The 144,179-nt window shown below is 38.1% G+C and overlaps 1 protein-coding gene across 4 annotated transcripts; it reads right to left on the minus strand.

Moving 5' to 3' along the window:
* Positions 1 to 12,437: 12,437 nt before the first annotated feature.
* SLC38A4 (solute carrier family 38 member 4) lies at positions 12,438 to 81,549 on the minus strand. 4 transcript variants are annotated; one of them, XM_082667074.1, is made up of 16 exons: positions 52,741 to 52,810; positions 43,215 to 43,444; positions 38,838 to 38,928; positions 38,215 to 38,330; positions 35,167 to 35,240; positions 34,610 to 34,702; positions 30,352 to 30,433; positions 30,183 to 30,265; positions 30,024 to 30,082; positions 28,863 to 29,138; positions 28,652 to 28,731; positions 27,221 to 27,321; positions 25,358 to 25,482; positions 18,184 to 18,328; positions 17,216 to 17,313; positions 12,438 to 15,882 (listed from the first exon to the last, which is right to left on the minus strand). In XM_082667074.1, exons 2-16 carry the CDS (start codon positions 43,331 to 43,333, stop codon positions 15,844 to 15,846), a joined length of 1,581 nt encoding a protein of 526 aa, XP_082523200.1. In that variant the 5' UTR covers positions 43,334 to 43,444; positions 52,741 to 52,810; the 3' UTR covers positions 12,438 to 15,843. The 4 variants fall into 4 exon arrangements, with proteins under 4 accessions (XP_082523200.1, XP_082523199.1, XP_082523197.1 ...); XM_082667073.1 differs by lacking the exon at positions 52,741 to 52,810 and adding an exon at positions 81,404 to 81,549 and having other exon boundaries at positions 12,439 to 15,717; XM_082667071.1 differs by having other exon boundaries at positions 12,439 to 15,717.
* Between the last annotated feature and the right edge of the window lie 62,630 nt (positions 81,550 to 144,179).

Raw genomic sequence — 144,179 nt, forward strand, 5'->3', positions numbered from 1 at the left:
CTCACCTGGGGCCCTTACAGCTATTAGCTGCTTTGTCTTCCTGCACTTCAAGCACGGTTGAGTTTAATAAGGCTGTTGGATGGTCTTTTCGTCTATACATCCTTCCTTATGTTTTCCTCAGCTGTGACCAAGCCAGGTGGACACTGGGTGCCAAGCTTTCAGCCTGTGAGATAGCAATTTTATCTTTTAAGTCCCTTCAAAGGAGCATTTTACAGTCCCTGTCTCAGCTTTTTAAGGTGAGGAAATGATCATTTTAAACAAGGGCTGCAATAGACCTCACATTTGGCACCTTCTTTGTTAGATTTAGCCATTTCAGGAGTAAACAAGATGGCAGAGGAGGAGGTTCTTGACAAGAATAGTCATTAGCGGAGCCTGATTCAAGAACTAACAGATCCTACATCTGAAACTAAAACAACATTGTAAAAACTATACTCCAATAAAAAAAAACCCAAAAAAACAAAAAAACAACTAACAGAACCTGATGTTTGCAAACCGTTCCTTACATGGAATTACATACATTCATCAGAACGTAAGTTCTTCAGTAATGCTGAGGAAAACCCATCAATGATTTGTGGCCAAGCAAAGATCCAGCTGTTTTCTCCAACATGACAGGGCTCTATCCAGTGTAGTCAATGTGACTGACAGATGGCTACCTTATAGGCAAGATGACCATTTACCTTCATTTTCCAGGAAAGCGCTGGTTTATGCGTGTAGTCCTTGCATCCGTCCAGTTAGTAGCCCCATTCACTCTCATGCATATACAGATTTGGATGATAATTCTTTAATAAACAAACAAGTGGTCAGGAACAAGTTGCGCCAGGATATGCAACATCTGCTCTTGCCCTACAGGGTTCCTTCATAAATTGTGATTTCTGCTAATTGAATTGGGAGCTTAATGGAATCTTAAGTGACAGATTGGGGGAGGGGTGCTCCCCACTAACCTGTACCCTCCAGAGCACTGTACCCTCCCTCCAGCCTGCCCTTAAAACTATACAAGACAGGACCATTGACATCATGTTGCTCATTTCCCACCTCCCCACTCCTCTCCTTCATCCTTTGCTGCTGCTGCTTCCCCCTGCTTTCTCCTTCTCCCTCTCTTCTTCCCCCTCCTCCCTCCTCCCCCTCCCCCTCCTCCTTCTTCTACTACTACTACTACAACTATCATTACACATTATTTTTAAATTACATTTTCTATTTTAGGAATCTTTGCTCAACAGTTGGAAAACATATTACAGCTGCACTATAAGAAATTATTTGTCTTAATTAGATGCTTTCCTGGTTACTTGTTCTATTTCTCCTATTCTTGTATTTCTTGTATCCCTTGTCATTCCCCTTCTTGGATTACATTTTTGTTTTGAGTAATATTTTTCAGAGGGGTCTGTGTGTGGCAAAATTTCTAAATTGCTTGCGTGTTCAAAATTATCTTCATTTTGCCTTCATACTTGAATGGTAATTCAGCTGGGAAAAGTTTCCAAATCCTTTTCCCTCAGAATATTTTGGGTATTTCTCCATGGTTTTCTAACTTCTTCACTTGCCAATCAGAAGTCTGGTGCCAGATTCATTCTAACTCCTTTGCAACGTTCCTTTCCTTCCATCCTCTCTCTCTCTTTTTAAAAGTTTGTAGAATTTTCTTTTTATCCTTGGAGTTCATGAAAATCACCAAAATGTGTTGTTTGTTAATATTTGCATAAAGCCCACAGTGAGACCTTTTGATTTGAACACACTTGTCTTTCTTTAGCGTAGGGAAATTTCTTCTACTATTTCTTTGATTTTATTTTTCCCTCCATGCTCTCTGTTCTCATTTTCTTGGGTAAAATATCTGGATGTATATTTATCTGGATACAGCTCCAAGTTTATTAACTTTTCATGGTTTTCATTTTTCTTTCTTTTTGAGCTGTGTTCTTGGAAAAGTCCTTAGCCTAAGCTTCCAGGATGCTAAGTGTGTCTCTAGTCCTCCCCGTTCCTATATTCAGTCATTCTAATGAGTTTTCATTTTAGCTACCAGATTTTTAACTTCCAAGAATTATTTAGTGTTCTCATGCTTAAGTTTCATACTAAACACTTCTCATTTAGTGGATATAACTTTCTTGAATTCTCAGAAAACATTTCTGTAAAGATTTTTTTAGGATTTATTTACTATCTTGCATTAATTTTGCTTCCCTTGATGATAATTCTTCTGCCTCTTCCATTTATTGGCTTTGTTTCTGTTTTATCAAATGCTGGGATCTGACTCTATAGTGAGTTGTCCGATGTGATAAGTGGGCTTCTTTTGAAGTCCAGAGAGGCTTATCTTTTGAGTGTGAGGCTGTATGTCCACAGAGAAGCCAGAAGTGACCTCGGACATTACACTACCTCTCTCTCCAGCCCCTGGGCTCATGTTGGGCATTCTCTACGAGTAAACCTATTGTCTAGAGAGGTGTTCTTAGGACTTTAACTGGGGCAAATGCTATAGGCAATGGCCTGGAAAGCAGATTCCCAAACTCTGTTAGGTTTTGCCAACATCAAAGTCCAGTCCATCTGCTTTATATCATACAGAAATTCCTTAATATTCTGGTCTGCTAAAGTCAGCTTTCTGGTTTACTAGTGTTTCTAAAGATTTGGTTTTTATCCCTTCTATGATATTTAGGAGCGAACTATAAGTAGTTCATCCATTTTGAACTTTAAGGCACACCAATTCTCCAACTATTCTCATCTCAAGGAAGGTTTGCCCAATCTGAACAGTATGGATTTTATGGTTGATAAAGTTGCCCATACAACACCTCTTACTATGTACTTCTATTTACTGCTTTCTAATTATGTCTCTAATTCTATGGTTTTTTAAAGTTCTAACTCATTAATGTTGAAGGAAATCCTATCATATGCTACAATAATATTACGACGACATTATGCTAAGTTAAATAAGCCAGTAACAAAAAGACAAATACTGCACGATTCCACTTATATGAGGTATCTAAAGTAGACAAACTCTTAAAAACAGAGACTAGAAAGGTTGTTGCCAGGGGCTGGGTGTGTCCAGGATGGGGGGATTGTTCAATGGGTACTGAGTTTTAATTTTGCAAGATGAAAAACGGTTAAGGTGTGTTTTTAACCGCAACAAAAAATATTAGAGCTTTAAATCCCAGTTTGAGAGAAGATTTATATGTAAATACTCCAGGAAGAGGGAAACAACTAGCTTAAATTTAGCCATAGCTGTAACTGACCAGTATCAGACCCTATTCTAACAGCAGGTTTGCAGAACAGGAAGGGTGGCTGAGAGTTTGACTCTGTGGGGCTTCTGAAGGGGCAGGGTGGGCACAGCATGATACCAAAGGGTTAAACAAATGCTGACTGTTACACAGGAAAGTCAATGGTATTCTGATGCTGACATTTAGGAATAGAGCAATACAGATTTGATTGGTAGTTCAGTTTCCTACAAAATTCCTTCAAGGAGTCAAAGGATGTTTGGAAAACGCATCCTATGGAATCCTCTATGTAGTTCATGAGATTATGAGCTTCTTTTGAAGATTATCTTGTGTATGTGAGTGTGCTCTGAAAAGCTAAAAATATACAAGGTGGGTATTCATGGTGACAAAATCAGCAACAAGAAATTGTTTTGACCTGCTTTTCCATTTTAAATCCTTAGTCATCTAACTTGCTAAAAGCTAAATTTAAAAAGCCTCTGTGTTACAGGATAACTCTTCACCCTGCTGTTCTAAGTGCATGCTTCCAATTTCATGGCAGTGACACCACACTGAGCATTAAGGAGAAGTTACAAAATATCAAAATTCCAAATGAACTAATATATGAAAATTAAGAAATACTAATGTTATCTTTTGATGAAAGATCATGAAAACAAAAATGGAACACTCAAATTTCTAAGCTGTAACCTTATTTGGAGCAGGAGAATTTTCGTTACATAAAGTTAATGGTTTTAAACACCTCAGGACAAACTAATCCAAAAGCAACTTTTTATTTCAGAAGGGTCTTGCTTAAGTGGTTTTCTATCCTCTTATCTTCTCATTATTGTGAATATTTGCTTTATAAATATATTCTCCCATGCAATCAAGATCAAGTTATCTGCAGATCTGGTATCTGGTGAGAGCCCTCTTCCTAGTTTGCAGATGGTTCTGCTTCTTCATGGCAGAGAGAGAGAGATAGAGACAGAGAGATAGAGAGAGAGAGGGAGAACACTCTGGTCTCTTCTTCTTATAAAAACACCAGTCCCATCATGGGGACCCAACCCTCAGGACCTCATCTAAACCTACTTACCTCCCAACAGTTTTACCTCCAAATACCATCAAATTGGGAGTTAGAGCTTCAACATATGACACTGGCAGGGGTACAAACATTCAGTCCACTGCAGTGTGTGTGTGTTACTGATGAGTGATACATGGGACTGGGATGTGAAGAGTTGCATAAACCAGGAAGCTATGTCCTGGCCCTCTACTTTAATGCGAGATTCTGCCCAAACTGTTGGGCAATCTGTCTTTCAAGGACATTTTGAAAGTATCACAGGAATACAGCAATTTTGCAACTTTCACTTGGTAAGTTTTCCTCTAAATTTTCCTCTAGCTGAAGGCGCCTTTGTAGACTCAGCGGGTGCCCAGGGAGGATCTGCTTCAGGTCATTTGTGTTTCTGATGGTAGGGCTTTGAGGCAGGGGGCTTTCCCAGGATCCCCTGGCAGGGGGTGGTAACTACCACTCAAGCCTCCAAAGCCTCACTTCTCAATTTTTCTACTTTCCCATCAGCAGAATTGGAGTTGGAAGTAAAATAATTTAATTAACTCTTATTCTAAACAAGTAGTGAAAATAATTACATAAAGTTCTACTAAACAGTACTTCATTTCATAACATTATCAAATAGAAAATTATCTACGTGATGAGCAACCTTCATAGATAAATAATTATTTTATGAAATAGTCCATCTTCTTCTTTTCCTTTTCCTACACAGCAAGATGAAGACTACTGTCATTTCAGCAGCAGCAATACTCATCCAGCAACCCATCAGCAGCTGGCTAAGATTTGTACCTTTAGGAAGAGATAAATGCAAAATGGCAACTGTTTTTGGTTCTCTTTAAGTTCCTGAGTTAGCATAGGCTATAAGAAATGCTGATTACCCATCTAGGAACAGAAGTTTGGGCTGCAGACCAGGTTTAGACAATGTTTTACTCACCAAGTAAAACTTGTTGATTCCAAAATTTTAAGTTAAAAACCTGTCAATGACAGAAAAAATAAGCCCATCACTTTATGGAGAACAGTCAAGTTTTCCTTTGAAATAACAATACCAGGAACCTGACCATAAAATAATCAATACCATGTAGCTTATTCACAAACAACCCTGATAAAATGTTCCATGACCCTGTGCCAGGGAGGCTGAGCTATGAACAGGGGAGAACTGGGGTTCTGGTTTTCTCCCTGCACCCACAGGGCTGGTGGAAATACTCCAGCTTAGTGACAGTTACACTTAATGTCAAACTAAGAGTAAAGATTCTTGTCTAAGAGGCTTATTGCTGGAACTACACACTGCATGAGCCAGGCTTGGGACTTACGGAGACCAGGAAGGCCAAGTGCAGTGTGGAGACCATTTCACTATTATTCCTTCATTCCTGGAACTTCAATTTCCCTTTAATAAAATGAATATAATATTTTCTTCCTAGGAGTCTACTAAATTGACCAGTTAGACCAAAATTAGGCTGATTCCGAAAAAATTCAGATTGCAGTGAGTTCATGTTTTATTTGGTCACCTTCTGTAACCCTCTTTTGGTTGGCCTGGCCTGCTCCATCCCACCTCCAAAGCACAGACACACACACACACACACACACACACACACACAATACCATTCTAGAATTAGAGTAGCCCATGGTGATAGTAACCATACTGTTTTGTACTACCATGCACAGGAACTCTAGAAAAAATAGACCCCATATACTTTTGACCAAAGAATGTTAATAAGGTGGGGTGTTTTTTTTTTTTTTACAGAAGTATATTTTGTTAAACTTAAGACGTTTTTAAATTTTAAGATGCACCATTATTTTATGAACCACTAGAAAAGGAAAATTGCTGTCAATTAAACTAAAACACTGCTTTCTTTTCTCTTTTTATTTTGTCAGTCTTGCTAGAAGTTTATCAATTTTGAATTTTCCAAAGAATCAGCTTTTGTTTTGTTGATTTTCTCTATTCTTATTTTCAGTTTCATTGATATATGCTCTTACCTTTGTTGCTTTTCTTCCTTCTGCTTTCTTTTGATTTATTTTGTTCTTTATTTCCTAGTTTCTTAACATAGGAACTTAAATTATTGATTTGAGACCTTTCCTCATTTCTAATGTAAGCATTTTAGTGCTATAAATTTTCCTCTCAACACTGCATTAGATACATCCCACATATTTTGATATGTTTTTTTAAAATTTTTAGTCAGTTCTATGTATTTAAAATTTCCTTTGATACTTTTTCTATGACCCATGGATTATATAGAAGTGTGTTGTTTAATTTCCATGACTTTGTGTTATTGATTTTTGGTTGATTCCATAATGGTCAGAAAACACACTTTGTATGATTTTAATTCTCTTAAATTTGTTGAGGTTTGTTTTATGGTCCATGATAAGGTCTATCTTGGTCAATGTTCCATGGGTGCTTGAAAAAATTCTGTGTATTCTGCTGCTGGAGATGTAGTGTTCCATGTGTATCATTTAGAACATTTTGGTTGATTGTGTTCTTCAGATCTCTATCTTTGCAGATTTTCTGTTTGGTAGTTCTATCAGTTTCTGAGAGATTAATGTGGAGATCTGAAACTAAATTGTGGATTCATCTTTCTAGTTCAGCTCTGTCAGTTTTTGCTTCACGTATTTTGAGGCTCTGCTGTTTGGTGTGTGCACACTTCTGCTGGTTTGATCCTTTTATCTTTATTTACATGATAGGGACAAAGGCTCATCTTTTTGTCCCTAATACTTTTCTTTCCTCTGAAGTCTACTTTATCAGATATTAATATAACCACTCCTGCTTTTCTATTATTATTAATTTTTGGTCTGTATATATTTTCTCACCCTTTTATTTTCAACCTATCTATGTCATTGAATGTGAAGCAAGTTTCTTGTTATCAGCATAGAGTTGGGTCATAATTTTTATTCATTCTTCTAATCTTTTTTTTTTTTGATTGGCATACTTAACCATTTACATTTAAAGTAATTACTGGTATGTAATTGCTTAAGTCTGTCACTTTATTATTTCTTTTCTTTTTGTTTCTTCTCATTCTCATTATTCTGTTTCTCTTTCCTTGGCTTCCAGTGGGTTAACCATTTTTAAGGAATTCATCTTGGTTTATTGATAGTGTTTTTGAACATATTTCTCTGGATAGTTTTGTAGTGGTTGCTCTGGGTATTGCAGTATACATATGTTACTTATCACAGTCAACTGGTATCAACATTTAATCACCTTGAGCAAATCGTGAAGACCTCACGATTCTATTTAGGTCTCTGTTAACTTCACCATTTAAAAAATTATTTCCTTGAGTATGAGATGGTATTTTGATTTTTGTTTCAATCACAAAATGTATTTATAAAACTCATGAAGAGAAGAATAGTCTATTGTATATATCCATATTTCTGGTCTTTCCTTTGTTTCTTCTTTACTGTTGCTCTAACATCTGTTCTTTTATCATTTACTTTCTTTTTGAAGGATGTTCTTTAGTCAATCATTAAGAGTAGGTCTGCAACAATTCTTTCAGTTTTCCTTTTTCTGGGAGTGTGGTTATTTCCCTTCATTCCTGAAGGATAGTTTTGCTGGATATAGAATTTGCAGTTGACAGTTCTTTTCCTCTCAGTGCTTGAAAAATGCTGTGTTCTTTCTTTCTGATCTCCACATGTTTTGATAAGAAATCCTCAAACATTTGAATTAGTGTTCCTCTATAGATAACATTTTATTTCTCTTGAGATGCTTTCAAGACCTTTTCCTTATCTTTAGTTTTTAGAAGTTTGACTATTATTTGGTGTGGACATTTTTTGATTTATCCTTTGGGTATCACTGAGATTTTTAAAATATGTAGCTCTGTATCTTTCACCAAATTTGGGAAATATTTAGTCATTATTTCTTCAAATAGTCTTTTAGCACCAATTTCTTTCTCATTTCCTTCTAGGATTCTGATAATACAAATGTTGATTTTTTTGTTTGTTTTTGCCACATATGTTCACAGCTCCGTTCTCTTATTTCCTTCTCTCTTTCTCTCTCCCTCCCTCCCTTCTTTCCTTCCTTCCTTCCTTCCTCCCTCCCCTCATCTCTCTCTCCTTCTCTCTCTCCTCCTTCCTTCTTTCCTTCTTCCTTCATTCCTTCCTCCCTCCCCCTCCTCCCTCCCTCCCTCTCTCTCTCTCTACCTCTCTCTCTCTCTCCCTTTCTTTCTTTCTTTCTTCCTTCTTTCCTTCCTTCCTTTCTTTCCCCAGTCTCTTTCCTTCCTTTCTGTTGTTCAGATTAGGTGAATTCTATTGATATTTACTCAAGTTCACTGATTCTATCCTCCATCATCTCCATTCTACTACTGAGAACAACCAATGTATTTTTCTTTAAATTTCTGTTATTGTATTTTTCAGTTTATAATTTCCATTTGGTTCTTTTTTGAACTTCAGTTTCTTTGTTGAGATGTTCTATTTTTTTCACTCATTTCACGGAAATTGATAACTGTTCATTGAAGCATTTTTATGATTGCTGCTTTAAAAGCTTTGTCAGATAATTCCAATATCTGATTCATCTCAGTGTTAGCATCAGTTGATTATCTTTTTCAGTCAAATTTTAATTTTCTTCATTCTTGGTATGACAGATGATTTTCAATTGTGTATCAGACGTTCTATTTAAATTTTTTACTGTAGCAGGCAGTCACTCTGTTTAGATTTGACACAAAGGTCCTGGCCTACTTTGTGGCTGTAGTACTAAGTACAGTTTAATGTTAAGAATCTTTGTTGTTTTATTTGCTCTGCTTGGTTTATGTGACTCTGCTGGGGCTTCTACTGATCCCTGCTATTTCTGTGGTAAGAAAATAAAATATATTCTTTTAAGTCACCAAGTGTGTGGTAATTTTTTTTTTTTTGCGGTACGCAGGCCTGTCACTGTTGTGGCCTCTCCCGTTGTGGAGCACAGGCTCCGGATGAGCAGGCTCAGCGGCCATGGCTTACGGGCCCAGCCGCTCCATGGCATATGGGATCTTCCCGGACCAGGGCACGAACCCGTGTCTCCTGCATCAGCAGGCAGACTCTCAACCACTGCGCCACCAGGGAAGCCCATGGTAATTTTTTATAGCAGCAAAGGAAATCTACTACACAGTATGTGGAAAGCGTGTGCATATATGTGTGTGGGGGGGTGAGTGGTCAAAGAGAGGAATCATGTTCTTGTGCATAATGCTTGCTCTTGTACTCCATCTCTTTACCTGATAACTCCAATGTGTACTTTAGGATTTAGCTTATGGAGTATCTGTTGCCAGCAATCCCTGACAACTTCTCTTTCCCAAGGCTGACGTGGGCATTCCCCTTAGTAGTTCCAGGGAATCCTGAGTATATACTAAAGAATTTTCCATTTTATATTGTAACTATCTGTATACATGTGCTCCCTCCTCTAGACTATAAGCTCCTTAAAGATGAGGACTACTCTGTATTCTTGTACCTAGTGTGGAATCTGGCACATGTTCCTCACTGAGTAGATGTTTACCTGTTAAATTATTCAGCCTGAATGGTAAGGCAGAGTGTTCTTCAGAAGCACTTGACTTTTCTACTCATTTCCAGGACCAAGCTGCAGAAATCATTGCTGCATGGTATGCTTTGGAATTCTCCCATTGGAGAGAGTTCTTCCATCCCTTATTCATGACTATTGCCAAACATTTGAACTAGAGTTGTGACTATGTTCAAGAAAGAATCTTCTGACATTTCCAAAAATTCCAAGCTAAATGATCTTGGGAATTGCATTACACAGAAATTATTCCAGCAAAAATGAAGAAACTAAAGCTCAATAAAATTAAATGACTTGACCAAAACATGTATATGGGACTCAAATCCTGGTCTACTGACTATGCTACACCATTTTCTTCCTGTCATCCCTATCTTGTCCCAGCCCTACCTCTGGCCATGGTCTGCCCCATCCTTTTAGGTTCTGCTTCAGTCATCAATGACTATTCCCTAATTGTGAATTGCAATTTCATTTAATTCTGCCTTTAGACTCAGCTGAAAATATAGAAATTGGCAGTATGCATTCATTCTTTTTCCAGAAAATATAAATAGAAAATTTTTTTCTTCTGAAAAGTTTTTCCTAACAATAAAAGGAATATATAGTCTTTGTAGAAAATTTAGAAAATAACAGAAACATATGAAGGTGAAAACTAACATTGCTAATTATTTTACTACTTACAAATATCTACTTTTAACATTTTAGGTCTCTTTCATTTTTTTCTATGCCTATTTTTTCTATTCCATGTAGTTTTAATATGTAAACTTGGGATAAGAAAGCATTTATTCTTGTTTTTTTTTTTCACTTAATATTATACCATAGTTTTTCATTTCATTGGTGATTATTCAAAAACATTTTTAATGACTGTGTCATATTCTAGCCTATGAAGGTCCTAGAATTTATTAAATCATTCCACAGTTTTGGATATTTGGAGTATTTCAAAATTGTAACCCATTATATGTTGAAAGAATACATGAGTACATATTAGTCAATTCACTTCTCTGATTATTTCCTGAGAATAGATTCTTATAAAAGAAATTGGTGGATCAAAGGACAAGAACATTGAATTTTGTAGTTTCATATTGCTGCCATAACAAATTATCACAAATTTAGCAGATTAAAATGACACATTTATTATCTCACAGATTTGTAGGGTCACAAGCCTGGCTGGCTCAACAGAGTACTCTGCTTAGGGTCTCTCAAGCCTCAAATCAAGGTGTTGGTGCCCTAGGCTCCTATTTGGAGGCTCAGAGAAGAATCATCTTATTGGCTCATTTAAGTTGCTGGAAGAATTCATTTCTTTTTCACAGTTTCCATGTGGTCTCCTCCATCTTCAAGCCGTCAATGACAAGTTGAGTCCCTCTTACACTTTGAATATTTTTGACTTTAGCTGAAGAAAGTTCTTTGATTTTAAGGGTTTATGTTACTAGATTATTCAGGATAATCTCCCTGTTTTAAGATCTGTATTTCATTTATATCTACCAAGTCCCATTTCCCTACATATTTTCAGGTGCCAGGGATTAGAGTGTGAATACCTTTGGGGGACCATTCTGACTACTACAAACATTTGTGAGGATCTTTATAAGTATGATCAGAATGCTTTCCAGATAAGATTAGCAAAGCAAAGATTTCTGTCACCAGAATGAGAGTGATCCACTTCCCACACTCACCAGGACAGAATATTACTTTTTCTTTATCTTAGTACTCTGACGGGCAAAACAATTTTATTTAATTATGTTTTTACTTGCCTGTCTTTGATTCATAGCGAGGTCATACTATTTGTAAATACTCATTCACCATCCATTTCTTGTCAGTGATTTCATGACCATTGCCCGTTCTTCTATTAGATTCTTGGTATTTCCCTTATTAATTTGTATTATCTTCATACATTAAGGATATATTGGTCTGTATTTTGTAGTAGCTATTATTTTTAATTGTTTATTCTTTAATGTACAGAATTATTTTTTACTGTTGTGTAGTTATGTGTATTCATCATTGCCTTTGTGATTTCTTCCATTGTGTTCTACTTTCACATGCAGCTATCAAATAGTTTTTCCTAAAATGTCTCCTGGTTATGTTTTGGATTTCATATTGAATTTTTTCATTTTGGTGTGCGGTGTAAAGTTTTTTTTAAACTTTAAAAAAAAATCAGTTTCTTCAACAGTAATAATTAGTACAAATTTTTTTATTGGGAAAAGACAGTCATGAAGATGCATGCTACAGAAGCAAAGGTTATGCAAACTGCTTCTGCACATGAAGGAAAATGCAGAGAAAATGGCAGAACTTCCAAGCTGGTAAGTAAGAACCAAATGAAATAATTTCTCGTTTCCTCTATATGTGCCTGTAACAAGGGATGAGAGAACTAATGAAGTTGATTACAAGTAGCCAGAAAGCTAATGAAGTTGATTACAAGTAGCCAGAAAGGATTTTTGATGTTCTGGTCTTATCTAGGTAGTTCTGGGCCTCCTAATGAAGATTTAAAGTGACTTAGAAAAAGTTGTTTTTAATCAAAGAGCTGTATAAAAGAAGAATTAAATTAGCATACATTAAATAAAGCTAACTACAAGGCAAAAATACACCAACATAAAAAAAAAGAGAGAGAAAGAAAAGAAGACTCTTATCCTCCAAATTTGAAAATCTAAAAATTAATTATGACAATACCATTCCAATTAATCTTATCCCAGTAAGAGAGGAATTGCAGAACACCTTTAGGAAAATGAGTAAACATGCCATAGACTGGGAAAATATATTTGCAATTTGACAGGGGACATGTATTCAGAATACATAAAGAACTCTGACAAATACACAATAAAAAGACAAACAACTTAATTTTAAAAATAAGCAAGAGATTTGAACAGACCCTTTACAAAAGGATAGATGAATGGCTATTAAATACATGAAAAGTGTCCAACACTAGTCATCAGGGAAATGGAAATGAAAATCACAATGAGATAACATTTCACACCTACTTGAAAGGTTCTGAAGTACAAAAGACAATGTCAAATGTCAGCAGGGATGTGGAGCAACTGGAACTTGTATGTATTACTGGTGAAAATGAAAATGGTGGAACCACCTTCGAGACCTACTTGGAAGTTTCTTAGAAAGTTAAGCATAAACTTAGCACATGACCTGTCAATCCCACTACTAGTCCATTTCTACCCAATCCTCATCACTCCCATGTTGCTTTCCCTTGTCCCAAATCTTCCATGTCTTTATTTTACTACTTTCATCTTTCTTCTAGTCCCTCTTTTTCCATCCCAAATGAATTCTCCCTAATTCACCATAAAGAGTCATTTCTTCCACACTCGTTCTAGGATGATATAAAATAAGAACAATTTAGAATTAGCTGTGTATTTTGCCAAAATAAGATGGCAACTATATTTTTGAAAGCTATAAATGTTAGTTATATGTCAAGAGTAACAATAAAAATGGAACATATACCAAAATAAAAGAGACAATATTTAGATTAAAAATGTTTTTTCATGTATAAATAATTCACAGCCTTCAACAATAGAAAGAAAATTGCATCATAGTCATTTGAAAAGTTCATTTATTATATACCAATATACACTTCCTGTAATAAAAAAGCCTCCCAATACATTGAACCATCTTATAAATGAAATAAGAAAATAAAGTTTTCATCTGTTTTTAAATGGGGCTAAATTAACCAGTACAAGATGCCATATGTATGTCTGCCCTGCAGTCTATGAGATCTATGATCCTGAAAAAGGCCGTGAGAAAAAAATGGTGCTTTATTATTTGGCACTGTAGTATTGCTCTTGAATATTTATATAATTAAACATGTTGATATTTTCAAGTCAGTCATTTCAAATGTAAAGCATTCAAAATATATACAGATTTTACAGTTTTTCAATTTTTTGGATCAATCTTTGTTATTTACATTTAAATACATTCAGACCAAACATTTTTTTTAACACTCAGAAGGTACCTTTTTTCACTTTCTATTTTGATACACTCTTTAGATGAATGAAAATAGAAATATATCTTAAAAATGCTATTTGGCAAATTTTTTCCAATACTAGTATGTCAGAAGTTATGATAGTTTCTAGTAATGCTCAATTTCCTTAACAAAGTGCACCATTTTACAGTATTATGACTCTAGAAAATAATACAGAAAACAAATATATATTTACTTAAGGCACATTCCAGCAAAAACTATTGAAATATGATTTAATTTTATCATACTTATATATACCTATATTTCATACTTGGCTTTACTAAAATATACAATAAATGTGCTTGATACTGATTGAGAAAAAAAAAAGGAGCAAACTCCAGAAATTCTAGGCAATGAGTACTTAATTTTAAATCCATTTCATGAAACTATGTTGTAGAAGTGAGCAAGAATAATCATTTGCATCTCTTTGTAGTGTTAGCATTTTTATTTTTATAGAAAATTGCTCAATATTGTATTAAATAGCAAATGAATGTCAGCAAATACCTGTGCAAGCTAAACTGAATGAAATCCTATTTTAGACCTGCTAAATTAAAAGAACAACCTTAGGGCTTCCCTGGTGGTGCAGTGGTTGAGAGTCCGCCTGCCGATGCAGGGGACACGGGTTCGTGCCCCGGTCTGGGAAGATCCCACATGCCGCGGAGCGGCTAAGCCCATGAGCCATGGCCGTTGAGCCTGCGCGTCCGGAGCCTGTGCTCCGCAACGGGAGCGGCCACAACAGTGAGAAGCCCGTGTACCGCACAAAAAAAAAAAAAAAAGAAAAGAAAAAAAAAAAAGAACAACCTTAGTATTGATAATTATTTGCAAATAGGGAACTTACTTTCTTCTAGATGATTACGATAATATTGTAAACATTGAAGAAGAGCATTACTGAACTATATAACTCAGATTTCAAATTTAATATATCCCCAATAAACAGATACGTACACATGGATTTTTGAGCCCATCAAATTAATTCCCTACTCTCATCCCCAATAATATAAATGTTTGACTGTGAAGAGAGAAAACTACACATGTAAAAAATAAAAATCAAATGTACCATACATTAAAATTCTGATGACTACAGAATAAGATTATATACATAAACATATAGCAATCACAGTTTCCTGCACTGAATGTTTATCAAATAAAAATGTATCAAACAATACTGGGTAGTGTAGCTCCACATGAATCGTGGTCTTCTAAAAATTCTGAATGAGAATGGAAGACGAGAGGGAGGGCATTGTTCAGTGACAAAACTATGACAAGAGGATTGGGAATACCATTGATAAATGCTTCCAGAACACACAGTTTAGATATAAGCATTGTTTTGCTGTTGTTCTATAATTTAAATAAAGCCCCTCTCTATGTTTCGTAAGATGTTTTAACATTTACAAAAGATCTACTGAATGAAGAAGTCACTAATTCAATGTCACAAACAGGATGGGCAAAATATTCCTTTAGCGTTGACCATAAGATGTTCTAGCCTGGTGTCTCATGTACCGTACAGAGACAGTTCATAAAACATGCCTTTTGCCTCTGTTATTAAATACACCCAGAGTATTTGGTGCAAGATTGAGGGAAGGCGTTAAATAGTAATAGATTTGCCACCAGGGCATTTTTGTTTGATGTTCTGAGAATACAGGAATTTGGTACTTTTGTGGGGGGAGAAGGTGGGAGGAGAGGGAAGAGGGTATTATCATGCAGCTACCCTTATTCTGCTTGTGCAGAAGCAAAAATACATCATCTCACACTGCTCTTGTAAAACCTGGGTAGAAGTGTGCACCACAGATTTTAAACACATAAACAGCCATTTGTGATGAAAATGATGATTTCCTCTTCTGCAGGTGCCTGGTGATATTGCTGGTAAACATCTTTGGAATCTTCCTGTTATTTCCTGTGAATAACATTCCAATCGAGATAACTCAAAAGTCTTTGGGTTTGCAACTACCTCCAACAGGAAAATACAGTATTTTCCCTTGGGTTAGTGATGCTTGGAATTTGGGGGATTGTAAATCCAGTCAATTATAATGAGTGCCATGCTTCCAATCATAAAGATGATTCCAACCACAAGGAAAATTAAAGCCTGTAAGTCAGAGAGAACTTGTCAGGGAACACAGAAACTATACTTCCTGAGTACAGTTTGCTTTTATAAGTTGCTTACTTAAGGCAGCCATCTGATTTGCATATTGAATTGTATTATCCTTATAGCTTAGATGTCCATGCCTAGCAGTTCAATCCATTTAGAACCCTAGCTGGGGAAAGAGGGTGAATACAGTAGTAGTGAGATTTAACCCAAATGTTCAAAATAGAAAAATGGTTAATTGATTTGGTACATCAGAATGATGGAACACCCTGTAATCATTACAAATCAAGCAATAGAAAAAGATTTAATGACCTAGGGAGTGCTCACAATCTTTTAGGTGAAAAGGGTCAGGTTATAAAAGAGTAGTATGTATGATATGATTAAATTTTTTAAAGCAAACAAAAACAAAAGCCTACTATAATGCATGTTTCATATTCCTTGAAAAAACTTCAAAGTGTATGCGTGTGTATGTAATTACATATATATACATGTACATATAATTACATTCAAATATTTCATAATTTTAACACTAGAAGGAGCCTTATATATTACCACACAGACCAATCTCCTAATTCTACGTATGAGGAAAGAGCAGCTAAAGTTTTTATTTCACTAGAAAGGATCTAGTAGATAATTCTACTCGCTTTTATATCTGGTCAAACTGAAAATAAAAAGACAAGTAATTTGCCAAGGTCACACTGCTATAAAAGTCCAAGCAGAATGGACTACATTGAGCGGAAATTATGGGGCAAGATGATGGGGGGAGCTTTTGATACCAAAGTCCCTGAACCATCTAGAGAGGAGAATGATTCCCAGGCAAAATTCAGGGTCAGTCAGTCAGACTCAAGCCTTAATATAAGACTTTATCAAGCAGTCATTGATAATATTTAATATTGGAAAAACAATTATTTCTAGTATAGATTTTTGCAGTACTATCATGGGAAAGAAATATATACTCCCCAGGTTAATAAGACTGTAAATTATACTGTAAGAGATTAACTGGAAAACGAATGGTTCTGTTTCTTAGTCCACACCAGGGAACAACAAGATACCGAGGAGGGGAAAACAGAAGCAACATTTTTTTTTTTTTTTTTTTTGGCCTTACAAACCTAACAAATATGACCAAAATGTTTAAATTTTTTTGTCACACTGCTAGGGAGCCTAATTCCTTTCTGCATAATTTCCGGTGGATAATGCAGCAATAGCTTGGTGGTGGAAACTGGAATATATGGAAACCTGTGGGCAAACTCCATTAGCATTTGACAGGTAGGAAGGACTCAGCACAAGACATTTAATATTTGAAGAGAAGAAGCCCTGGAATCATCTGAGTGACAGAAATCCATGCCACCTTTCTCTCCACCAGAGAGTTCCAGCCCATCTTTGACTTTTGGTTCTTGTGCATCAATTCATTTTTTGGAACTGTGTGCATGCATTTCCTGGTTTACTCTATGTAGTCAAAGAGCAAGTTATAATGGGAGAGATTGCAAACCTTACTTACCCCGACCTTTTGGGGTGACCTAAGAGGTTCTTTCTTGACAAGTTTAAGATAAAAAACTGCTGGAAGAATGAAAATCAGCATAGTGGCAGAAGAAGCCCCTGAGGAGAGACACCGGACAGGTCAAAGTCTTACTCAGCAGGGCAGAGACCCAAGGGCATACACTTGAAAGAAACCAAATCTAAAGCGACCCTAATCAAAGCACGAAAAGCTCTATAAGCTCATGGATGCTTATTCAAAGAAGGTATGTTTATAAATAAAATTTAAATGCACCTAACATCATAGCTGGCTAGTAAGTATACATCACATATAATAAACAACAAAAAGGCTGAATGTTACAAATTTATAGGTAATTAGTAATATAAACACATACTAAGAAGGCTGAACTCATCACACACCCTTCTGATCCACTTCTAACTTTTCAAGTTGCCTACACCTGAGTTTTTAAAGTTTTATATTGTATTTAAAATGTGAGTAAACCCTCAAATCAGCAGAATGGAAAATCAAATATATTACAAGGCCACCCAGTTAAGGGAAATAATACGCTTTACAAAGTCAACCTCCTCTTCCTCCAAAGACATCCTTTAAGGCTCAGCTGATACTCACAGACCTAAGAGGGCATCCTGTAGGTAAAATCTATCTTCCTTCTTCTTTTTGATGCAGAGTTAAGACCTAGGTCCAAATCCTGGGTTCATTCCAAGGTATATGACTTGACTTCTATGGGGCTCAGCTGCCTTGTCTGTCAGAAAAGGCAGCTAGACTAGATGATCTATAAAGTAGGTTTTAGCACTAACATTTTCTGATCCCATGAATAACGTCCAGTGTTTCCTGGGAGGGAGGGACGGTGACCAGCTGGACTACTAGGAATTCTGTGAGCCTCAGATGGACTGGGATGCTTGACCTCCCTTCACTGGCTCCCTCCATTTATGGACAGCTTGAGTTGATTAGATAAAAACCTTTCTGAAACTTACCTATGAATCCAAAGATGTATTTTATAGTTGGCACCAGGATGACCAAAACATTATTAAGTGCAATAAGTATGGCTGCAATCAGGAAATGTCTTATCCAGCTGAAGGGTCTTTTGGGAAATAACAGTGTGATCACTGATGTACGAATCTACAGCAAGAAAGTGCAAAGGCAAGGTCACTGCTTTGTTTTTGTTTTTAATTGAAGTATAGTTAATTTATAATGTTGTGTTAGTTTCAAGAGCATAGCAAAGTGATTCAGTTATACATATATATATTTTTTTTTTCTCTTTCAGATTCTTTTCCATTATAGGTTATTACAAGATACTGAGTATGGTTCCATGTGCTATATAATAGGTCCTTGTTGGTTACTTATTTTATATACAGTAATGTGTATATTTTAATCCCAAACTCCTAATTTATTTCTATCCCCTGTCACTGCTTTGTTTTTAACTTTATCTACTATTTCAAATATTCTCACCCCTCTAAAGCATTTTCTTTGTTTTTCCTTTTTCTCCCAGAAAAGATCTTGATGCTGATTTTTTTTCAAATTTTAAAAATTTCAGTAAAGTAAAAATAACATAAAATGTACCATCTTAGTCACTTTTAAATGTCCAGTCCAGTGGTATTAAGTACATTCATATTGTGTAAGTTTGATGCTGATTTTTGATGTTTGGGAAAGTGGCATTTTCCTTGGTGATCTATCTTGTGCTCCCTTTCTCTGCTTTCAGAATTATTTTCTTGAAAATAATCTCAGTCAGAAAGAGATAAAAGAACAGATAAGATATATAACTCAGAGACACAATAAAACCCTTGTTGATTTCTAATCATGTCTCATCAGCCTGGATTAAGTATGAAGGCCAAGCACTGAATTTATTTGCATGTGATTGTGAACAGAATTTTTACAAACCTGGTGTTTCTTAATTTTACATTTGATTTACCATTTTTGCCACCTGATATTTTAAAAAATATGATATATTTTGCGTTCACTCCTTTCACCTCCCCACAAGTATAGATTATAAATGCACAAAAGGAAAAGAACAAGACCTAATAATCTTAACATTCCTCCTTTCTACCTTAGTGTCTTGCGTGCAGGAGACACTCAATAAATGTTGGCTTAAATTGAACAGAGCAAAACTTTTTCCTCCCTTTGAGATCCTTGACAGATTTCAGCCCTATTTCAGCAGCTGAAATAAGTAGGGGAAGGGTCAAGAGAGGCTCCAGTTGTAGCACCTGCTCAAGTTACCCTGATGTAACCGGATAAAAAGATCCTTGTGGGTAGAGGGAGGGAGTGCCATTTATGTTTGAACAGCTTAACAAAGTTGGAAATATTCTTATCTTTGGAATCTTTTAGAGGACACTTTTGGACTTAGTGGAATTCATTTATTGCCTTTTCAATAAGTGAGCACTTGAGTTAAGCTAGAACTTCCCATTTTTAGAAATGCTAGGATTGATTTTCACTTTAAAATTTTGCTTCTGAAGTCTCTTAATGGTGTGGAGATGGGAATTCACTTAAAAGAGAGAAAATGTAAAATATATTTTGAAACACACATATGAATGACAAAAACTTTGAGCTGAATTGCTTGCAGTGTCTAATGTGACATTCTCTTCATACCAGTACACCAAAAATTAAAGCCATCTGCTTAGGTTTAAAAGGCAATTTCACTTCCAGAATGGCAAGGCCAGAGAGTCTCTGGAAATGGTTTGTTTGTAACGGATTTTAAAATTTGGATGAGTGAAAATTATGAATCTCACTCTGAAAAGTAGACTGAGGAAAACAAATGGTTTGATTTTGTTTTCCCCAGCAGCTTGGAAATTCTCCATTATGTCCTACAATTAGTGCTTATTCAATATTGTCCAAACTTAATAAGCTTAAAATAAGCTTTCTATGGTTCATACATAGTGCTTAAGGATCTATTTGTCTGAAAGTGATAAACTTATAGCATAAACAAGTAGAATACAGGTTATTTTCAGGCAGGGGTCACATGTATGTGCTTTTTTAGCCCTTTGTTGAAATAATGCCTTTAACTCTATAAGCTGAGTTAGAGGCAAACCTATCTGTACAGGGCCTCTGAATGTAAATAAATGCAGTTTCCTAAGGTCTCATGTCTCCCAGAAAGATTAAGATTTGGTCTAATGATGTAATAGTATAGAAAGTTTACGGGAATAATGGTTGAAGTAAATGGTGAAATCTTGCTCTTCAGAATGAATAAGGAGTAACAAAATCCCAAACAGAACTGAAGGCATTTAGAGTTGCCAATGCATTCCTAAAATGGGCAACAGGGCAAATAGGGAGATGGAAGGCTGCTGATGGTGGTAGTTGGTGGAAAAGAATAGAATGAAACTTGCTAGTCGTTCCATGTGTAAACGCTGCCTTGAGGAGTGAGCCTGGGATCGCGAGGTCCCCAGCAGCTCTGTTTACCTGTGTGTCAAGATAGAGGTGACTCTGACTTATTACCCAGAAAGCCTTGCCTTCTGCCCCACTTATCTCAGTGCCCTTTTCTCTCTGACACAAACTGATAAGAACCTGGAAATGTGGGTCAGATGCTGCGCGTGGGGAAGTCCCCAGCCACAGCCCCGTGAATAATTCTAGAAAAGTTCCATGCAGTTCTAGAGAAAACCTCTGTTATTTCCAGAGACAGCGTTCTGAACAGGAGCCTGTTAGGACGTGCTGTGTTCTAAAGTGGGGACTCAATGTGAGGTCAGAAACGTGGAGGTTGAGTAGAAATCGGGAGCCTTAGTTTGCACTCTAAAAAAAAATCCATTCTGTTGCTGAGAAGTGAACCATACTTCAGTAGGATTGCATAGGACAAGGGTGTAGCAGATACCTCTGCATTACTGTTCTATTCCAGTTCATAGCAACATCTGCCATATTTCTAGCCCTATATCTATATTCACTTCAAAACAGGAAGTCTGAAGGCAACATAAGTGAAAAGATTGGTTTTACTAAAATAAAATGAAGAGGAAGTAGCCAAAGAATCTGAGACACGATCTCTTTTTTTTTTAAGGTGCAGTAGGTAGAATTTGAGTCTGTGTGTTCTTGACAAACACATTAGGGTTATTGGGGTTTCTGTTTTTCATGGTAATGTGTGCATTTTCTGCATAAAGGGAAGCAGAAGCTGAAAATGGCATTATTCGTCCTTGGGAAGGAGGTGCAGTCCCGTAATAGACATTCCACTCCATATCACCTCCTCCCACTACTAAGAAAGACAAAACAGTGTTGAGTGGCTTGTGAAAAAGCTAGAGTCTTAATTCTCTTTATTTATTTATTGTTCAATAAACACTTCAAGCACTTGCTTTGTGCACTTTCTAAGAAGGAAAAAGCTAACCTGTCTGGAGAAAAGAAAGATAATAAATGGAGAGATAAAAGGAAAAAGCAACCACCACCATCAGCAACACTTGTCATCTCTTCTTGGGCTCTTAAGAAAAAGAACCAACATATTTGTTGAAAATAGGAGAATACAAAATAATACCTAAAACTGATAGATTTTAATCCAGATTAAACCTAATGCATATTAGGTTTTATTTGTTTGTTTTATTATTTGTATGGGGGGATACCAAAGCAAAGTCAATAAACTTATTAGTCAAGAGTTTTCTTAATTCAAAGAAACTTGTCAGGAAAACCATGCTGTTTGACTCAGCATTGGACACATGGAAAATCTTGGTTCTAAACTGTAAGAAACAAACAAATACATCACAACCAACTTCTATCACTTTGGGAGAGAAGTGTCTGAAGGTAGCCTTGTGGCACTTGACTGGGACAGGGATGACCTTTATGTCATCCATCAAAGCCATGGAGGCTTGGTTCAAATAGCTAAGATCCTCACCCAAACTGAAGTTACTGGCAAATGTTGGTGAGGGGACGAATCTATGCTTTTGTTAGAAAGGGCAGTTTATACACCTCAAGAAAGGGCAAGATTCATTTGGAGACGATTTTCCTTAGCAAACCTTGTTGAGCTCATCTTGTGCCAGTCACTGTGCACACCGCTTACCTCCAGGGGAAAACGTGGACAATCAAACAGACCATCTCAATGTAACGTTGTAGGGGGTGAGGCAGAATTACACTCAAGATGTTTCATAAATGCTAATGTTGAGTTTAAATGCATAATGAAGGATAGCAGTTAGTTAGTTTTCTGAAATTTGGTTCTAATGGTCAATTTTGGTTTTAATGGGCATCGGATGGGAAATGTTTCCAAACTACTATGGGAGATACAACTAATGGGAAATGTGTTGCCATTCCTGGTGGTCAGATTTATGCCACCTGCCTGATCTGTTATACAAGGGAAGAATTTCTGTGGACAACCTGGATTGTTAATGTCAAAGTGAAATGGTCATCACTAAATGAAAGGTTGACTTTCATTTCGTGTTATCATGACCGCAGCCATCAGTGTCACGCTGTGAGCAATGCATTAGTTCAACTATCAACAACTAGCTGAGTAACGACAGCCAAGTCCATTAATCTCTTGAGACCACGGCTTGAAAGCACTGTATTTAGGGTTTATGAATAAAGCAATACAGAAGCATTTTCTTTTACAAAATGCTTTGATTCAACAATGATATGAGTGCCCACTGTATGCCAAAATTTAATCAGTAATATCTTTACACACAAAAAGAAGGGTTCCAGATATTCTTTTCTTGGCAATGCTGTTTGCTTGGAAATTTTACCCTATGGTACCCTTTCTGTCTACAGCTGTCTTCTGCCTTGTCCCCACAATGGAGCTGATTTTAGGCTAAAGATGAGTGCATAACATTTGAAATACTTTCAGATATATGAGAGGCAAGACATTATTTAAAAGTAAACTCTTGGCCACCATAGTAATAAGGATCTGATTTCATGCACTCATGAAAAAGGAATGTGCTAAAAAATAATTCAGCACACAAGCTGCATTTAAAGTGACCGCAGTGTCATTATATGAGCAGTCCTCATCTGCTTGGCCCTGTATGGAACATTCTGTGCAGGACAGTGCTGGCTACTGATTTTTCCCCCTAAAATGAATGGTAAATTCAGTGCTTATGAAAGTAGAAGAGTTGGCAGGAAAGTGCAGACTTGTGTTTACCCACAGGTGGTGATTTTAACTCATGCAGCCCAAGTCTCCATGGCCAGCCCTGCTCTGTGATCCTAGAACAACTGATGCCAATGGCAAATGCCATGTAGGGACCATCTTAGTACGAGTCTGGCAAGAGGGTGTGTGTCAGTCTTGGGGGCAGCAGAAGAAGAGACATGTGATGGATAACATGACTATTTTTCAAGAAATTTAGTTCTAGTGTGTAACTTACTTAACATGAATCTCCTCATTAGCCTTCAAGAAATCAGATTAAATAAGGTGACTTCTGGATGCTTAGGTAGCACAATAAAATCGGGGGAGAAAATGAAATACCTTCAGAACTGTGGTGAAAATGTAATATGATTTGAAAGTTAATGTGGTTCAGCTTTCAATTTCAGAAGTTATATGAATTCCTACTCATTTCTACTAATCCACAAGAGAGAAGCTCAAGATCTGCTTTTTTGAATTTGAGCTTAAAAATTAATTTCAGTTTCATTAGGTGCCATTTGTTTCTTTTTGTTTTTATTTCCATTTCTCTAGGAGGTGGGTCAAAAAGGATCTTGCTGTGATTTTGCACAGCAAAGGAAACCACAAACAAGATGAAAAGACAGCCCTCAGAATGGGAGAAAATCTTTGCAAATGAAGCAACTGACAAAGGATTAATCTCCAAAACATACAAGCAACTCATGCAGCTCAATATCAAAAAAACAAACAACCCAATGCAAAAATGGGCAGAAAACCTAAATAGACATTTCTCCAAAGAAGATATACAGATTGCCAACAAACACATGAAAGGATGCTCAACATCGTTAATCATTAGAGAAATGCAAATCAAAACTACAATGAGATATCATCTCATACCAGTCAGAATGGCCGTCATCAAAAAATCTAGAAACAATGAATGCTGGAGAGGGTGTTGGAGAAAAGGGAACCCTCTTGCACTGTTGGTGGGAGGGTAAATTGATACAGCCACTATGGAGAATAGTATGGATGTTCCTTAAAAAACTAAAAATAGAACTACCATACGACCCAGCAATCCCACTACCGGGCATATACCCTGAGAAAAACATAATTCAAAAAGAGTCATGTACCAAAATGTTCATTGCAGCTCTATTTACAATAGCCAGGACATGGAAGCAACCTAAGTATCCATCAACAGATGAATGGATAAAGAAGATGTGGCACGTATATACAATGGAATATTACTCAGACATAAAAAGGAACGAAACAGAGTTATTTGTAGTGAGGTGGATGGACCTAGAGACTGTCATACAGAGTGAAGTAAGTCAGAAAGAGAAAAACAAATACTGTATGCTAACACATGTATATGGAATCTAAAAAAAAAAAAAAGTGGTCATGAAGAACCTAGGGGCAAGATGGGAATAAAGATGCAGACCTACTAGAGAATGGACTTGAGGATACGGGGAGGGGGAAGGGTAAGCTGGGACAAAATGAGAGAGTGGCATGGACATATATACACTACCAAACGTAAAATAGATAGCTAGTGGGAAGCAGCTGCATAGCACAGGGAGATCAGCTCTGTGCTTTGTGACCACATAGAGGGGTGGGATAGGGAGGGTGGGAGGGAGGGAGATGCAAGAGGGAAGAGATATGGGGACATATGTATATGTATAACTGATTCACTTTGTTATAAAGTAGAAACTGACACACCATTGTAAAGCAATTATACTCTAATAAAGATGTTAAAATATTAATTCAACCTCAATAAAACTGTAAAACAAACAAATACATAGAAATAAATTTTGTGATTTTCCCCCTACATTTCAAAAGTACTTAACATTTAAAAATACTTGCTCTAGCAAGTATTTCCTGTCAGTCCAGTGGTTAGGACTCTGTTATTTCACTGCCAAGGGCATGGATTGGATCCCTGGTTCGGGAACTATAAGCCCTCAAGCCACGCAGTGCAGCCAAAAATAATTTTCAAAATATTTTTAAATAAAAAGAACACTTGCTTTGTCTACATATTACATAGTCAATTTTAAGTGGGTTCAAACTGCTATATAAAAAAATAATGTTCCTGGGCATATCATTATAATTAAGTCAACATCAAGTCAGAACGTATGTACTAATCTGTGGTGTCAAGCAGGATTCTTTCACCAAAGCCATATACTTACAGGGAACAGCACTATGGGCACAGTTAGCGTTACGGCCACCAGGACGGCCAGGCGTACCATGAGGAGAGGGGTGTCAAATGTGTACACTTTGCTGTAAGCATGAAGCAATTCATCTTCAACTTCTCCTGCAAAGAGGAAGAGGAGAATGAGTTCACTAGGTGTAGTCAAATCGGCACTGCTTCCCGAAGACAACGTTTTATAGAAGGAACACAGTATAGTAGAAAGAACCCAGGTCTGGGAATCCAAACACCTCTGTTTTTATCCTGTCTCTTAGGTTATGAGCTATATGACCTTTGTTCAAATGAACAAAGGGGCCCTGAAGCTTGTAAAGTTGCAGGAGGTAATATAAAATTGCTAAGGCTCTTCTCTAGGTCATTTGCATTGTGGTAAATCTTTCTCTGCTATACAGAAGCACCACAAAACAGAGGACAGGCTGAGGTCTTCTGGTTGAAAGGGATGAAACAGCCAAGCCTCATCAGCCTGTCCGTCACGTCTTGCCACCTCCCTCCACCCTCACCTGCCCAGTGAGCCCCGAAGCAGCTTCTCCAAACCCAGCATGGAAACCCTAGGACAAATGATCTTTAACATTTTTTCAAACGCAACCATTATGACTCCATCACGACACTGACAGACATACTTCTGGGCTTTTTCAAGTTTTTGTTTGTCTCACTGAGTTGAGACTCATTGATTAAGTAACAAAGATGAATTAGTATGATTGTTATAGGGTCTCCCAATGAATACCGCTATAAGATTAAGATGCTGCCCTCCTGGCAAACACACTTCTTTCAGAATTCCAGGCATAAATGACAAGGAAATGCTTACAGAATCAGATGTACACTGATTTTCCCACTACTCCCCTCAAAATCAGACAAAGGGGGTTAAAAATACTTTCAAAGGCATTGACCCAATTTTCATTAGTTTACAACCAGCGAAGAGTTAATGCCCAATCTAAATCAGTGCTTGGTTAAAAGCCAAATATTAGTCAAAAAAAAAACCAAAAAAAAAAACAAGCAAATGGTGCCCCCTCCAGTCTCTTCCTACCCAATTTGTCTTGCAATCAATTTAATTTACCAAGTCAGCAGGGAAAAAATAATGCAAAATGTTAGAGAGGCTTATTTTAAAAATATATTTATGTTGATAACATTGATTTGTGTTAATGTTTGATTCCCTGAAATTTGTCTGTAGGGCCATGCTTCGTCGAAGAGAAGAACAATCCTGCTCCTTTTGTGTCCTGTTAAGATGCCACAGAGGATATGTTTTTGGCATAATCAAACGTGGCCACAGTCACTTTGTTTTTTGATAGTATGTCCCCAGATCGAAAGGAATTCTGTCATGCCCTTTTTTCTTAGGAAACCATTCACTATAACAGAATGGAATGAGATAATCCAGAAAATTTGTATAATGCTCTAAGCCCCCAGATTTGGCTTGACTGGTAAACAAGAAGCAGGTTCCAACTCAAGGACTTGGTACTTTTTCTGCCATTTGCTTGGTAGGTAGTTATTCCACTAAAAGAGCTTTACAACATGCAATCCGATTCACTCTCACAGTATGTATGTAGCTTTAGATGGCTTAGAAAATCAAGCCAAAGAAATATCCTCTATCCCCTAAGGAAAATAATTAAATTAGAGGGACGGTTTTCACAAAATATGTGTGAATTCACAAATTATTATAACCTGTTAGGCAGCCTGGTTCAGTTTCCATTTTCTTAGGTCAAATGAGACTAAAATAGCATGATAATTGAGCATGTCCGTCTACAGATCATGCTGTTTATTGAGAGTAATTAAAAGAATTATACCTACCCGGATTAATGATCAGTCCAACTAGGATTTGCACAAAGAAAATGACTTTGACAGAGCGACCTACCGTAAAAGGTTAGGTAACCAAAGAGGGCAGCGAGCAGGTACATGACGAGCATCCCCGTGATGGAAACATTTGACACTGTTTGCATCTTCCTCCGGGACCGACTGAAAAGAAAAAGAACACCGAGCTTTGGTTTTCTGAACAGATGAAAATATCACTACTTACAATTAAAATTTTAAAAATAATAAAAGAATGTGTGCCTGTGTTACTCATTGTAAAACCACATTTCTAGTGCAGAAACACAGTTTATTTAAATTTGCCTTAGGGAATTATGGAGGATTTGTTTCCATTTTTCTTAAATGCTACTTCTTTAGTCTTAGAAAGGACTATTTTCCTGTATGAGGATCAGTTTATTTTATGTTGATAAGTATGCTTGTCTATTGACTATTTAAGAATGTAATTAGCACAAAGGTCAAACTGGCTCCTAATGTAGAAAGACTTCCTATTTCATAGTGAGATAGATTTGAGGACCAGAATACGCTAGAAACTGCAAAGCACTACTCCCAGGAGTCCAGACAACCTGAAGCCTGACAGCATTACCTGGACAGCTTCTGGAAACCATTCTAGAGGCACCTGGCTGCTGACACTGGGGTAACTGCTATCACTTCTCTGTCTTTCGGCTCAGATCAAGTGTAGAGTAACTGCTACATGGGATTTTCCAAGTCAATCAAAGACATCAAAATAACTGAAAGTGCTCTATAAGTTTTTTAAGAGGTAAATCTGAATATATGGGGCAAGTTATTGTTATTTAGTGAGAACAAAGACTGAGGTTATTGATGTCTGGATAAAGAAGATGAGAATTATAGGACCACCTCCCCTCAGGGTAAAGGAAGAAGCTGCTGTAGTGGGCTCAGACCCACTCATCCCCAAGGGCGTGTTAACAACCTCAAAGGGAAAAGAGTATTAAGGAATCATAGAATATGAGCTGGAAGCAAGAAGATTGTCTAACCAGTGTCTCCATTATACAGATTAGACTATGAAGGCCAGATACTGGCACATCCCAGTGGTGGAATGTCTTCTAGGCAAGGGTTAAAAACTGACCATAGGTGACATCAGTGGCTTAGCCAGGCCACCCTAAACATAATTTTTGGTCTTCATGGGTGTGGGTCATTTCCAGTTCAGGTGACCTCACTTCTTCCCACCAATATTCAAATTCAAATTCCTCATGCTTGACAAAATCCTTACAGACATTGGCTCATCCTCCCTCTGTCCTGAACCCCAACCCTGGATCCTTAGGATGAAGGAACAGGAGAAAAGGAAGCAGTGAGGGGGCTGATTCACACCTTTGTGGTGAAAGCACATTACTGATGAGTGGTTATAGCATAAACCTCCTGTGAAGGCAAAGCTGTAAACTATGCTTCTGTATAAAGCACCTTTGAAAATACGAGCACATTTTCAAAGCGAATTAGAATGCTAAAATGATGGCTGCCTTACTCTTTGAGTTCACTGTAGATGGGAAGGACCTCAGGGTGGCATACAAAAGCAAATGCTAGGATGGGAATTGCATAGGCCGTCTGAAAAACAAAGACAAAACCGCATGTTTAGCATTTCAACACAGAGAGCTACCCCAGGCCATCTCAGCTTGTGAGATAAAAACTCAGAGGCCACGTTGCTAGACTCTTAGAAGCCTAGACCTCTCACTTACCCGGGAGTTGAATACAAAGTATTTGGGCTGACACTTGTCATCACTGTGTGCTTCATACTCTACTCCACTGCCATGAATAGAGCCCTTGGCCTGTTTCTCATCTAGCTCTGCAGGATTCTGGCGGGTGTAATCCATCATGAAGTTCACACCACTACTCTCAGAGTTGTTGGGTAACATCATCACGTGCATTGGAACTGTATTGTTGAATGTCAGATTCCCAACATTGTGATCCAGAACAGGCAGAGGGCAGGGTATTTGGAATTTCTTGTAAATCACCTAGATCCGGTCATTAACACAACAACAAGAAGTCAGCCTTTTGAGGAAAACAATGAAACAAAAATCCCTGTGGGTGGTTTATGGGGTAGAGGTGAGAGAACTCTGCTGAGGATTCCTTTTAGACTAATGGACAACGGAGACTCCCTCTATCCTCAGTTTGATGTAAGGAGTTGGAACTATGGTTGATAACTCTCTCCCTTAGAGTCAACAAGACGGTATTTTGCGTGAATCTATCCCAAACTTCATGCATACTCTTCCATGAGAAAGATGATCATTTTCTTGCTACATTGCTTCTCTTTCATGTCTTTAAACTAATGAAAATATGGATCATCAGGAAATTCCCCCCTCCTCCTTTGCCTCTTTGGGGAAATGCTATATAAATTTTGGCATTCATGACATTAGCATAAATCCCCCCTTTTGGAGGGGAGAGGGAGTGGGATGGGGAGAGGATTTCTTTCTTTAATTCCGCTGTGGTCACCTTCTCTTCATGGGTAGAATGAGTAAGAGAAAATGGCTGATTCATGTAAATATGGCTAATTCTACAGCCTACTCATTTATCTTCTGGGACTCTTCACTTCTTTTTCCTCCGCCTGTCTAAATACTGGGTTGTTGTCACATTTCTGCTTGAAGTGTTCCTTTCATCCAAATATACATTCAGTATGCCTAGAACATACTATTAGCAATGGTCTTGACATTCTAACTCAACTATTTTTAAACTCATGACTGTTCTTTTCTCATTCCAAATTAGAATACAAGGAAATCGCTTGTGATGCAAGAACTATTTCATGCTAATGATGTGCTTGAACAAAAATGAGGACACCAATTCAGGCACTGAAAGCATCACACCCCTACCAAGTTACAAGGATCATGTCAAAAATCACTTACCACACTGACGAAAAACACCATGCAGGTAAGAGAAAATCCACTGGTATAACCAAGGTAACCTAGGGGTTAGCAGAGAAATTCCGGAAGGTGAATATGGCATCCATAATCAGCTTACCTCTTGGAATACAAAATGAAAATAAAAATGGAAAATGACTTTACCTAAATTTTTAAGAAGAGAAAGTGGAAGAATGATTCCAACCGACACAAATATGACGAGGTAGTTGCCATTGACATACCATTCTCTAGAAAAGAGAGACCAGAATATTAGGATCAGAAAAGACCAAGTAGAATGAGTCTCTTGATGTTACAGAGAGAGCAGAAGACATACCCAGTATTTTCTTCAAGTCCCATGAACGCTCTGATTACTTCAGGTAGTTCGTATTTAATAATGAAGAGGTAGCTTGACATGGCTAAAATGGAAGACGTGAGAGCTTAGTGGTGTGCACGGCACCAAAGTCACAGGCAAGTTGTGAGAAGTCCAGGCATTGGTACACCCCTCCTTTTCAGTAATTCCCAAAGCGAAAGAAAAGCCACCATGTATTCTGTACTGTTTCCAAGTTCTTCTCATGAATAGACATTCTGCCCTTTGGCTCTTGCCTACGGACCTTTGCTAACAGTATCAATGCTGATTCTGTGTTAAATCCAGCTCTGAGGTTTTCAGTGAAACTACAGTTTCAAAGTTTTTTTCCTGGAGTCATACTGGATTGATAAAAAAAAAAAGTACAAGAGAGGATAACTTCTCTAACCTTTGTCAATGAAGTTTTTTCTATATCCTTTGTCCAAATAAGAAATCATACAAAGTGGCAAAATTTCTTGAACGTCTAGATAAGTGATGTATGTGTGATCATGTATTCTTCTGAATACCTGATCTATAAAATCTATAAACCCTCTCCTTGGAAAAATAGTTATGCATAACATACAATTTTGCCTACAATCGTAGGGATGTATGCAACATCCCTTTCCCAGGTCCATCCACTCAGTGAAGAATAATACTAATTTGCTATTTCACACGTGATCAAAAGACTCAATTGAAAATAAAACTGACAAGTTTCGCATTGCAAGGTTTAAGTGTGGGCTACATCCTTCTGGTGAATTTTTGCTAACAGACATTTGAAGCAGATATCTAAGTTGCAGATCGAACTATTAATAGTTTAAAAATATTTCCTTAATCTCAAACGAAAGTAATAACGGTGATAACAGTTTCCCACATTGTTTAGTTCTGCATGTAATCAGCTGAAAATCCACATGAAAGAGCAAGGTGCATCTTATCATCTTCATTCCACAGCTGAGGATACAAAAATTTTGAGAGCTTAACTGACGTGTCCAAGATCACACAGCTTGAAAATGACAGACCACATCCAAAATATAAGATCCCTGATTTCGGGCCAGTGTGTCTTCTCTATTGTGAAATGAAATGATTTTTACAATACCTGATGTGTCTTCTGTAAACATGATTTGGTTAATCTTTACAAAGACCTTGGCTAAAGCTAAATCTTACAGAGGGTAAACAGAGGAGATATTTCTGATTAACTGGTTCAGCGAGGTACCATTCAATTTTAGAGCTATTAGTTGCTGACTCTCGTGATGTCACCACTGTTAATGTGTTTGGTCTTTGAAAATTCAGAATGATCCAGACCTGTCTGGGTAATGTCAACATTATTCTGCTAATGGTCAGTGTTAATTTTTCAGGGGATTGAGAAAATTAAACGTTCTAAATGTGGAGTTGCTAAATACAGAAATACAAGTGATTTCTTTTAGGCCACAATAACCACTAATCACATAGAGTAACCAAAGTGAGAGATTTTCAGGAAAGGTGTATGAAATTTCATCTCACTCCCTTAAAGCCACACTGTGGGGTGAGGGCCTTGACTGAGAGACCATGTTATAGTTTATTCCATTGTTTAGAAGCATAATAGTAGCTATACTTGGAACAAGAGACAATGCTGTTGCCACTCAGCCTGTTGAGCTCAGGGCTAAGCATGTGTATGTCCAGTTAGTTCAGTGGTCCAGACAAGTATATTAGATCACCTATGAAGAGATCCTATGAAAGGTTTGATATTTTATATCTTGATAAGGCTGAGAATTTGAACCAAATGTAAAGCAGTTTATTTGGTGGGGAATGGGGGACTTATATGCTTGGGACACAATGCCAGTAAAATGAATGAAACAATTCCAGTGTTACTGCCAAATTCTACCCAGGACTGTAGTCTTACTATACAAAAAATATGAAAGACATAAATACAAATCATTAAGATATGACGATTTTGTTTATCTGCCTACCAACTATCCGTTATCAGGAGCAGGTATAGTTGGATAAAGGTTACTAAAGAAATTGCTGCATTCTAGAAATGCTGGATAATTCCAGTGATTTTATTAATCAAGAAGAATGACCTCCTTGCAAGATCTCTGTGTAAGTTTATTTATTGCAGAGTTGTTCACAATAGTAAAAAACCTGGAAACGATCCAAAACTGTTCATCAAGGGATTCAGTAATCCAATTATGGTGTATTTATACAATGGAAAGCTCAAAAGCCATTAAAAAGAGTAATATGCAAAAACATTCAAGGCATATTGTTAAAGAAAAAAAGCAAGCGGTAAATCAGTCTTAGAAGATGATCCTGTTTTAACAGTAACAATATATTTGTTAAATTTGTCATAGAGGAAAACCTGGCATGGGTTTTTCTAAGGATGATTTACATAAACATTTCTTTGTAATTTATATATTTATATAATGTTTTTATCTTTCACAATTAGCATATATTTGTCTTATAATTATAAAAATGCCATTTAAAAACAACCAGGAAGGCTCCAGTGACATGGATATTGAATCTAAGAACTGGAGAGGAAGGGTGCATGTACTGAACCTGTATTATTATGACACTGTGAGGAAGAGCTATTACTCTCAATTGCATAGGTGGAAAAATTGGACTCAGAGGTGTAAAGTGATTTTCCCAAGGTCATAGATAGTGACAGAAACAAGCTCAAATTCAGGTGCTATCAGGCGCCAAAAGTCTATTCTCTACTCATGGGTTTTAAAATGTCTTTTAAAAAACAATGACATACCAGATATATACAAACAAGGCTAAGGGAGCCCAGAAGAGCTAGTACCTAATAGCCTAGAGAATGATGGATCATGGAGCAAACAGAGAGGGAGAGCCAGAGAATGTGTATGTGTTAGGTCTGGAGAATTGTAAAAGTAGGGGAACTAAATATAGTTTGTTATAGTATGACACAGGACACATAGGGAACAGATGATAGATAGATAGATAGGTAGAGAGAGAGAGAGAGAGAGAGAGAGATTGGGGTTTGTAGGAAAGGTATCAGAAAGGTAGGCAAAGGAAAGATGATGAAAACCCTTATATGTCAGACTAAAGAGTTTAAATTTTATCTTGAACATCATGAGGGCATGCTGAAGAAGTTTATGCATGTGAGAAGCAAGAGTAGATCTGAATTTGAGAAAGTTCATTTGGAAAATGAATTACAGATGGAAGAGGGGAAACTAAATACAGGAATAACAGGTAGAGGTCTACTGTAAAAGTCTGAGCAGAAATAGTAATCACCTGAAGTGTGATAGTGAGACTAGAAGGAGAGGAGAGATTCAAAGGCTAAATAAGAGAAAGAATGGATAAAAACTGGTATTTGATTGGATTGTCAGGGTTAGGGAGAGAGGGAAAAGTTTAGGCTGACACCCAGATTGCTGGCTTAAGAAACTGCACGCTGCTGGTATTGTTCACTGAGATGAAAGAACAGAAGTATAGAATAACAGATTTGGGGACCGGGTAGGAGGTGAGGAAATAAGTTCTACTATGTGGTGATATAGTCCAGGTCGTGCAAGGAGACTTAGCCAGTAGGACATCTGAAATATGGGTCAAGATGCCTTTTGAGGGTCAAAGACACGATAGGACCAGTGAAGCTGGTGGGCATACATATCATCTGGAACACTATTAAAAAAATGTACTTATCATCTGGAACGCTATTAAAAAAATGTACTTCTCGGCTCTCCTCTGGAAGGGATCATTCAGTAGGAATTAAAAGAATCTGTAGAACAAGAAATCTGTGGTTTATAATGCTTCCGATGCCTAGACAGATTTTTGCCTTAGCACAATTTCTAGGGATACTCTACAGTGGGCTGGCTCTGTGCAGGCTGTGTCTCAAGGACCCCCAAATTTGGCTATGTGCCTCAGATACTAAATCTTCCCTTTTATGAAATAAACTCAATCATACATGTGACACATCAACTGTTTGGGCAATGACAGATATAAGCAATAGTGCTTTAACTTTTAAAAGTAATAATTAAAGCCATTTGAAATCAAGAAAGGTTTTATTTTATATTTTAATTCTAGAATTTATTTGGTAGGGTTTTATATAGTATTTCATTTCTTAGATATTGCTATTTTCAATTAAAGAGGGATTAAGGAGCAATTAAAGAGAAAATCTATTTAGGAAACTCTACTTTTGAAATTTAAAAATGATAAAACAGCTATTTTTCTGTATTTAAAGGGCCTGTTCATTGCCATTGAGTTTTCTTATGTCTTGAACATCTTTTTAGAAAGTTTAAATGGTTTGTTGAAAGCCAGATCCTCTTACCTCCAATGTTCTGCATTGTAATGGAAATAAAAGCTCCGATTTTCCCAGGCCATCCAAATGCCTTTTCACCTAGTTTTTCATAAATTAAAGATCCTATAATCAAAAATGAAAAGAAACTTGGTTAAAAAAAAACTGTCTTAGTGACTAAAATATTTCGATGTAATTCTCCACTGGAGCCTCAAACATGTAAATAAACACCATATAGAAATTACAAACCCCAAATACGCAATCTCAAAAGCCATTACAAAATATGGTAAATGTTCTCCAAACAAGAAGCGATGCCTTCATTCATCTTGGCTCCAGGCAGCAAGTCAGAACTGTTATTTCTATCATCCACCAAAAGTCTTTTTCTCTATTTGGCTTGAACCTGAGCAGGTTGACTTTCACTTGTCTCACTTGCCCAGATAACTAAAAACATGGAGAGACCATGTGATTGGGGTTAGAAGAAAATGAAATGTAAAATTGACCAACACCATCCTATAGGTATAGAGCTAAAGGCTGAAATACCCTTTAATGAGAATCGAAATAGCATGTCTTAGGTCTAGGGAGTGGCATACCTCCTTCCTTGGCAGTCTTTAATAAAAGATGAACTGAATAGAGAGATAGGATTGCCACGGCAAGCAGCATGATTCTGTGAAGGGAATAGAGAGGAGACAGTAATGTTTCTATAAAAAATAAGATGTAATAATATTAGATGTTACAATACATTATTACACTGGTCTTTTCAATCATTAACTTTCCAAGAGTATGTGGATTTGGGGGAAGCTGAAAAATTCTTTTCACAACTCCACCAATGCCCTTAAATGTCCCAGAACTGGAATTGGCTTTATTTTATCAGCCAAAACATACTATTGGAAGTTCCTAATGCACCTTTTTTAGTCTTAGATTCTACCCAATAGTAGAATCTGGTTTACAACTTAGATGCTAAATGCATAGCAAAATTAGCAAATACTTACTCAGCATATGGGTATATGTACACCATATCTGTGTGATATTCCCATGAACATTTATAATTGAAGGGCTATTCAATGACCTGACTAAACATTAATCTAAAATCTAGAAATACAGAAGTCAAAGCAAATTCTGAGCTCCGTTACTACTGAGTCTGCATATTAGATGACAGTGATCAGATGTGTGAACCAGAGGGTCTGGCAATCGCCTGTGTAATAGAGAAAACAGAGAAAGGTAAGTCTAGGGTGCAGGAAAACCTTTGCTGTATTCAGAAAAATCATTTCTGGTTCAGGACCCTCCACATGTCCACAGGCATATATGATTTCTTTATGTATACAGTGATCAATGCTTCTCCAAAAATCAAAAATTGGACAGCAAAAATAAAGAGTGTAGATAGAAGCATCTATATAATAAATTAATGCACAATACTAAACTTTACCTGAAATTAAAAAAAAAATCTTATCCTTTGTCTAATATGATGAGAGCATACCAGTCTCCCCTCAATTGATCTAATTCTTTGGTAATTCCTTGGGAAGTCAATGTTACAAATGTAGATTTAGACCGAGTTACAAATGTTATAGCTATTCTAGCTCTATTGTTTTTTTCACAAAACATGTTCACCAGAACTGCCTAATCAATGTCTCATTCATACATTTTTCCATATACGTTATGAATTGACCTGTTTTTAAAGAATTATGTAATTCAGATTATATAATTTTGTTCCCCGGAAGAATAATAAGCGTACCCTGTATTCTAAATACATTTTCTGCTTTGGCAGAAAATACTAAAAGTAACACCGATGAAATCCTGTGTCACTTGTTGGGATGAGGGAGATTGCTGAATCCAGTTTGGGCTACTTGGATGCACAAAACACACCTCATGATATCCAGCTATGTAATTGTTCTGGCCAAATTAATCTGCTAAATGTTTACAGGCCTGAAATGAGGCTTTCAGTTTTACAAGTGGAATATTCTCCTGCCATGAAAATGAACTCTAGGATTGGGGGGAGTGTTTCTTTCTTTTTTTTTTTTCCCTGCGGTACGCGGGTCTCTCACTGCTGTGGCCTCTCCCGTTGCGGAGCACAGGCTCCGGACGCGCAGGCTCAGCGGCCATGGCTCACGGGCCCAGCCGCTCCGCGGCATGTGGGATCTTCCCGGACCGGGGCGCGAACCCGCGTCCCCTACACCGGCAGGCGGACTCTCAACCACTGCGCCACCAGGGAAGCCCCCTAATTAATTTTAATGGTATGTGTAATTAGTAAGGAGAAGGCAGTCTTTTGTCTTAGAGATAGTGTACATTATAAAAGTGTACAACTATGCATGTGAACATACCTCTAGCCATTAGGAGTCAGAAAATTTTTAAAACTTACTTTATGTCAAACATGGCTTAGAAAAGTAAAGCTGATATCAAAAGCCATTCAGCTAAAAAATACGACACCTAACAGTTCAATCAAAGCACTGACACGATATAAATATTTATAGTTCAGTCCGATCCTTAGCCCTCAGATAGCTGTGTGATTACCTAATCATAAGTGATATTCAGAACACAAATAGCATATATTTATAATATAAATGTTGCATTCTTAGACAGTTATTTAAGACTCCAGCACTGCATTAGGGGTTGTGATCTGCATTCATACTGATGCCTGACTAACATTAGACTTTGTTCTTGTGAAGCATTTCACTGCCACCAACTGTGTCTTTGAAAATACCAGGCACAGATGTCTGTGGCTGTCTGTCACAGACAATGTGGTGTCCATCCTCCAGGTCGGCTATGTGATGCTGCTACCACTAGGCAGCATTGGACCAAGTTTGGATAAAGTGCATTGGTTTAGGTATAAACTTTGGCCACTCTGCAAAAATCTCCGCGCCAAGCACTGTTTCTAGGTCTTGGGGATACAGACGTGCAGTGAGTAAAAACAGACATGGGCTCAACCCTTTGGAGATGATAGTCTAGCAAGGGAGAGAGACATTAACCAAATGAATCAGACGACCGCACTAAAATATTAACACTGTGATGAGTGTCTAATAAGGTGGTTTGTCCAAGTCACGGAGATTGGGGGAAGGCATAACTGAGGCGAGGCTGAGCTGAGTTATGAGGAGTTAACTAGCTGAAGAGGAAAGGAAAGAAGGTTCCAAGAGCACGTGCAAAGGACCTGTGGTGAGAGGGAATGGCACTTTCATGGGATGGAGAGAAGGTCATTGTGCCCAGTATATCTTGTATATAGGGGCACAGGAGATGGGACCAGGGCATGCAGGACCTTGTAGGTCTGGTTTGGGAAGGGATGTTTTTCCTAAGAGTGTGTATAAAGTCAGATTTGCTGCCGGGAAAGATCTTTTTAACTATTAAACACCAAATTATTTTATAACGAATTACTTTGTGAAGTGGTTTCTATGGACTGGTAGGGCTGTTCCAGCAGTTTGGGGGATTGGGCACATACACTTTCTGCCTTTTGGTTAGGGATGGCTGGTTGAACAAGTATGGTGATTAGACTGCTCTGATTACTTTTTGTTGCTGTTTTATTTAAAAGGAAGAGAATATGTTAATATTTTCTCAGATTATTTCTATTCACAAAGATCAAACTTCAGATTAATTGAAAGGGCACCAGGTATGCATGGGCTTTGAACCAAGTGGAGATATGTCCATTCACTTACATAAAAAGGATGATCCCTGTGTTGGCCATGGCATAGGACAGGCCCAGGATTCCACTGCCCATGATGGCGTTACTCAGATTGAACGAAGACATTCCAAAGGAGGTGGTTCCAGGATGCTTGAAGACAAAGGAATGCGTGACAAGCAAATATTTGCCAAAGGACGAACCTTTTTTTGGATTATTCTTATCCTATATTATCTTTACTGGAGGAGACTACCATCCAATAGGGAAGATTAAGATAAAATCACAGTGAATAAAAGTCATGACTCAACTTCAATAAAAGTGTATAATTTTCAGTGGAATGTAGTACTTGATTTAAGCAGGGGTCTCAGTAAAAACAAAAAATACAAGTTGAGTAACATAAAGAAGGGAAAGCATGTAGGATTGCAGATTACATTTGGGTTAGAATGATTTCTCCAAAAAACAAATAAATTTCATAAATGATTTATGCAGCCATATGGCGAACAGGAAAAACAAGCCCTTATTCCAGTAAGGGCCTGAATAAACAGAGAATGTGCTGATCAAGGCTTGGAAAATTTCAGTCACTTTGTTTTCGCACAGAGACCCAGGTAGATCAGACATCCTCAAGTCCTGTTTACTGCCAGAGAGCAGAAAGTCACTTACATGTTCATCGTCATAATCTGCCAACTTCTTTTTCCCCAAAAATCCATTTGTCAGAAATTTCTGACTTTCAGCATCTTCATTAGTAAATTGACTGAACACACACACACAAAGGAAAAGAAGACAGTAAAAACATCTGGTAAATGCTCTGAGTTATACTTATGTTTCAGGTGATCTGTCACTGAATTAGGAGAGGAAAAACAAGACACTTAAGACTTTTTTTTCTCTTCTCCTCCACATACTACTGTTCCTTCCAGACCAATGACTGAGCCCCATTTATGAATATACTTTGGGAGGGAGGGAGAAAGTTATGAAGGAAGAAAATATTTTTTTAGTTGGGATCTTTTATAAGCCACATTTCTTCTTCACACATTGACTACGCAAAAAAAAAAAGAGAGAGAGAGAGAATAATTAGAGCTAATTTTGTTGCCATTTCGAGCCCTCCCAAAGAAAGGGAACAGAGTAGTGACAGTTTTCTCAACTGCTAATATACCATGATCAGAGGATCTTATTAATTCAGTAAATATTTATTAAGTGCCTTGGCAATGTGATCCCATCTCACTTGATGCTCAAGTGTCTCTGTGAGAGAAACTTCCATGTCTCTGCTCTAAATATGCAGCGACTACGGCTCAGAAGAGTGAGGTAGCGTGTCCAGACGCACCAGATCCCAGGTCTAGGGTCTCCCACAGCGCCATGCAGCCCTGGGCAGGGCACTGTAGCTGGTATTTTCCTCTTTTTTGGCTCCATCTTTTTATACACATATCCCTTGCTGGAAAGGAGTTGGATGGTAGCTCTGTGCTGTGTTTGGTTGTGTGTGAGTGTGTGTAGTTTAATTACTCTGAAAATGTACTTGAAGTGTTAGACAATGAATGAAACTAAGAAAAACATTAAAGAAATCCAATGAATTAGTAGAAGAGTTGGGAGGACTTTAAGATGTCAGTATCCATGGAACATTATGACTGCGGTCTACTTGGTACAGGCTGGAAGCTGCACATCCCCTGACAGTACTGGTCGGCTCCTGAAGCTCTGTGCCAGAGGTTTTGAGGATATGGATCTAGTACAAGTCACGTTTCCGAAAGGCTTGACTAATGAGTTCAGCTGCCACCATTGCATCGTCGCGGAGCACAGGCTCCGGACGCGCAGGCTCAGCGGCCATGGCTCACGGGCCCAGCCGCTCGGCGGACCGGGGCACGAACCCGTGTCCCCTGCATTGGCAGGCGGACTCTCAACCACTGCGCCACCAGGGAAGCCCCACCAGGTAAGCCCCACCAGGGAAGCCCCACCACTGCATTTTGACACTGCAAAATATCACACAGGCTTTCTTTTTGTTACAGGAAATGCTCAAATATGTATACTTAGTTCTTAAAAGTGCTTTATAATTAGATAGATCGCAATTTTAGGACACTTCTTGCATGAGAAAGTAAAATAAAATGATTGGAGAGTATTTTATTAAAATAACCCTTAGAAATATAAAAGGGGAAAATAATTATTATAGATCTGTACGATTGATCTCTTATAATAGAAGCTAATTCTGAATATACCTTATGAGAAAGAAGGATAACAAGGTGACTTTTTGAGACTAGAGAACAATATAAAGTGTAGATAGAACGAGCAGACAAAATCATAAAGTTTTGTGTGCTTTTCTAAAACTCAAGAAGTGGATTTTCTTGAACCTCATGGTGTACAAGTTAGGAACATATCCTGTCATTTTCCTCCTATTTCTGGAAGGAAGTATAATGCCCTCAGATGCTGCCTTCTTCCATCTCTGCACTTCTGCACTCCCCCTCCCTTTTGTGCTTTATTTTAATGTCCGTAGTTAATATACTTGCTATGTGGAGACTGGTACACAATGTTCATAGTTGGAAACGGAGACCATAAAATGAACTGGAGCCCCAAATGGACCTAACGATTACAAAAACAAAAGTGTCATCTAGATTTAAACTCTGGAACATACAATGTTCTATTTTAACCTTAATCAATAAGTTAGAATCCTTTAGTCCATGAGTAAGTTTTAAATGTTTAAATGTGAAAGTAAATAGACTTTCTCCTTTGAGGGATTTGCATGATCTTATTTTGGCATGAGATGAGTTGTAGTCATAAAACATGCCAAGATTGTATAAAATATACGAGAAATGTCCCCAGTGTCTTCAATGATTTAATACCAAACCCAGCATATATTGAAAACATAAGTATAATGATTCCAAATAAATGTATTATGTTGAACTTCCCTCCAAATTTACATTTAAGAGATCTATCCAAACATAAACAAAACCCATCTTTTTAAAGTGATCGTACAATTGCAAAATGATGACCCACTTGAGTCAGGAATTACAAGCTAGGTCACTGTAAGTGTTCCAGAACACATTATCTGAAGCTAACAAAAGCATTCTTGCTCTTTCCATGACAGCTTTCAGAGGACCAAATGTCCTGTAGGACTGTTCTTAGGACCATGTCCCCTTCAGCTCTGCCACCTCCATAGAGCTCATATCTGTGTGCATCCTTCTCAGAAACAAAAGAGCCCTCAGATTTGATCAATTTCCTGAGGGTGATGAAGTGGAGGAGGAAAAAGAAAAGTTTACAGAGTATCATCTATCTCAAAGGCACTCACTTAATCCTCAGCAAAGTAGGCGTTGGTTTGCCATTCTGCATTTTCCACTGAAGCTCAAAGAAGATAAATATCTTCTCCAAGATCAGGTAACTCCTCTGCAGATTCCAAAGCCCTGGTTCTACTACATTGTGCTTCCTCAAGGGTCACCTAACTAGAAAGCATCATATTTACATCTCCAGAGTCTCTCTCGTCCGACAACACTAACGTTTACTACTGCGCTGGCTTCTTGGAGGAAGAGCAGTGCTTCCTCCCGACACCCTTCCTGGATGTTGTGAATGCAATAAGATGTCTTGGTTTGAGGATAATATTCTCTACTTCAGACCGAGATTTGGTCAAATATTCACTTCTAAATGTCTTAAGTCGTGCATAATTTGTGTTATATAATCTTTTGTGAGAAATTAATAAACTTATCAAATAACAGTTGTGCAGCTACTATGTACCAGGTAGTACCATTAACATGTTGTAGTGGCATCGTGAACATCTGGACAGGGAGAGGTTACGCAAAGCAGGGGGTGGTCACTTCTAACTGGGGGAAGGCTTCACAGGAGAACTAACATTGAGCTGAGTCTTGAAGGTTGAGTGCAGTCAATAGAGAAAAAGGGGAAGGTGAGTGGGTAATACTAAAAAAAAAGGGCATTCCAGGCACACAGAGCAGAGTTAATGAAGGAACAGGAGCTCTGAGTGGCTCGACAAGGCTAGGAAAGAGGGTACAAACAGGGAGCAGGGCAAGAGATGGACAGGAGAGCTAGATGAGGGCCAGATCATGCAAGGCCTTATATGCCAAGCAATATATGTACAGTCTAATCTTTCTCCTATAGCTAATGGGGAACCACTGAAAGGGTTTACCCAGGGATGGAACATAAGTCAATTTGCAATTGTAAAAGATTACTTTTGCAAGGGATATGCAGGGCTAGTTGGAAGAGAGCAAAATATAAGACAGGAAGACAAATCAGGGCTGTTCTAGTAGACAGGTGACAGATGATGAGGGCCTATAATAAGATGGCAATAGAATAGGTACAGACAAGTGGGTAGATTTGAAATATTAATGAGGTAGACCCAACCAGATATAGTCGAACATTGGATGTGCAGTTTCGGGGAAAGGATGAGTCAAAGTTGACACCAAACATCCTTTGATTGAGCTCCTGAATGATAGTGATGACTTTCACCAAGATGGGTTTGCTTGAGGAGGGACAGAGTTTGAAGGGAATGGCAGTAGTTCAATATTAGACATTACAAGTTTGACTTTATCAACGAGGCAATTCAGACACATGAGTCATCCAGTAGAGATGTGTAGTAAACACATCTGTGAGTTGAAATAGAAGAGGAACCGGCGGAAGATATGGCATATGTTCAGTGGGTGAAGCCTGATGGCTGTGAATAAGCTTGCTCATAGGACACTTTTAGCCAGAGAAGAATCCCTGCAGAGCTCTGGAGATGCAGCAACACTTACAGGGCAGTCAGAGGAAGAGGAGTCTGAGAGAATAGTCCAAAAGGTAACAGAAGTGATAGGCTAATATCATTTAAATTATTCTATATTATTAATAGGGACAAGAACACTGTAACTGCAATTCTAAATTAATCACACAAAGATTGACATACAATAATAATATAATAATGTGTACTTCAGGATCAGGGAGTTGATGTGTTACATCAAAGTCATTGTTATCTCTCAAATAGGTAATAAATCCAACTTTTCCCAACAAAAAACTTGTTTTCCATGTCCATAAATGTCTCTTATTTTTCCATGGAACCTGGTTATTTTAACCCCATACCTGCTCATTGCTGCCTTTTCTAAATTTCCCATCCCGGTGTAGCTATCTTGAATACTTTCTCCACTGATGCTCTCATCATCAGGTTCGATGTTGACATTGCTCAGTTCCATGGGATCCATTTGAGCTGTCAGCGCTTTCTTGTCCACACACAAGCTCCTTCAGTGTAAACAAGATACTGTACCTTCAGCTTGAGGCTCTTCTACTTGGAGTTATGTTCAGAACACTCTGTTCTGCACACAGAACACAAAATAAATCATTATAATTTACTTTAAATTAGATAAATAAACACTAGTCACCTATTTGTGTATGTTCTCTGTAAAAACATGGAAAGGAAGTAAACTCCTAAAAACTTCACATAAACATGTCCCCAAAGGTTCCATTACCCAATACAAAAAAAAAAAAAAAAAGAAAAAGAAAATGGAAGAGAAAAAGGAAAATTCTTAATAAATTGCCAATCAGCAGGTATTTATAGAATGCCTATGTGTGGCAGGTGCTTTGCTAGTCACTGTAGGAAGAAAAAAAAATCTTAAGACATGGCAGCAGTCTTTAAGAAGCTTTAGCTATTTGTAAGCAGATTGCATGACTTAAAAGGGCGACAATAGTAAACTGTTGATAAAGGAAGATCTGCCAAGGCAGAATCTACCAGTGTCTCTACCAGCAGTAACACAGAAAATTACTGCTTTAATTTGTTAATTGGGCATGAAAGAATTAACACCACCCAAATGCTTGATAACATGCAACACAGGGTAGGATCAGCCTCAGGGAACCACTTTCCAGGCACTTGGATCATGAAGCCAAAGTTAAGAATAGTAACCAAAGCAAGTACAGGTTTATCTTTGAATCAGCCTCAGTCACCATTTATATAAAGTTGAAATGCACTTTAACAAGAAAAGGGTCCAGCTTTTAGGCTCTGCTCTGCCTTTAATTTATTGGATTTCAGCACAAGTTATTTAACTTTTTGACCTCATTTTCCTCAACTGTAAAGTGAAAAGGGATGGACTGGCACTGTGTTAAAAGATGCTATGAATCCATTAATGGTAAGGTTCTGAAATTTTTACTATTGAAATTCTTGTTGAATCGTTATATTGGGAGAAACACTATTACTCTTGGAATGTGTGGTTCTGAAACATGCACTACCCATTTGGTAAGGAAATCCTGAGTAGAGAAACTAACATAAAAATTGCTCCAGAATTCATGGAATCCACAAATCCCCTGACAAATATGAAACAGCCACACGAGAAGGCCTCCACAATCCAGTGCTGCAGCAGCACATCTGTGAAAGACAACTCACACTCAACATGAGTTCACACCCCGAATCACAAAAGTTACAAGTCACACATGGAAACTCATTAGGAGTGTCAGCAGGCACAAGAAATAATAAGATTCATACCCGAGTGACTACAAACTGCAAAGTAACTTAAAATGGACTTTAAAATTAATATAATAAAAAGTAATAAAAGATTCAAAATAAGAAGTAACATCCACAGATTAAGAACATGGTAAAAAAAAAATCAGGTTAGTTTGAGAAACAGCCAAAAAAGAATTCTAAAAATAAAATGTATAGTCATATAAAAAACTCAGCTGAAGGGAGAGTAATGAAACTGGAAGACAGGTCAGTGGAAATCACTCAGATTATATCCCAAAGAAAGAAAGAAAAATATAAAGAAGTTAAGAGACATGGGGAAGAAAAATGAGAAAAAGAAGGTTAAACATACCCTAATAGTTATTCTAATATGAGAAAATTATGAGACTAGGGAGAGACCAAAAGGACATAATGGCAAATAATTGTTGGGAACTAAAGAAAGATAGTAGTTCTCAGGATTTAAAAAAACACACAGTACTTCAAGCAAGAGGAAGAAAAATGAATATATTCATTAATATGAGGTAGTGTAAGTGTATAACATCAAAGATGAAGAGAGAAATGTTAAAAGCACTAGAGAGAATAGAAGTAAGACACACATACAGTTAAAAAAAGAGAGGGCTTCCCTGGTGGTGCAGTGGTTGAGAGTCCGCCTGCCGATGCAGGGGACACGGGTTCGTGCCCCGGTCCGGGAAGATCCCACATGCCGCAGAGCGGCTGGGTCCGTGAGCCATGGCCGCTGAGCCTGCGCGTCCGGAGCCTGTGCTCCACAACGGGAGAGGCCACAACAGTGAAAGGCCCGCGTACCCGAAAAAAAAAAAAAGAGAGAAACTTGTACTAACTGAGTACAAAGGCTTCTCTCAGCACCACACGGTATCAGTTTCACTTCCCAGTAGCAATCACTAACGACAGTTACTATTTTTAGTTCTTCATTTAAAGTTAGTCATTCTAAATTTAAATTATTCACTAAAACCTCTCTGACTTGGTTTATCAACTCTAGACTGACACTTAGGAAGGATAAGGAAAATAGCATACTTCTTTCTATACTCCTAATTCCTTCCCCCACCCTCCTAATTGTTTCAGTTCATGAAATACTTCTACAATGTTAAGATGCATAATAATTTCATCCTATTCTGTAAAACAAATCATAATTTATCTAAAGGATGTTTCTGAACACTGAAAATGAATAATCAGTATTTACAACATTATGATTGTGTAAATAGTATGCCCAAAGAACCTACAGTATATTTGACTACATAATAAAGGAAATATAATCCTATATTACTAAAACTTTGAATGCAAATTATCCATGCTCTTTTACTTTCTGAACGGCTTCCTCCTACATCCTCTGGGTCTTGTTCAGCTGCCAATGTTTCTTGAATGCCATGCCATCTCCGTTCTTCAATTCATTTTGCATTGTGCTGAAATACTGCCTTGAATAACTTTTTTTCACACAATAGGTCCATGTTTGTAAGCAGAATTTCTGAGTTGTGTCATGTTGGAAAATGTCTTTACTTTGCCCTCAAACTTTTTTGATTGTTTGAATTCTAGATTCAAAATCACTTTCCTTCATTATGTTGAAGATATTTGCCTCTTGACTTCTAGCTTCCACTGACGAGTCAGATTCTCATTTCTTTGACTTTTTTTCTTTTGGAGGGTTTTAGGATCCTTATCACAATCTGAAATTTCTCCAGTATGTAACTAGATGTGAGTAGTTTTAAAAATTCATCTTACACCGCACATGGAGAGACCATTCATTGAAAAGACTTGTGTCTTTCTTCTGACCATGAAAATGTTCTACTATTTTAAACCTCTTTCCTCTCTCTAAAACTTGTATTAGTCATGTATTGGACCACTTGATCTCTATTGCCAAGATTTTCTCTTTATTTCCCATCTCTTTATTACTCAATGTTCAGGGATAGTTCCTCAATGTCCAAAATAACAAATTTGATCTTCAGTTGTGTGACATTGTGATATAATAATAAATATACATTTGATCTTCATCCTCATTCCCGGCACAGAGCTCCAAAAGCAATACAATAAATTAATATTTGGGTTTTGTCCCCAGTTCCTGAAATAGCTCTGGAATGATAAAGGAGTTTTTGTTGTTGTTGTTATTCATAACAAGACCCTTTCAACCACACCTGAGTTTACCTTAATGAAGTGACTTTTGTAAAGCCCCTAAGGATGAGGGGGCTGGTTGCCAGGGGAACCAACCAAGTGATTAGACAGTTGGAGCTTTCAGCCCCACTTCCAACCTCCTGGGAGAGGAGAGTGGGTGGGGACTCACTAATGGCCAGTGAGTTAATCAGTCATGCCTAGTTAATGAAGCCTCTATAAAAAAATCCTAACTAAAGGGGTTTGGAGAGCTTCTGGATTGGTTATCATATGGAGGTGCTAGGAGGGTGGAACACCAGGCAAGGGCATGAAAGCTCTGAGATCCCTCCCTTCATACTTTGTCCTATGCATCTCTGCCATCTGGCAGTTTCTGAATTATATCCTTTCATAATAAACCAGTAATCTAGTAAGTAAACTGTTTTCCTGAGTTCTGTGAGCAATTCTAGAAAATTATTAAATCTGATTTATAGCCGGCTGGCCAGAAGTACGGGAGGTCTGGACTTGCCATTGCATCTGAAGTGGAGGCAATCTTGTGGGACTGAGCCCTTAACCTGTGGGATCTGATGTTGGTTCCAGGAAATAGTGTCAGAACTGACTGAACTGTAGGACTCCCAGCTGGTGTGGGAGAATTTGTCAGTGTGAGAAAAACCCATACTTTTGGTATCAGAAGATAGTATTAAGAGTAGAGTAGAAAAACATTGTTTACTTTTAATCTGCACCCATTTTATTTTTCAACCTGTCCACTAATTATTTTTCACACTCATGTTTTTAATTTCTGAGAATCTGTTCAGTCTCTTCCTCTCTTTTCATAACATCTTTTTTTGTTTGTTTTACAGATGCAGTATTTACTCAACCCTTTCTAAGGCTATTGATTAGAAGTTTCCAAAAGCTCTTTTTGTCCCCTAAATTATGTCTTTTTTTCTGGGTTATTCTGTTTGTTAATCTTGGCCCTTCTCTTCCATATGCCTGGTTTTCCTTAAACTCTTAGCGATCCTAGGTTGTCTGTTCATATTTGTGAATGAAGAATATATTGGTTAGCTTAGAAAGCTAGTCCTTGGGGTTTCTCTGAAATCTTGCAGGCTCATTACACTGATGGGTTGCTCCCTTGTGGGTCCTGGGTAAGTGGGGTCTATGCACCCGGTCTGTGTGCAGAGCACCCGCAGGACCCTACTCACAGACACAGCTGGCACTGTAGGCGAGGTGCCTCTGGAAGAAAAACACAGTGATGTATTTTCCCCTTTTGACGGAGCTTCCATTCCTGCTTGTTATCCCTTTTTGCCTGCTGTGGAGGCCCTGGTATTTATTATAGAGTCCATTCTCAGGCTCTCTTTCAGACTAGATTACAGCCTTATCCTTTGGGCAAAAGAGGCAGCCCGAAAGACCAAGAGTCCAAACCAAGGCTCCTTGGTGAACACCTGGTCAATGGTTGTTGGTGATTCACGCCTCCTCTTTATATATATTGACTTAACTTGGAACCGCTACTGGGTCCTTCTGGAGAAAGCCCATTTACCTGGTTTACCCCGGTTCCTTTTCTCTTTCACAGGGTTTCCAGCCCTATCTGCTTTCTGGCTTCTAGGAATTCTTAAAACTTCCATTTGTTATTGACACTGCTATTATTTTACAGAACTTTTGTTTGTTTATAAAGTACCATTTTGTTTGAAGTTTCATTCTTTGAATCCCTCAAAGGTAGGTCATAAGCCCCCCTATTTTAATCTACTCTCAAAGCTTCGTAAACCAAGGATTCCTCAAGTCACAGCTTTGGCCGAGGCCTCTACTGTGATCTCCAGTTCCAAGTGTCCAGATATACACTTGCATATCTCAAAGGTAGTTTAAATTCAATGTGTCTAAAAATCTAACTTGTGATAGTTCCCCTTCTTCCAATATTTCCTCTCCAAAGAATGTTGTCACCATTTATCCAGCTCCTCAAATCAGAAATATCAGTCTTTTATTATAATTTTTTTATCCCTTACATCCAGTCTTTTCCAAAGTCTAGTTGATTTTACAAACAAATTATTTCTCAAATTAGACTGCTTCTTTCCCTTTCTTACACCATCAGTCTTGTCCAAGTGACCATCATTTCTTACACTGTCAATTGCAACAATTGTAATTGATGCCTTGAGTCCTTTCTTGCCTACTTTCTCCCTCCTCATTCATTTTCCACACGACATCCAGAGTGATCTTTTAAAAACAAAACTTAGGTCATGTCATTTATTTGCATAAAACCTTCTATTGTCTTCACTTTACTCTTAGGATAAAGTCTAAGATTCTCAGCATGCCCACAAGGTTCCACATGGTCCCTCCACTTCTGGCTTCATTCCTTCCACACTCTCCCCACCTCGCTGTACTAGCTACTCTGGCCTCCTTTCGATTTCAGGGACTTCCCAAGTTCTCTACCACCTCAGGCCATTTGCACATTCAGGTCGCTGTGCCTGGAATGATCTCCCCCTCCTGCATGCCATGATTTGCTTAGTCAATCCCTCTGGGGGATTACAGGAGTATACATGTCAGCAGTCCTGGGAACTTCAGCTAAAGTCTATTTCACACTGTACTTATTCATAGGAACATCATTAATTTCATTCACATTAAGCAATGCTAATCCCAGGGTTAAAAACAAAAGAGAAAATGTCAAACACTCTTATGGTACTTACTACATGCCAGACATTATTACAAGGGCTTCACATCTATCAACTCATTGAATTCTCACAGCATCCTACTGAGGTGGGTACTATTTTTGTTCTTATTCCCATTTTACAGATGAGGTAATGAAAGTCCAGAGGGGTTGAGCATACTCTATGCTACACCACCTCTGTGCTGTTGTCTCTACTACAGAGAACTAAAGCCCAGACAGGAACAGAAAATCTGGCTTTGGTGATAAATAGAACTGGTTGTAAGTCCTGACCAAATTAACTAACTTCTGACTTTCTGTCATCCCATATGCAAAATGAGAATAAAGCAGTGTGAGGGTTTAAATGATATTATGCATGGCAAAGTGTGGTTTGTAGTAAGCCCTCAATAAATTTAAATCCCTCTTCCCTCTCCCAATCATCAGAATTTAATTACTGCTTACATCTGCATGCAAATGTGTATAGTATTTCATATGAATATCCACACACGCATATAATTTACCATAGGCAGTTAGAGGACCTTACAGTTCTCAAACTCTCACAAACATTGTAAGCAAGGTAGGTACTCCTTCACAAATAAAAAAATTGAGACCTAATCTTATACTATTTTCACCATATATAAAACACTTACATTTTTAGTTGTATGATTATTTGATAAATAACTGTCTCCTCCAACAGGTAAAAAATTTCATGAAGGTGGGAACAGGGCCAGGTTTGTAGACTACATATACATATTCCCATCATCTAGCACAGTGCCTGGTGATACATCCTCCTAAGACCAAGGCAACTTTGTATGATCTCCTTTATAGATACAAGTACACATTCTTGTTATAGCTTTCTAGGTTAATATTTCAAAGTGAAATAGAAATGTTCCCTTCTGGTTCCCAAGAGAAAGAACAGCTTTGTTAGACAAAGAATGTTCAAAATTCTTCTAAAAGAGAAATCAGATTTGGTTTGACAGAACTTTTGGTAGTCTAGCCTTTCTAGCTAATGATGTTAAGTTTCTCTGCAAAGGAGATTTTGCAGAAACAGACTGGATATTCCGGTGCAGTGGTCTTCTGCATTGCCATCTTACTTCACTCATTCATGAAGGTGCAAAATCAAAACTTGAAACAAAGGTATTTGGCACACTATCACCATTTGGAAGACTTTGTTTCATCATATTTATTAAGCCAGCCAGATGTCCTAAATAGCTGATTCCTTGTATCCAATTTCTAGTTATTAAACATTATGCATAACATTTCTTTGTAACATGATTTATAAGTATTTATTTTACCCGATAAGTGAAAGTGAAAAAGGAGCTAGCATTTCCCACTATCGCTGTTTGTTTTGTCTTTCATGCCAGCCCAGTTCTGATGAACATACTCTGAAATCCAGGTTTAGGTGGCAGAGTTTACACTTTGGTTGAGTGCGCAGGAAGTAGCTCGTCCTGCAGCTTCCAAAAGCCAAATTATCTTGCATCCGAGGAACTGATTTAAATCCACATCCAAAATATATCTTAGATAAATGAACATAGGTTTGACAATGAAATAAACCTAATTACCTTTATGTGAAATTCTCTTAAACAATTTCCCCAACAATGCCATTCTAGTCACACATTGATATTCAGATGGCGTATGAGCCTACGGCATGATTTCTCACAGAAATTAGCTTCCATAAAAGCTTTCACTGTCATTCAGTCTGATGTACGTCTTAGAAAAGAAACTGGCCATAATAGCAGAACCATATTCACTTGACTACTTCCTATTGCTGGTGATAATAGTTTAGCATTTTTCATTCCCTTCCTCTACTTAGACATAGCTTAGAAACAATATCAAGGGAGAACTAGAAAAGTTAAAAGAAATAACCTTATGCTGAGGTCTTGTCCCTTTGCTAAGAATATTACATGCTTTTTAATATAAGAATTAAAGCAGCCCTTTGATGAGGTATAAAGGACTATTCATAAAATCTGAATACATTATTTTGCTTACAAATTTTCTAGCTCTGCTCTGAGAAAAAGACATAGATTCTCTAGTCATCTTAAATGTTAAGAAATATCTGAAATTCCTGCATAAATTTTAGTTCCTATTTTCCCAAACAATAGTTTGTTTCCAGAAATGAACAGCAATATGTAGCATATATGAAATTAACATAGTGAACTGTTTGTTCTATCCATGTTAATACATGATATTTAATAATCTGTCATAAATTATGCATACACTAAGTTCCAAAATGTCTACATTCTATATAATAGATACTGGACCACCCCCAGAGTTACTTTTTTCTTCTGAAAATAATTTTTTTTTACTTTCTTTAAAGTAACTCATGTGTTAAAAATAATAGCTTCAATAACCCATAAAGCACACTGTATAACATGGTTAAAGAAAACTCAACAGTTTAGCTCTCAAAACTACATTTCTCGGTACTTAAAAGTTACTGATATACTCCCTAGGAGTATAAATATAAAGACTTTCCAGAAAATCGCAAAACATTATCTAAATATAAATCGCAACAAATAGAAGATCTTGGTCTGTAAAATAAATGGCGATCTTTTACAGGAAACATACCTAAATTTCTTTAGTTCGTCAAAAATAAAAATTCTTTCATCCAACAAGTTGCCCATAAATATGATATATATCATTTCAATTACTTTTCACTGAGTTATAAAACACTCAGTTTTGCTATCACCTGTGCATTTAATTAAAATAATCACCATACATTCTGTAAGAAGCTCAAAATACAAGGGTACTTAAATCCATTAAGAATTCTCCCCATCTGATTAATAAATTTGAGGAATAGAGCTCAAATTTTTAATGATTCCAGTCCTTCCAAATCCAAAGCTTTGCTTATATTCTACTCAATCTCTCAATTTCTTCTAGTAAGTTTGCTGCAAAAATACTCCTTCACTAAAATGGTTACATAAGAAGACAAGGTAAGACACAACTTCTGTTTTGCATTTGACAGTGATGCAGCCCAAACATTTAGCCTTTCACATCTGCTGCAGTGATGTGATGTTCCTTCTTTGATTAGACTACATTTTTGTGGGCGTTTTTGTTTTCAAGATGAAGAAAACCTTTAATGTTATAACACTGAGAATGCACTTCTCAAACATTAGACTTCCTCCTAAGACAAATTAAGTTGGTTCCTCAGAGCGATTAACCAGGAAATGTAAATAACTAAACCCTTGTTACCTGCTGGTTTTGCAATGTTTCCCTTTTCTATTATCCACCTAAACTTATCTGCAAAAGAAAACTGCAATCAGGATCTGGGTAAATAATTTCAATGTCTGACATTATATTGAATTGAGCTTTTTTTAAAGAGAAAAAAAAATTTACCCAAGTAGTATTTTCAAATATTTTAATTTGTAATAAATAATCAATACCATAAAAAGAAGAAAGGAAGCATTATTTTAACACTGCAAATGTTCATGTAAAAACAGCTTTACCTTAATTATTTATCCAGTCCTGTGCAATCTTTCTGGAATTGTTTGGAATGGCAGACTCCTGTTGCAGAGGTGACTTATGTGAACCTTTGGGGATCTAGACAATGATTTAAAGACCAGTGGGAGTGAACTAGATAAGCCAATCACCACCACCACCTCTCACCCCAACACCTCCCTCTGTCCAACTTGCGTCAGCTCTTAAAAAAAAGAGAAGCTAAATCAGTTTACTGTTGTACATTTGGATTAAACATCAGTTACACCAATTTCTATTTGCTTTTAGAATTTTGGCTTTTATGCAACAAACTACTCACTTACTGAAAGTTTTTTCTTGATTCGTGTCATTCTGTATGAAGATTCTATAGGTTGGTTGACTGATAAATCTCAAAATGTTAATTTTTCAACAGGTTTATGAACTTAAAGTAAAAATAATACCAGAATAACGGAGTCAGACTGCTTAATGAATGTTGTAATCAGAATGCATAGAAGATATTAATTGAATAGCAAAAGAGTTATTTTCTTTTGAATTGTCGATTTTATTCAGAGGAAATGTTATAGAATAACAGACACTCCCAACAGCACCAAGTTACTCAAGGTGCCGTGAGGTTGGAAATCATAAGCTCTGTCAGCCTCTGCTACCATTTCAAAGGCAGTGTGCTGAGTAAGCAAAACACTATTTGGAGTTTTTAAAGAATTTCTAAACAGACATTTTCTCCCTTTCAAAAAAATCTACTTGGCTTTCCACGTATTAGAGGAAGAGTTCAAAGATGTTGGCAAATAATTCATTCTGTTATGAAAATGTATAAAGCAGACTTATTTCTGAAAGTGAGGTGAGAAAAACAAATTTAAAAATCAATCCAGAATTAAGGGTTCTTTGCCTTTTTAATATTTATAACGTGGATAAACTATCCGATAACCAATCAGAAGGAATGCTAGATTGCAACAGTTGTGTCAATTCCCTATTTCTAAAAAAAAACCCTACTAAACATTGTTCTTTGAGTAGAAAATTCTTAAGTTGATGCAAGACATTAAACATTAAACAAAACGTCCAGTTATCCATTTCTCTTTTCCATTTTAAATGTGCCCATTTCGTCTATTAACTTTATCATGGTATGTTTACATTCATTTGTCTTTTAGTTAGCTGCTTCTTTATTTTTCAGAGTTACCTTGTAGTTTTGTGCCTTATCAGATAAAAATTATTATGGTCTAGGGGAAAAATGATAATAAATACACTAATTTTAATTTCAGATAAGTTTAAAGACTATTCCTTTTCAAATTACTTCCGTCATTTAATTATAATCTTTCCAACTTAAGATTTCCTTCTGTTTGCAAAGTTACAAATTTGCAAAAAATTAAGAATAAAATAAGTATAAAATTAAGTATAAATAAGTATAAATAAGTATAAAATTAAGAAAGGAAAAATAAGTATAAATAAGTATAAAATTAAGAAAGGAAAAACCTGCACTAATTGTTAGAAGATGAAACACTTGTATTCTAGTAAAAGTCCATTTAATAGTGGAAATCCATTTCATACTATATCTTCATATAAAATAGGGTGGAGATAAATGTATAAACACCTACAGCTTTACTTCTCTTAAAATTTTAAGCTTTGGCTTCCATATAATTCTGATCTTCAAGTTCACTAAATAATTATAACAAATTAGCGTGTTGGATTAAAATTAAAAGTACACATAAAAGACTTCTATGAAGGGTCTTTTCATATTTCTTTAGAACCTACTCTAATTGCAAAATTCTTATCACAGAACTTTCCTAACATTGACTCAAAAATCAAATACACACATGCAAAAACTAATTTGACAAAAGTTGGCTGAATTAAAATGACTTAGGAACGTTTTTGTTATTTAACTATTTTTCCCCTAGATATTTGGCATGTTTAGACATGCAAAAATTAATGAAGAAATGTATGGTCTGGTCTTGACAAAACTCACAGTAACTTTCCTTTCATAAGGAAAATACAGACTTAAACATTATAGTTTCATGTCCTGAACATTTCTTAAAATCATATCATAATGTGATTTCACATATATATTTGGTAATAGATTCTTCTCTTTTGATTTTTAAAAAATGCAAATGCTACATATTCTGTTAGGTTCTGATTCGGTTCAAGCATCACTGTACAAAGAGGTAATGGACCAGAATATGCACAGAATTTTAAAAAATGAATAAAATGAAAATGAAATGAATAAAATGAAAAATATATGGGTAGTGAATAATGAAGCAAGTCCTTCACATAAGGAATTCATATAAATGCCACCAAGAACAGGTATATGAAACTTGGTCAGGGTAGGGGGGTAGTCTGCAGGCGGTAAAATATGTCCACTTAAAGGGATACCGGGCTTCCCAAATTATAACATGATTAATATTAGCAGAATTGCACCATATACGCCATAGGATGCCAGAAGATGAAAAGTCCCCAGGGGCTGAGGCCATCCAAGACGACTTCAGGGAGCCTAAGGACCTAGAAGAGGGCCTTAAAGTCCAGGTGAGATTGCAACGGGTAGAGAGGAAAGGGAGAGGCATCCTGGACGCAAATTGTAGACATGATAAAAGCATGTTCTGGCAACGGTGAGTAGCCTGGCTGCAGCAGAGACTTTTCAGAGCAAAACGGAATAGAACGGAAGAGTCCAGGCTGTAGAAGGCGCTAAATCTTGGGACTCAGATTTTTGCGATCAGGATCTCTTGAAAGCTTCTGAAGAAAATCATAGAATCAGCAGGGAAGGGAATAAGATGGGATGATAGGGTGGAGCTAGAGATAGGGACAAGAAGGATGCTGAGGATGCTGGCTGATGGCTGAGCTTTGGTGCTATTGGCCTGTCTGAGAACAATGGCAGAAGAGAAGGCAGATGGAAAGGATTTAAAGTGGGGTCAGTGGTAGTTTGACTCTTTCTTATACTACTGCTTCCATTTATCACTCTCACTAGCTCACAACACACGCTGTGAATTTTATGTGATCATTCTATGAGAAATAAGAAACTTGCAATAAAATCTTCATATTCCTTTACATAGAGAAAGAGAATATATGGTGGTAACTCATCCATTTCAGGACCCCTCCCATTAATCTGTGGCTGTTCTTTTCAAATAGTACAGAGAAGGTCCTAGAATGTATATCCCAATATGTTATCTATTAAAAGTACAAAATTGCTGACTCAAAATAAACTGATTCAGATCACATCCATGCATTGAATCAGGTTTTTTTCTTGCCCATACTTAAAAGCATTGCTCTTCTTGTTTCAAATTTCTACCTTCATCGATTTCTTCGAAGGGAAAGTTGCAGCTGGATAAAGTTAAAATTGGTCAACAATTAAAAAAAAATCCCTTAGCCAGATCATCATGGCATTTTTCAATGACACTGGGAAAGGTAACCTGTTGTTCTCATCATGACTGTACCCAAATTTCTAATTTTAGTCATGGGACAAAATAATACTTGGCAATACAATACAATACAATGTGCTTATAGTCAAATTGGAAGAAGATGGGTAGCAACAGTAACAACTAAGAAACACAATGACCTAATTTTTAATAATTTTGTATCGCCTTTCTAGTTGTATTCACTTACTTTTCTTTGCCCTTACTTCAATTTCCCTTTAGGTCACCTACCTTTTTCCTTGCTTCTGTTTCTTGTTAAGTTTTCTGTGTCTTTATGATGGCTTAATTTCCAAGAAGAGAATTTTATCATGTCCAGGCTTTAGATTTGTAAACTCAAAATCTGGTATAGTAGATCAGTTTCCAAGATTATAGGTCTGTTCTCATCCAACAGCCAATATTAGTGCTTCCAAATATGGACAAAATGTGCATTAATCCAACTTTTCTATTTTTTTTTTATAGTATTATAGGTAAACGTCTGTCTGACCAAATCACTCCTAGAAATGGAAAACACTAGCACAGCTGCAGTTAGAAACAAGATTTTGGTTACTTCTTTTTAACATAAGATTTACTCTCTGGCTTTTGGGTTTCAGGCTTAGGGTGATGTGATCTTTTTTGATGTCACTCTTTGGCCCTCCAAATTCTTCACCTTATCTCTCTTAGTATGAATACATGCAAAAAAGAAAAAGAAGAAAAACCATACAGAAATGTTGCAGAAATCTTCCTAAATCATTGAAATAGCAGACTTCATGTTATCCTAGAGGTGACCTGAGCACGTAGGTCCTTCCTGCAGAGTGAGGGAAGCATAGGCGTGCTATAGTCTCTCTCTTCATGGTTATGACATTATTAATCTCAATTTACAGAAAAAGAAATAAGGACTACAAGAAAAATATGAATATGACTCCCAAAAGCCATACACCAAATTAATTGTAAACACAGAAATAGAGATGAATCATTTTCTAATTCCCCTTCAGCGGAGTCTCTCAGATATCTATGGAAGCTTAGGCCACTTCTATTTTTTGAGGCTCCAAATATACTTTTTAAATTTTTTAAAAATCCTGAACGGGGTTTCTAAATTGTCATACATTTTTCAATGATCCTATTCCACAAAATAACACCTCAACACAAATATAATACAAGTGACTTAATGAATATCCTTATTTGATGATAACTTCAAAAAGTCTAAATTTGGGACCCTCTCAAATATGAGGCCTTAAGAGGCTGCCCAGCCCTGGCCCCTGGGAGAGGCCCTGCTTTTCTGTTCAAAAAAAAACCTCCCTGACCAAGAGAAGGGCAACAACCCACGTGTGCTGAGGAAATTGCTCGGTTGACGGCATCCCCCTCTCTTGAGCCCAGCCTAAACCACCTTTACAGTTATACAATGGAGCATTTTGGAAATGTTTGAATAGTCACTGTGTTGCAAAATTAGCAAACAAGTTTGGTGCAGGTTGACAAACTTACTGACCTGGCCACAGACCTAAATAGAAAATTCCTTTTAGCCTTAGCTGACGAAAAAATAAAAACTACTTAGAAGACAGCTCGTGCTGTTCATGATATTTTGTTCTCTCCATTTTGCCTTTCAAGCAACTCAAATCTTTCTGGTCCATTTCATTTCTTGATCCCACATGGAAATGATGCAGAGAAAAGGGTATCACAAGTTCATTCCAGCCTTCTGCTTAAGCAAATACACCAAGGTGAAGAAGGATAACAAGGTCTGTGTGGCTTATGGGTGATCATAACTTAAATAATGTACTGAAATTCTAAATGTTAAATGAGAGCTCTTAAAAGCTTGCCTTAAAGAATGATTCTTATCCTTTAAAGTGCCTGCTTGAGAAAATAGCCCTGCTAGGAGATGTATGATTATAACGATTAAATTACAACAACACTTCCTAAATAACTAAATCACGATGTTAATTTAAGTTCTTCATACAGAATACAGTATTAATGTGGTGCTAAACTGAGTCGACTGCTTTTCTAAGTAATAGCAATTGATGGTTTAAAAATTACATCCTGGGCTTCCCTGGTGGCGCAGTGGTTGAGAGTCCGCCTGCCGATGCAGGGGACACGGGTTCGTTTCCCGGTCCGGGAGGATCCCGCATGCCGCGGAGCGGCTGGGCCCGTGAGCCATGGCCGCTGAGCCTGCGCGTCCGGAGCCTGTGCTCCGCAACAGGAGAGGCCACAATAGTGAGAGGCCCGCGTACCGCAAAAACAAAACAAAACAAAAAAACAACAAAAAAAAGTACATCCTATTTGGGCAGCAGCACATTCATTTCCATTGCTCTCTTTCGTAGTCCCTCCCATCCCTTTCCTTTCAAAGCAAATTCTCTTCCAGAACAATTTCTGTGTATTTGGATTTTGTAATTTCATCAGTGATTGGACTTTGTAAATCTGGTGTCATCTTGCTTGAATTCAGACAACCAACAGTTTCTAGAGCTGGGACCCAATAGGCTGCCTGGTTGTACTGGGAGGAGAGAGAGGGCAAAGGAGACAGAAGAGCGCCCAGCAGAATTTTTAAAGGGAAGGGGCTCTCCGGAAAGGTGATGACATGAAACCATCCTGTAAAAGAATCAGTACCCCTAATAACAAAAGGTATGCTCAGGTGGGCTCACCAGTATATTGAAACAAGGAATGCAAGTCCACCATAAAGTGTTCTTCAAAGGAATTTTTGAGCAGAATAAGACATATACTAGTGATGTTGACCTTTCTTAATGGACTTTTCAGGGAATGCAGAGGATTTCCTGAGTCAGGTCTCCTCAGTGAGAGGGCAGGTTTCTGCCCAGGGAGCTCTGTCTCGCTGAGCTGTAAGCAGCCCCAGGGCCCAGCCATGTTGCGGTCAGAGCTCTTTGCAGTATGCTTGTTGACAGATGTACTGTCCTTTGCTACAGGTGTTAGCAGTGTCCAGCATGACAAGATGCACTGAACTTTTTGTTCTTTATGTGTTGCATGAGTTAGGAATTATACTTCCTGGAGGGCTGGGTTTACAGTTGGTAGCACAAATCTTTCTTTAAACATAGGAAAGCTGACTCGGAAAAAGTAAATGTCTTGACCTCATTCTTCAGGACAGCAGTAGAGGGGCAGATGGTATATTTACGAGGTTTGGGGATGGATTCAAGTATGTCTAGACAGCCGATTTAGATTAGTTGTAAGCAATCTGTTGTGTTTGTTTACCTTATTAATATTAGGTTATGCCTGGTTCATAGTAGGTACTGTATAAATTTTAAATGAAAGTCTTTATTAAATGTACCGATTCAATCTGTGCATCCAAAACAATTCTTTAGAATTTATTTAAGGGTTGCAACAGGAAATATTCTAATAATTATTCTAATCGAGGATCCTGCCATATATTAAAATGCAGTAGTTCCTTCTTATGCTCAGAGCCAATTGTGAGATGGTAAAGTGAAAGCCCATGCTATATGTAAGGAGCCATTAGTCCTTTTATAGAGTGCTGCATTCCCGGAATATTAAGCAGTAATTACCAATGATGTGTTCAAAGAATATTCAAAGAATAATAAGGATATCGGAAAATTATAATAAGTTTTCAAAAGCAAGATACAAAATCTAACAGTAATATGCTCCCTGTGTTGTTTTTAAAATTATACATATATTATATAAAAACATATATTTTTTATATATTAATGTATAATATACTATTTCCCTTTTCAGGCCAAGGGAAAAATGCCTGAATGAACACATATCAAAATACAAAGAGTGGTTATTTCCAGATTGTGAAAATGTTGATAATGGTTTTTTTCTCATCTATATTTTCCAAATAACCTTTTATTTTTTAAATTTATTTATTTAATTAATTTATTTTTGGCTGTGTTGGGTCTTCGTTGCTTCATGCAGACTTTCTCTAGTTGTGGTGAGTAGGGGCTACTCTTCATTGCTGTGCGCGGGCTACTCATTGCAGTGGCTTCTCTCATTGCAGAGCACGGGCTCTAGGCGTGCAGGCTTCAGTAGTTGCAGCTCGCAGGCTCAGTAGTTGTGGCTCACAGGCTCTAGAGCACAGGCTCAGTAGTTGTGGCGCATGGGCTTAGTTGCTTCGCTGCATGTGGGATCTTCCCGGACCAGGGCTCGAACCCATGTCCCCTGCATTGGCAGGCAGATTCTCAACCACTGTGCCACCAGGGAAGCCCCAAATAACCTTTAAAAAGTATGGATTACTTTCACTATGAGAAAACCAATAAACATTATTAAAAACAAAAGCAACAAAATCAAAGAGTTCCTCTCTTAGGTTTTGTAACAATTGTTAATCAATGCCAGACATGAACCACTAGCTAAACCTCTGTTCTTAGTGAGAATATTTTGGGTGCTTGACTAGGAACAATCAACTCTCTTTAAAAAAATCTTCAATTCTGGGCTTCCCTGGTGGCGCAGTGGTTGAGAGTCTGCCTGCCGATGCAGGGGACACGGGTTCGTGCCCCGGTCTGGGAAGATCCCACATGCTGCGGAGCGGCTGGGCCTGTGAGCCATGGCCGCTGGGCCTGCGCGTCCGGAGCCTGTGCTCTGCAACGGGAGAGGCCACAACAGTGAGAGGCCCATGTACAGCAAAAAAAAAAAAAAAAAAAAAAAAAATCTTCCATTCTGAATGGGCACTTGTGAGTTATTTAGGGTCTAGATGAAATTATACATGTCCAGTTTGTTCTGGAGGGATGGATTGTTTTTTTCCCCATCAGCAAGAGGTACTCTAAGAGATCTCAAAATATTGTTGAGAAAAATGGGATTTTAAATATATTTGGAGCCTCAATGTTTTCTCATAATGCTGTGAGATAGTCAATTTCTATTACAGCTTAGTAAGCAGTCATCTTCATTTGCGCATTCAATAAATATTATTGAACACCTATGTGTCAGGCTTCATGGTAGGGGCTCAGGCAAGACAGACAAAAACATATAAGACCCAGTCTCTGCTCTCAAGAAGCCCTGGTATCTCCAGGGAATCCATTGCTTAAGTAGTCATGATGCTATAATGTGGCAGGTGAAATGCCCGTGACAACTGAGGGGTCGGAGAAGTGTGGCACCCAACTCAGCTTGAAAAGGACAGAGAAGACTTACTGAAGAAGGTGACAGCTAGGTTTAGACTGAAAGAATAAACAAGAGCTGGCCAGGAGTAAAGGCATGGGGAGTGGACTGCAGGCAGAGGGACAGCATGAGAAGAGGTAAGAAACTGCTCCTGGCTGCCTGTTGTTCCTGGAATGCTGAGAAACACGACTGGAGAGGTCACTGGTGGGATCACAGCGGGTCAGGGGGCCATGTCTTTTCTTTGGTCTGTTCAGTTCAAATGAGTTCATGAGAAAAGACCAGTCCAGCCATGCCACATAGAGCTCACAGTTTCGGCTATGTGAAGAAAATGTGCTTTGTTAGGAATAGTGATAATTAAGGTTACTGCAAACAGTAATAACCACCAGGGTAGCACGAGGCAATTCTTGAGTTCATTGCATCCTTGGTGTGTTTAAGTGGGCTGGGGCCTCTGCTCTGTGTTTGGACTACCAGGTTTGTTGTATTATAATTTGGCTAAGAACAGAAAAATTCAGGTTCATGAGGTATTTTGCTTCAAATGATGTAAAATATATAAGGAGTTAAGGAGTTAATTACAAGACTTACAGGAGTTGAATTTTTAACTATAGAAATCTTGACTCTTTAGTTATTCTTAGATTTTTTTTTTTTTTTTTTTTTGGCCACACTGCGTGGCATGTGGGGTCTTAGTTCCCCAACCAGGGATTGAACCTGTGCCCCCTGCAGTGGAAGTGCGGAGTCCTAAACACTGGACCGCCAGGGAAGTCCCACATTCCTAGATATTTGAAGATTATTTTTTAAATTAGAATCTAAGTTTCAACTTATTTAAATTTTTCTTAATTATTTTAAAAATACATCTAAGTAAAGATTGATAACTAAGTAAATTATATAAGAGTAATTTATTCAGTAATATTAATGTCCTGATTTGCAAGCATCTATTGTCTCTAATTCTTTTTTTTATAGTATCTAGTGTAGCATTATAAATAACAATTGGAAGACTGATACTTGCTTTTTAATGATGGGTGATTTGATTTTTACATGGGCATAAGACAATCATATTGATGAAAATAATTTTGCTTGTGGCCTTTTTTCAAGTTTAAAAGGACATTTCCTTTGAAGCCTAAGGCTTTTAACAGAGGTCTGAGAGGAGCTCACCTTTTTTGTGTTGAAACTGTATCTATTCATCCCTCTGACCTCTGACACCCAAAGAATCTGAATGGCTGAACAAAGTCTTCCTCTTTCGTTATGCTGTCATTTAGCCTTGCACTTGGTTCTGTAGATCTGGGTTCACTCCATCACTTATTAGCTGTGGAACTATCAACTCGGTAAGCTATCTGGGCCTTTGTTTTCTCGCTTCTAAAAAGTATATAATTCCTGGGTGACAAGACCATTGGAAGAAGCAAATGGAATTCATTCATTCATTTATTGAGGATTTCACATGTGCTGAAAATACACTTATAAACATGACTATAGTTTAAACTGGCAAAACTGTTATTTATTTCTTCCCGTTGAGTTCCTTTTGCCATTGTTTGGACCACAAAACTTAGAACTGTAAATAGATGGTAGCCACACTTATATAGCTATCAAAGAAATAGCAAAGTGGGTGTCCACTAGAGGCACATTGGACATAAAATTCTGATATGTTGACATAAAATTCCAATTCTAAATATTTAGAGTTAATTAATTCTCTTTATCAAAATTTTTACCAAGTTAAAAGGTGAATAATGAAATGAACTGCCTTTAGTCTTTTTTTTTCTTTCCCTTTCCCGTTTTCTATCAGTCAATCAATCAATCATTCAATTAGGGAGTAAACACTGAACACCTATTATACACCCAGAATGATGCCATCAGGTTTTCCCCTTTAGGCTTTCCTTCTACTTCTGAACATCTGGCTCTGTTTTTTCTGACTGACCACAAGTTTTAGAGAAACTGGAGAGCTTTACAGTTGAGTTGAGATACACAAGAGTTCTGTGGTTATCTACATGTATATTACATTATATATTCTATGTTACATATAGAGAGAGATTTGTATCTATGTTTATAATTGTATCTATTAGGATCCACAGTACATTTTTTTCCCCTATTTAAAAAACTCAGCTTTTATCCTTTGTTCATATGCTATCCTCCTGCAAGTGCACTGTTATTTTCTCATGGTAATTCCAAATTCTTTTATTAAGCATGGAGTTACCCTGTGAAATGGAGAGCACACCGACTCTGGAGTTCAAATTCAAGGATTCAGCTGTGATCCCCATTCTGCTATCTACTAGTTGAGAGACTTTACAAAGTAGAATTAATCCCTCCCTCTTCTGTGCTATCTCTGCTTCCTACAAGCTTTGCTATTAGGCCTACATGCTGTACTAGCATATTTGTCTGTGTGTCTGCCCTTCTAGATTTTGAAGTCCTCTGGAGCAGACATTGTGTCTTATTCAGTGGAGCTGAATCTACTATAGCTTCTAGACCTTGACTACCTAGACTTAAATCTGATTCCTGCCACTCAGTGACCATCTGACTTTGGGCAAGTTGTTTGCTATCTCCATGCCTTAGTTTCCTCCTCTGTAAAAAGGAGATAATAATAGTGCCTACCTCACCCTGCTGTTATGAGGATTAACTAAGTCCCTATTTCTAGAACATTTAGAAGAGTATCTGACACATCTTAAACATGTAAGTATTTGTTAGATGTGTATACTTAAGGAATTGTCACTAACTTCAAAATCTAGTTTGGTACCTACTGAATAAGTCTGTTGAAAAGTAGATAAAGGCATGTAAATATTCTAGAACTCAGTTTTCTCATTAAAACTGGGTCTAATAAGAACCATTATGACTGTGAGGATAAAATGAGATAATGGATATTTAAGCATCCTAAACATGAAAAGTATTTTTATGGCTGTTTGATTATAAGGGTAACGCAACAGTAGCAAAATTTCTCATAGAATTAAACTGGTTTCAACACCTTTTGCCTTGGAAGTGTATTGTCACTGTTTATTTGACTATTATTTCATCTGTTAAACTATTGATTAGCGCTGTTGAAAAGCTAGAAAATGGCAGGTTTTGACCCTGACCCATGGAATCTCAGAAAACAACCTCGTAATAAGACATGGTTTGCAAGCCGTGTTTGTTTAACATTAACCAACCAACCTGTGAAGCTGAACGGTACCATGGTACATATTTACCCCTGAACCTGCTCTCAGAGCCAGTGTTTAAACATGCAAACGTGCTGGTAGATTTTGGAAGGTTTGATTTGGCTTTGCTCTGGATTTTTTTTCTGTGAGATTGGCAAAACACGAAGACCCCCACACGTACCAAGACGCATGTTCCAGATGCCACAGTAAATGGTCCACCTTTTGCTTACATTCTGGGATTTGAGATGGCTGGCATTTTCATACTAATTCTCAAATTGTCCAGCCACATAGTTTTGGTCTAATCAGAATCAGTTGATTCAACGGTAAGACCTTTTCAGTCATTATGAATCAGTGTCTGGATAAGCTGGCAACGTGACTGGACGACTGGCTCTCTTTGAGGCACCTTCTTGATCAAACAGGACCCACAGCTTCCATCTTTGCACCTCTTAAATACAGGGAAGTCTTACAAGCATGTGCGTATGCTACTTCTTATTCATTTGAGGTTAACCTAGATAAGACTGGTTAGATTTTGAGTTGAAGTCTAGAAGACTGTTGTGTCAAATTTTTTAGTACATTCAGGCCAATGTTCTTAGAAATTTAGAAATGAGGAAGCATATATGCAGGTGTTTTCAAACAGAAAGCTTTATAGAAATGAAAAACAACATTATGTAAAAATCTTTAGTGTTCTTATCAAATATTCTTATGCTCTTTGGGAAACAGGCCACTTTTTTCCTAGGTGCTGTGGGTAGAAACGGGAATAAACATAATACTGGTAGAAGTTGGTGATGTCCACTTTGAGACTTTACTTTCTTTCCATCTCCTCCTCTTTCAAACAGTTAGTCTTCCAGTTGCTGACTTACGGAGCTGTTCCCACATGAGTGTAAGTATACTGACATCAGTCTCTGTCTTTATCCTAAACAGAATAACGTTTAAGTATATTTATTACATCAATATGGATGTCTTGAGGCTTAATACTTATCCAGACTACTAAGACTCATGGTCTCAACAACCCTGTTTAATTTTTTTTTTTTTTTTTTTTTTTTTTTTTTGTGGTACGCGGGCCTCTCACTGCTGTGGCCTCTCCCGTTGCGGAGCACAGGCTCCGGACGCGCAGGCTCAGCGGCCATGGCTCACGGGCCCAGCCGCTCCGCGGCATGTAGGATCCTCCCGGACCGGGGCACGAACCCGTGTCCCCTGCATCGGCAGGCGGACTCTCAACCACTGCGCCACCAGGGAAGCCCCTGTTTAATTTTTATAATGTAAATTTAGCTGTTGTTTTAAAATCGGTCCCACTATTTGGTGGTAGGATAACAATAAATAATTTGTTGCATTATTCATTGTCCAATGTGCAGTCATGGAGACTGGTTTTCCTGGGGCAATCATTAAGTAAGCAAGGTTTTTGTCTGTCCCATGTCCAATTATGAAAAGCATCAACAGGAACAAGAACTATGATATGAAATAGAAAAAATGAGGCTGCAGTGAGTTGTTGAAAAATCCCCTAAGGATTTTATTCAGTGTTTTCTGGTCATGTTTTAGTCACAAGAAATATTATTTAAATATTTCTTTAATATCCAGTAGAGTTCGTTTTTTATTGCACTAATATAAGGATTTAGAAATTTGTGGCAAAGAGATGAAACACATTTTTGGATGTCTTCTCACTCCAGCTAGAGTGAAAACTGCGAGATTCTGTTTATGCTTTTTTTCCTAGGATTTCAGCAAATAAAAGTATGCAGTTTCTATTTGCATTATCACCAAGTTTAGATCTACCCATGAGGAATGTTTAGGTGTATGTGCAGGTTCATTTTCAATGTGTAGAAACAGATGCGGTCACATGGCCTCCTAGCGCATGAGTTTCCACTAAAAATGTTTAAGAAACAATTTTCTTTCAAAGTTTTGCATTATCTGATCTAATCATACTTAGTTATTCTATGCTGTGACCACTGAAATTATTTGAGAATAATTGACGCAAGATGTACATGAGACAGTATGCCTATACTGAGTAGATTTGGTGAGGGAGGGGAGGAAATAACTTTTCAAAGATTCTAAAGCACCTATCTTGCTCTCTATATATAGCTCTATGAATCAAATGGAGATGACCTTTGTTTTATATCTTGAGTAGACTGATAAATTAAGACTTTTTATTTTTTATTCTATTACTTTTTCCTTCCTTCCCTCCTTCCTTCTTTCCTTCCTTTCTTATTTTTGCACAGAACACAGTAACTTACTAAAGAAGACATGTGTGTTCTTTATTTACTTTTCTGCAAGTGGGATCATACATGTACAGAGCTTAGAACAGGGCTTGGGATATAGTAATAGAGATACAGATATAGAAATATTAATAGTTGTTGTTGGTTGTATATTTTTAAATCGGTGAACCACATAAAATAGACTAGGAACTTAATATTTTTATGAGAACCTTCTTAAACAGTAGATTATTTTTGATTCAGAAGAACAGTTATCATAGATTAACTAAACTCCAGTTTACACATTTCATTCCGTATTCTTGGCTGAAAACCAGGTGGCAAATTTACTCCCTAAGCCTACTGGCAAACATTCCAGGAATGGTCCCCAAACTTTCATTATTTGCAATATTCACAGATCCCCAGGAGAAATAGCTTCTTTTCGTGGGCTTCTTAAAATAGTCAGCCTCTTAAACATTAGCATTCATTGCCTCGTGTTAACTTGCTTTGGAGTTAACATTTCACATGTAGGAAATCCTGAAGACATGTATATTTATAACAGAAATGCTGACATGATCTTGATGTTTCCAGCTACCTTGGTCTGCTGTTTACTCTGGTCCGGTATTTATTAAAATATACAAACTTGCCATAGCAACCATTGCAACACAAAGCCTATATGTGTTTCTAAGATAAGGAGAACTATTTTTAAAGAAACATACAAAACTATGTTAGTTGTCCAGGTCCAGATTAGATATTCTGCAAAATGGAAATGTGTATAGTAATAACATTTTCATATGGGACCATAAGAATATTTCCAAAGATTATACTTAGACTGTTTCTAAGTATTATTGCTACTATTGTTATTATTATTATTTACAAAAGAAATCTGAAAGGTGTGGGGTATTTGGATGTATGACAGTGACTCTGGCAAAGAAGACACAACCACAGCAATGTAAGAATTTGGGTTGATGACTACCATTTTATAAAAAACATGATTTGTAAATATAACGCCTTATTTTTATTTTGCACGATACTTTACATACATGTTTGAGGGATTGGTGGATCTGGGTATAGAATAACCTCTCATCAGTTGAAAGGATCAAATTCCTGAAAAGTCCATGATGGGAGAATTCCAGGTTGAGTAATTAAATAGCTTAAGAGAAGATATGGTTTCCGGGGTTGGGGCCAATCCTGAGTGAATCTGTAAAATATTTTTACACTCATAAAAGTAAAAATATCACCATTGAGATTATTACATATTTTAAATTGACGATGATAAATACAATTAAATTTCGATTTCTCACCTTTTGCTCACTAAAATGTTTCTAGAATCTTAAATTTTGCTGTTGCATAGCAGATAATTAAAAATTAACTATTATTAAATAAATTAATTAAATGTAGTACCAATGAAGTAATAGAAATTTATTATTAATGGGAGCTAAATGTCCTTTGAAAAGTATTTTCTAGTATATATAGCTAATGTAAGCATAAGGTGTTAATTCTCTTATCTTGTCAATCGTTAAGCAGAATAAAGAGAAACCAAACTAGAGTTAAAAGCGAATAGGTTTTTGTAAAGTTTTGCTTTTGACTTTCACCTTGGAAAATAAAACCTGGGTGTTCATCTGACATAATAGCAGAGAAAGCTCGTAAGTATGACTGTCAAAATCCATCCCAGCGTATTTTCTCATGGGATAGTCAAATGGTTTGGGCCATTCCTCTCCAGAGCGTCTTTTGTCAGCTATTGGTAGACCACAGGGGTGTGTCAATGGCTTCTGCATCCTAGAGTCTTAAAAAAGGCAGCTTAGACACATCACAAAACCTATGAAGCACCTCTGCAGGAGTCATATTTTCAATCACTCCAACCCATTTCCCCATTCTATTTATATATTATTTAATGCTGATTATTTTAACCTAAAGCTGACTGTTTTGAGGCAAACCAGACTTGCAAAATGAGAAAAGCAAGTATATTGCTCCTTAGACATGATTTTTTGATTGTCCTGGGCAAAAATATTACAATAAAGTTTCCCAAAGTGAAATGTTTCATTATGTAACTTCGCTTATGTAGTATATTTCATTTTTATTTCTTATTAGGGAAAATTTCAGATTTATATAAATGTAGATGGAATAACATAGTCAAACCTCACATGTGCATTATCAAGCTTCAACAGTTATCAACCACGGCCAATCTCATCACCTCCAAACCACCACTCCCCTCCTCTATTATCTTAAAGCAAATCACAAATATGTAATTTCCTAGTAAATATATCTTTGCATATCAGTAATAGAAAAGTACTTTTTAAAAAAGTAGTCATGTGGCACAGTTTAAAAATCTAAACACCCCCTACTGTTTACTGGTGATGTCTTGCAATCTTAGAGAAAGTTGAGTAAGCATCGGGGTTAGTAGACCGGTCCACATTTTGAAACCAAACTGAAAGGGCACTCTAGGCTGACCAGATTCTATCATGAAGAAATGTTAGGTAAATTACAGATACTAAGAGGAAGGATATTTGTGCAAAACTGGGCAAAATGTAGGCTGGAGGATCCTCAAGGAAACAGGCAAAGAAATGACAACAAGGTGCAATTTTTCTTTAAAACAGAAGCAATTTCATGAGGGTTAGATTGAAGAGGGCAGAAAATTATAGAGTTTGACATTTTTAAGGTTGTATAAATCAACAAAATTGAGAATATTGGAAATTCTATAGGACAGAAGATTGGGTTTCACCATCAAATAAATTGCAAGAGGAAAGAAAAAAAGAGATGAAGGGTGGTTGAGCCTATGTATTCAAACAGATTTAGGGGACTACCCTGGTGGCACAGTGGTTAAGAATCCACGTGCCAATGCAGGGGATACAGGGTCGAGCCCTGGTCTGGGAAGATCCCACATGCCGTAGAGCAACTAAGCCTGTGCGCCGCAACTACCGAGCCCTCATGCCACAACTACTGAAGCCCGTGTGCCTAGAGCCCGTGCTCCGCAACAAGAGAAGCCACCGCAATGAGAAGCCTGCACACCACAATGAAGACTAGTCCCCGCTCGCAACAACTAGAGAAAGCCCGCGTGCAGCAACAAAGACCCAGCACAGCCAAAATGAAGTAAATGTATGAAAAAAATAAATGAAGGCAATATAAGAAAAAAAACAGATTTAGGAGACACATCGACCAATGAGCGTGTGAACCTGTTTCAATTCTGATTCAGACAAACTAAGGGTAAAACGAAAAAGAGGAGAGAATCAGATATTTGAACACTGCCTGGATATTTGATAATATTAAGGAAATGTTGGTTTACTTAAGGTGTGATGGTATTTTAGTTATTTTTAAAGACATCTTTTTGAGATACATCCTGAATCATGTATGGATCAAACTGTATGATGACTGGGATTGCTTAGAAATAATCTAGTAATGATTATGTTAGGGGTAGTAGGAAGGAAAGGCTTGGGTACAGATGAAATGCAACAGACAAGTATTAATAATTGTCAAAGTTGAATGAAGATGGAGTTACATTATACCATTCTCTGCTTCGAAATATGTTAGAAATTTTCCATTTTAAAAATGGTTAAATTTCCTAGTTCAGAACTACTACATGTATTTTCCTTGATATTTCTCCCCAAAGTTTGAAAGCAGAGGAAGATACTATAAATTTCTTCAAACAACCAGAAATTTCTATCAACTGGCACTTTTGAGTTTTGCCGTTACAGATGAAGTTCACAATGGTGAGCCTAAGGTACTCTGAAACGTAGAAAGATTAAATTATATTTGATAAAATCGTGATTTGATAATGGATCTTGCTGTGTTCTAATTCTTTGAAAATTGCCAATCCATGGAAGGTATAATTTCCTCTTAACCAGAATACTCCATTCCCCAATCATTTAACAGAGTTTTTCTATATCCTTAGTTAGACAAATGAGACTTTTAAGCAAATTTCCCTCCCCTGTGCCTGTGAAATTTATATATATATCCATGTGCATATATGCACCTCACCTAATTTTGAGGACACCTTCGGAGGGGGTTGTTATTCTGAAACACTTGCACACAAATCACTTAACAAAGAGTAATTATTTAAGGCGTGGCCCCAGGAACAGGAAAAAGTCAGAATCTGTATGGGCCTGCCCCCCCTTATCCCAAACCCAATCTACATTGCTATTTATTTAAAGTATGGCTGTTCTGTTTGTAATTGCATGCTATGGTCTAAACACATCCTTTTTAGGGTCTGTAATTCAAAACAAAAAAGCGTTTGTTTAGACATCATTGTAACCAATGAAAGTGCTAATGGTTATGCCCTTGATTAGACTGAAGGCATGCTTCAGTAAAACACCAACCTATTTGTAGGGAAGTATTAGAAAATCTAGTAATTTGGTATTATGTAGCTCAAACAACCAGTTAATTCATCAAAATTTCCCCTTTTCTAAGGCTACAGGTTGTATTTGTAAATAGCTTCAAGGATAGATGATTCATCAAGAGACTATTTTAATTACTCTCTGAATCTAGTATTTGTTCCCTTCTTTATAGAAATTCATCCATCACTTGATTATCTCTAACCAAAAATAAAATCTGTGCCAAGCCACACATATTTCTATTAGATCTAAGAAGGGAAGAATCATTGTTTCCATCTGTTTGTGTCCAGTCTCAGTGGGTGGGTAGTTGGAGACTCTCTCTTCCTGGTTGACAGGCATAGAGGGACTCTGTTCCTTCTTATGATAACAATTAGGGTTGAAAGATACTGAGAGGCCTAAACAATCAAGTTTTGTGGTCATCATCCTCCACTCACACCATTATCCTGTTAATTCTGTAAAGTCTGAAATCTCTTTTTTTTTAAGTTCTCATTAGTAATAATCAGATTCATTACAGCCCTGCATTGTGCCAGGCACTTCACATGCATCAGATCAGTAACAGCCCAAACTTTGGGGGATGTATTATTATCTCCCCATCTTCCAAGTGAGGCAACTTATGCTCAAAAAGATTGAGTAATTTATCCAAAGACCAAAGCTGGCGAAGGATTGGCTGAGCAGGACTCACAACCCCAAGTCTAGAGCCCAGTTCCATGGCCATCGAGTACCTACTCTGTGTTGGACACTATTCCTAATAGGATCCCCATCTTTAAGTCATGGAACTGAACTGGAGGGTTCAGCATGAGAGTTGGGGCGAATAGAGCAGGTGTCATGGAGGAAAAATGGTGAGGCTTCTGAGAGAGGAGGGGGGTTCCAGGCAGGAGAAATGGGATCAGAAGTTTGGGCCTAGAAATATCAAAACAACTAGAGTCTACTTTAGCTCAAACGTTATGTTTGTGTACAGTCTGGCTGAGGTTGACCTTGACCGCCAGGTTAAGGAGTCTGAACTTTCTGGAATTCTGGTTTAAAATGTAATGTAAAGCATTGGATTTGGTTTCATTCTTCAAAGTATTGATACTGTTATAATGTTACAAAATTGTTCGAAAGTGATTGTACAGCTAATGCTTGATTTCTGTCTACATTGATACAATACATGAGGTATTTCTATTTTATTTATCTTTCAGAAAAGCTCTATTTCTTCTCTTTATAGAAAAAGTTCAGAAAACAAACACACCTTCCCATCACACCTTAAAAAACAACTCCTGCAATGTTGAGACCCATAGTCTATGTATGTGCTTATATTTTATGTCACTGTTCCCCTACGCCAATGACTGTCACCATTAGTCATATAAGTCAATAGCATAAGAGAGGTAAACAAAACTCAATGGGCCTTCTGTTTAGTCTCCCCATTTACAGCGAAGTGTTGGCTCCTTCAAGATTACAGGGCCGAGTCATCTGCCCCACCACGTGCTGTGGGACCATGTGGTCCAAGCACAGGAGATAGGACCCAGAAGAACAGCCTGTGAATCAATACAGGGCATCTAACATTTACACAAAATAAAATAAATCATAAAGACAGCACGATTATATTCCAATTTGAAAGATTCAGAAAAGTAGATTTGCCTGTCAAAGGAGGTGTAAGTTATTTTACCTATGACGATCCTCTCTGTGTTTTAGGCTTTGGAACCAGCATCCCGTATCTACTCTCCATCCTTGGGCAGTGTTTCAGATAAGGAATATTTTTCTGGTAACAGAAATCATTAACATGGAGACTTAAGGCAATGCCTTCAGTTAAACTTGGGTCTAGTCAGTGTTCCAGACTGATAGTTTGTGTTATTTTGTGAATTGTTATGTCTCAGAAATTCCAAAATGTGAAATTCTAAAAACTTAAAGGAGTATGTGCACTTTCAGATAGTAGTGGATATTTTGTTTTCTCCTCTGCTCGGGGGTACGGTGGTGTTGCAGGGTAGAGAGCTCTCTAATAGGAGCTGGCCGACAGAGGGGCCAAGCCTATCTCTTCTCCATAGTATTCAGAAGTGATTCATTTCCCTTAGCCAGTTACAGCCACCAGCGTCCAGTTTCCCCATGCTTGTGGACATTCAGGTGAAGGATAACATCTTCTTTTAAAATCTGGCTTAAGTGATCTCTAGGAGATGCTCCTCCCATCGGCAGGTGGGATGAAAGGCCAGAGTAGGGTAACACTGATTGGCTCTGGACCCTTGATAGTTGCCCTGGGGCTAAAGATGCTGTTTTGACTCTTGGTGACCCCTATCAAACTAAAGGGCCATTGGCTGGCATTTCCAGCCATGCGTCTGTCCCTGAGTTATCAGCTATGTGGCAGGGAGTTTCCTACTGCAGAGGTTTTGTTTTTGTTAGTTTCAAGAAATCTGAGTTGTCTAAACTAAAAGTAAAAATCACAGAATGCATTATTATATGGGTGTGGAAATTTTAACAGGTACTAGATTTTATACCTTATTGCCTGAAAACATACTTTCTCTGCCCTATTCCTTTCCTCCTTTCCACCCCTCCAGTGCCTCCATTTTAAATGGAGATGTAATTCATATATCTTTTTGCCCTATCATACAAATGTCATTTTTAAGAGAAAAACAGTCAAATTTTGTCCTCATACTTTTCACTTTACCAAGTGCCTTCAGCACGTCTTTAATCCAACCGAAGTTCGAAATAAGTATATCAATTGAGAGGAAAAAATATACCAGTAAATATAGTCAAGCAACTGGAATACTACTTGGCAGTTTAAAAGGACCCAACTATGGATACAACAACTTGAATGGATCTCAAGAGCATTACACTGAATGAATGAAAAAAATCAATCCCCAAAAGATCACATACACTGTGATTCCATTTATGTAATATTCTCAAAATGATAAAAAATAAAGAAGGAAGATATCTAGTTTCCATTGGTAGAGAGAAAGAGGTGTGACTATAAAGGTTCTGTATCTCTGTGGCATGGAAGCTCTGTATCTTGGTTGTGGTAGTAGTTGCATGAGTCTCTGCATGTGATAAAATGACACAGAAATTATATACACATATTGCACCAATGTCAATTTCCTGGTCTTGCTACTGTAAGAAAATTATGTCTCATGTAACCATTGGAGGAAACTGCGTGAAAGCTATATAGGGCCTCTCTGTGTTACTTTCGCAACTTCCTATGAACCTATAATTACTTTAAAATAAAAAGTTTAAATATATACAAGTCAACCAAAAGTGTGGACTCCTCCGTACAGCACGAATAAATACAGTATAGCAGAACAATGCCCCAAAAGTGTCAGATCTTTTTTTAAAGATGTGCTGTCACTAAAGAATTGCTTCAAAGGCAAGAAGGAATAAAACCGTGATGAAATGTTTTCTCGGGGCCATCACAGAGGCCTCCGTTTCTGCAGTGCTCTCAACCATCTGACTGCTTTCCAGGCCTTTCCACAGCAAGGCTGGAAACAAGAACCCCTTTAGTTCGATCTCACGAACAATCAAGGGCAGTTTGGTCTTTTAATTTACAGGAACATTCTGCATCCAGGTACCTCTCTCCCATTTGGAAAAATTCTCTCCCATTTGGAAAAATTCCGGAAAATAAGACCATAGCGTGTAGCCCCACGTAGCACGCAGGAAACGTTTCTCAAAACAGAAAGCCACCTTAGCCTCTCTCTTTAACAAATGCCTCCCTCTCCCCGCCTTTTTCAGTTCTTTGCTACTTCTCCCTCCGAGTTCGTCTCACTCAACTAGCCTGGTCTTTCTAGCGAAGCCGTCCGTAGCATCGGCAGGCAAACCTGTGAGCGGTGCAGCGTCCCCAGGCGGCGGCCTCCCGCGGTCCTCCCTGCGCGCCGCGACCCAGCTCATGCTCCCCACGCCCCCGCAGGACGCGCGCGTCACCCGCGAGGCACCAGCCAGCCCCGGAGGTGCTGCTGGGCAGCCCGCACGGGGTGCCAACACTGCAAACAGCCTGATCAGCTGGCGGCCAAAGTTGCCGCCTGGTGAATTGCAATCTTTTTTCCTTTTCTTCTTTAACATTTTTATAGTACCGTGAGTGTGTGAGTGTACCCAGTGTTATAAAATTATGCCAAAACAAAGAGCAAAGTCCTTGTCCTGAGGAGTATGTGGTGTAAAAGTTGCGAATGACGCAAGGCAAAATGACAGGACAAACCCTGGGTGGGGAGGAAAATGTAAGGTAGAATCAATAAGACTTCCAATGGACCAAGAATGGAAAGGCTGAGGCAGAGCTCCAACTCCTTTGGAGCACAAAACAGAAAGATTTGCAATAATAGCAACAGTAACAGTAACATTTTGGGGGGGTTATTAGGTGCCATGCAGTATCATCAAATTAATTCTATAAAGTAAGTACTTGTGATTATATCTAACTGGAGAACCGGGGTTTCTTTTAACTGTTTAATTTAACAAACACCTCTAATGCTTACAAAGTGCCAAATATGTTTCTGAATGCTTTATACATATTAACTCATTTAATTCTCATAAAATCCTTCTGAAATAAGAATGGTTTCACTCCATTTACAGATGAAGAGAATGAAGCAGTCAGGTTAAGCGACTTGCTCAAGGTGGTTCAGATAGCAAATGAGCGAGCCAGAATTTGAACCCAGGAAAAAGTCGGAAGGACGGCGCCAAGATCTGAATCCAGGAAGCCCAACTCCACGATGGCACTGGGATTCACACCCACACTCCCTGACTCCCAAGCCTGCATGCTTAATTATGTGCAACAACGCACACTGAATAAATCATTTAATTTTAAAATATTTATATTGACTATGAACAATGCAGATTTACTTTGTAAAGACCTTTAACATGGCGATGAAATAGTGTTTAGTTGAACAATAAACATTGTTTAAAAAAAAAGGTGGGGGGGAGGACAGTTTTCCTCCTTCCTTCATTCAACAAACACGCATGAGTGTCTGTTTACCCCAGGCACTTATGTGAGGTACCAGGGCAACAGCCGCGACCGAAAGAGACAGATATGAGAGAAAACAAGGGAACCGGAAATGATGTTCATTTTAATGATGGATACATGCTAGATTTATCAGGAGCAATAGGTGCGAATAGCCAACAGGAAACAAGGGAACATTTCAGTCTTATTATACAGGGAATGATATTATCTGGGCTGGACTGTCCTGCATGAGTATTATTTAGCCCGTTTTTCGTTTCCTCCCTTCTGTTTCCTTCATTTTAGTTACGGCAGTTAGAGGAAAACACATGATCAAAGAACACTTAGTATAGACATTTGTTAACATTTCTAATAGTGCTTTGGGTGGCAGGGGGAGTAACATTAAAAATAAGAGCTTTCACACGTTGAACGTTTATTATATACTAGGCATTAGTCTAAGAATTTTACATGTGTTAACACGTTTAATCCTCGTAACAATCTCATGAGGCCGATACTATTATGATCCTGATTTTATAGATGAAGAGATGGAAGCTCAGAAAGATTAAGGAACTTGCCCAAGGACATAAGGCTAAAAAATGGAGGTTTTAAGCTGTTAACTGAAGTCAGGTTTTGGATTATTTATAGGTTTCATTGACTCTTTGAATTCCCTTACTAATGACAACACGAGTGAGACTACATTACAAATGTGGAAATGGTGACGTGGCATGCAGACCTCTGAGCCTGCAACGAAAACTTGGCATAAAAGATCCCTAAAGAAAGAAGAGACATTGGGAGTTAAGTTTGTCAAAGTCTGTTATCAAAAGCCAGACTCTTAACTAGCGTAAACGTCTACTTTGCAGATAAGAGGGTGAAATTCATTACTGTCTTCTCACCTCATTTTTTAAAAATACATTTTTACTTCCTGATTCTTCTCTAGCACACTAAAATAAAAAATAAAACCATTAAAAACTAAAATAAGGAGAGAAATCCCCCCCCACCCACCCAAGCTACCTCCTAAGAAAAACATAGAAAAGCATTTGTTTGGAAGTCATTTTCATGATTGCGTAGACTGCACCTATGCTAAAATAAAACATCCCCTTGAATATAAGAAAAATAATTTGGTTTTCCCATACAGAGGACAACAAAGTCTGGTCTTTGCATTTGAGCTTAGGTTTTAAAACACTAACATTATAAAAATTAAACTATAGTTCTCTATTATAGGGCCATAATAAAATGATAAAATAATAAAATGTATTGCTGACTCCTGTATTCAGTTATTTTGTTCCCTGTTAGCACAGTTCACTTCCGACATTCAAGGGGAGTGGGCAGAGCTATGGGACATTTGCAGAGAAACCATGCAAGGACCTCCGGACCACACCTCCCCCCCACCCCCCTTGCCTCCCCCCAGTAATCTCCACTGAGCTCTTAAATTCCCCAATGTCTCCTTCTTTCTTTCTCTGTTTAGGCCAGTCTTTCTGTTGAGAATCCTCCCCTATTTCCTTCACTTCTTTGCCTGGCTGACTTTCATTTCTGCTTCAAAACCCAGCTCAGGCATCATCCGGTCTCGAAATGTTCTCTGACCCCTTTCCTAAGCCAGGTTCTGTGGCAGAGTGCTCAAACCTGACTTTTTCCCCTGGCCCTTCACATGCTGTTAACACAACTGTTCATTTATTTATTCTTTCCCCCACTAGACTAATTCCTTTATTCAACAAACATTTCTTGAGCACCCAGTATTTACCCTGGACTGTGCTAGGTGTTAGGGAGACAAGGATAAAAGAAACTCCCTAATATACTTTCTGGGAGATAATGATACTCAATGGTTGTTTGTGGAATGAATGAATAGCATTAAGTCATTACAAACAGAGTGGAAGGAAGACCAGAAAATTAGCAGGCACGTAAAAGTGATTTGGTTTTTGCATTCCCCCACCTCTCACAGGCTGCTCTGTTGTGTACCACCTCTCTGAGCTTCTTGTTGCTTTAAGCATTTGCTCTCCAAGTAATCTTTATCTTACTGCTGTCTTTATTGGAAGTAGGAACTTTGGCACAGGAGGGACCATAGTTCTGAGGCCAGCCCCGTCACTTACTAGCTCTGTGACCGTTGGCTCTTCCCTTAATTTCTCTGAGCTTCAATTTCCTCCTCTGTAAAATGGAGATACCAAACACCTAGACCATGGAGTATCATGTGAAGATTAAATGTGATTTACACATGGAAGGGGCTTGGTTCAAAGTCTGGCTTGGAAGACTCTTCCTTTCCTGTCTTTTGTCTCTCCCCTTCTTCCATTCCTCACCTTCCTGCAAGATGTCATCAGGGTAGCAGTAGCATGTGAGATGGTTTCATGTGATACATGGAAGCACATTTTTCAGAATTGTCATATTATTTATATACATACTAAAATATGTAAATAGTCATTAAACTCTATGAAACCTTTGATTTTTATAGAAATGATTGCTTTGGATTTGTAAAAAAATTTTTTAAAAGAGAGGTTTAAGTTATTTAAAACAGAGGAAAAGAATCGGAAAAAGGATGGATGTATTGAATATGTATATATACATATATATATATATATATATCTGAATCACTTTGCTGAATACCTGAAACTAACACAATGTTGGAAATCAACTATACTCCAATATAAAATAAAAATTAAATTAAATTAAAAAATAATAAAAAAGAAAACAAAAAATAGAAAATATTATTAAGTCAGTACAAAGCATAAGGGGGAAAAAAGGAATATATGCCTAAAAAACACTGCAGAAATGGACAAAGACGATGACATAAAAGAAGAAAGACATTTAGCTCAAAAGTTCACAAGGTAACCAGAGTTATATTATGCATTTCTCAAATGTCACTTGTAAAACAATCCAATCCTGGGGCTGGCAAAGATTAATTCTTAAGGTACACGGTCATGCTTTTGGCTTTCTTAGGATAGGATTAGGATAGGATAGTCTCTAATAGACTAAGAAGTCAGTTGTGGGTCCCTAGATGTCACCTGTCCAGTTCTGACCATGATAAAGTGCAAAGTGAAAGAAAATTGTTCTTTACACTTAAGAATAATGTCCAGATAGAACTTCCAAAGATGTTCTATGCTCCCCACACTGTGTATCTCCATTTCCTGATCTGTAAAATGGGTAGAATAATAGAATCTATCTCACAAGACTGTTAATGAGGGTCAAATGTTAACATAAAAGAAGCACTTAGTCACATATAAGGAATATAGTAATTGATATCTATGTGTGAGGCATTAGTATCATGAATCTAGTAGAGACTAGCTTCCATGGAGCACCTAGTACTGCATACACTGGCAGAAGAGCTTGCCTCCTATCCCTGCCGCAGGCTTGAAAGATTTTTATCCCTTTACCCCAGTCTTCCTGCTTTTTGAAGTTTTGTGATAAAATCAGACCAATAGAAGCTTTCTGTCTCTGAACACATATGGTAATCTGTAATTTGGGGAGATCAGATATTCTCTTCAGTGTCTCTGTTCTTACAACTTTTTACCCAGAACACAGATTTTCTGTAGATTCATTTGTTAGAATCTCAGAGACTATACCACACACACACACACACACACACACACACAGAGAGAGACAGAGAGAGAGAGAGAGAGACAGAGAGAGAGAGAGAGAGAGATTTCTTGTGTTCCATATGAGAGAGTCCACCAATCTCACCCAATCCTTAGAGACTTGTTTGCAGTGGGGACAAAAAAAAATACCCATGGGCTAATTTAAACCTCCTCCCCCCAAAAGTTAAGGTCTATAAAAAGTTATAACCAAAGTTAAAACAAACCCAAGTTACCAGGCCTTGGAAATTGTGATCTGGATGAAGGATGCTCTCTTTACAACATAAGACAATTTAGTCATAATGATTATGTCTGCACTGCCGGGAAGCAGATAAAGATGAATATAGGAAGCTAGGAAATTGGGAAACAGACCATTCCTGGTGAAAGGCTGGCCACTTCCTCCTTTCCTTAAGGGTGACAAGGTGCACCACTACTCAGCCGATAACAAAGCAAGCAGCCAGCAGCTTGGGGGATGGGGCACCTGACCAGGAGGCGGCTGAGGTAAGTGCCTGGCCAGGTCTGCTTACACCTCCAGGGCAGAGGCTACCCCTTCCCTTCTCTTCTCTTCTCTTCTTCTCTTCTCTTCTCGGGGTCTCAGATCCCTCTTAGACAGGTAGAGATACACCTTTTGCACTAAGAGATACACAACAAGAGCCAACCCGTCCTCCTCCGGTGAAACTAGACCCAGGTATTTAAAGGCTCTGCGGAGGACTGCGGGTGGGGATCTCCAGGTCATCGCCAAGTATCTCAAGGCCCCCAAATCTTGCCCCCTCACTCCCCCGTACATGCCCTGCACACCAGGGACCCAGTCTCCCTGGCTCTGGTTCCCCGGCTTAGTTCACCCCGTTCCTCTAACCAAGTCAACCGCCCGGTGCGCACCTCCTGGGCTGGTCCCGGGGCACATGAAAGGGGACACTCTTCACCTCTGCCTGCTGGATCACTCAGGGGAGCTGGGGGGCGCGCGAGTTCCGCACTCCGCGCCTCCACCCCCAGCCCGCGCCCACCAGGACGCACGCCCACCTGTGCGAAGAGCCCCTACCTGCACCGCGCCCACCTCTCTCCTCTCCCGGACTCGGAGGTGCTCTCAGCTCACCCTCCCAAGGGGCTCCCTGCGTCCCCGCTCCCGTCTCCGTCCTCCCTTCCTTTCATTCATTCTCTCCTCTTTTCTCCATTTTCCCTCCTACTCCTACCCCTCTCAGGGTCTGGACCCTTATCGTTCTCTCCTTCTCCTCTCCTCCCCGACGTCCTCTCTGCGTTCCTGCCGCTCCATTCGTCTTTCCTGCCCACACTTTCTGCGGCGCCCCTTCCTTCTTTCCAGCGCCCCCCAGGCTTCTCAGTCCGACGGCGCGCGATGCCTCCCTCGGAACCTCGGGCTCAGTCTTGGAACCCGTTCACTGCCCGCAGCCAAGGCCCCCAGACCCAGCGCTGCTCTCGCCTTCCTCCTCCCCTGAAGGAGCCTCCCGGGCCGGATCCCCGGGCCGGAACCCCCGACCCAGGGAACCGTGCTGGCCTCCTGGGCGGCCCAGCTGTCAGCGACGATGGGTCTATTTTAGGTTCTGCACCCAATGTCCCCGCCCTGAGGACACGGGCACGGGTCCCGCGACTCGGGTAACACCTTGCCAGCGCGATCCCGAGCTGACGCAGAGCCAGCTCCTGCAGCGGAGTCTCGGGGCCCCTGGCCAGGCAGGCCGGGCCACGGTGGTGGATGGCGGTCTCAGTACGAGCATCTCGAGATTCAAGTGCCGAGGGAATCCCGGGCCCGGGGCCGTGGGCGCCCCAGCGCAAGGCACCCCTTGCCCGCCCCCCAGGACCAGGCAGCCTTGGCAGTCACCTGTCCTGGAAAAGGGATTCACAGGATCTCTCCCAGCCTCTATCCTTTCCCTCTGCTTGCCCCGGCTTACTTAATTTCTAGTCAATCCGGTCATTAACCTGCAGTAATGCACCCAAAGGGGATCCTTTGTTAAATGATAAGGATTTGGGGCCATCAACAAGATATGAGGAGCCACAGCGCCGGACCAAAGCCCCAGACGGGTGAGAGACCGAGCTGCACACGTGTGCGTGTCCCCATGCGCACAGGCGCGCGCGCGCGCACACACACACACACACACACACACACACACACACACGCATTCCGGCTGGGATCCAGCCACAAGTTTGCACACTGACAAGTCTTTTAAGTCTAACAGAAAATATAAACAGCTTCACTTACCCTACTTTTTCTTCCCTCTCCCGATTGGGATCCAGGGGAAAAGGGTGGATTGAGAGACCCTTCTTTCTTTTCTTTTCGCCTTTCTAAAGAGTGGAAATTTCCATCATGTGATAGGGGGCAGCATCCCCAGTGTCGCGTTTCCTATGGACCCTCCCTTCCAGCCCAGCCACCAATCATCAGGCGGCAACCTGAGATGTCAACAAAAGCATCCTCCCAGGTGGGGCTGAGTTGTCCAGCTGTCCCTCAAGAGTGAAGCCTGGGACCTGCCAGCCCCTGCTCCAGTTTTCTTGGGTTCATGATAACAGAGAAGATCTTGGTGTGAGTTGAGCTTTTCTGTGGGCTTTTTTTTTTTTAACGATTAAGTTTCTTCATTAGTCAAGGTTGCATTTATTGGATCTGTCCTATACACAGAAATACCTGTCAGTGCTCATTTTGAAGTCTGTAAAAGAGTCTTTCTTTCAATAGGTGGCTCTAAACTTCCTCCAGGTTTGGGGATGTCAAACCTGAACTTGACATAAAGGAAAAAACATTTGGGGAAGGGGTACAATCGAAAAACCTGTCATTCACAGTAAAAATCACTTAATGCAAGCACAGAGCAGAGGATAGCTTGCTAGCACTTAACCATGGCTAGGGGTCTTTTGTGGTCATTTTTTTCCTGGGATTCCACTGTAAGCATAATCCTCAGTACATATGAAGAAAGAATTAGGATATAATAAATAGCACTAAAATTTCAGTTCTGCTCATTAAGACACCACTCACCATTTTAAGGAAAATGGTTTATATTTTACAAGCAGCTCAATATCAAAAAAACAAACAACCCAATGCAAAAATGGGCAAAAAACCTAAATAGGCATTTCTCCAAAGAAGATATACAGATTGCCAACAGACACATGAAAGAATGCTCAACATCACTAATCATTAGATAAATGCAAATCAAAACTACAGTGAAGTATCACCTCACACCGGTCAGAATGGCCATCATCAAAAAATCTACAAACAATAAATGCTGGAGAGGGTGTGGAGAAAAGGGAACCCTCTTGCATTTTTGGTGGGAATGTAAATTGATATAGCCACTATGGAGAACAGTATGAAGGGTCCTCAAAAACTAAAAATAGAACTACCATATGACCCAGCAATCCCACTACTGGGCATATACCCTGAGAAAACCATAATTCAAAAAGAGACATGTACCAAAATGTTCATTGCAGCTCTATTTACAATAGCCAGGACATGGAAGCAATGTTAAGTGTTGTCCGTCTACAGATGAATGGATAAAGAAGATGTGGCACATATATACAATGGAATATTACTCAGACATAAAAAGAAACGAAATTGAGTTATTTGTAGTGAGGTGGATGCACCTAGAGAGGTGGGATAGGGAAGGTGGGAGGGAGATGCAAGAGGGAGGAGACATGGGGATATATGTATATGTATAACTGATTCACTTTGTTATAAAGAAGAAACTAACACACCATTGTAAAGCAATTATACTCCAATACAGATATTAAAAAATCCCCACCATTTTCTGACATTAACCAAAATTTTTGTTTCCAAAAAGCCCATGTAACATATATGTTCACCATCCCGTTTATTTACTACTCATTTGTCATTCTTTAAGGGAAAAAACATTCTCCTGTGGAGACTCGATCCCCACAGTTTAACAAACTCATCAGGCGGCACAAATTACTTTCTAAATTCTCACATATGCAATTTAACTTTATTCAGAATGGTAAGGCTCATTGTTCAGACCATGAATATCTAGAACCATCTCATTTTACAGTTCCCATCAACTAATACATCAGCGGCACATTAGCACTTAAGAAACAGGACAAGAACGGCAAGAACAAAAATCCATCTGGATAATGCAGTTGTATATTAGTCAGGAATATTAAAAACTCCATTAACACACATGCACACATGTCAAATTGTACTAAAATCATCCAACAATGAAAATCCAATAGAAGAATGATAAGATGAATGCCTTCACTGGAGTTATCATTTTGAAACCTAAAAAAAAAATGCACTATTTAAACAGAGTATAGAAGAAATATTTTTTTATGAAAGCTGATTATCCCCTGCCTAACCAAATATGGTAAACCTCTTTAGTTTGTCATAAGAGGTTTCCATTTTATGAAATTAGAATACATCAGAATAATTTAGAGGTCCCTTCAAACTTGTTGAAACTAGATTATCTTTATCACACTTTTTCATTGATTCTTATTTAATAAATATAAGCATCTTTTATAAAACTACTAAATTGTCAAAATTGGTAAGATTGGGAGGGGATGAATGGGAGATCACGATAGATGTATATTTCTCTCTACTTACACTGAGATTTAGTAAAAGCAAAATCCAAGATTCTAAAACAAAAATCCATTCCAGAGAAAATATAAATGAAGATGGGATCAATGCAATCCTAAAATAGATACTAGTTCACTGTGCAGCTACTTAACTTTTTAATGAATTGCTTATTTATTTAGTCAGTTCTTGGCGTCCGTATCTTAGCTAGTACAGAGAAGCTCAGAAGCAGTGGTTCATTGCCTAATTTACTAGAGAACTATAGGGTGTTTATCTACATATGTGCTACTTATTTTAACCATGTGTGGATTGAAATAAAATGAGTTGCATTCATCTATAAAGCAACAAAGTGCTGAGCAAAATTCAAATTTGTCATCTTTTGTAGCTATTGTATATCCTTCGAGTTTTAGGAGCGCTCCAAGCAATGTCCAGGTGGTATGAGATAACTGGCAAGCCATTGTCTTCCGTGATACAATCAAAAACTTGAGCCTTTGATGACTACGCTGGATCTACCCAACAACCCTCAAGGGTTTCTTTAAAACTTGTGTTTGAAAGAATGTGAAGCAGCCCTAACCAGCAACATGAATATCCCTGCAAAACCGCACTGTGAAACACATTTTGATTGACCATCCAAACATTTGCTGGCTCTGGAGCAGACAACTTGAGTCCTGATTTCAGAGCTACCACCTACCAACTCTGTGGCCTTCACCAATGGGCTTAAGTTCTAAGTGACTCAGTTTCTCAATGAGAAAAATGTAGAACATCCCTTAATACATTGTTTTCCTTACTTATTCTCAGACAGTACTACAAACTCAAACAGTGCTGGAGGAAAATAAAATGTTTGCAACTGAGAAAAAAGGGTGACAGAAGAGTTCGAATTTCTACCATTTTGACAAAGCTGAATTGATTGAAGCTTTCCACTCTAAAATTATATTAACACACTGGTCCTAGGAATGATTATTGGTTTGGTAATGGATGCTTCTGCTTTAAGTCTCTATTAAAAATATTCCCAAAACATATTCCTTTGAACTAAAGCTAATACTTGAAAACAGAGTTCCATGCTGCTATAAGTTTGGAAAACATTGTGCTAAAAATTATTGTGGGATTCCTCTGGGGTTTGAATCAGTCTCTTAAAGGTGGATGGAGCATGTAGTATCTCTCTATCACCATGAACCCTTTTTGGAGAAACATTTCTAAGGTTTAATCATCCAGAGAATAGTCATTACTAAATTTTAGTATAAATAAATGTCTTAGGAAGGAAATAAAACACAATTATTATCCTGCCATCATACGTATGAAGTTCCTTGATTTATGGTGAAGTTTGTTGCAGTGACTTTAAGACACTTCTGTTTAAATTCTTTCTTTGATAGTAGATTTTTAACATGGATTCTTTTTTCAATGAATAATTATTGAAATTAGTAAAATGACTTGAGGTTACAAAACACCTTAACATATATTATGCCACTTGGTACTAAAATAAACCCACCGTGTAGCTATTATTTTCTCCATTTCATGGGAGAGGAAAATGAGATTCAGAGATGTTAAGTGACTTCTCCAAAGACACAGAGCCGATAAATGACAGACTGGAGCATGAACCAGGTTTTCTGGCTTCAAATTCAATGTTAGACCTTCCAAAGCTCACCTCCCTTTTTTCTAAGCATTTTCTTTACTGAAACTGACTGTTTTTCTTCCTACAAGGTCACCAGCTGTGAATGGCATGCTTAACCATAAAATAATGATTTTTAAAATAATTATAATACTATAAAAGTAATTATATTTTTATTATAATTACAAGAGCCTCTACAAACTTCTAATGTCAGTATCACAGTTTTCTTTTCTATGAATTTGAATTTGATTTATGTGAGAAACCAAGACATACCATGAATTATGCTTATGGTTGAGTTTCTTTAGTATTATATTCTCTAAATGGACTACTACCTCTTACTGGCACTAGGAAAAAGACACTTGATCACTCACTGTCTCAGTTTCACACATGATGAAACAACTAGATACTGGATCTCAAAACAAAAAAGAATATCAAACTAGATCTAGGATCTTAGAAGATCCAACTCTAGAGTCCAAGATTGGGATGTCAGGTTCTAGACTCTGAAGTCCCATCCAGGAGGTGAAAAGGGGAGTAGAACCCACGTCCCATCGGGAAATAGCTCAGAGAGGAGAGTGGGCATCCTGTGGTCAATATTCAATACCAGCCCCAGGGAGGTCAGCTTTTGTCTCTCTGTTCTGGAAACAGCACTGCTTACAGAGAGCTGGCCAGTCAGATCCGCCTTCCTTTTCCAGCTTGATGCTCTCGGCATCTCACTGACAGTCAATTACATCCCTCCGTACAACCCATATTCTAAATCACTCACTGCCTCCCAGCTCCCGATGCTGACGTTTTCCGTGCCTTAGAGCTTTTTTTCTTTCTTTCTTTTTTTTTTTTTTTTTGCGGTACGCGGGCCTCTCACTGCTGTGGCCTCTCCCGTTGTGGAGCGCAGGCTCCGGACGTGCAGGCTCAGCGTCCATGGCTCACGGGCCCAGCCAGTCCGCGGCATGTGGGATGTTCGCGGACCGGGGCACGAACCCGTGTGCCCTGTAACGGCAGGCGGACTCTCAACCACTGCGCCACCAGGGAAGCCCGCCTTAGAGCTTTTGAACACACTGTCCCCTCTTCCTGGAAGCCCTTGCTACCAGCTCTGCCTGTCAATTTCACTTTTTACTAGTCTTTCAAGCCCCAGCTCACATGTCACGTCAAGTGAATGAAACTCTGTCCAACTCATCCAGCTATTTTTTCTTTTTTCTTGGTAGACTGGGAACATGGAGTGGTGGGGAAGTTTGAAGAGGGGTGGAAAAAAAGAACTAGCATGTTTTGGACATGGAATTTAGTATTTACAACCATCCTGTGAGGTCGGTGTTTTTACCTTCGCTTTTCAGATGAGAAAACAGAGAGTGAATGAGTTGAGTGGCTTGCCAAAGGCAGAATCAGAATTAGGACTCAGCTGTACCTGATCCCAAAGCTCTCTCCATTCTGTCCCATCATTAGACTCGTCCTCATTGGGGCTCCAGAAGCACATCACAACACACTAGTCTGGCCCCCACTAGACTTCAGACTCCGGAGCAGCCCATCTCTGTGTCATTCTCATCAGTGTTCCTGGTATTTACCATAGCGTAACTCCATAGTTATTTATTGAATGAGTGAATGAACAAATGAAGAGTACCCCTATGATTTACATATTATAACAAACACTATCTGTGCCTGAGCTAGTTGTTAAATAAAGTTATTTGTGAGTTATCCCTAATGATGTTTCCCATCTTCTCTCTATGTTTTCTCTGAAATTAAGAGGTACCATAATTAGGAGGCCAATTATAACTTTGGTGCCCAGAGAGACAATCACTGATTGAGTCTGCCAGGCTACCAGCTACGCTGACATGGTTTGCACAACTGGTGTTTGAACAGAGACTGACGTTGATGTGACATTGGCAGGTAACGCAATAGCCTGGCAGCTTTCAGAAAATATCAAATTACTCTAAAAGCAAATTTTCCCCTTTTTGACATTCCTCTGAGAGCTAGAAACTCATTCATGTCAAACTTAACTTCATATTCCCTTTATTTGGAAAAATAAAATGAAACACCTTATCACCAAAAACTAGACATGTTTAATGAGAATGACCACATTTAAAATAAACATTATATATATATATATGTTTTCCAAATAAATAAGAGATAGAACATGTAAAGTTAAACACTTGGTTTCTGATTTCTGGAACCAGACTCCCTGGGTTTGAATTCCAACTCTGATATTTACTAGCTGAAAACTAGTTATTAGTTATATAATAATTAGGTAAATTGTTAACCTGTCTATGCTGCAGTTTCCTTATCTGTAATCTGGGGACAACAGTTGTACCTATTCTAGAGTTAAATTAAAATTTAAGTAAATTTCTTAATGCAGTTAAACCATCATTTTTCAAATGGAAAATACTAATTATAGTTGTATCATCTGTTACTGAAAAATTCTTATAATTACCCTAAAACTTTATTCTATTCTTCTGGGCCTGTTTTCTCATTCTTAGTACAAGAGGGCAGATTATTCGATCCTTGTGACCTGCGCGATCTTAACATTCTACAATTGCACAGCTTCCGGGGATTTACTTTCATTCCCGTGTTTCCACAACAAAACCCCAGTTTCCTAAAATTCGCCTTCTGAAGAGATGGAGAACAGGAAATTATTAACCTATTCCTTAATTTTCACAAGACTAAATATAAAATTAAACAAAACTTGCACTTTAACTTTGAAACCATGTAGACATTTAACTTCTAGTCTTCAAATATAAGAGCTAGATGGTGTGAAAGAGGTCGGAATTGTGTGCTTATGTCTCCATTGCCCTGTTCCAATGCTGCAGTAGGTTTCATTCTTTCTCATTGTATAATAGTTTGTTTGCGTGTTTCCTCTTGAGACTGTAAGTTCTGTAGATGTGATATCAAAACATATTTGCTGAATAAATAAATAGATGGATGGGTCAATCAATTGATGCTTCTCTGTTTTTCAGGAGTTCAAAAACTGAGTAATAATTTTCTTAAAGATAAGGATGGAATGTTATCAAAAAAACATTTCAGTTTAAAATACCACTGTGAAGATGATTTTGGAACTCATTGGTTTTACATTTTTATTTATTTATTTATTTTTAACATCTTTATTGGAGTATAATTTCTCTACATTGTTGGATTAGTTGCTGCTATATAACAAAGTGAATCAGCTATACACATACATATATATCCATATCTCCTACCTCTTGCATCTCCTTCCCACCCTCCGTATCCCACCCATCTAGGTGGTCACAAAGCACCGAGCTGATCTCCCTGTGCCATGCGGCTGCTTCCCACTAGCTATCTATTTGACATTTGGTAGTGTATATATGTCCATGCCACTCTCTCACTTCATCCCAGCTTACCCTTCCCCCTCCCCGTGTCCTCAAGTCCATTCTCTACGTCTACATCTTTATTCCTGTCCTGCCCCTAGATTCTTCAGAACCATTTTTTTTCTAGATTCCATATATATGTGTTAGCATACAGTATTTGTTTTTCTCATTCTCATTTACTTCACTCTGTATCACAGACTCTAGGTCCATCCAGCTCACTACAAATAACTCAATTTTGTTTCTTTTTATGACTAATATTCCATTGTATATATGTGCCACATCTTCTTTATCCATTCATCTGTCGATGGACACTCAGGTTTCTTCCATGTCCTGGCTATTGTAAATAGTGGTGCAATGAACATTGTGGTACATGACTCTTTTTGAATTATGTTTTTCTCAGGGTATATGCCCAGTAGTGGGATTGCTGGGTCATATGGTAGTTCTATTTGTAGTTTTTAAAGGAACCTCCATACTGTTCTCCATAGTGGCTATATCAATTTACATTCCCACCAACAGTGCAAGAGTGTTCCCTTTTCTCCACACCCTCTCCAACATTTATTGTTTGTAAATTTTTTGATGATGGCCATTCTGACTGGTATGAGGTGTTACCTCATTGTAGTTTTGATTTGCATTTATCTAATGATTAGTGACGTTGAGCATCCTTACATGTGTTTGTTGGAAATCTGTATATCTTCTTTGGAGAAATTTCTATTTATGTCTTCTGCCCATTTTTGGATTGGGTTGTTTGTTTTTTTTGTTATTGAGCTGCATGAGCTGCTTGTACATTTTGAGATTAATCCTTTGTCAGTTACTTCATTTGCAAATATTTTCTCGCATTCTGAGGATTGTCTTTTCATCTTGTTTATGGTTTCCTTTGCTGTGCAAAAGCTTTGAAGTTTCATTAGGTCCCATTTGTTTATTTTTATTTCCATTTCTCTAGGAGGTGGGTCAAAAAGGATCTTGCTGTGATTTATGTCATAGAGTGTTCTGCCTATCTTTTCCTCTAAGACTTTGATAGTTTCTGGCCTTACATTTAGGTCTTTAACCCATTTTGAGTTTACTTTTGTAGATGGTGTTAGGGAGTGTACTGATTTCATTCTTTTAAATGTAGCTGTCCAGTTTTCCCAGCACTGCTTATTGAAGACACTGTCTTTTCACCATTGTATATTCTTGCCTCCTTTATCAAAGATAAGGTGGCCATATGTGCGTGGGTTTATCTCTAGGCTGTCTATTCTCTTCCATTGATCTATATTTCTGTTTTTGTGCCGGTACCATACTGTCTTGAATACTGTAGCTTTGTAGTATAGTCTGAAGTCAGGGAGCCTGATTTCTCTAGCTCCGTTTTTCTTCTCAATATTGCTTTGGGTATTCGGGGTCTTTTGTGTTTCCATACAAATTGTGACATTTTTTGTTCTCGTTGTGTGAAAAATGCTATTGGTAGTCTGATAGGGATTGCATTGAATCTGTAGATTGCTTTGGGCAGTATAGTCATTTTCACAATGTTGATTCTTCCAATTCAAGAATACGGGTATATCTCTCCATCTGTTTGTATCATCTTTAATTTCTTCCATCAGTGTCTTATAGTTTTCTTCATACAGGTCTTTTGTCTCCTTAGGTAGGTTTATTCCCAGATATTTTATTCTTTTTGTTGCAATTGTCAATGGGAGTGTTTCCATAATTTCTCTTTCAGATTTTTCATCATGAGTGTACAGGAATGCAAGAGATTTCTGTGCATTAATTTTGTATCCTGCTACTTTACCAAATTCATTGATTTACTCTAGTAGTTTTCTGGTAGCATTTTCAGGATTCTCTATGTATAGTATCATGTCATCTGCAAACAATGACAGTTTTACTTCTTCTTTTCTGATTTGGAGTCCTTTTATTTCTTTTTTGAGTCTGATTGTTGTGGCTAAAGCTTCCAAAACTATGTTGAATAATAGTGGTGAGAGTGGGCCACCTTGTCTTCTTCGTGACCTTAGTGGAAATGGTTTCAGTTTTTCACCATGGAGAACGATGTTGGCTGTGGGTTTGTCATATATGGTCTTTATGATGTTAAGGTAAGTTCCCTTTCTGGAGAGTTTTTTCATAAATGGGTGTTGCATTTTGTTGAAAACTTTTTATGCATATATTGAGATTACCATATGGTTTTTATTCTTCTGTTTGTTAATATGGTGTAACACATTGATTGATTTGCGTATATTGAAAAATCCTCACATTCCTGGAATAAACCTCACTTGATCATGGTGTATGATCCTTTTAATTTGCTGCTGGATTCTGTTTGCTAGTATTTGGTTGCAGATTTTTGCATCTATGTTCATCAGTGATATTGGCCTGTAGTTTTCATTTTTTGTAACATCTTTGTCTGCTTTTGGTATCAGGTTGATGGTGGTCTCATAGAATTAGGTTTGGAGTGTTTCTCCCTCTGCTGTATTTTGGAAGAGTTTGAGAAGGATAGCTGTTTGCTCTTCTCTAAATGTTTGATAGAATTTGCCTGTGAAGCCGTCTGGTTATGGGCTTTTGTTTGTTGGAAGATTTTTATTCACAGTTTCAATTTTAGTGCTTGTGATTTTTCTGTTTATATTTTCTATTTCTTCCTGATTCAGTCTCAGAAGTTGTGCTTTTCCAAGAATTTGCCCATTTCATCCAGGTTGTCGATTTTTTTGGCATATAGCTGCTTGTAGTAATCTCTCATGATCCTTTGTATTTCTGCAGTGTCAATTGTTACTTCTTTTTCATTTCTAATTCTGTTGGTTGAGTCTTCTCCCTTTTTTTCTTGATGAGTCTGGTAATGGTTTATCAATTTTGTTTATCTTCTCAAAGAACCACCTTTTAGTTTTATTGATCTTTGTGATCGTTTCCTTCATTTCTTTTTCGTTTATTTCTGATCTGATCTTTATGATTTCTTTCCTTCTGCTAAACTTGGGGTTTTTTTGTTTTTCTTTCTCTAATTGCTTTAGGCATGAGGTTAGGTTATTTATTGAGATGTTTCTTGTTTTTTGAGGTAGGATAGTATTGCTATAAACTTCCCTCTTAAAACTGCTTTGGTCGCATCCCATAGGTTTTGGGTTATCGTGTTTTCATTGTCATTTGTTTCTGGGTATTTTTTGATTTCCTCTTTGATTACTTCAGTGATCGCTTGGTCATGTAGTAGTGTATTGTTTAGTCTCCATGTGTTTGTATTTCGTACATGTTTTTTCCTATAATTGATATCTAGTCTCATAGCATATGGTCAGAAAGGTACTTGATATGATTTCAATTTTCTTAAATTTAACAATGCTTAATTTGTGACCCAAGATATGATCTATCCTGTAGAATGTTCCATGAGCACTTGAGAAGAAAGGGTATTCTATTGTTTTTGGATGGAATGTCCTATAAATATCAATTAAGTCCATCTTGTTTAATGTATCATTTAAAGCTTGTGTTTCCTTATTTATGTTCATTTTGGATGTTCTCTCTATTGGAGAAAATGAGTTGTTAAAGTCCCCTATTATTATTGTGTTACTGTTGATTTCCCCTTTTATGGCTGTTAGCATTTGCCTTATGTGCTGAGGTGCTCCTATGTTGGGTGATTAAATATTTACAATTGTTATATATTCTTCTTGGATTGATCTCTTGATCATTATGTAGTGTACTTATTTGTCTCTTGTCTTTATTTTAAAGTCCATTTTTTTCTGATATGAGCATTGCTACTCCAGCTTTCTTTTGATATCATTTGCATGGAATATCTTTTTCCATCCCTTCACTTTCAGTCTGTATGTGTCCCTAGGTCTGAAGTGGGTCTCTTGTAGACAGCATATATATGGGTCTTGTTTTTGTGTCCATTCAGCCAGTCTATGTCTTTTGGTTGGTGCATTTAATCCATTTACATTTAAGGTAATTATCGATATGTTCATTCCTATTACCATTTTCTTAATTGTTTTGGGTTTGGTTTTTTATGTCTTTTCCTCCTCTTGTGTTTCCTGCCCAGAGAAGTTCCTTTAGCATTTGTTGTAAAGCTTGTTTGGTGGTGCTGAATTCTCTTAGCTTTTGCTCGTCTGTAAAGGTTTTAATTTCTCCGTCAAATCTGAATGAGATCCTTGCTGGGTAGAGTAATCTTGGTTGTAGGTTTTTCCCTTTCATCACTTTAAATATGTCCTGCCACTCCCTTCTGGGTTGCGAAGTTTCTGCTGATAGATTAGCTGTTAAACTTATAAGGATTCCATTGTATGTTATTTGTTGCTTTTCCCTCGCTGCTTTTAATATTTTTTCTTGTATTTAATTTTTGATAGTTTGATTAATATGTGCCTTGGCGTGTTTCTCCTTGGATTTATCCTGTATGGACTCTCTGCATTTCCTGGACTTGATTGACTATTTCCTTTCCCATATTAGGCAAGTTTTCAACTTTAATCTCTTCAAATATTTTCTCAATCTCTTTCTTTTTCTCTTCTTCTTCTGGTACCCGTATAATTCAAATGTTGGTGCGTTTAATGTTGTCCAAGAGGTCTTTGAGATTGTCCTCAATTCTTTTCATTCTTTTTTTTTATTCTGCTCTGCGGTAGTCATTTCCACTATTTTATTTTTCAGGTCAATTATCCATTCTTCTGCTTCAGTTATTCTGTTATTGATTCCTTCTAGAGAATTTTTGGTTTCATTTCTTGTATTGTTCATCATTGTTTGTTTGTTCTTTTGTTCTTCTAGGTCCTTGTTAAACATTTCTTGTATTTTCTCCATTCTATTTCCATGATTTTGGATCATCTTTACTATCATTACTCTGAATTCTTTTTCAGGTAGACTGCCTATTTCCTCTTCGTTTGTTTGGTCTGGTGGGATTTTACCTTGCTCCTTCATCTGCTGTGTATTTCTGTGTCTTCTCATTTTGATTAACTTACTGTGTTTGGGGGCTCCTTTTTACAGGCTGCAGGTTTGTAGTTCCCATTGTTTTTGGTGTCTGCCCCCAGTGGCTAAGGTTGGTTCAGTGGGTTGTGTAGGCTTCCTGGTGGAGGGGACTGGTGCCTGTGTTCTGGTGGGTGAGGGTGGATCTTGCCTTTCTGGTGGGCAGGACCGCATCCGGTGGTATGTTTTGGGGTGCCTGTGACCTTATTATGATTTTAGGCAGCCTCTCTGCTAATGGGTGGGGTTGTGTTCCTGTCTTGCTAATTGTTTGGCATGGGATATCCAGCACTGGAGCTTGCTGGCCATTGAGTGGAGCTGGGTCTTAGCATTGAGATGGAGATCACTGGGAGAGCTCTTGCCTATTAATATTATGTGGGGCCAGGAGGTCTCAGGTGGACCAATGTTCTAAACTCAGCTCTCTCACCTCAGAGACTCAGGCCTAATACCCGGCCACAGCACCAAGACCCTGTTAGCCACATGGCTAGAGTAATAGAAAATGGATTTATGCTTCCTGATGTTATCACTTCCTTTTATTAGGATTTTCTTGTCAACAAGTCCCTTGATATTATTGCTTCAGATATTTGTTCACTCTCACACGCTGGCCCATTCCTGCATGTAACCGCTGACATCACGGCTCACTGTTACCCAATGCAGCCTTTGTCATCTCTATTCTGCCCCCAGGGCTCGAACTCATTGATTTTAAAATTATAACCTGGCTATATTGGAGGTCTTATCTTACTTCAGTCTGGAAGGGGGGTCTTCCTAACCTATGTGGAACATTGGAGGTGTTGAGTCTTCCAGGGGTTTTCTGTGCCAATCCATGCAGCTGCCACGGACCAAGAGATATTCTGCCTCTATTCCACCTAGGCAGCCAATGCTTTTCCTGCCTTCTATTCCACCTAAGGGGACAGTGCTTTTCCAGCCCCTTCTCTGATGAGGCTCTCAGCAAAGTGGAAGGTCCAGGCCCTTCTCTTTCATGTCATCTTGCTTGGACAGCCTTCAATAGCCCACTAATGCAGGACTATGTAAACATGCCACGTTCTGAAGAGTGAGGTCCATCTCCAAAGGATATTCCAAGGTAAATGGTTCAAGGTTGAAATTCTGACTAATTTGACTGAACAAAGGAAGGCTCTGACATGAAGCCTCACAAATGTTGCCTTCACTTGAGACATCTCTCCCCTCTGAACTTTGCCTGCCTACAGGTAGCCCCCTATTTAAAGTTGGCAACCCCATATCCTCCCTCAGAAAATCCAGTCCTATCTGCATTTGTTCATTCTCTTATTTAACAGACATTTATTGGGTACCTCCTAAGTTCTAGGTGCAAGGAACTGAATGGTGAGTCAAAACAGACACAGTCCCTGTCCTTGTGGAGTTTCTAATTTGGTAGGAGAAAATATTTTAATCAAAGTGTGACACTAATAAACATAAAATGACAAAGACTGAAGTGAAGGATGGATACACTGATCATAGGGACAGATTTCCCTGAGGAAATGAGTCATGAAGATGAAAGTGAGTGACTTTAGCATATTCCAGTGCTTGTGAGAAGCCCATGCCTGTGGTAGAGGGAGGGCAGATCTTGTGCTCATGAGATGGTGGGATGGGTGGATCCATCTCATGTGAAGTGATCACCTTTGGTAACAAGAGGGACACCTTCCCTGCTCAGTTTTCTTCACTCAGTCTCTCCAGGGGTGGAAAATCTCCTCTCTGCAAAATGGGATAAATGCAAGAACCTAATTCTAGTTCTGTCTCCCCACCAGTGAGAGGCATGGGCTGGCCAATCTTTGTTACTAGGTCCCCTGCAAATTCACACACTTCTCAGAGACATGATTTACTCAATTAGAGATAACCAGAGTTACTCCTCTTTTTGCTTGATCCTTTAGGAATCGTAGAGAATTCCATCCCGCCCCTAACACAGTGCTTTTGGCTCTTTTTATGTCCTGTTTTAAGCCAAGCACATCACATTAAACGTCATAGTAGTTACCAGAGGCTGCTCCCTTCACTTTCTGGAAGAAATGATCCAGCTTGATGGAATCTTTTTCATATAAGATCCTCTGCTGACCCTCTAGTAGGGGAGGGAGGAATCTAGTTCAATCTACCATATAGAGTTCAAGGTAAAAAAAGCGTTCTGGCTCTTATATATAATAAGCCAGACTGTAAACTGGAGAGAGCATCTGAGTGAGACAGTATTGAATGAGTCTCAAACTTGGGGACACTGCGTACCATCATTTTGAGGAGGGTGTGGTAAGTGAAACAGAGAGAGTTTCCTTTAAACCTTAAACAAACAAACAAACAAACAAGTGGGGAAATCAATTTGAAACTGAGATTTACAGTCAGTGCCTGCATTTTTTCTTAAACTTATGTTGACACATTGCAGCATGTAGTATGTTAGGAAAGACCTGTTGCAATATTTAATGTGTAAAGGACAAAGTCACACCTCAAGCCCAGGTTCTGGGTTCTGGGTTTTTTAATCTAGCCAATTTTCATGTTGGCAGTTTCACTTATAACTTAAAGGGAAAATCCCACCAGAAAACTTGGCTGTCCTTCTTCAAAGGTATGAGCTAGTACACAAGTGTGTCAAGGCGATCATTACAGTTAGTTTCCAAACGTAAATTTCAAGTATCCTCATCAAATTGAGTCTTCTGCTCATGAAACTAGTATTTTGTTACCTTTTCTCACACTTTAAAATCAGCTCATCACACAGCATCCCCATTCTTTAGGTTGACCTTAGACAGAGGAGTAAATGGGATGGAATGCGACTGGCACATTGTCTTACTTACCCCTGTTGAGTGTCTTTGGGTTCCTGCCTGTCCACTGTCCTATTTCTTATTTTTTGCAGAACAAGGAGCATTCTGTCCATTTAGGAAGGCAAACTCCCTATTTTGCTCCCTGAGATAGTATCCCAATCTCTGGACACCCCATCAAAACTTAATGCCCTTTCTCTCATTTTATCAGAAGCTTGTTCTTCTTTAGGGCAAGCAGACCTTTAGGCATCAAATAAACCCAAATCCTCAGAATCACCCACTCTGTGAGCAAGCCCTGAGAAGAGCTCTTTTATGGCAGCTTAAGAGGCGTCCTGATGTGGAGGAGATATCACCCTTTTAGAACTGACCTCAGCACAAAAGATGACTGTTTGACATCTGTCTGATGTGTCTTCAGCTTTCTCTTGCCCCGTGGGATGCGGGGGGGGGGGTCTCCTTGTCCTCACATTCTCATCCTTCTCCATGTCAAAACCTGCTCAGAGGAAAAGGCCTGTAACTCACTGGCATTAAGGTGTGAGTATTTAAGGTACTATCTTCTGTTTATTAACATGCTGGATAATGTCTAAGATACAGAGACTAATTAGACATTCTCTGTTCTTAAGAATTTGCAGTCTAATGGAGGGGAGCATACAGGTAAAAATAATTATTCTAAATGAGAATAATTGTTGGGGTGGGTGGAGGACAGTGTTGAGAAGCAAGTATGAAGGAATGTAGAACTAACCAGCCTCATGGTTACATCTGAGACATCGCTGGAAAATATCTCAATACCCTCCCCAAAGCAATGTGGTAGTGCTTAACGTTAATTATTCCTATTCTCCTGAATAGGGACCTACTTTCCCAGGGACCTACTTTCCCAGGAATGTTTGCTTGAAGGGACCTACTTTCCCAGGAATGTTTGCTATTAACAGAATAACAGAACAACCTTTAGGCCAAAGGAATGAATCACTAATTGTGGGATTTCAGGCACCAGGAAGAAATATGCTATATGCTTATAGTTTCTAATCACTGACAGGTCCACACACAGATTTATACCAGATTCACCTGGAGCATGGGGTATATAGAAACTCCCAAACTCCATTCTGGAGAAGTTGATTTGGTAACATTGAACTGTGGTCATCCTAATGTGTGACCAGGTTTAAAAATCACAGTGCTACCTCTTGAAAACCTGAAATTATATCAGCTCAGAGAATGTCTATCTGGAAGGTCAGCTCTCACCCTTTCTCAGGAACCTAACTTAATGTCAGGGAATGACTTAGACCCCGAACAGATTGGGTTCTTTCTATTTCAGTGTCCATACCTGTTACATGGATCCTGCTGGCTTTGGAATCCAGGTCCATGAACTTTAGCTGGATGGGATCGACCAGCCTGGGACCTGGGATCAGATCAAAACTTTGCAAAGCAGGGTCCCTGGAAGGCCTGAATGGGAATTCCCCAGAGTACTTGTGAAAAATTCCCTAATCCCAGCCCAGGCCTGCTGAACCAAAATCTCTAGAATGAGGGGAAATCCACATTTTTAATGAATTCCTCAAGTGGTTCTCACTCCCGCTAAGATTGAGAACATCTAGACAAGACTTACCTGCTGAGGAGACAGATCTGAGGGATGTGTTGGGAAGGTGACAGGTCCGGCAGTCCAAATACATTACTTAAAGGGTCTGGCAACAACTCACTATATTATCTTTGATGCAGCTTCTTCCATGAAGGAGCGAGAGGACCAAGAAAAGGGGGATGCTGAGGAGGAAATTCTAGGGGGTGGTGTGGGGAGGATGGAGAGAGGCCCTGACATAGGAGATTCAGGAAGCACTTTGATCATGAGCAGAAGGAACCTGGTTATGACACTGAGAACTGAGGACAGGTGGCACTTTTGCACATGAATTTGCTCAGCAAGAATGACTCATCTCTGCTCTACAGAGCATCAGCTGTGAGAATTCACTTGCAAGACAGCTCACTGACATGGCTGGCAAGTTGGTGTTGACTGTCAACTGGTTGCACAACTGGAGCTGTGGTCTGAGAGCTTCAGTTCTTTTCCACATGGGCCTCTCACGTGGAACTGCTTGAGTGTCCTCATTGCCATGGTGACTGGTTTCCAAGAGTGAATGGTCCAAGGGTTAGGAATTGGAAATGCTAATCTCTTTAAGTCAGGGCCTAAGAAAAGGAATAGTGGCACCTCCAGCATATTCTATTGGTCAAGCAGTCACAAAACCTGACCCTCATCCTCTTAATGAAAAAGGTGTCAGAACTTTGAGACCATGTTTAATCTATCACAATGAGAATGAATTGAGTCAATAGGAATAAGAAATGTGATCAATTACAATATTGTGTTAGTTTCAGGTGTACAATATAGTGATTTAGGGTTTTTTTAACTTTTTATTTTATGTTAGAGTATAGTTGATTAACAGTGTTGTGATAGTTTCAGGTGTACAGCAAAGTGATTCAGTTATACATATACATGTATCTATTCTTTCTCAAATTCTTTTCCCATTTAGGTTGTTACATAATATTGAGCAGAGTTCTCTGTGCTGTACAGTAGGTAGTTGTTGGTGATCCATTTTAAATATAACAGTGTGTACATGTCAATCTCAAACTCCCTAACTATCCCTTCCTCCTATTCTTCCCCAGCTGGTAACCATAAGTTTGTTCTCTAAGTCTGTGAGTCTGTTTCTGTTTTGTAAATAAGTTCATTTGTATCATTTCTTTTAGTCTGAAAGTATACATGCACACCAATGTTCATTGCAGCACTGTTTATGATAGCCAAGACATGGAAGCAACCTAAATGTTCATCAACAGAGGAATGGATAAAGAAGATGTGGTACATATATACAAAGGAATATTACTCAGTCATTAAAAAGAATGAAATAATGCTATTTGCAGCAATATGGATGGACCTAGAAATTGTCATACTGAGTGAAGTAAGTCAGACAGAGAAAGAGAAATATTGTATGATATCGCTTATATACGGAATCTAAAAAGAAGTGATTTAGTTTTTTTGCAGATTGTATTCTATTAGAGGTTATTACAAGATATTGGGTATAACTCCCTGTGCTATACAGTAAATCCTTATTGCTTATTTTATGTATAGTAGTTTGTATATGTTAATCCCATGCTCTTAACTTATCCCTCCCCTAATTTCTCTCCTTTTGGTAACCGTAAGTTTGTTTTCTATGTCTGTGAGTCTGTTTCTGTTTTGTATGTAGATTCATTTGTATTATTTTTTTAGATTTCACATATAAGTGACATCATATAGTATTCATCTTTTTTATTTCACTAAGCATAATATTGCCTAGGTCCATCCATGTTACTGCAAATGGCAATATTTCATTCTTTAATTTATGGCTAATATTCCATTGCATGTATATACCACATCTTCTTTATCCATTCATCTGTTGATAAGCACTCAGCTTTCATGTTTTGGCTCTTGTAAATAGTGCTGCTATGAACATTGGGGTGCATGTATCTTTTCAAATTAGTGTTTTTGTTATTTCTGGATATATATCCAGGAATGGAATTACTGAATCATATGGAAGTACTATTTTTAGTTTTTAAAGGAATCTTTATACTGTTTTCCATAGAGGCTGAACCAATTTACATCCCCACCAACAGTGTATAAATGTCCCCTTTCCTCCACATCCTCTCTAACATTTATTTGTAGGCTTTTTGATGATAGCCATTCTGACAGATATGAGGTGATATCTCTTTGTTCTTTTGATTTGCATTTCCCTAATAATTAGTTATGAACGTATTTTCATGTGTCTATTAGCCATCTGTATGTCTTCTCTGGAAAAACGTCTATTCAAGTCTTCTACCCATTTTTTTTATTGGATTGTTTGTTTTTTTGATATTGAGTTGTATGAGCTGTTTGTATATTTTGGGCATTTAACCCCCCATCAGTCACATCATTTGCAAATATTTTCCCCCATTCTGTAGGTTGTCTTCCTGTTTTGTTGATGGTTTCCTTTGCTGTGAAAAAGGTTTTTAGTTTAATTAGGTCTCATTTGTTTATTTTTGCTTTTATTTCTCTTGCCTTGGGAGACTGACCTAAGAAAGTATTGTTACTATTTATGTCAAAGAATGTTTCAACACAACATCATAAGTCAACTATGCTTCAATAAAATTTTTAAAAAAAGAATGTTTCACGTGTGTTCTCTTCTAGGAGTTTTATGATGTCATGTCTTCATTTAGGTCTTTAAACCATCTTGAGTTTATTTTTGTATAGATGTGAGGAACTGTTCTAATTTCATTCTTTTACATGTAGCTGTCCAGTTTTCCCAGCATCACTTCTTGAAGAGAGTGCCTTTTCTCCATTGTATATTCTTGATTCCTTTGTTGTAGATTAATTGATCATAGGTGCCTGGGTCTATTTATTTCTGGGCTATATGTTTTCTGCCACTGATCTGTGTCTGTTTTTATGTCAATTACATGCTGAAAAAAACAACAATTTAAAGTCTCTGGAAAGTGTCCTAAAAGCATACAACGAGTAAAGAAAATCTTACTTACTCAAGAAAATCTACTAAATTTGAGTAAGAATAGCAAGAGTCTGTGGCTCTTGATCCATGATCCTCTCCTCCACTCCCCAGCTCAGTGTAATGGAAGCTCCACTCTGGGGGATGTGGCTAAGAAAATGGAGCTCTCCTCAGATCTCAGTTAAGGGATATAATTTCTCACCAGTAGGGCAGGTTGCCAGCATTTCTCATCACTCATAGCTCCTGGTTGCAGAGGCTAAATTCCTGGTGAGTACAATCAAGAGATCAGGGATTCCTTCCTTCATCTAGCTTGAATTTATAAGAGAGATAGTTACACCAAGAATACTGGGAACTGAGAGCAGAAGTTCCACACTGAAAGAGCCAAGCTGACATGAGAGGTTATCACCTTCACCCAGCACCCTGATCATAAAGAAAGGGTGCCAATCAGAGAGAAGTAGACAGCTATCCTCATCTGCAGCTCTAGAGCAGGAACTCAGAGATTTTGCCTAGAGAGAGAGGCAGTCAATAAAAACAACTCAAAGCTCTTCCTAGAGAAACTGATTTTATTTGAAACAGACTTTGTGGAAGTTCGAGCCTAAGCACTCTTAAAAATAATGGAGGTTTTGGTGGTAAGCAATTAAGTAGAGGCTAATAGCTTTATGAAGTAACAAGCTAAACTGTAGGTCAGCTAGTTTAATGAGAGAACCAGGAAAAGAGACAACTGAGAAGATCTCTTCTGGAGTCAGAAAACCTCAGAGACTGGCTTCAAAGACTACCGTTGCAAAGGAGCCTGAATTTAATTGGATCATACTGTGGGACAATGTATACTCCAGGGCATCATCAAAACAATAGAGTAACCAGACAGCACTTAGTGGAGCCTAACATCTGGATATGATACCAGCAGAGGCAGACAACTTAATAGTGAAATCAGGGAAAGACAGTCAAAGAGAACCCTGTTAAAAGCACTATACTCCCAGGGTGAATATGTACTTGCCCAAGACTGAACGCTTTGAGAAATAACATCAGAGACTTTACATTGCATGGGAAATAGACCTCATTTAAAATATTCCAGTGAAGTCACTAAATAAATGCACAAGCAAACAATAGGAAAAATAAACCCTAGGGAAAGGGGAAAACAGTATCCAAAATTACTACAAATCTTACCTAAAATGTCCAGCTTTTAACATACAAAAAAATAGGAGACATAAAAGATGAAGGTCAAGAGGGAAGAGATATGGGAACATATGTATATGTATAACTGATTCACTTTGTTATAGAGAAGAAACTAACACACCATTGTAAGGCAATTATATCCCAATAAAGATGTTAAAAAAAAAAAAGATGAAGGAAAGTATGACCCATACACAGGAAAAGAAGCAGGCAACAGAAGCTACTTGTGACTTCTGTACAGATGTTGGATTTAACAGACAAAGACTCCACTGCAGCTATTATAAATATATTCACAAAACTAAAGAAAATCATGTTTAAAGAAAAAACACTGCAGCTATTATCAATGTATTCACAAAACTAAAGAAAATCATGTTTAAAGAAAAAAAAGTTATGATGATAATGTCTCATAAAATAGAGAATATTAATAAAGAGATATAAATTATTCAAAAGAACCAAATAGAAATTCTGGCAACAAAAGGTAAAAGACCTGAAAGGAAGAATTCAATAGAAGTGTTCATCTGTTTATTTCCGCTGGCAGAAGGAATTAGTGAACTTGAAGACAGATCAATAGAGATTATGAAATGTGAATAACAAAGAGAAAAAAAGAATGAAGAAAATGAACAGAGCTGCAGAGAAATGTGGGATACTACTAAAGTGCACCAACTTATATGTAGTGGAAGAATCAGAGAGAGAGGAGAGGAGAGAGAGAAAGGAGCAGAGAAAGAAAAGAGAAGAAAAAACTCAAAGAAATAACGGCTGGGGACTTCCCTGGTGGTGCAGTGGTTAAGAATCTGCCTGCCAATGCAGGGAACATGGGTTCAAGCCCTGGTCTGGGAAGATCTCACATGCCGCGGAGCAACTAAACCCATGCGCCACAACTACTGAGCCTGCACTCTAGAACCCTCAAGCCACAACTACTGGGCCTGAATGCTGCAACTACTGAAGCCTGTGTGCCTAGAGCCCGTGCTCTGCAATAAAAGAAGCCACCGCAATGAGAAGCCTGTGCACCACAATGAAGAGTAGCCCTCGCTTGCCGCAACTAGAGAAAGCCCGAGCGCAGCAATGAAGACCCAACAGACCCAAAAATAAATAATAAATAAATAAATAATTTAAAAAAACAGAATTAATGGCTGAACACTTACCAATTTGATTAAAAAAAATTAATCTGCACATCTAAGAAGTTCAAGAAACTCCAATAAAATAAACACAAAGAGATCTACACCCAGACATATCAGTAAAATTCCTGAAAGCAAAAGACAAAGAGAAACTTTTGAAAGAGTAAGAAAAAAACTATTCATTATATGAGAAAACTAATAAGATTAACAGCCAACTTCATTGTTCAGAAACAATGGGGCCCAGAAGGCAGTGGGATGACATACTCAAAGTGCTCAAAAAATAAAAATGTCAAATAAGAATTTTATATTCAGCAAAACCATTTTTCAAAACTTAAGGTGAAATATTTTTCAAGAGAAATAAAACCTTTTTCATTTCAGAAAACAGTCTAACTGTTCCTCAAAAAGCTAAACAAAATATTACCATATGACCTAGCAATTCCACTCCTACGAAAATATACGTCCACCCAAAACTTGTACACTGATGTTCATAGCAGCATTATTCGTAGTAGCCCAAAAGTGGAAACCACCCAAATGTTCATTGATTGACAAATGGATAAATAAACTGTGGTCTGTCCATACAATGGAATATTATTTGTCAAAAAAAAGGAAGTATTGATATATGCTATGACATGGATGAACATTGAAAACATTATACTAAGTAAAAGAAGCTAGCTACAAAAACACATATACTGCATTTGTCTTTATATTAAATGTCAAAACATAGACAAATTGGCGGAGAGAAAATAGATTGGTGGTTGCCCAGGGCTATGGATGGGGATGGAGGGTTAGGATTGAGAGGAAATGATGAATGGCTGTTAATGGGTATGGGATTTCTTTTAAGGGGTAATGAAAATGTTCTAAATTTGATTGGGGGTAAATAAAAACCTCAATGAGATATAACCTCACACCTGTTAGAATGGCCATCAAGAAAAAGAAGAGATAACAAATCCTGGAGCAGATGTGGACAAAAGGGAAACCTTGTGCACTGTCAGTGGGATTGTAAACTGGTACAGCTACTATAGAAAACAGTGTGGAGGATGCTCAAAAAATTAAAAATAGAGCTAACATATAATTCAACAATTCCATTTCTGGGAATATATTCAAAAACACAAATTCAAAAAGACATGTGCATCCCCATGTTTATAGCAGCATTATTTACAGTAGTCAAGATATGGAAACAACTTAACTGTCCATTGATGGATGAATGCATGTGGTAGGATTCCATCCTTTTTTATGGATGAGTAATATTTCATTGTGTATATACACCACATCTTTATCCATTCATCCATCCATGAACATTTAGGTTGTTTCCATATCTAGGCTATTGTAAATAATTCTACAATGAACATAGGGGTGCATATACCTTTTCAAATTAGTGTTTTCATGTTCTTCAGATAGATACTGAGAAGTGGAAAAGCTAGGTCATATAGTAGTTCTATTCATAATTTTTTTGAAGAATCTCCATACTGTTTTCCATAGTGGTTGCACCAATTTCCATTCCCACCAACAGTGTACGAATTTCCCCTTTTTGCCGCATCTTCTTCAACATTGTTATTTCTTGTCTTTTTGATTATAGCCATTCTAACAGGTGTGAGATGATATCTCTTTTTGGTTTTGATTTACATTTCCATAATAATTACTGATGAACATCTTTTCATGTGCCTGTTGGCCATGCATATATCTTCTTTGAAAAAGTGTCTATTCATGTCCTCTGCCCATTATTTAATCAGGTTTTTTTTTGTTGTTGAGGTGTATGAGTTCTTTATATATTTTTGATATTAAATCCTTATTGGATATATGATTTGCAAATGTCTTCTCCCATTCAGTAGGTTGCCTTTTCATTTTCATGATAGTTGCCATTGCTATGCAGAAGCTTTTTAGTTTGATGTAGTCCCGTTTGTTTATTTTTGCTTTTGTTTCCCTTGCCTTTGGCGTCAGAGCCATAAAAACATCACTAAGACTAATGTTTATGAAGTTACTGCCTGTATTCTTCTAGGGATTTTATGGTTTTGGGTCTTACATTCAAGTCTTTAATCCATTTTGAGTTAATTTTTATGAGAATTGATTTTTGCAAGATAGTCGTTTAGTTTCATTCTTTTACATGTGATTTCCAGTTTTCCCAACACCATTTATTGAAGAGACTGTTCTTTATCCATCGTATGTTCTCTGCTCCTGTGTCATAGAGTGTGGGATTTATTTCTGAGCTATTCTGTTCTGTTAATCTATGTGCCTATTTTTGTGCCACTACCATGCTGTTTTGATTACTATAGCTTTGTTTATAGTTTGAAATCATGGAGTGTGATACCTCAGCTTTGTTCTCCTTTCTCAAGGTTGTTTTAGCAGGTCCATTACTGAGCCATATATCCCTTAATATAGGGGCAGAGTAATTTCTTAGAGAAAGCATCTTTCTAAAATCATCTCTTACCCTCTCTTGGGGGTAGTGGATAAGAAGGGATGTTGGCAGTTATAGTAGTAAAATGGTACTGAGGAGGGAGTCAGAGGTTTCATTATTTTGTTATACTAACAAAGACACTTCTGATTACAGATCACTTGTGGATCACTACTCTTATTTCAGACACACTTTGCTTCCAAATTTTAAATAATATTCTGGCTTATATAGTCTCACAGGAGTAACATCCATTCATTAAGCCAGACTAGTGACTTTGATGTGCAGCAAAAGCAAATAATGTTGGCCAATTTCCTGTTTCCCATTATTCAGAAATATAAATAGAGCCAAGATTTTATTTGTTATGGTTTCTATAATATTGGAAATTCCTACAGAAATACCAGCAGACTCTTTCATGGTACATCTTATTAGGTTGGGACTAAAACCTTTCCATTTGGGGCCAAGAGGCTCCTTGGCAATACCTATGATCCTTTATTTTTCCCTTAACTGCTTCTGGTGTTTAATTTTCTGGCCTGAGTTTTTATTGCCTTAGATTTTATTTCCTGGAACTTTTTGCTGTTACTTTTTGTTGTTTAATTATGAAATACGTCATTCATTCAAAAAGTACAGAGACATATAACAAACACTCATGTATACACCTTTAGACTTAAACAAGTGTCGATATCTTACATACTTTGGAATTTTTTTAGTAAGTAAAAATTTACAGATTCATTTGGGGCCACAGAGGTGCAGGGTTTTTTCCAAACTTCTTATTGATGTTAATATTTTTAAATATGGTTAAGAGAAATTTATTTTAAGAAGCTCATACATTTCTTCAGAGAATGTTTTTCCTTTAAATGACTGGAAAGTGAATCCTTTACATGAAAGCATTCTGGCTGCTTCAGTCCTAGGCCTCTTCTCTTCTCACTCTATAGTTCTTCCCCCCTTGATCTCATTCACGCCTGTGGCTTGATTACTACTCTGCTGATGACTCCTAAGTTTATATCTTCAACCCAGATCTCTCCTTGGAGTTCCAGACCCATACATCCAGCAACCATCTTATTATGCCACGAACCTTCAATGTTAACATAACCCACCAAACCCAAGATTTCCTCCAAACCTGGACTTCTTCCTTTCCCTTTCTCAGCAAATGGCACCATCATTCATGCAATTAGGCACCTCAGAAGCCTAGGATGTAACACTGACACCTTATTCTCCACTTCTTACTTAATCTGTCAGCAAGTCCTACTGATTCTACCTCTTCAAATATGTATCAAATTGCCTCACTTCTCTCTTCCTTCATGACCACCACACTAGTCCAAGCATCTATGATGACACGATAGCAGTAGCTTCCCAACTATTGTCCATGCATCCTCCCTGGACCCTTCCAGCAAGGTTCTCTACACTGTAGCCAGAGTGAACCTCTAGAACACAAATTTGATGATAAGATCCCATCAGGTTAGACTATGATTCTTAAGATTAAAAAGAATGGCCTGGTCAGCATAGTCTGACCCAGGCTACCCCTCTTGGCCTCTTTCTGTTACTCTCACTCTACACCTCAGCCTTCTAGGTTTTGAAAGCATTGTACCTCCTCCTCTCCCCAGAGCCTTTGCATATGCTGTTCCCTCATCCTGAAGTGCTCTTCTTCACCCATTTATGGGCTTAACTTCTATTCATCTCTCAGGTCTCAACTCACATCTTACTTCTTTAGGAAAGCTTTTCTGATCACCCCCCACCCCAATCTGGGTCAAGTTTCTTTGTTATTAGCTTATATTTAACTGTACCCTTTTCCTTCCTGGGACTTTTCTCAGTTATAATATATTCTCTTATTCACTTAATTGATTAATCTCTGTCTCCCCATCTCCCTGTCCTCTACTAATATATTGTAAGCTCTGCGAGAACATGAATAAATAAGTGACTCTCAAGCTACCTGATTATAGGTAGCCTTGTCTGGATCATGTGGAAACAAGTGAGATGGTGCTGATAACAAAGTTATGGAATTCTGGATTTTCATTGGTATGAATCTCTCCCTCCTATGTTTCAAAAACAACATCAGGCCATAGGTTAATGATACCACTGGTATAGTAAGACAAAGGAGGGAAAACTCCTGGCATAAGATATGCAATGAAAGATAGAATATTTTTTAGATATTTTAGTGACATGGAAAGAGCTGTGAATTCAAATGGCTGGTCTGCCTCAAGAGCTTTAGCCAAGGACAATTCCCAGCCTGTTTCATCATCTATAAAACTACAACATGCTATCTTCTAAGTTAATTTTAATAACTAGAAATTATATATCCATAGTGCCTGCACCATAGTAAGAGTTAGTAAATACTTACTGACTAAAGAAATAACTTAATGAATAAATAAATAAAAGTAAGTACACAGTGAAGTTTCTGGCAAATAACAAGTCCTCGATGAGCCATAACCACAATAATATGATAAATGACAGTCAAGAATACTTTCCTGTAAGAGAAAGGAAGACTGAGCTGATGTAGGAAGAGAAGACTGCAAGTAAATGGGGAATGGAGCCGGACAATCACCCAGAGCAGGTTTTGTTTCAAGGCGTGGTGCCCAAGCGCTCTGACTCTGTTAGCTGCCCCAGAATGGGAAGACACATATAGCCAGGTGTCTACCACACAATGTTACCTGATGTCCATAGACAACTAGAGATAGAGGTGAGTGGAGAAATAGGGTCTCACATAGAAAATTTTAAAAATGAGCCAGAGATAGAAGAGCAGAATCAGCGGAGGGGAGTGTCAGAGATGCCAAATGAAGAGACAGCAGTCAACAGAGTCAGACCTCAAGGAGTCAATTCAACTATACTTGAAAGCATGTCATTTATATCTAATGATAGCAATCAATGATTTGACAAGACGGTTTTCAGCAAAGTGCTGGGGAAGAAGGTAAACTCCATTGAGTAAGGCAGTTGGGGGGGGGGTGATGAATATAGACAGTGACCTTATATTTCTTTCAAGAAATTTGTCTAGAATTAGCAGAAGAGAGATTGGGCAGAGTAGTCTGAGGGGGAGACAGGGTTGAGAGAAAGGTCTTTTGGTTTGGTTTTGTTTCATTTTTAGGTGAAAGAAGCTTAGCATATTTATAATCTGAGAAAGAAAATTAGAGGAAAGGGAGATGTCCAATGTCCAGGAGAGAGAGGATAATCAATAGAGTTGAAGTTCTGAAGAGGTGTCAGGGTGCCAGCTCAGCCCTCATTAACCTACTTGTTTACTGCTTAGCAAACTTCCCCCAAATTAATTTAAAAACGCATTCTTGGTATCCCTTCTCCATTCATCTATGTGGCCCTGGACCTCTCACTTCATCTTGCTTTGCATTTACATTCTTGACTTCCTGCTGCATCCCCCTGACCTTTTACTTTGCCTCTTATTTTCTGTCACCTGGATTCAGCCTTAAGATTTGATGACTGATTTAGCTTCTCTGGCACCTGGCCACTGCTCTCCTTGGCCACACTATTGCCATCACCCTCAGCTGTTGCAACTCTTGGCCACTATGAGTAAGTGCCCTGCCAAGGCCGCCTCCCTGACTTGTCCATGTGGAGGAGAAGTGCCTCCTAGAGGAGATCACAAGAGGATAGAATCTGGGGCAGAGGGGGAAGGTTAGCTCCTAAGGCTGGAGAGGTGGTGAGGAAGAGAGCTAGTGGAATTTATTGGAGAGGGTAACTTTAACATTTTCTCTAATCTGATTCTGTACTATTCTGTTTTTTTTTTTAACCGTGGTAATATATGTTAAAAACAAAACTTTTGTTTTTAAAACAAAAAGTTATAAATGAGAGGAAGGAACTGTGTTCATTCATTTAGGCAACAGCATTCTATTGAGCCCCCACCAGACCATGTGCTGGGTGCTGGGGACACTGGTGAACAGGCTCCATCCCTGATCTAACAGAGTTTTCTATCTAACAGGACAGATGCCCATAATCAGACACCTATTTATATCAGAACAAAAGTTGGGACTCTGGGAGAGTTCAACTCTGAAAGCTTCTGTTTTTGCTGAAAGGTAAGAAGCAAGGTCATTTGCTCACAAAGGAGATGGAATTGAGCAGAGGGCTTGAAAGAAATGATAAAAATTAGGAAGAGGAGTTGTAGGGAAAGGGGGAGCAGACAGACCAGGAATATGTAAACAAATGCAGAGCTATGCATACTTTTTACTTGAATGTCTCCAAATTCAAGTCCCAGAACTTGATTTTCAACTGCCCATGTGTGCCACATATTTGCTTCAAAAAAAGCAAATCCCTTTTCTTTCAGAATCTGTTAGTCATTGCTCTCTTTTTAACAACACTGTCAACAATAATCTCTTTTTGAAGAATGTCTTCAATTCACAGTAATTGTACTGGTAATAAATAGCTCATCCATGTCTTCAGGACTGTTAAGTGACAAGATAGATTGTAAGATTAAAAGCAACACAACTGTGTCCTTATTCAGTTCTTAACTAGAGTTTAACACAATACCCGGAAGAGTCACCTGTAATTCCAAACCTCTTGAGTCTTGGTTGGTGGGCCAGCTCTCTTCCCCTGGGCTTTAGCAAGCTTGGAACACCACTTTCCTAGGACATAGGCATCATAGTCTTGGTTAAGCTTCATAGTGTATCACTAATAATTCCAGTTGTATCTAGCATACTGAAATAATAACATCTTAAATTCTTATAAATTATAAGTGCACTAGAACTTTTTTTAAATCTTAAATGCACATTCCTTAATATTATTCACTATTTTATGATAATATATTTGCTGAATATTGGAAAAGAGAATTAAAAATAAAACAGACATCTCTAACATTTTTCTCTTGTATGAAGGGTGCTTTATTTAATTTATCCACAGGTTTTACCTTCTATATAGTGAATTTCTAAATATATTTAAATTTTGCTGTTGAGTGGTATACTAAAATCAGGGTGTTTTCAGATATTAAAGAATAACAACAATAAGGAATACTTCTCAGCAAAGAGAAGTATTTTACTGATATTTTATGGGTAATAGATTCATTTGTTCTGTGTGTATCTTGCCTATATCCTTCCATTCATCTCATTTGTTTTTACAGGATATCTATCTGGGGCAGCTTGATCTGCTGTGAGCTGTGGAGAGGGAGACAAAGAGAAAAAAGATGTGTTGCTGAATTTTTAATAACATCTGTATGAGTTGCCAATAATAAGCAAATAATAAATATTTATTGACTTGAATTAAACTGAGCCAGGATCAAGGACGTGCAGCTGATGGTTGAAATATTTGTTGCTGTGAGATCAAGTTGAATCAACAGTACTGGAGGAAAAAGGGAAAAGGAAGGAGGCAAAATACAAAGCAAAGTGAGAAAACAGAAGCAAAGTGAAGAGAAAATGATTACAGTGATGATTATTGCTACATATATACATTATATATACTGTTACACACACACACAGGCTTATATAGATAGCAGTCTCCATCTTGGTGTGTGTGTGTGTGTGTAGCAATAATATTACAGGGTCAAACTTTAATCACTAAGAAATGGAGTTAAACTTAATCATTTCTAGTGCTTTCATTTTAAACCAACAGCTCAGTTTCCACATCTCCTCGCACCACGCAGTGATCCATTGTGTTGGAAGGCATATCAGTAGCCCAAAGCACCCTACAGTTAGTGGAAAACTCTTTTCTCCTTTAAGTCCTCCCTATCCATGGGCTGATCCCCATTTCAACTTTGTGCTGACTTCCTGTAACTTTCTATTGCATGTAGGCACCGTCTCATTTCTCTGTGCTTCAAATGCCAGGTAAAGTCAAAATAGAGGGTAAAAGAAACAAACAAGGACAGGAAACAGCAAGAAGTTACTGTTGGCATTCTCAGCTGCCCAGCAGAGTCTCTTCCCATGTTTGGGAAATTTCTCACCTCCTGGGTCTTGGTGGGTGGCTCATACACTGCTGTTATCACAGCAGAAGATGTCAGGGACTTGCTTTCCCCACTTCTTTGAAGCAAGGACCAAAAGCAACTCAGGTATCGCCACACCCTGGCACCACTGTCTCTGCCAGTAGCAAAAGGAGGGCCAGTAGTGTGGGCTGAGGCCCTGCTTGCTCTGTCACCCTACAGGCTGCAGTGCTCAGGGAGGTGCCAGTGATGGCATCCCTAGACCAGCCCTCTGGAGCGGTAGCATTGTCTGGATGTGTCACCCTGTATCAGATTCTTCACCCAAGGCCTCTGGAATCCAGCTGAGGCCTTTGTGTGAAGAAGAAAAAGGTGTCCCTCCTGGCAGGTGCAAGGCTCTGCCAGCATATGGTGGCTTTGCCTCTCCATTCCGTAGGTCCCTGAGGTATCCATGCTACTTTTCATTTCTTTTCTATCTAACTCAGTTTGCCTTGTTGCTTACAAATAAAAACTCTTGCTAATATAGTAAGACTACCACACTGTCCAGTTATATCCATAACCTCTTCATAGTGTTATGCCCCTTTTAACATAGGTCATATTCCTAAATAGGCATTTCTCCAAAGAAGATATACAGATGGACAATAGGCACATGAAAAGATGCTCAACATCACTAATTATCAGAGAAATGCAAATCAAAACCACAATGAGGTATCACCTCACACTGGACAGAATGTCTATCATCAAAAGTCTACAAATAATAAACACTGAAGAGGGTGTGGAGAAAAGGGAACCCTCCTACTCTGTTGGTGGGAAGGTAAATTAGTGCAGCCACTATGGAAAACAGTATGGAGGTTCCTTAAAAAACTAAAAATAGAGTTACCATATGATCCAGCAATCCCACTCCTGGACATATATCCAGAAAAGACAAAAGCTCTAGTTTCAAAAAGGTAACATGCATCCCTGTGTTCACAGCAGCACTATTTACAATAGCCAACACATGGAATCAACCTAAGTGTCCATCAACAGATAAATGGATAAAGAAGGTGTGGTATGTATATATAATGGAATATTACTCAGCCATAAAAAGAATGAAATAATGCCATTTGCAGCAATGTAGGTGGACCTAGAGATTATCATACTAAGTGAAATAAGTCAGACAGAGAAAGACAAATATATGATATCACTTATATGTGGAATCTAAGAAATAGTACAAATGAACTTATTTACAAAACAGAAACAGACTCACAGACACAGAAAACAAACTTATGGTTACCAAAGGGGAAGGCGGGTAAGGGATAAACTGGGAGTATGGGATTAACAGATGCACACTACCATACATAAAAATAGATAAGCAATAAGTTTTTACTGTATAGCACAGGGAACTATATTCAATATCTTGTGATAACTTATAATGGAAAAGAATTTTTAAAACTACGGTCATATTATCTGGCATTTCCACAAGACTATTATACCCTCCCTAAATAACACAACTAGCAAATATTTAGCCTTGATCTACTAACTCGGAGTAAATAATTAGCTTACATATACTTTTAAGTGTTCATACTCAGGCTTGAATGTTTCAACTTCTAGTATTTAAATGTGATACACTAAAAGCTGAGCTTATCCTGCCTTGGGAAAGGAGGAAAGGACAATCATTATCAGCTTGTACATGGAGAACCCCTTAAAGTACGCAAAACATGAACCCATTCCTGGGAGGAGTAAAGTGGGCCACCTGGAGACCCCACTCCCTCCTCACTGGGAGTCAACAGGCTCACACTTACTGCACATTTTCTCCCACTATACAAACCAATCCTGAAAGCCACACCAGGTCCCCACTATAGTCACTGGATTTACTTCAAGGACACAGCCAAATTCCACTAAATCCAGGTGCTCACCTCCTCCATTGCACCTTCTAATTGAGTTTATGTGGGTCACATAAAATGCATGCAGGCATCTCTGGTCATCTACTGTCTGTGGAGTCCTCATTCCCAGGCTGCCTTCTGTGTCCTATCTGTTCACAGAACCCCAGATCCTCTCCTCACTCTCACACCCATACCTCTGACCTCTATACTTCTAGCACTGCAATCACCAATCTTCCTTAGATCTGCAACTTCTTTCCTGGACATGTGTTCCACCTCCTTGACTTCACTGAAATAACCCCCAGAGGGCACTATCTCCCCTGCAGCCTTCTCACATGGGGGTTATTTCCTTTTGTGCTCTCCAGAGTCAGGTGGGTTGCTCTCCATAATTTCCAGGCCTGCATCGAGATTAATGTTTCCCTTCCTTCTTGTAAAACTCTTGCCATTGAGGCTCATGCTCTCCTGGTACAACACATTTTTCCTTCTAATCACCTGCATCTCACAACTTCCTAAGCACTCTTGTTCATTGACTGAGACAGTTCCTGTTGACAGTTTTCTCCTCCCCAGTCCAGAGGGTTATTGGGCATCCATGCCCACAAAGAGGTCCTACCCAACATCCCAGTCTCTTGTTCCTTGACCTCCGGTGACCTCCTCTTCTTCAACTCAGACACCCACTTGATTTTTCCCTGTGCCTTGTCATCACCAGAAACACTCCTTCCCTGAAATCACTGATTCTAACATTCTTCTTCTATCACAACCTGATATCTTTCTGGTTCTTTGCTCAAGAACTCTCTGAAATATTTTAACCTCATTCAGACTTCTAACTCATTGACCATGCCCATTTCTCTCATAGCCCCCCTTCTACCTTCATTAACTCTTTATCTAGCCTTGATGTCCTGGTACATCACTACAACCTCTCTCCCCTGGTAATCTTCATTTCCTTGGTCAGAATTCAAATCCTGTTGCTTCATCTTTAAAATGAGAATAATATTAGTATTACAACTTATAGGGTTGTTAGGAGAATTAAATCTCAGTGTATGTGAAACACTTGGAAGTTCACCTGAAACTTAAATAGTACTAAATAAGTAGTATTCTGTCATGCCTTCCTGGAAAAACCCAACTCTGGATAAATCTGATCACTGGCATTCTCAGAATATGTGTTCAAAGACTGAACATTACCAGAAATTTTTAAAATGTAATTGTGAAAAATAACAGCTGTAGATACTCTTGATCATCAAACTCAAATTGCCCCTCAATACTGCTAGAAGTAAATTCATTCTTCCTTCTACAAGTGTTTCATATGCTTTTCCCTCATCTTCAACATTGCATCTGACTTCCCTAAACTTACATGACTATCTTATGACTACCTCATAAGTTATAAAGAATCACTCATGAGCCCCCCCTTTTGCTCCAGCAAGTCTAAAACTATTCTTGTATCTGTTCCTTTCTTCTTTTCATCCTTTCTGCTAAGAGATAAGTGTTCCCACAGTTATCAAAAGCAAGTGTCTCCTTGAGTGTTCTGATCTTTTCCTGCCTTCCCAAAGACCTCCATCTTTGAATTATCCCATCCCTGTCCTTTACCTTCCCTTTTACGCAGGTCCTTCTTATCTTAAGAAGAAACTCTAGATTTACAAATTTTATACATATATTTCAATACCCACTCCCAGTTTGTGGATTGTCATTTCAGTTTCTTTGTGGTGTCTTTTGATGAACATGTGTTCTTAAATGTAATTAAACTCCTCAACTTTTCATGCTTTATGCTTTTATATCATATTTACAACATTCTCCCATATGCTGAAGTCATTACGTATTTTATTTTCTATTTTTAATGTTTAATAATTTTGGCTTTCTCATTTAGTTTTTAATCTATCTGTGATTGCTTTTATTTACAGTGTGAGAAATGCATCCAACTTTATTTTCTTCTGAAAATATAGCTAAGTAATGCACAGAATGGTTTAGCGAAAAAAAATTGTTTCCTTATTGATCTGCAGTTCTACCCCTGTCTTATTTCAACAGCCCACATATTAATGGGTTTATTTGGGGAGTCTCTAATTTTTTTCTATTTGTCTATTTCCCCATGCCTGCATCAATACCTTATAGTATTAATTACTTTAGCTTGATAATGCCTTATGGAAAGGATGTCTACTTGGGTGTGACCCCTCACCTGTTTTTTTCTTCAAACATGTCTTAATTATTCTTGGCCTTTTCCATATATAAAATTTTCAATTAGCTTAACAATTTTCAAAAGAAACATTTTAGGTATATATTATGTTTTATTAAATTTATTTAGCGAGACAAACTTTTTTAAATATTGCATTTTCTAATCAATGAACATGGTCTATCTTTCCACTTATTTAGGCCTCCTTAAACATCATTCAGAAAAGTTTTATACATTTATCCAGAAAAGTTTTGCCTATCTCCTGTTATATTCATTATTAGATACCTCTTTAATGTTATTTTAAATCATATCTCTTTAATTTTATTTTTAAACTGCTGCTGGTATGTGAAATGCAAATCAACATTTATTTGATTTTATTTCCAGCAACTTTGCTAAAGTCTCTTGTTATTTCTACTAATTTTCTGAAATGTCTTTTGTAGTCTTTATGTACAATATCATATCATTTGCAAGTGATTTCAGTTTTGTTTCTTTCTTCATAATCCTTGTAATTTTACTTTCCTCTCCTTGTCTTCTTTTCATATAGGTATGCTAAATTCAAAAGGAACTGTGCTGTGTTGTACGTACTACACAAATTCCACCTTTATTTGTATCCATTTGCTATAGTTCTTTGGTGTAGAGGTAAATATATAATGAAGAATGTTCAATAAACCTATTAATGTCAGGTTAATAATGATTTCTAAGATGTTGTAATGCTATATCATCTTGATGCCAGTAAGTACACTTTACAGAGCTATCAAATTGTGCCTCATTAAAAATGCCATTTGAAGATCGGCAAATTGCTAAAATTTTGACTAATATGATATCTGATTATCTTGAACTAGCAAGCAGAGCTTTGATGTTAATAACATCACTTTTTACAACACATTTGAGAGCAGACACTGGCATTTATATTGTTGATGTTAAAAAAAAGAAAAGAAACAGGCTGCATCTTTCAACTACTAAGTCAAGCTTTGGCAATTTATCTTCTGCAAAACAGCATCTTCTGTAATAGTATATTAATGTTCTAAATTTGAGTTATATATTTCCTAGTGTTTAATTTGTAAATGTATTGCATTTAAAGCCATAAGAACTATAATTATACATTGTTTATGCCTAGTTTTATTACATGTTTAAATAACTTTATAATTAAAATAGGTTTAATAAATCCTGGTAGCCTATGTGCACTTTTATCCTTTGAAATAGTCTCTCATTCTATTACTTACATTTGAGAAATTCTGTTCTAATGAGTAGGAGACTCTCCTTGGTCTCACTTTGGGGATCCTGGCTTTGTTGGTCTTCCTAAATGTATAAGTTACCTACTTATATTGGGTGATTGTACCTCACTGCATCTGTTTAACCACAAGGGCTCCTGAGTGCTCTTTCTAAGAGGCAAATTGATTATAAACTTTGTCTACTTAAAAGTATTCAATAATCTTCTTTTATTTTTAAGGTAATATTCAAAAGTTCTTAACGTAATTCAGAAAGCTCTGTATAATTTTTTTCCTACAGACCTCACTAAATGCATCTTTGCAAACTGCTTCTCCCACAGTTGACTCTATTTCAATGGAAACACGATCTTTGCAAATGCTCAGACCAAAAACCTTGGAGGGACACTTGGCTCCTCTCAGTTGTACACCAGATCAGCAAATCACCCAGGCTCTACCTTAAAAACATACACAGACTCACCACTTCTCATCACTTCCATACTGTTGCCTGGACCATGCCACCAACATCTCTTACTAGAATTTTGCAGTAATTTCATGATTAGTGTTTACGCCCTTACTCCTATATTAGTTTTCTGTTGCTGCTGTAACAAATTATCAAATAAAATGTTCAAATAATTTGCTGTAACAAATTATCAAAACTCAGCATCTTAAGAGACTTCCCTGGTGGCACAGTGGTTAAGAATCTGCCTGCCAACACAGGGGACATGGGTTCAAGCCTTGGTCCAGTAAGATCCCACATGCTGGAGCAATTAAGCCCATGCGCCACAATTACTGAGCCTGTGCAATAGAGCCCGCGAGCCACAACTACTGAGCCCTGCATGCTGCAACTACTGAAGCCCGCACGCCTAGAGCCTGTGCTCTGCAACAAGAGAAGCCACTGCAGTGAGAAGCCTGTGCACCACAACAAAGAGTAGCCCCCACTCGCTGCAACTATCAAAAGCCCGCACGCAGCTGCAAAGACCCAACACAGCCAAAAATAAATAAATAAATTTATGAAAAACAAACAAACAAACAAAAACTCAGCATCTTAAAACAACATTAATTATCATTTCACAGCTCCATAGCAATCCAATCGGCTTGGCTGGCTTTCTGATGTGGAACCTACAAAGTCGAAAGTATTGGCAGGGCTGCTCTCCTTTCTGGAGGTTCTGAGGATTATTCCATCTCAAGCTCATTCAAGTGGTTGGCAAAATGTAGCTCCATGTGGATATAGGCAATGCAATGTTTCTGTGCTGACAATCACATGCAGACTGAAGGTCTTTGTAGTGTGGAGAATCATGCTCCAATGATTGAGCTGGCTCTCACTGAGCATGGGGGGAACATGCATCCACAGTGCACTGCCATAGAGTGTTTTATATATAATGTGCTATGGGTGTGTCTTGTGTGTGTGTATTTTTAAGGAAGCTGTTTCAAAATAAATGGTGTTGTAACAAATCAATGCTGCATACATAGGCTGGCTTTAAAGGAGGTGTGTGTGCACTTGCAGGACTGTTTATTATTAGGCTCTTCCCCTGCTAGACTGTAAGACTTGAGGGCAGAGGCCCTGCTTATGTTGTTTATCACTCAGTCCTCAGGGCCAAACACAGTGCCTGGCACAGAGGAAGTAGTCAGTAAGTACATGTTGAAGAAATAAATGAACAACGGTTTTATATTGGTCACCAAAACGAGACTACAAAAATGTTTTAAATCTTAGTGAAGTGTTATATTCATAAGCAAAATAAAACCGTTGAGCATAGCTTTAATCTGCACCTGAATGAGTTTGGAGAAAGTAAGTCTATGAGAAGTAAATTTCTGTTCCTCATGTAGTAGCCCTGGGGTGGGTGAGACCTGAGCCCCGGGCAGGCCAGGGCTGCTGTTTTATCTAGCTCACTGGTTTAGGTGGTGCTTTGAGACCGACCTGTTCCCTATGTCTTCTCCCTCTGGACAAGATTACAAGGATGGAGATGCAGCAGCAATCAAGCCTTGGTCCAAGAAGAAGCCCTAATTCTTCATTTTTCCCAACCACAGCTGCCCCAAAGGAGACCATGTAGACCCTCAGAATACACTACCTTAGAACTAAAATAGCAGGTTATATGGGGGATGGGCTAGTCAGTCTTCGTGAATTTTTGTTATTGTATATGATCCCCTTCAAGTAGGCCCTTCGTCCTTGTGTGAGGGCCTGTACTGAAGACGCAAATCGATCTGACAATGTGGGTGGCTTATAATGGGTTGTCTTTAACTCCACTCAACTACTAGAGAAGAGATCCAGATGAAACTGTGCAAAATAAAGAGAATGAACTAGTGCCATTTGTGAATACTTTTCTCTACTTTCAATATTATAGAAGCTGGAGGAATGATTATACTAATGTGTGGAGTCTATTCCGTACACCAGAAACTATTCAGTAAGCTAATGATGAGCAGGATTCATAATGAAAGTACCCCTTTAAACAGGAATATTAGCTCCATATCTAAAAGTTAAAAACATATTTGTTCAATTCATACCTTCAAACAGACATTTAAAATAAGCATCATTCAATTTCTGCTAATCGTCCAAAAAAGGAAGTTGTATTGGATAACCCCCTCTGAACGTTCCCAGGGTTTTGTGGATTTCCTTAGTATAGTGAGCAGTTACACGTCAGGGTCAGAGCCAAGGAGACAAAGACACTTTGTGGTGAGAGCTAATGATTTGCCATATGACTTTAGATGCTGTTTTCTGATCTATCTGGGCTCAGTCCCTAATCTCTAAGAGAGGGTGAGCATTTCTCCTTAAGGGTTTTGAGAAGCAATCAACGAGCTAATTATAAAACACTTTGCCAAAGTACCATGCCACACAAGTGCTCGAAAATAAAGGCTGCTTTGTAATTGCAGAATGTCTTGAAAGCTGATCAGAGATGATGAGGGTGATGTTCATTTCGAAGCTAAAGTTTTGGTTAGATTTGTTTTCTTTTCTTGTGGGGTGGTCCTGTTGGGAGGGCTGCAGTCCCAGGGTTTAGTGACTTAGGTCTAGTGTCCTGTGTGGTGGGCATTTTGACAGGCAATGGGAAGACAGCAATGAATAAATAGTTCTTGTCTTCAAGGAGATTAGAGAATGGGGGAGGCAGGAAAATGGGCACTTACAAAAGCACTTTGTGTTGTGTTTGTGCTGTGAAATAGAAGCTATTTCACCGTAAAGCAGCTAAAATCTGGGGGAAAAAATTGTTGAGGGGAAAAGAGGAGAAGGTCCCAGGAGGAGTGAAGAGAGAGAAAGCCAATCTTAGAGGAACTAAAAGTAGTTCCTGTTTGGCTAAATTGCAGAGAAGAGTAGCCTCATGGCAGGATAGTGGAGGGCTTTCATCCACATTAGGGATTTTAAACTTTATCCTAAGGGAAATAGACAATCAAAAGATTTTAAACAGGGAAGAAACATAACCAAATTTGTGTCTTAAAAAGTCACTATGTCATGTATATTTTGCCACTATGTATGTGTGTATCTATATATATTATTATTATTTTTTTAATGGCCACTATGAACACAACTTTCCAAAATCCATGGGACACGGCAAAAGCAGTTCTAAGAAGGAAGTTTATACTGATAGAGGTCTGCCTCAAGAAACAAGAAAAACCTCAAATTAAAAAAAAAAGGTCACTACGGACAAATTTTTTCAAAAAGGAAAAAGTTGGACCATCAAATTAAAAACATTTGCTCTATGAGAGTGTATGTGAAGAGGATGAAAATACAAGCTACAGACTGGGAGAAAATGTTTGCAAACCAAATATCCAACAAAGGTTTAATATCTAGAATATATAAAGAATTCTCAAAACTTAATAGTAAGACAGCAACAGCAACAAAATAATGCAATTAGAAAATGGAAAAAAAGACATTAGCTGTCATTTCACTGAGGAGGATATACAGATAGCAAATAAGCACATGAAAAGATATTCAATATCATTAGCCTTTAGAGAAATATAAATTAAAATCCCAATGAGATATTACTACACACCTATCAAAATGGCTAAAAGGAAAAACTATGCCAATACCAAATGCTGGTGATGATGCAGAGAACTAGATCACTCATACTTTGCTGTAGGAATATAAATGGTAGGAACAGCCACTCTGAAAAATAGTTTGGGAGTTTCTTATAAAACTAAACATGCAACTACATACCACCTGGCAATTGCATTCCTGGGTATTTATCCCCAGAGAAATGAAAACATACGCTCACACAAAAACCAGTATATGAATGATTCAATAGCCACTTTTTTCTAATAGCCAAAAACTGAAGTCAGTCTAGATGACCTTCACCAGGAATGATTAAACAAACTGTGGTACATAAGTACCATAGAAATTACTCAGCAATAAAAAGGAACAAACTGCAGATACACACAATTTGGATGAATCTCCAGGGAATTATGCTGAGTGGAAAAAGCCAATCCCAAAAAGTTATGCACAGTATGTTTCCACTGGTATAACATTTTCACAATGACAGTTTTAGAAAAGGAAAACAGATTAGAGATGGCCAGACGTTAGGGATGAGGGAGGTGGGTATAGTCATCAAAGGACAAACTGAAGGATCTTTGTGGTGTTGGAACGTGCCTGTGGTGGGGGATTCATGAAAGCAAACAGGTGAAAAAACTGTATAGAGCTTAATACACACACACAAATGACTACTAGTAAAACTGGAGACATCTGAACAAAATAGGTATATTTTATCAGTGTTAAAATCCTGGTTATGGGGGGCACTTTCAAGATGGCAGAGGAGTAAGACATGGAGATCACCTTCCTCCCCACAAATACATCAAAAATACATCTACATGTGGAGCAACTCCTACAGAACACCTACTGAACGCTGGCAGAAGACCTCAGACCTCCCCAAAGGCAAGAAACTCCCCATGTACCTGGGTAGAGCAAAAAAAAAGAACAGAGACAAAAGAATAGGGACAGGACTTGCACATTTGGGAGGGAGCTGTGAAGGAGGGAAAGTTTCCACACACTAGGAAGACCCTTACTGGTGGAGACCGCTGGTGGCAGGGGGGAAGCTTTGGAGCCATGGAGGAGAGCACAGCAATAGGGGTGCAGAGGGCAAAGCGGAGAGATTCCCGCACAGAGGATCAGTGATGACCATCACTCACCAGCCCGAGAGGCTTGTCTGCTCACCCGCTGGGGTGGGTGGGGGCTGGGAGCTGAGGCTCGGGCTTTGGAGGTCAGACCCCAGGGAGAGGACTGGGGTTGGCTGTGTGAACACAGCCTGAAGGGGGCTAGTGCACCACAGCTAGCCGGTAGGGAGTCCGAGAAAAAGTCTGGACCTGCCCAAGAGGCAAGAGACCATTGTTTCGGGGTGCGCGAGGAGAGGGGATTCAGATCATTACCTAACTGAGCTCCAGAGACGGGTGAGAGCCACGGCTATCAGCACAGACACCAGAGACAGGCATAAAGCTGAGAATGCCACAGCAGCCACCAGGAAGCCTGTGTGTGCAAGCACAGGTCACTATCCACAACTCCCCTCCCAGGATCCTGTGCAGCCCGCCACTGCCAGGGTCCCATGATCCAGGGACAACTTCCTGGGGAGAACAAATGGTGCACCTCAGGCTGTCGCAACGTGATGCCAGCCTCTGCAGCCACAGACAGGACCCGCATTCCATACCCCTCCCCCCACCCCCTGAGTGAGCCAGAACCCCCTAATCAGCTGCTTCTTTAACCCCGTCCTGTCTGGTGAAGAACAGACACCCTCAGGCAACCTAAACACAGAGGTGGGGCCAAATCCAAAGGTGAAACTCAGGAGCTGTGTGAACAAAGAAGAGAAAGGGAAATCTCTCCCAGCAGCCTCAGGAGCAGCAGATTAAATCCCCACAATCAACTTGATGTACCCTGCATCTGTGGAATACCTGAATAGACAACGAATCATCCCAGAACTGAGGTGGTGGACTTTGGGAGCAACTGTAGACTTGGGGTTTGCTTTCTGCATCTAATTTGTTTCTGGTTTTGTGTTTATCTTAGTTTAGTATTTAGAGCTTATTGTCATTGGTAGATTTGTTTATTGATTTTGTTGCGCTCTTCCTTTTTTATTTTTTATATATATATACATTTTTTTTTCTTTTTCTCTTTTTGTGAGTGTATATGTCTATGCTTCTTTGTGTGATTTTGTCTGTATAGCATTGCTTTTGCCATTTGTCCTAGGGTTCTGACTGTCCATTTTCTGGGTATTTTTTAGTATAGTTTTTAGCACTGTTATCAATGGTGGATTCGTTTTTTGTTTAGTTGCTTTCTTCTTTATTTCTCTTTCTTTTTTTAATTACTTTTTTACTTTTTTTTTTCTATTGTAATAACTTTCTTTTCTTTCTATTCTTTCTTCCTTTATATGTTTGTTTGTTTGTTTCTTTCTTTTTTTCTCTTTTCTTCTGAGCTGTGTGGCTGACAGTGTCTTGGTGCTCTGGCCAGTTGTCAGGCCTGAGCCTCTGAGGTGAGAGAGCCAAGTTCAGGGCATTGATCCACCAGAGACCTCCTGACCCCATGTAACACCAAATGGCAAAATTTCTCCCAGATATCTCCATCTCAACACTAAGACCCAGCTCCACTCAATGGCCTGCAAGCTCTAGTGCTGGACACCCTATGCCAAACAACTGGCAAGACAGGAACACAACCCCACCCATTAGCAGAGAGGCTGCCTAAATTCATAATGAGTTCACAGACACCCAAAAAACACCACCGGACATGGTACTGCCCACCAAAAAAACAAGCTCCAGCTTTATCCACCCAGAACACAGGCACCAGTCCCCTCCACCAGGAAGCCTACACAAACCACTGAACCAAACTTACGCACTGGGAGCACACAGCAAAAACAACGGAAGCTATGAATCTGCAGCATGAGAAATGGAGACCCCAAACACACCAAGTTAAGCAAAATGAGAAGACAGAGAAACACACAGCAGATGAAAGAGCAAGGCAAAAACCCACCAGACCAAACAAATGAAGAGGAAATAGGCAGTCTACCTGAAAATGAATTCAGAGTAATGATGGTAAGGATGATCCAAAATCTTGGAAACAGAATGGAGAAAATACAAGAAACCTTTAACAAGGACCTAGAAGAATTAAAGAGCAAACAAACAATGATGAACAACACAATAAATAAAATTAAAAATTCTCTAGAAGGAATCAATAGCAGAATAACTGAGGCAGAAGAACGGAGAAGTGACCTGGAAGATAAAATAGTGGATAACTACTGCAGAGAAGAATAAAGAAAAAAGAATGAAAAGAATGGAAGACAGTCTCAGAGACCTCTGGGACAACATTAAATGTGCCAACATTTGAATTATAGGGGTCCAGGAGAAGAAGAGAAAAAGAAAGGCTCTGAGAAAATATTTGAAGAGATTATAGTCAAAAACTTCCCTAATGTGGGAAATGAAATAGTTAATATAGTCCAGGAAGCACAGAGAGTCCCATACAGGATAAATCCAAGAAGAAACACGCCAAGACACATATTAATCAAACTATCAAAAATTAAATACAAAGAAAAAATATTAAAAGCAGCAAGTGAAAAACAACAAATAGCATACAAGGGAATCCCCATAAGGTTAACAGCTGATCTTTCAGTAGAAATTCTGCAAGCCAGAAGGGAGTGGCAGGACATATTTAAAGTGATGAAAGGGAAAAACCTACAACCAAGATTGCTCTACCCAGCAAGAATCACATTCAGAATCGACAAGTTAAAACCTTTACAGACAAGCATAAGCTAAGAGAATTCAGCACCACCAAACCAGCACTACAACAAATGCTAAAAGAACTTCTCTAGGCAGGAAAGAAAAAAGGAGAAGACCTACAAAAACAAACCCAAAACAATTAAGAAAATGGTCCTTGGTCATACATATCGATAACTACTATAAATGTAAATGGTTTAAATGCTCCATCCAAAAGACATAGACTGGCTGAATGGATTCAAAAACAAGACCCATACATATGCTGTCTACAAGAGACCCACTTCAGACCTACAGACACATACAGACTGAAAGTGAGATGGAAAAAGATATTCCATGCAAATGGAAATCAAAAGAAAGCTGGAGTAGCTTTCTCATATCAGACCCAATAGACTTTAAAATAAAGACTATTACAAGAGACAAGCAATGACACTACATAATGACCACGGGATCAATCCAAGAAGAAGATATAACAATTGTAAATATTTATGCAGCCAACATAGGAGAACCTCAATACATAAGGCAAATGCTAACAGCCATAAAAGAGGAAATCAGCAGTAACACAAAATAGTACAGGACATTAACACCTCACCTCACCAATGGACAGATCAAGCAAAATGAAAATAAATAAGGAAACACAAGCTTTAAATGATACATTTAAAAAGATGGACTTAATTGAAATTTATAGAACATTCCATCCAAAAACAGCAGATTACACTTTCTTCTCAAGTGCTCAAGGAATATTCTCCAGGGTAGATCATATCTTGGGTCACAAATCAAATCTTGGTAAATTTAAGAAAAATGAAATAGTAACAAGTATCATTTCCTACCACAGTGCTATGAAACTAGATATCAATTACAGGAAAATCTGTATGAAACGCAAACACATGGAGGCTAAACAATACACTACTAAATAACCAAGAGATCACTGAAGAAATCAAAGAGGAAATCAAAAAATACTTAGAAACAAATGACAATGAAAACATGACAGGGGCTTCCCTGGTGGTGAAGTGTTTGAGAGTCCACCTGCCAATGCAGGGAACACAGGTCTGTGCCCCAGTCCGGGATGATCCCACATGCTGCGGAATGACTGGGCTCGTGAGCCATGGCCACTGACCCTGCACGTCCAGAGCCTGTGCTCTGCAACGGGAGTGGCCATGACAGTGAAAGGCCCACATACCGCAAAAAAAAAAAAAAAAAAATGACAACCCAAAACCTATGCGATGCAGCAAAAGCAGTTCTAAGAGGGAAGTTTAGAGCAATACAATTCTACCTCAAAAAACAGGAAACATCTTGAATAAACAACCTAACCTTACACCTAAAGCAATTAGAGAAAGAAGAGCAAAAAATCCCCAAAGTTAGCAGAAGGAAAGAAATCATAAAGGTCAGATAAGAAATAAATGAAAAAGAAATGAAGGAAACAATAGCAAAGATCAATAAAACTAAAAGGTGGTTCTTTGAGAAGATAAACAAAATTGATAAACCATTAGCCATACTCATCAAGAAAAAAAGGGAGAAGACTCAAATCAACAGAATTAGAAATGAAAAAGGAGAAGTAACAAATGTCACTGCAGAAATACAAAGGATCATGAGAGATTACTGCAGGCAACTATATGCTAATAAAATGGACAACCTGGAAGAAATGGACAAATTCTTAGAAAAGCGCAACCTTTCGAGGCTGAACCAGGAAGAAATAGAAAATATAAACAGACCAATCACAGGCACTGCAATTGAAATTGTGACTAAAAATCTTCCAACAAGCAAAAACCCAGAACCAGATGGCTTCACAGGCAAATTCTATCATACATTTAGAGAAGAGATAACACCTATCCTTCTCAAACTCTTTCAAAATATAGCAGAGGGAGGAACACTCCCAAACTCATTCTACGAGGCCACCATCACCCTGATACCAAAATCAGAAAAAGATGTTACAAAAAAGGAAAACTACAGGCCAATATCACTGATGAACATAGATGAAAAATCCTCAACAAAGTAGTAGCAAACAGAATCGAGCAGCACTTTAAAAGGATCATACACCATGATGAAGTGGGGTTTATCCCAGGAATGCAAGGATTCTTCTATATACGGAAATCAATCAATGTGCTACACCATATTATCAAATTGAAGGATAAAACCATATGGTAATCTCAATAGATGCAGAGAAAGCTTTCAACAATATCAACGCCCATTTATGATAAAAACTCTCCAGAAGGTAGGCATAGAGTGAACTTACCTTAATGTAATAAGGGCCATATATGACAAACCCACAGGCAACATAGTTCTCCATGGTGAAAAACTGAAAGCATTTTCACTAAGATCAGGAACAAGACAAGGTTGCCCACACTCACCACTATTATTCAACATAGTTTTGGAAGTTTTAGCCACAGCAATCAGAAAAGAAAAATTAATAAAAGGAATCCAGATCAAAAAGAAGAAGTAAAAGTGTCACTGTTTGCAGATGACATGATAGTATACATAGAGAATCCTAAAGATGCTACTAGAAAACTACTAGAGCTAATCAATGAATTTAGTAAAGTAATAGGATACAAAATTAATGCACAGAAATCTCTTGCATTCCTATACACTAATGATGAAAAATCTGAAAGAGAAATTAAGGAAACACTCTCATTGACCATTGCAACAAAAACAATAAAATACCTTGGAATAAACCTACCTATGGAGACAAAAGACCTGTATGAAGAAAATTATAAGACACTGATGAAAGAAATTAAAGCAAATACAGATGGAGAGATATACCATGATCTTGGAGTGGAAGAATCAATGCTGTGAAAATGACTATACTACCCAAAGCAATCTACAGATTCAATGCAATCTGTATCAAACTACCAGTGGCATTTTTCACAGAACTAGAACAAAAAACTTCACAATTTGTATGGAAACACAAAAGACCCCAAAAAGCCAAAGCAATCTTGAGAAAGAAAAACTAAGCTGGAGGAATCAGGCTCCCTGACTTCAGACTATACTACAAAGCTACAGTAATCAAGACAATATGGTAATGGAACAAACACAGAAATATAGATAAATGGAATAGGATAGAAAGCCTGGAGAGAAACCCTTGCACATATGGTCACATTATCTTTGATAAAGGAGGCAAGAATATACAATGGAGAAAACACAGCTTCTTCAATAAGTGGTGCTGGGAAAATGGGACAGCTACATTTAAAAGAATGAAATTAGAACATTCCCTGACACCATACAGAAAAATAAACTCAAAATGGATTAAAGACCTAAATGTAAAGCCAGACACTATGAAACTCTTAGAGAAAAATATAGGCAGAAAACTCCATGACATAAATCACAGCAGATCCTTTTTAACCCACCTCCTCCTAGAGAAATGGAAATAAAAACAATAATAAACAAATGGTACCTAATGAAACCTAAAAGCTTTTGCACAGCAAAGGAAACCATAAACCTTTGTCCCTCAGAATGGGAGAAAATATTTGCAAATGAAGCAACTGACAAAGGATTAATCTCCAAAATATACAAGCAGCTCATGCAGCTCAAAATCAAAAACACAAACAACCCAATCCAAAATGGGCAGAAGATCTAAATAGACATTTCTCCAAAGAATATATACAGATTGCCAACAAACACATGAAAGAATGCTCAACATCACTAATCATTAGAGAATTGCAAATCAAAACTACAATGAGGTATCACCTTACACCTATCAGAATGGCCATCATAAAAAAATCTAGAAACAATAAATGCTGGAGAGGGTGTGGAGAAAAGGGAACCCTCTTGCACTGTTGGTGGAAATGTAAATTGACACAGCCACTATGGAGAACAGTATGGAGGTTTCTTAGAAAACTAAAAATAGAACTACCATACAACCCAGCAATCCCACTACTGGACAAATACCCTGAGAAAAACATAATTTAAAAAAGAGTCATGTACCACAATGTTCATAGCAGCACTATTTACAATAGCCAGGACATGGAAGCAACCTAAGTGTCCATCGACAGATGAATGGATAAAGAAGATGTGGCACATATATGCAGTGGAATACTACTCAGCCATAAAAGAAACAAAATTGAGTTATTTGTAGTGAGGTGGATGGACCTAGAGACTGTCATACAGAGTGAAGTAAGTCAGAAAGAGAAAAACAAATACTGTATGCTAACACATATACATGGAATCTTAAAAAAAAAATGGTTCTGAAGAATCTAGGGGCAGGACAGGAATAAAGACACAGACATCGAGAATGGACTAGAGGACACGGGGAGGGTGAGGGGTAAGATGGGACGAAGTGAGAGAGTGGCACGGACATATATACATTACCAAATGTAAAATAGATAGCTAGTGGAAAGCAGCCGCATAGCACAGGGATATCAGCTCGGTGCTTTGTGTCCACCTAGAGGGGTGGGATAGGGAGGGTGGGAGGGAGATGCGAGAGGGAGGAGATATGGGGATGTATGTATATGTATAGCTGATTCACTTTGTTATACAGCAGAAACTAACACACCTTTGTAAGGGAATTATACTCCAATAAAGGTGTTAAAGAAATATTACTTGTTATGACATTTTTGCAAAGTGTCATCTTTCTGCTGGGAAAAGAGTACAAAGAATCTCCCTCTATTATTTCTTACCTCTGCAGGTAAATCTACAATTATCACAATAAAAATTTCAATTAAAAAGAAAAATACCACTCTTTCTCATAGAGAATGTGGGGCAGGCAGGGGTGTGTGTATAAAACACAGGTTGCTGGACTCTTCCTGTAGAATATCGGATTCAGCTGGTCTGGGTGGGGCCTGAGAATCTGCATTCCTAACAAGTTCCCAAGGGATGCTGATACTTCTGGTTGGGGAACCTCACTTTGAGAGCCACTAAATTAGATGGTCACTGTGGATTTCCTCCATTTAATGCGAAAACCAGAGTTTGGCTTTTCCAAATTGTTTCTTTTCACAAAGCCTTGAGTCTCCGTGCTGGGCTTCTGCAAGGCTAGATCTTTGAGGACTTGCCTGAGTCTTGTGTTCTAGGGTGGCTTGGGCATATCTAGTTAGAACAGGAGTGCTCAAAGTGCAGTAGCATCAGTGTCACACAGGAACTTTCTAGAAATGCAGAGTTGGGGGCTTCACCCTAGATTTGGTGAACAGGAAGCCCCGTAATCTGTTGATTCTGAGACAGACCAAAGTTTGAGGACCACTTGATTAGAGAGGATGTTGGGAAGCCATTTAGGATCTTTTTAGTTAATATTAGCAACTGCGAAGGGCTTTCTAGGTGCAACTATTTCAAGACAATATGTGACAAAGGAAAAGTCGAGCTGTGGTCTTCTTAGGACAGTGGTCAGTGACTTCCAGTCTCTTATGAGTAGATGCAGAAGGCAGCACTAACTTACCTCCTTCACAGCCAGTTCTGGTCTAATTAACAAATTAAGGGATCATAGAGCACACAGCAAGACTAAAGCCCAAGGTTAACACTAAGTGGGAATTTGTGGTACTAGGCAGTGCCCATTATATGCTCATAAACACATCAACATTTTGCTCTTAAATGGGAATGAACACCACCAGACAGCGTTCGTGAACTGCCAGGCTTCCAGAGGCCTCTCATTTACTGCAAGTCGCAGGATCAATTGCCCCTTGATCAATTACGTTTCATGTTGGTTCATGCTGCCATCCCAGAACTTAATCTTTCAGCTGCCTGTTGAAGCCCTAATCTGGTTTTTCCATTATGCTGCTGTGAGGTTTCTGGAAGTAGTGAGTGGTGTCTGGTTTCTAAGTCCCCTTCTATTCCTAGCTGGGGTTTTAGATGTGGCTGGATGTCAACATTCAGAAACACGGTAAGTCACTGGGGACCACAGCTCAGGGTACGTGTGTGAGCTAGTGGGTTTAATACCAATGCTGTGTGCATGAGTCATCACTGCTTTCTTTGTGGAATGGGGCAAAGACTGCCAGGTGATCCTCAATGCCTGATGGCTCAAGAGCTGTCTAAGTGGAGGTGAAGTTGGATAATTCTACCCATTTATTGTTCTGCTTGCAAACTAACCAGTAAAAATACGTAAAACTTATAACATTTTTTTCAACATATCGTGGAGGGAAATTGACAACACTCAAAAATGCTCCTTTGGTGAAAACTTCCCCCAGGGTCTTCTGAAATGTCTTAACAACTTCTGACTTCATAAAGAGATGATATGGTGTAGAGGAAAGAACCTGAGTGTTGAAATCAAACAGATTTGTTTGAATAGCAGTACTGTCCCTTAATAGTTGTTTGACTGGTCAAGGGACTTAAATTCTCTAAGCCTCAGATTGCCATCTGTAACATGGGCTAACATGCCTGCCTTATGCGGTTGATTTGAGAAAAACAAAATGACACATGTACAGTGCCTGGCATGCATCTGACATAAAAACCTCTTGGTTCCTTTCTCCTAGTATTGAAGATAATTTCTTGGTCTTGGTGGCAGTTTTTTCGCCATAGATGTAATAGTATGTGGAAAAATTCAAGCAATCATTGAATCAAATTGCTTGAATCAAAAATTCAAGCAATTCAAGGTCCATTTTGCTTTCTGTTGTTTCCTTTTTGCGCTGCGTCAGTCAGCATAAAGCCAGTTCTTCTGAGGCTCAGTCAGTTCTAGTCCATTTGCCAAGGATCCTATCACTCCGTTTATGGTCTGAAAAGTGATATTCATATCTGGAAAGCATCCAAATCATAATGATACTTCAGCTCATGTTTGTCAGGGCTACAAAAAACAGACTATAAAGTATTTAAAGGAACAGAATCATTTTCCTATACCCTCAGAAGCACTGAATAAAAAACAACTGGGGCTTCCCTGGTGGCGCAGTGGTTGAGAGTCCGCCTGCCGATGCGGGGGACGTGGGTTCGTGCCCTGGTCCGGGAAGATACCACGTGCCACGGAGCGGCTGGACCCGTGAGCCATGGCCGCTGAGCCTGCGCGTCCGGAGCCTGCGCTCCGCAATGGGAGAGGCCACAGCAGTGAGAGGCCCGCGTACTGCAAAAACAAACACAACAAAAAAAAACAAAAAAAACTGAATGTTTAGAACAGTATGATCCAAAATGATCTATATATATGACTATAACAAAATGATAAAGTAGGATACAAGTTGCTAATATTCAACTCCACAAATAATAACAAACTCATGTTAGACAGCAAAATATTTTGTAAAAATTATATGCAAATGGTTTTTGGCTGGGTGTGCATTCTCCAGCTAGGCACAGTACCACCCTTGCTGTTTCATGCCCACTGGTCCACCTGCTTCATTTATTATAGGGCTTGCCAAGTCCCTGAAGTCATTTAAGTTTGTAGACACCAGTGCCAAAAATTTAGATCAAATTACTGGGCTCTTACTCAAGCAGCTGGGCTCCAGTAGCAAGAGCCCTATCAGCACATCTGACCTGGCCTTTGGGTAAAGTTTTTCCTCTTTAGCACAGAGATGGTAGCAATCTCCTATAGTTATTAATCTTTGAGTAAGTTCTTCTTACCATCTTTTGCATCTCCAGAATTTCCAACAATCTTGTAAAGAATCTCTGTATTAAATTTGACCTGTATTAATATTTGAAATACCTAGTGTGGTTGCTGTTACCCTATTTGAACTCTGACTGATATAGAGCCAGACTGAACACAGCTACACAGGAAAACAAACTGAGCATATGTACTGATCAGTAATCATAATCATAAAGAGGAAATCAAGGGTTACTAGGCATTTAAGGAAAATCAACACCATGGAAGAGAAACACAAAGATAAACAAAAGAAATACTAACTCTAGGGAAAAGGACATAACTTGGTGAACAAACAAGAACTTGCACTTTGTTTGGGATTAAAATATACACACTGCTATATATAAAATAGATAACCAACAAAGACCTACTGTATAGCACAGGGAACTATACTTAATATCTTGTAATAACCTATAATGGAAAAGAATCTGAAAAACAAATATATATATATAACTGAATCACTTTGCTGTACACCGAAACTAACACAACATTGTAAATCAACTATATTTAAATTTAAAAAAAATTTAAAGAACTTACACTTTAAAAAAATGTTTAAAAGATTTTGCAGCCAAAAATGGGAACAGGCTGCTATGAAAATAGAGCAAACAGAAAATGGGAGAGACTTTATTGCAATTAAAAATACCATTGCCTAAATGAAAAAAAAATTAACAAGTGGTCTGGATAATGAATTAGACACCTAGGAAAGTTGATGATATGGAAAGTAAATTCAAGGAACTCTTTAGAATATATGAGCAAAGAGTCAATGAGGAAATAATAGTAGCACTTAATATGTGCCAAACTGTTCTAAGTGCTTTAGTTATGATAACATAGTTAATTTTCATAACAACTCTCTGAGCTGAGAACTATTATTATACACAGAGAGAGGTTAAGAAACATACCCAGTCACACAGCTAATGAGGTGGTAGAGCTGAAATTCAAATCCAGGGAATTTGACTCCAAAGACCTTGCTCTTAACTAGTGTTCTGCATCATCTATTTTAAAAGCAAAAGATAAGTTGAGAGATGTGGAAGATATATTTAGGAAGTCCAATAGCCACCTAATTTGAGGATGAATAAAAGGAAGGAAATAATTGAGAAACAAGAGTAGAAATGTACTGAGTTGAAGAAAGATTCGAACGACCCTATTAAGTTTTAAAAAAACATATCTAGACACATATTTAAGAAATTTTAGAACTCTGAGATAAAGAGAAAACTTAAAAACCTCCAAAGAAAAAATAACTAGCTACAGGGTACTGTGAATCGGATTAGTATCAGATGTTTCATATATAGCAATAGAATAATGGTTTATAAATTCTAAAGTTTGGATTTAGACTTCTGTACCCAGACAAATATTAATCAAATGGTCATGGAAAATTAAGACATTTTTGGACATGCAAGAATTCAGAAAGTCTAGTGTCCATTGCTATTTAAACAGACAAACCAACAAAATATAAAATGTGTCTTAGTTCGGACTGCTATAACAGAATTCCATTGACTGGGTGGTTTATAAATAACAGACATTCATTTCTCACAGTTCTGGGGGCCAAGTCCGAGACCAAGGTGTTGGCAGATTCAGTGACTGGTGAGCCCACTTCCTGGTTCTTACATAGTCACTTCTTTCTTCATCCTTATGGGGCAGAAAGGGTGAGAGACCTCTCTGGAGCCCCTTTTATAAGTGCACTAACCCCATTCATGAGGGCTCCACCTTCATGACCTAATCACCTCCCAAAGGCCCCATCTCCAAATGCCATCATATTGGGGATTAGGTTTCAACATATGAATTTGGGGGGCATACAAACATTCAAAATGATTCTAAAAAACAGGAGAACGTGAGATCCAAGGACCATCAACAATTGAGTATGATGCAGAAATAAAAGACTCTAGAAGAAAATTAAAAGAGAACCCATCAGGCTGGGGCTTGTGAAAGGTTCTCTTTAGAAAAATATAAATGACAATAATATTTTTACCTCTCTGTAACGCCAGTATTTGGTTTTACCAGCAAAATATTTACATAATCATAGTGTAAGCAACGTAAGTAAATGACTTTTCAAATTGTTATTATTTGAGATTTAAAAAAATTATGTTCATTAATTTTTAAATACCTAATTAATGATAATGAAGACAGTATGTTCCAGTAGTTATAAAGGGATTTAAGCCCAAAAAACAAGAACAAAAACAAAATAGGTTGTATTATAATTATCAAATAGACCTTGATTGAGATCAAACAACCCTTTTTTCCGCTTTAGAGGGAAAAACACTTTGCTTCTATATTTTTTCAGAATAATGGAAACATGTTCTTTTCTTGATTGTGTCTCAACTATTCTTAAAAAGACAAGAAACAACACCTTACAGCAAACCTAAAGAAATTGCTAGGCAGCAGTCCAAGACACAGGCAATGGTTTGAGACCAACTGAACAATTTAGATGTGCTGTATCTAAAAGTTACCTGCAACTTTCTCAGCAAGCTAAACAGTTTGAGAAGCCAAATCACTAACACCTCCTATTTTGCATTTTGCATTTCCAGAGTTTATTAATAGATTACATTTAGGTGTAGTAAAAATGTTGAGTCAAACCATATAAGATTATAAACATATAATATAATATTCTCTGCCTATTTTTCTCCTGCTTCTTCAACTTCAAATAACTTATTATTTTACTCAGCTATCATGGTGTTTTGCTGACCCTATACAAGAAGAATATTAGACTCAGAACAAATGTCTCTAGGTGGTATGAAGCTAAATATCTCTTTAGAATTTTCACAATAAAACGAAACCAAAGCTCACTTTAAAGGAATATTCATTTCATCTCCTATGTGTCTCAGTAGGCCTAACAAGATAAGTTTGAAACAGCATGGTAATATACTAACATCCTGTTATAAATTTAATTACCTTTTAACCATCAAAATGGATTGAATTTATTAATTCAATCCAAGTCATGTTGGTGAAAAATAACACTGTCTTCTAGAACTGGTGGGAGGAAGAATGTGGGAAGGTTGATTTAAAAGTTTAATTTGCTTTGAAGTAAGATTTCTTTGAACTAGGAGTAAATTCTTTTACCTCATCAGTCTGTGCTGACTTGCATATAAGCAAAATACAGTTTAGCTTTGGAGCTATAGTTGAGAAATTAATATACTTCATCTACTTCCCCAAGGCAGGATGTAAAAGTCCGTCAAATTCAGTGCCGTAAGTGCTGAAAAAAATTATTATGTAACAGGAGACTACTCATGGTAGTTGGAAACTTTTTATCAGTGTCATATTGTTGCTCATTAATCTGTCCATCCATTTACAAAACATTTACAGAGAGCTCCCTATGCATTAAAAACTGTGCTAAACTCTTAGAACTCAATGGTGAAACAAAGAGACACGATGCTGCCATCAACGGAGGTTACACTTGTCAGTGGGATGATATCTAATATGGACTGTCATTTAGAAAGATGACTCTCTCTTACTTTCTTTAACTGTAAATTTACATTTGTTAAATTAGATTCCCCTACTGAAACAAGCAGTATTCTGATTTGAAATGAAGCTCTTTTGAAAGCTGTGCACAGTAAAAACTGAAGAAAAATTTCCTGCTTAACGTGGCATACTTATCAATGGTTATCTTCTTTTCCTCCTGAACACCATTCAAATGATGAATGAGCAAAGCAAGAAAGGGAGACGAATCATCAGCAGACAGAAGATTTCAATAGACTTTCAGAGGATAAAGTGAAAAAGAGGCATGTAAGTGACTTAGAGTGGACGAAGATAACACTGCAGTGCCTGCTGAAAGGGGCACTGATGAGAAATAAGCCAACTTGCTGCACTGAAACTAATAAAGTCTCAGAACTCGGATGCACCAAGGTGTGAATATAGCAAAAGTTTAAAATCAGGGGAATAAGTTGGAAGTCTGCATTGGAAGTGGTTGAATACTCACAGATAATCTGTTCCAACCCACACTGGACAGGTGACAACCTTCTGCTAACCACCTACCCATCACCTCTCTCTAAGTGATCACAGGCTAACTCTTTGGAAGAATTAAGCAAGAGATGTTCTGGACATGAAAGCAGCATGTGCAACAGGTAAGGTGCAGGGTTAAGGAGAGAGTGATATATCTTTTCATATTAGCTATCTAGGAAGCTCAGGGAAAAGGTTAACTCACTGCCCAATAACCCTAGAGTAAAGCCTACCAGTTGATTAATCCCTCTCAGGCACACATCACTTCCAATTATTCTTTTAGTATTTCACTTTTCGATATGGATGAACAAGTCTTTTCAGCAAATGGGACTGAGTCAATTGGATATCCACATGCGAAGAATGAAGTTGGACTGCTTTTTCATACCAAAAAAAACTCAAAATGAATCATAGACCCAAATGTAAGAACTAAAACTATAAAACTTATAGAAGAAAATATAGGATTAAATCTTTATGACCATGGGTTAGACAAAGGCTGCTTATATATGACCCCAAAAACACAAGCCACAAAGAAACAAAAATAGATAAATTGGACTTCATTAAAATTTAAAACTTTTGTGCTTCAGAGGATACCATAAAGAAAGTGAAAAGACAACACCCAGAATGGGAGAAAAAAACTTGCAAATCATGTATCTGATAAGAGACTTACATCCAGAATACATTAAAATAAAAAACAACTCAATAATAAAAGGATAAATAATGTAATTAAAATAATCATTGTAATCACTGTAATCAATCATTTGTCATGGACAAAGGATCTGGAGATACTTCTCTAAAGAAAATATACACATATTCAGGAAGCACATGAAAAGATGCTCAATATCATTAGCCTTTAGAGAAATGCAAATCAAAACAATAAGCTACCACATCATATCCACTAAGTTGACTGTAATCAAAAGGACAGATAATAACAACAGTTGGCAGATATGTAGAGAAATGGAAACCTTCATACATTGCTGGTAGGAATGTAAAATGGCACAGCACTTTGGAAATCTTTTCTGGCAGTTCCTTAAAAATTTACACATGGAATTATCATATAATCCAGCAATTCTACACCTAGATATAAACCCTAGAGAAATGAAGACATATGCCTACATAAAAACTTGTACAGGAATGTTTATACCAGCATTATTCATAATTGGCAAAAGTGGAAACAACTCAAATGTCCCTAAACTGATGAATGGATAAACACATTATGGTATATCCTTACAATGGAATATTATTCAGCAATAAAAAGGAATGATGTTTTAATACATGCTGCAACATTGGATGAATCTTGAAAATGTCATAAGTAAAAGAAGATAGTCACAAAAGACCACATATTTTGAGTTCACTTACATGAAATGTCCCAGATAGACAAATATATAGAAATGGAAAGTAAATTAGTGACTTCCTAGAGCTGGCTCAGGAGCAGGGAGGGGAGATATTGGTTGAGGGGAAATGGGGAATGACTACTAATGGATCTAGGGTTTCTTTCTGGGGTGATGAAAATATTCTAAACTTTATTGTGGTAATGGCTGCACAACTCTGTGAATATACTACAAAACATTGAAGTGTACACTTTAAATGGGTGAATTCTATGGTATGTGAAGTATATATCAACAAAGCTGTTAGAAAAATATGCATGGTCAGCCACAGACGACCAAACATCTGTGTTAAGCTTCCAACATTAAACACAGTAATGGAAACAAACCACACACACACACACACACACACACACACAAAGCCAAAAAACAAAACAAAACTTGGAAGGAAAAGACACAATACAAGAAATAGAAGAAAAGGTCAAATTAAACATATTTTATTAGTATCCTTAGAGAGAGAACAGAAAATATTGCATCTTGATATTTTCATAGCAGACCAAGCTGCTGCTGTGAAGAAATAAAGAGCACCCCCAAATAAAAATATAATTACAACTAAATCAAAGGAACGATCCCAGAAAAATGAAACAAAAAGGCAAAGAGTTTTAATCCAGTAGAGATAAGATAAAATTGGAAGCTCAACCAGGAATTTCAACAATAAGGTTTCTAGAAAGAAAGAGCAGAGAATATGGAGTAGAGGAAGGTAAAATAGAAATAGAAAGAAAATTTTCTATGGCTAAAGTACATGAGCTTCCAGAATGACAACTCCACAGAACACTCTGAATAACAATTTTTTTCAAAATTTATTTCAAAGCATCTTCAAATTAAAGAAGACCAAAAATATAGATATAAAATTCTTAATACTTAAACACCCTGAACATACATACATGTGAACATATGTAAAAATATGAACATATATGTGTATGTATGTGGAGATATATGTATAAAATCAATGGCATAGCATCTCACCTTTCATTTGTAACACTGAAAGCTATAAGACAATGAATCAATATCTTCAAAATCTGAGGAAAAAAAAAAGACGTTAGGCCAAAAGTTCTATACTTGGCCCAACTACCATTGATGTATGAGAGTAAAAGATATTTTTAGATATGCTAGGGCTCAGAAAAATAACCACCCCTGCACCCTTTCTTAGGAATGTACTGGAGAATATGCTTTAGAAAATGAGGAAATAATCCAAGAAAGAAGTTATATGACCCAGGAAACTAGGGGTCCAACACAGGAAAACAGAAAAAGGAAGAACCAGGATGAAATCTCAACTCAGGACTAGAAAGTAATTCATAAAAACTGGAACAGAGCAAAAGAAGACTCAGGAATGAAGATTTGTGTATGAGTTTCAGGGAACAGATGTAAAATTGATAAATATCTGATGTAGGTATTTGGGTAATTTAATAAGTATTTTACAGATTTCATGGGGCAGTTGAATAGATACACAATAAACTACAAAAAAGGGGGAGGAAAACTAAAGAGCTATTATACAAAAAAGAAAACACATCAGACTATAACGTTTGATCAGCAGTGTTTACGTAGCTACAATAGTGCAATCGTGAACTAATCATTTAATTTTAGAAATTGTGATATTGCTGGGAGAAGCTTGGGAGAAGGGGCAAGGGGAAGTGGCTAAGGGGGCAAGACTTGTAAGAGAGTTAAATAATCTCAGCAATAAATATTGGCTAAAGTTGAAATAAATCAAGATAAGAGATGTTACAATTTTAAAACGTGATGGTAAAACCCAGAAGACTGTTAAAGAAATTGAAAGTTTTTGAGAGGGGGCAGTGATAGGGACAGGTGGGTTAACCAACTGCTGATTTTTTTTTTTGCGGTACGCGGGCGTCTCACTGTTGTGGCCTCTCCCGTTGCGGAGCACAGGCTCCGGACGTGCAGGCTCAGCGGCCATGGCTCACGGGCCCAGCCACTCCGCGGCATGTGGGATCTTCCCGGACCGGGGCACGAACCCGTGTCCCCTGCATCGGCAGGCGGACTCTCAACCACTGCGCCCCCAGGGAAGCCCCAACTGCTGATTTTTAATCAAAAAGTTTTAATACTGCTTGTTGTTTTTAAACTGTGTGCGTGTATTAATTTGGATAAACTATTTTTAAATCCATTTTTAATTATAGCACTGAAAAAACTTATAGCACTGTGAGGTATAGACACAGGCTGCCAGAAATCTTACAGAGTATAGAAAAGACATATTCTTTTCTTTGAAGACCACTGTCACACAGAAAATCCAACTGCGATAGTCTGTTTTAATTCTGAATTATCTTGGAAAAACTCCTTAACTGCAAGATATATAGACCTTTTATAGACTTCCTTGCCATCCAAAGACAGTTGTTCCACCTTGCAAGAAAGATATTCCATGAGAAACAAGAACTCTCCCAACACCGACTTTCCAAATATGTTTTATGACCAGAAGAAGGTTCCACAGGCACAGCCAAGTGTACCTTGGAATGAAGCCCAGGAAAAAAGAAAAGAGGACAATGTTTCCATGCTAATCTCAAAGCCTGGAGCTGCCAGGTGGAAAGGTAATTGAGATAGAGTGAGAGTATCCTGGGGCAGCTCTGGAGAATCAACTGGGAGGTGTTGCCAGGGGCTGTGCGTTAAAGATACGAAAGGCATCAGGACAGAGGCTGGCCCGTCCCCTCTGAACCTTGCAAGGCCAACATCTAAGGGACAATAGAACCCTTCCCCTTCAACCAAATCTTTGAAACTACCTTAGATCAACAATCATGTCCCATCCTTTCTAAATCCAGGCATATGGACAGAGTAGTCAACTCTACTACAACGAGAGGGATTCTGTGGTACAAGCCCTATCCAACTAAATAGATCACAAGATAAAGAATCTGGCCTTCGTGGGAGCTAACAAGTTTATCTGGCTCTGCCTGCTGGTCAGTTCTCATAGCTCTAGAATTTGAAGACACCAAGTCTGCTCTGCCTTGGCTGAATTGCTGGCCGTGAGTATTTCCATAGCTCCCACACTGGGAGGGGCGTGGTTTCTGATCCCTTTCCTTAATCTCCTGGGTGCCACACTCTTGGAAGATCCCTATCTACCTGCCCTTGTTAGGGTTCTATCTTGTCATTCTCAGGGTTTTCTACATTCTTAGTCTTATGCACTTATTAACCTCTTTTAGTAAACAAAGAGTGAGCTTCTCAGGCCAGGTTCCCACTTTCTATTTTCTGGGGCTCCTGGGTTTCCTGTTTCAGATGGCCTCTTGTCACCACATTATTAACTGACGTCAAAATTCTTATGTCCATAGAACCTCGTAGCATGGCTCTCATCTAAAGCAGAAAGGGCAGAATTATAACATACATGTAATCGTCCAGCAAAGCAGAGCATAAAGTTGTTAAGAATCCAACTTGGAGGATATAATTAAGGAATGGAGTCTTTAAGATATACCTCTTTAAGACTGTGAATGCTCTTAGCGGGGCAGATGTCATTCCCATCCATTCACTTCAACAGATATTTTCCAAGTACATTCCTTGTATGCAGATTTCATGTGTTGTAAATCAAATAAGGTCCCATAACATGAAGGAATTTATAAATTGTAGAAGAGGCTGGACAAGGGTAAGGGATTAAAATAGTAGAAAAAGGGTTACATTGTATAAGAGAAGTGCTAAATGTGGTGGTTTGAGGAAAAATAAATTATATGTAGTTGGAGGGGATTTGTACAGAGTTTATTAAATAATTTTACGCAGCATTTGGGAAGCATCTGCTCTGTGCTTTACTAGATGCTGTATTAGAGGAAACCAAAAGTGTAAAGACAAAGTTAGGCTGTAAGAATGTCAAAGTGCTGGAAGATGGGAGAAGAGGGGATAATTCATTCTCCTGGGCATGGGAACAACAGTGGAAGTGTCGGAAAAACATAACTGAGGATATTGGTTTTTGAACTAGACCTTGAAAACAAGTGGGATAGTGATGGACAGAAATGCTAAAATAGATATTGTAGGCATAAGTTATAGCAGGAGCAAAAGCTCAGCTATTTACCAGAAGCTGTGTAACTTGAGGCAAATTATTTAGCTTGTCTCTTGGTTTCCACATCTGTAAAATGGGGTTAATAATACCAAACATGTTGGCTTTTGTGAGAATTAAATGAGCTAGAACATGTGAAATGTTTAGAATAATACCAGCCACGTAGTAAGTGCTCAGTAAGTGATGACTAATATTATTTTTATTGTGTGGTAAAAATGTCAATGCTGACGAATTTAGTGACTGGCATATACTTTTAGGGAGAAAAGCAGAGAAATTCCAGAACAGGTTTTAGTAGAATAATACATTTCTTAAAAATGTCTCTCAAAAATTGAGATTTTTTTTGTGTACATAATAATCCATTTCCCAAGTAGTAGTTCACATGAGTTCTAATAAGCCTATTTTCAAAACTACAGGCAAGTTTAGAGGGACTTGTGTATAGTAAAGTTTGGAGAAGCTTCCATTGATTAAGGTAATCTTAAGCTCTGAAGGATACTTTGGCCTTTGTAAATGGCACGGTATAGATGTCTAGTCTGTTATTACTTGCTTTGTATAGTTTTACATGTGACACAAATATTAAGTTTTTAGCATCTGAAGCTGTTTGTTAAACACTTTATTATTTGATTTTTTTCAACATGTTGGGGAAAATGTGGTGACAAAAATATTGTACTTAATACAAACTGGGAAGATGGACAGATTTTCCTTCCGGTTCATTTTATACTTGCTCGTTGTGACAAGACCTTACTGGCCTGGTGGATTTCTGATTCCTGAACCTCATAATTCTGAACCAGATTCCTGTCCTGTGTAATGTAAGAGGCTTTGCCTGGAAAGTGTGTTCTGATGCTCTTTCTGAGTGTCTCTCACTTTCTTTTTTTCTCTCTGTCTCTGTCTCTCTGTGTGTATCTTCCTAACTTCTTGGTACCTTCCAAATGTTCTCAGTTTGGTATTTTCACTGATCTCCCTGCTTCTTTAACTCTACTTTTACTTGTTCCTCCTTTTCCCCCCCCAGCCATCTTCTCTCTCAAAACAGAAGAAATTTTTTTAGATATTCTAGCTGCTTGTGTTGTGGTTATGATGATAATGTTGATGATAGTAACATTACTGCAATATACCTTTTATTTTAGACTTTTGGACTAATGATAAGTAACACCTGCTATACCATATTGCGAATGTTGCAAAGTCTCTCAGAAATAAAATATTTCCTATAGAAATGACACATCTATACTAACCATTAGTGTGTTCCTTGACTGTCACTTATAAAACATACATGTAATGCTTCACGAGTAAATATCTTGAAGATCTCCTTGAATTTGCAATACAGCTTTCATAGGATAATTATCCATTTGTCAGTCCCTGAGCTAACACAGATTAAAACTTTTTAAAGCTTTACTAATAAAATCAATTGTAACATAAAATAAATTTTAAAATAAACCAAGGCTTATAAATGTCATGGCAAGTGCAGATTATTAGAATCTCTGATCTGTAAACATGGTAACATTTTAACAATTGATTTGGTTTAAATTAAGCTACATGAGCACAATGTTTAAACATGAGAAAGATATAAATTAGAGGAGTATTTGCATGTAGATGGAGGTTGAAGCAGCTAAAATAAATCCAGGAAGATGAGAGTAGGAATGAGGATGATCAGGTCATCAGGCAAAGCAGTACCAGGACTCTGATAAACAGGACCACATGACACAGCTATTTCCTAGAGTTTTGATAGGTATTATCCCTGAAGGTTAAAGTATATTGTGGACAGTGATGATACTGACAACTTAACCAAGGATTTCCCATAAAGCATACAATTTCTGATACATTTATATTAATAAAATTTTACCTATACAAAGGTAACCTAAGAATGGCTGAGTGTCTCTTGTGATTTGACAACTCTTCCCATGTAACTCATCAAACAAACCTAGTTATTTCCAGCACCTTTCTTTTTATACTGTGAAAGAACCAATGTTTGTAATTTTTTAGGGGCCATCTGGGAAATCTCAAATAGTTTTAGGTATGAAAAATAGCTTGAGAATTTTATTTTTTCTATATTTAGGATTCCATTTTTGGAAGGCAAAAATGAAAAAACTTGTCAGAGGAAAATTGGACATGGTTAAGATAGTCATGGGTGCCTTAGAAACAACATGTGGTTGTCTGTTTAATCATAGTGACAATAAAATATTAAAAAAATAAACATAGATGGTAACATGATTGAAAAGAACCTTAGCTCTTTCAAAAGTGAGAGTGAAGAAACTGTTCTTAGCCTCCCCTCCGGCCCCTCCCCCAACAATCAAGGATTCAAGTAGGAGGAGGCTGTTCAAAGGTTGTGTAGGAAGAGAGAAAAACAGCAGTTTGGGATGAAGTAAGGAAGAAGATAGATGACCACAAGGGTTTGTCATCTGGGCAGTGACCCAGCATGACAGGGATGTGAAGTTGGGTAGGATTAACTGGACACAAAATTCCAAATGAAACTCTTGTGTCCAGTTCTTCCAGTATCACCGAGGGTGGACTGTGGAATCAGTGTCAGACATTTGAGGAACTGGATAGTTGGGGCCAAATCAGAGCATTCCTGAACTGGTCAATAAATAGACCAGTTTAGAGAGGTTGTGTTACTACAACTTAATATGTTGATATGAGAAATTTTAATTCACAGTGTCCTTTCCATTTTTTCCTTAGGCCTATTTAAATATCTTTTTAAAAATTTTGTCCTGCTGTACACCATTTGCTTTTAAGAATACGATGTTTATTCACTTCTTCAGAAAACACACAGACACACACAGGATTCAGTGCTTGACTTGTGAAAGACAAGAGGGGTTGCAATCCCATTTCTCTTCCCACTGAAATATTTTTCAGAAGTTAGGCACAGAGTGGATGAATTAATTCACCTCCAAATTTCTCTAAATGAAAAAATATACAAACCATCACATTTCCTCCTCGCCCTTCCTCCACCTCGTCACTTTCATCCTTCCAAAGATTCTATCATCTTGGTAATACGGACCCTGGATGTTGGAGGATGGGAGAAGGAGAGAGTTGGGGAACATACGGGGCCACCGGATCATCCCAAATGTAACATGTTTGTCTATAATGGAAGAAAAAACTTTTATGACCATGGCAAAGAGTTTTTGTTAGCTTGGGTGGGGAACAGAATAGGATTTTCTGGAAGAGTTCTCAGGATCTCTTTCCATTCTATTTCATGAACATGATTCTGAACTTTAAATCTATCTCAGGGCACTAAGCAGGTGGTGCTCAGTGGATCAGTGTTTAGGGGGAGTACCTACTGTAAACTCCTCTTGGAGCTTGTAATCCAGCAGGGAGTC

Source organism: Grampus griseus, assembly GCF_964374135.1.
Source record: "Grampus griseus genome assembly, chromosome: 11".
NCBI classification, from domain to species: Eukaryota; Metazoa; Chordata; class Mammalia; order Artiodactyla; family Delphinidae; genus Grampus; species Grampus griseus.

Bases quoted from the DNA above. Each gene is read 5' to 3' on its own strand.
- SLC38A4 (XM_082667073.1), bottom strand. From the start codon at position 43,333: ATGGATCCCATGGAACTGAGCAATGTCAACATCGAACCTGATGATGAG. The intron at 30,266-30,351 runs GTATGTCTTCTG...TCTCTTTTCTAG, and splicing joins GGACTTGAAGAAAATACTGG to AGAATGGTATGTCAATGGCA. The intron at 28,732-28,862 runs GTAAGTGAGAGG...TTTGTTTTTCAG, and splicing joins ACTTTGTATTCAACTCCCGG to ACGGCCTATGCAATTCCCAT.